Below are 144,179 nucleotides of genomic sequence, written 5' to 3'. Positions count from 1 at the left end.
ACAGTATATCCTAGATACAATACATGTGTGCAGAACCGAACAGTTCTCTTGTTGCACAGGGAGAACTGGATTCAGAAGGTAAAAATAACCCGGGAAGAAAAACAAAATGCAAACAGTTTACATTCATTTCCCAGTGTTCTTTCTTTGGGTGTAGCTGCTTCTGTCCATGATTGATCAATTGAAACTGAGTTAGATCTTCTCTTTGTCGAAGAAATCCACTTCCATCAGAATACATCCTCATACAGTATTGTTGTTGAGGTATATAATGATCTCCTGGTTCTGCTCATTTCTCTTAGCATCAGTTCATGTAAGTCTCTCCAAGCCTCTCTGTATTCATCCTGCTGGTCATTTCTTACAGAACAATAATATTCCTTAACATTCACATACCACAATTTACCCAACCATTCTCCAACTGATGGGCATCCATTCATTTTACCTGGAAACAATTTTAAGGACTGACTTGGGCACAATAATTTTTTTTTGGCAAGTACTCAAAGAGAAGTACAAACTATCAAATAGTTATCAGTGGATGTGACTTGAAAAGCAAGCTGATTAAAAGCTTGAACAAACAGGTATAATACAAATTACCACTGGGGTGATATCTGGAGTAACCTACTTTTACTTAATTAAATCTGTTGTCCTTGTGTACCACAATGACTCCTCCCCCTCTCCCAATGAACTAAAAAATTTCTGTTGATAGAAGTTCTGAGGAGTTTTATTTCCCAAGAGATCTGTTTAGTCTTGTATTGCCTTTTCTACTTTTTCATCACAAATTCATACACATTTAATAGTTGATTCAAAATAATGACACTAAAAAATACAATTACATGAGTTTCCAAATGATAGCCACTTAATTCAAAAGTTTAATCTCTCCACTTTGGGTAGGAAAGGCCTTAGTTCCTCAAATGGCAGTACTTCAGAATTTCAGTGAGGTTCATTCCAAGAAACCTCACAGATAAAAATCTCCTAAGAGGATTTAACCATATTTATATCCCAACAGTAAGCCAATTATTACTTTCTAGTTTTTTTTAAACACAAAATAGACTAATAATAATATAACAGACATGTTAACAGTATTCAGATTGAAAAGAGGAAGAAACATTCTTTAACAGTTTCTCTTAGTCGTTTCAAGTTCTGCTCCATAACATTCCTAGGTTTTAAAAAATATATTATTATAAGGATTATATTATTATATATAAGTATTGTAGGGAAATTGATTTCTACGACTTTGTGCAGATGCTTATATGTTAATAATTTACTTATCTTGGGAGGATGGGAAACCCCACATTTTCTACATCTACTCAACTTTTGGACTTCTTAGGACCTGCATTATGTGCCTGCCCTAGATTTTGTCTTTCCCCAATCCATCTGAAATCCCCCTACTTTTTCAACTTCCTTGATTTCTTTTGTGTGTGTTATTTCACATTAGATTGCAAGCTCCCTGAGGACAGAGATTCTATTTGTTTTATTTGAATATGTATACCCAATATTCAGAACATGCCTAGGACATTGTAGGTACTGACTAGTGAGAAGGTTCCAAAAATACTCTTAAGAATTGAGATCTGTCCTAGACCCAGTTCTTTTCACATTACTTTACTTGATAATTTCATTAGCCCTTGTGGCTTCAATTATCATCTCCATGCAGATGACTCTTAGATTTACTTATTTAACCCTACTTTCTCTCTGCTGACATCCAGTACAATATCTCCAACTGCTTATTAGGCATCTTGAACAGGATTTCCCCTTGACATCTTAAACTCAACATGTTCAAAATTGAACTCATTATCCTTACCCCTCAAATCTCCCTCTTCTGAATTTCCCTGTTATTGTGAGAAAAAAAAATCACTATTCTCCCAGACTTCCAGGCTCCCAGGCTCCCAATCTGGCCCAGGTTGGGCCATCCTTACTTTCTCCCCTCTCCCCCCACCATCCTTATGGAAGTGCCTCTGAAATTAATATGTCCATTTTATATGGTTACTTTACCAGAGTAAGAATGCTGAAGGAACCAATCAGGAGCTTGCAGTACTCTTGCTCACTCTCAGATGCTTTTGCTGGTGTTCACTAACTGACTTGCTAAGCTAATTCCTCTCCTTCCCTCCAAACTGGCACAAGTTGGTTTTTTAATAAACTATTCCTGTAAAACATCCTGCTTCTGTGTCCAACTGTTTCTGAAAATGATTGTCCATTCTTTTCTGCAACCCCTCCCAGAATATCCCCTTTGTGGTTTTCCAGACTCTTCTGGGCTATGAGCTCCTTTGTATCTTGTACAGGGTGGGAGTCATTGGCAGGAGGTGAGGAAGGAAAGGTTGACACCCTGTTAAATCCGGTTGTTTCTACCTTTAGAACATTTCTTATCTCACTTATGTCTCTTTTGACATAAATGGTTCAGCCTTTCATCACCTCATTTCTGAACTACTGTAATAGCCTGATGTTTGATCTCAAGTATCTCCCCACTCCAATCTATCCTTCACTTAGTGTCCAAACTTTCTAAAATATATCTCTGACCACATCACTCACCATTCAGTAAACTTTCATTCAGTAAACTCACATTCAGTAAACTTTGGTCATTCTCTTACCTTGATGGTCAATATAAAATCTTATTTGGCTTTCAAAGCCCTTTGTAACCTGTTCCCTGCCTACCTTCTTCCTTACCACATCTACTGTCTAGCTATTCCTCAAATGAGCATTTTAACTTCCCAGGGCCTAGAATGCCCTCCCTCCCCTTCATTATCTCCTGGCTTCTCTGGTGTCCTTCAAGTCTCAGCTAATTTCCCACCTTTTACAAGAAATCTTTCCCAATCCTTAATCTTGCTGCTGAGATTATCCCCAATTTCTCCTGTCTACATATTATATGTACATAATTGCTTGCAAGTTGTTTTTCCCATTTGGATTATGAGTTCCTTGAAGACAAGGACTGTTTTAAGCTTTTGTGTCCCTAATACTTAGCACATAGAACACACTTAACAAATGCCTCTCGACTAAGTGGTAGAAAGAAGGAAAGCTGTTAATAAGGGGAAATGGACATTTCTTGGATCTGGTAATTGATAAGTGAAAGGAAGAAGGAGAAAATGTAAATACCTAGAAGAGTTGGCATAGGTCCTGAGATCATTGCTAATGGTGCCAACTAAATTCTGAACATCTTGCTTTGCTATATTTGTTTACTTTATTCTTGTTTTCTATTTCAAATGTACCTGATCTTAGGAAGAATAAAAAAATTTCTCTGAGACAATGGTGTCTAGAATAATTAATGTGATTCAGTCTATCTGAGGGATTTTTCCTGTACTCAAGGAAAACTGAGTAGAAGTTGCTGGCAGCTTTTGGTATGGGATTATTTCTGAAGTTTGTGAATTCATATTCAATGAATTCAATACCAGGAAATTTGCATAAAAATCATGCTCAAAATATTAATGTGAGTGAGCCAATAAAGTGCTAATTATATTAACTATGTCAATCCAATCAGACTTATACAGTTTGTGTATGAACTAAGGAAGAAGTCTACACCACTTGGTTGATTAAGGTGGTTTCTTGAAAGGAATCCTCAAAAGGAACATGTGTATTTACTTTATCTGAAGTTGCTTCTGGCCTTTAGATTCTTAAACACAATGAGCACAGCATGCCATAAAAACTAGTGGCCTTCTTTAAAGTGTCTGAATTGTAGTTAGGTTACTGTTAGACAGGATATTCAGAGTTAGAATTCAGGCTGTAATCTTCTATCACAGGGGATTTTTCTCTGCTCTCTAAGGTGAGATGGTGCTGTGAACTAGGTAAATATGAATTTTTTAAAAATATAATTTCCAGTAGATTGACTCAATAAAAATTACAGTCCCAACCAGGTTTTGTAGTATACAATGAAGAAAATAATTTCTACAATTCTCTAATAGGGGCCTCAAATTATTCACTGGACTAGATTTTTTTTTACTTGGGAATTTTCATAATTTATTATTCTCCATTTCCTAGGGAGAATGATAGAATGAGCATTGGGAAGAGAAAATATTTTCTCTTCAGGATATTAACAGAGGTTCATTGGGAAAAGATGTATTGGACTAGAAATGCAAGATGAGTCATGCTTTTGAGGTTCTGATAAGATATTGATGACTATACTTGTTACAAGAGAAGGCTTCTGTTTGGGCATAAGAAAAAGGAAGATAGTATTCAGTAATAGAAATATTTAAAAAGAAGAGAGCATCAACACAACATTTTAATAATATATAAAATAAAGTATTCAAAAGAAATTTGTTTAAAATAACAGTTAAGGTATAAAGTTATGTTAAATATAGCCCTTCATACTTAAGACGGTGTCATATTAAGAATCATTGGTTCCCTCCATCCCAAGCAATCAATTGAGAATCTTGCCTCATATTATTAATTAAAAAAATTAAAGCCATTTTCTTATACTTTCCTCTTTTCTTCTCTTCCTTAACTTATATCTCACAGATGCTTTCTGCAGCTATCTCTGCTCTCATTCCTATAACATAATGAGGTGATCCTTCTCCTTGCCAAAACAAACCCATTGTCATGCACAAATGATCCTATTCCATCCCATCTTCATCAGATTGTGCCAATGCCCTTTTATCTCCACTCACTTTTTTTCAATCTCTCTTTGTATTTTCTATGGTTCTTTATTACCTATAAGCATGCCATTTTCCATTCTCAAAAAACGTCAGATAATCCATTCATCCTTACACCTATCACCCCATATTTCTCCCTTCTTTTGTGGCTAAATGTCTTTCCTTTTCTTTTACGTTATTCTTAATTCTCTATAGTCTGGATTCTGACTTCATTGTTCAATTGAAACTGCTCTCTCCAAATTTACCAGTGAACTCTTTATAGCCTAATCAATTGGCCTTTTATCATTCTAAAGATTGAGACTGAGGATTTTCTCAATCTAAGGATTGAGAGGATATGAGACTTATCCTAGGACAACTCTGTAGCCATTGACATTGACAATAACTTTCTACATTTCTATGACCCTATTCTCTTCTAGTTTTCCCCCTACCTGATTATTCCTTCTTGAAGTCCATTGCTGCATCTTTATCCAGGATATATGCCTGATAATCATGCCTTCTGTCCTATTCTCTTGATGACTTTGTTTGGTGATCTCATCAACAAATATGGGTTCTGTTATCATCTTTGCGCTGATAGTTCTCAGATCTACTTATCTAGCCCTAATTTTTCTACTGACTTCAGTCTCTCATCTCAGCTTGCTTTTGGATGTCTCAAACTAGGTGTCTCATAGATATCTTAAACTCAACATATTCATAACTAAAATCATTTTCCTTCTCCCTCAAACTCTTCCCTCTTCTGAATTTCCCTAATACTGTTAAGAAGAACACCATTCTCTCAGTTGCCCAGGTTCACAGCCAAGGTCTCATCATCCTTGACTCTTCACTCCTTCCTACCCTTCCTCCATATCAAATGCCATGACTTATAAATTTTACCTTTATAACTTGTCTAACAAACCCACCTTGCTTCTATCCTGTGGACACTTGCCACTACCCTGGCGCAGGATCTCATCATCTCATATTACTATAGCTTTTTGATTGTTCTCAAGTCTTTCCCTACTCTCTCTGGTCTATTTTCCAGTTAGCTGTCAAAGTTATCCTAACGTACAAGTCTGATCAGGTCACCCCCTATACAATTATCTTCATAGTGGATCCATATTACTCTGAGAATTAAATGTTTGGCTTTTATACTCAGGCCCCTTTCTACTTTTCCACTTTTCTTATACCTTAACTCCTGCCTGCCTAATACATTCCACGATCCAATGGCATTGCCATTTTTTTTTATCTTTGCTGCTCCTTTCTGTGAAAAAGATCCTCCATTTCCTGACTCTTGGCATTTTCACTGTTTATCTCTCACTGTCTGTAATGTTTCCTCTTCTCATTTCTGCTTGGGTAGACATTCCCCTTACTCACTGACTGGTTTGATCACTCTCAACCTGATTTAACCGGTTCATTTGAAAAACTAATGTAAGAAAATAAACAGAAAGGAGTGAAAGCAAGACATACCTGCTGCTCTAAGAACGGGAGAGACAGCAAGAACATGGCAGATACTTCTAATGGCTTCTAATGCTGACTGGTACATTATCATAAAGTGTTCTTTAATCTGTTCACTCCCTTAATAGTTCACTCCCTCATCTTGTAGCCCTAACAGGGAGTTCTAAAATCTCCATCTTTTTTATTACAGTCGTCGTTCTTTATATTCCTCTTTACTTAATAGAGACACAAAATAATAGATTGGAGGCGATATACCCATCCTTCTACCCTGTTTCTCTCCCTCTGCCTGAGATCCATTTCTCCAGTAAACATATACAACCTCTCAGAGATAAACTTTTTATTCAAGACAGATAATGAAGTATCCCTAGTTGCTATAGAGGAAATGGTCTCAGGAGAACACTGAGCAAGGTGAGAGTCCACTGAAGTAGCAGCTCCTTGTCCTAGAATACATTGCTGATAGTGGTGCCCATGGTGTCATTCCTTGCTGGGAAGGGGGGCAGAAGGGTCTTAGAGCAAGCAGCGTGGAGTCACTTAATCCAAGGGAAAGGTTCCAGAAGAAGAAATAAGTGAGGGGCATTGAGAACAGTATTGGGCTAGCAGTTCCACTGATCCAGGTCCTTACGGCAGAATGTTTTATGAGCCTTCCTAAGAAAGGAAAGAAAGAAGCCAACCTGATTAGCAGCCTTGGTCCAGGGCAAGAAGAGGAAGCTTGTGGATGTGGTTTTATCTTAACCGAACACTTGGGTAAAAGGTGGGAAAGAGAAAGTGGGATGAGGCTCGATGGAGGTCTTTCCAGACTGATTATAAAATGTAGCACCTAATTATGGTTATGTCACTGACATTGACACTGACTTTGAGCCACTGCCCAAGGATATTCTGGAATTATAGAGGACAGTTGGATGATGACTGATACTCAGTTTGGCGTTAGAATCAAATTCTGAGAGTAAGAAAGGAGAATAAGGGTGGGAATATAAATATAGAAATGGAAGAAACCATGTGGAGAGAAAACTGATTCTCAGCTTTGTATTGGGGAGTCTATGCCAGAAAATTTGATGGATGAAAGCTAGGATGACTAGATAAGAACTAGAGACATGGGAGTGTTATGTTTCTTTTGGACACCAAGGCTGGGAGATCTGGGGCTAGAGTGAGGGAAATATTTAAGGCAGGTAAGGGATAGATGTATGTTTTACCAGTAATCAAGTCTTTTAGGTAGCTGCAAGATCTTCTTGGCGCATGCAATGTCATCAGTAATGTCATCATCCAGGAGTTCTGGCATTAGGGAGGAAGATGGAAATTAAAGAATGTTGCTCAGAAAAATGAGATCTCCCCAAGTTCCCTCATTACTGTAAATGGAACTGGAATACTCCCAGCTGAAACCATCCCTAGCCAGTACTGGGGCTGCCTTGAGATTTTGTGTTTGATCTCTTGTTCTTACATAGGGAGTATAGTCTCTTTGGGAAAAGAAAATACTTGGGGACCTTTCCAGGGAGAGAGCTCAGCCTGAGGAGCCAATGTCACCCAGAAATGATATGTTAGCTACCAAGTTTCTGACAGTTTTGTTTTTTTTTTGCCTGCCCTGAATCTTGAGATCTTAGCTAGGAAAAATGTAGTTATATTTTTAATGTTACACATTACAATGCCAATGTAAAGATTGTCCATTCAAGGCCCACAACTAAAGCCCAAAGCCTTATAAGTAATGATGCAAAAGAGAATACCTCCAAAATAGCTCAAAGAAAAGATATTGGAGACCAGAAGTTAAAAGAACAGTAAAGTGTGAAATTACTCACTGGTGCAAAGAATGCCACAGACACTTTTTGTTATATCTTCTTCCTTTTCAGCACACCAGCCATTGTTGCTGATCTGAAATATTCCATATTCTTGGTGGCCCTTGTTATTGACTTTAGTTTCAGTTTCAAAGCCACTGATATGGAAGACAGTACAAATCACTAAAGGAAATAAAGGGAGAGTGGTTAAACAGCTCTCCAGGTTGGACAGAGATAGGACTCAAAGGCCCCCCAGACCAATTAGGATTACTGAGTAGGTTATTGAGGGGAAGGAAAGGGAGAGAACCAAAGGACCACAGAGATCAGGAGAAAAGTATACATAGAGATGAGAGAATGGACAGAGAAGAGGGAGGAAGAGAGTGAGAGAAGAAATAAGCAGAGGAAAGGGAATGATTAACAGGTGGATTGAAAAAAAATCTAGGTAGGATTTTGAATAGATAATCTTTAATATTTCTTCCAACTGCAAGTATATGATTTGAGAAGAGGAGAGAGGAAGAAAAAGAAGAAAATGAAGGAAAAGGAGAGGAAATTAGGAAACTGCTTGTAAGTTAAAATACTAGGGTATAAAAAGAAAGAAAGAAAAGAGGAAGGAAAAAAGAAGAAATGGAGAAGAAGAATGGGTAGAAGACAGGAGAAGATAAGGAAAAAAGGGAAGAGAAGGAAATTTAACTAATAGGGTCATCATTGACAATTTGCAAGGAAGCCATTTGTAGACAAGTCATGATTTAAACAATTAGATTATATGGCTTTTGATAGTCCATTTCAATTATAATTATATAGTTAGAATAACTACAGACCATAATGGAAATTATGATTCCATTAGGACTCAAAAAGAAAGTGACAGAGAAGCAAGGAGGAGAGGAGAGAGGAGAAATCTAATTAAATAATAGGCATATTTTTGATGATTTGTAAAAGATTCATGATTTGGGAGTTAGATTAGATGGCTCTACAACCGCACTTCTAGAGTTCAGAGAAAAAGAGGAGCAGAAAGAAAAGAGGGAAGAGGGGAGTAATTAATAGGAAGAGGAAAAAAGAAGGGGGAAAGAAAGGGGAAGAGGGGACAACACTAAAAAGATTTTTAAGTGAAAGTGTTAGAGACAGAGCCAGGGTAAAGAGAACTCACATTCAGGCAGAGGAAAATATTTCTCCATGCCTTCTTCCTTAAATATCTGGGACAATTCACATTTCTTGAATTGTATGGCCTGAGTTGCTGGAAACACAATGCCAAGCAGGAGCAGAGGGAGCAGAGACATCATTTTGGCTGCTTCAGGGGTCTGGAACAGGTTGCTACTCTGAGCCACCTGCTTTTATGTTGATCCTGTACCATGGAGGAAGTGAGGAAGAACTCAAGTACCCTTGTTAAAAAGGCACTGCCCACAGGAAGAGGATGATTGAGAGACTGATAGATCAGCTCTCTTTCCTAATACTTTCCTCATCCCAACCTTACCTATGTTGGCCCCATTCTTCACCTTTGAGGTGCTTTATTTCCTGTTGGTCTTATTCTCAGATCTTTCAGTAGAGCTTTAGTTCTAGGAATCAAGGCCTGCCTATCTTGTTACTGAAGGCAATAAAGCAGGTCTCTAGGTACACATGATTGATAGAAGAAGGGTAGCAGGAAATACTATAGCCTGGCCAAAAAAATTCTGCAGTGCTCTAACACTGATTCCTCCTCCTCACCAAAGCCTAATTTTGTATCTCTCATCCATAATTCAGGGCTTTCTCTGTTTCATGGGATGGAGCCTCTGCTGAGGACAGGTAAGGAGGCAGAAGAATAGTAGATATAACCAGACAAATATGCTGGGTGTGTGGTAGTTACTGGACAAGAGCAGGATCTAGAAAGCCTAGGGTCCATGGTCTAATTAATTCCCCCTCTGCTTTTCCTCATAATCCAAATCTCATCTATTCTACTTCCACAGCATTATTCATTCACATCAGCTCCTCAACTCACACAACTGTCACCCTAGTTCAGGACCTTGACATCTCTTACCTGAATAATTATATTCACTACCTAAATGTTCTCCATCTTTATAATTAAGCCTTATAATTAGACATTCACTTCAAGTGTTGGGATAAAGACACAAAGTACTATTAGAGAAGATAGTTTTCAAAATGTTTCCAGGCCCATCTAATTATCTCATGAGTAGGTCCATAAAAATACAGCTATGATTTTCCTCCATTTCACTCACCACTCATAACCTCCCCCACCCCTGCATCAATAATCATTGCCAAAGACAGAATCAGCTCAAAGCCACTCCTTGAAAACAATCTCAAAATGAAATTCTAATTTGTAGACCTCTAGGAAGGGAATTAGGGATTACTAACAGTCAACATAGCTTCAATAAGACTAGGTCATGTTAGACTAGCTTTATTTATTTTTTTAGTTATGGTTACTAAATTGGTAGATCAGAGAAATGTTCTGGCATAGTTTATTGAGATTATTATATAGAAGATATAGTCAACTGCTCTCCATCTATGTGTTTCTTCTGAGCTAATTCAATTCTGTTCAGTACTTTGATGAGAGCACACCATGCTGGGCCATCCTGTGCCAGTGTTTCCCATGTTGTACAATCAGTTCTAAAGTTCTTAAGAGAGACCTTGAGAGGATCTTTGTACCTCTTTTTCTGACTGCCTGATAACTTGCCCTTTGTAAATTCTCCATAAAATAGTATTTTTGGCAAGCATATATTTAGCCTTCAAACAATGCTTTCTGTAGTAGAGTTTGAGCGCTTAGAAGTTTAGTTTGTCTTAGTATGTAGTATCTTATCCTGCCAGATGATCTTGAGAATTTTCCTAAGACAACTCAAATGGAAGCAATTCTGTTTCCTGGCATGGCACTGGCACACTGTCCAGGTTTCAGAGGCATACAACAATGACATCAGTTTGGTAATCAGTATAATACCGCTCCTCTCCCATGCCTATGCATTCCCTCAGAGTTTCCCAAACACTGAGCTAACTCTGGCAATAAGTGTGTCAATTTCATTATCAATGTGTACATCCCTGGAAAAAATACTGCCAAGATAAGTGAATTTATCCATAGCATTCAAAACTTCGCCATTTGCAGTAACTGATGGTTCCACATATGGATAGTGTGGTGCTTGCTGGTGACGCACCTGTGTTTTCTTAGTGTCAATTGTTTTTTTCCAAGAATTAGGGTTATCTCAAAGTGAAATGGACTCTTTGTCATAGATTCATCTGGCCAGAAAGTCTTAAAAAACAAAGGCTAACTGATTATGTAGGTGAGTTGCATAAAAGATTCTAGTTCAAATACCAGTTTGACTTCTGAGGTATTTTTACATCTAAGATTCAATGTTAATGCAGCTACAGAGGATGGTTTTAGAGGAGAAACAAGACAGACTCAAAGGGGGAGGAGAAGAGAAACAAGTTCAGCCTGTATTGAGGATGAAGGTAGGAATGAGAGGATAGGCACCTACAAGAGGCAGATTTCAGACACAATTACTATAGGAGTTAAAGCTTTTTGATTCTTGCCAGTCTGGGAGAGGGAAATATGTAGGAGTTGTAAGAGAAGTCAACCTGACAAATATTGTGCCATGGTAAAAGAACCATGAGTGAACAATATAAGTCAGAGGATGGGAGGTGAGGCATCAGGACATTACCAACATGGCACTCCTTCAGAGGAAGCTATTTTCCTCGAATGTCATTGCCCTGGGGAAAAGCCCTGTTAGATGTATTAATGTAATATTATTCCACTGTAAGAAATGATGAAATATTTTTTCAGAGAATTCTAAGAAATATAAACTGACATAGAGTGAAGTAAGCAGAACCACAAAACAGTTTATACAAAGACAACAATGTAGTAGGGGAAAACAACTTTGAATGACTTAACTTTACTAAAACAATGGCAAATTATGTCTACAAAGGATCTGTGTTCCATCAATAGTGATGCCAAGAAAGGGGAACATTAAAACTTTTTTTAAATTCACAGATGATAACAAAAGGAAATTCAGAGGGAAGCACAGATAAACAGACTTTTTAAAAGTAATATTTATGATTTATAACACACAAAATACATTCACATACATATATTTATTAAAGGAAACCATATAATACGTAGGTTCAGAGTTTCCTATGAATTTTGCTTTTGTTCACTACTATGTGTATGAAAATGCTTTTTTGTTTTTGTTGAAGTTCAAAATTTTAAAAAGTTATAAAACTCCTGATATCCCCATACTAAACATTCATTCCAATTCTGAAATGCTGTGGTTCTGTAAAATGAATGATAGTTATGATATTTTATTTTTATATCATTGGTTTTTTTTTTGCTTTGTTGTTGTTGTGTTGTTTGTGTGTGTGTGTGTGTCTGTGTGGAGTGCCACAAATGGCAGCAAGTTGGCATAAAGAGTAGTGTTCTGAATTTGGAGTTGGGAAGACTTAGTTTGAATCTAGCTTTCTGATCTTGAGCAAGTCACTTAGCTTTTGCCTTAGTTTCTTCATCTGTTAAAAAAAAAAGGATAATAATAGTATCTACTTCCCACAGTTGTTGTGAGAATCAAATGAGATAATAATTGTAAAGCATTTTACACATTTCCTGGCACATAATAAGTGCTATATAAATATTATCATTATTATCATCATAATATATTTTAAATGCATTAATCTTGTTTGATTTATACAACGGCCTGATACTACTTTATCTGAGATCATGATTACTAACCATGTTTTTTGGAATTTACTTGAAACATAGCAGATTTTATTCTGGAGTCTTCATTCCATATGAATCCTTCTGTTTCTTATGTTTCTTATTTTTAAAAATACTTTTAATAGTTTATTTTTAACATTAATTTTTTAAAAATTTGAGTTTTGAATTCTCTCCCTCTTTCTCACCTCTTCTCTTCCTAACGAGAAGGCAACCAATATAATATCAATTATAAATGTGAAATCATGCAAAGCATTTCCAGATTATCCTTGTTGCAAAAAAGAAGTGAAAAAATTATGCCTCAATCTACACTCAGACTTCAGTTCTGTTTCTGGAGATGGATACCATTTTTTATTATGAGTTCTTTGCAATTGTCTTGGATTGTCATATTGATTAAAATGACTGAACTGGTACATTATGATCATCATCACAATGTTGCTGTTTACTGTAATTCTGCTCATTTCATATTATATCAATTTACATAAATCTTTCTACATTTCTTTATGAAAGCATTCCCTTGACCATTTTTTATTGCATAATAGTGTTCCATCACAATGATATTCCACAGTTTATTCATCCATTCCCGTTATGATCATCTCCCCAAGTTCCAATTCTTTGCCATCACAAAAAGGTCTGCTAAAAATGTTTTTATACATTTAAATATTTTGTATATGTCCTTTTCCTTTATCTTTGATTTCTTTGGGTTATAGATTTAGTAGTAGTGTTGCTGAGTCTGAGAGTATGCACAGTTTTATAACCCTTTGAGCATAGTTTCAAATTGTTCTCCAAAATGGTTAGACCAATTCACAACTGCACCAAGATGAATTAATGGCTGAATTTTTCCAGATCTCCTCCAACATTTGTTATTGTCATTTTCTGGTTGATAGGAATGAGATGTTTTAATTTTCATTTCTCCATTGTTATTTAGAATATTTTAAATATAATGATTGGTTTTATTCCTTTGAAAACTATTCATATCCTTTGACCATTTATCAATTGGAGAATGGCTCTTATTTTTTGAAAATTTGATTCAATTCCATATATATTTGAGAAATGAGGCTTTTATTAAAAGAACTTAGTTTATAAATTTTTCCTAGGTTCCTACTTTTCTTCTAATTTTGACTGCATTGGTTTTATTTGTGTAGAACTTTTTAAATTTAACAATTATTGATTTTATTTACTATGATTTCTTTATCTCTTGTTTGGTCATAATTTCTTCCCTTATCCATATATCTGACAGATAAAATTTTCCTTGCTCCCCTAATTTGTCTATGATTATACTTTATGTTAAATCATATACTCATTTTGATCTTATCCTGGTGTACAGTGTAAGATGTTGGCCTATGCCTAGTTTCTCCAAACTGCTTTCTAGTTTTCCCAACAATATCTGTCAGATTGTGAGTTCTTTTCCCTTACGTATTTCTTGTAAACAGTATATTGTTGGATTCTACTTCCTAATCCATACTCCTGCCTGTTTCAGTTTTATAAGGGATTTTATAACTTTCATTTCTCTCCCTCCTTTTCTTCTTTTACGTTTTTACCTCTTTGACCTTGATTCCTATTTTTACAAAAAAAAAGTTGTAAGAGGAAAGGTGTTTAATCAACATGTCATTTCAGTAGTGTCTGATTCTTTGTGACCCCATTTGGAGTTTCCCTGACAAAGATACTAGAGTGGCTTATTTCCTTCACCAGCTCATTTTACAAATGAGGAAACTGAGGCAAATGGAATTAAGTGACTTGCCCAGTGTCACGCAGCTAAGATGTGTCAGAGGCAAGATTTGAACTGAGGTGTTCCTGATTCTAGGACCAGTATTCTGTTCACTGTACCAACTAGCTGCTTAATAGTAGTGATCTATAATTGATGCAAATTGTTTCCTCTCCATTGCCTTTCTGCTATTTTTCTAAAGTCTTTAGTCATAGGTTCTTATAACCTTTATTCTTTTGTTCCTTTCTTTCTCATTTTCCTTACTTCTTTTGATTCCACTCTTCCTAATCTGCCTTCCAGAGTCGGGGTTTCTTTTGTTTATGATTAATTCCTCCCTGAATCTTTCTTCCTTTTTTAATCCTTTGTTCCTTTTCACTATTCCTGTGTGGTTTGCTAATTACATCAAATGTATTTTTACAGCAAATTTTGTGTATATTGTGTATTTAGCTCTCTTTTTTTCTCTGATTCTCTGATTTCTCTGATTTCTCTGAAATTGCATGGCAATTTCATATTTAGATGATCAGGAAGTAATGTCAACAGTCTAAGCCTTTTGTTTTCTAAGCTAATCAAGTCTCAAGGATGGTTTCAATAACTTTTAAGGAAAAACTAATCTAATTTGTATTGGGATAGGTTTATGGTGTTATTTCTAGTGCATTGCGAGTCTGGGTTTATTTCTTGGGCATCTCTGGCTATTATTTCTTTATCACTGGTGTTTTAATTAATTTATTTATTTTTTCCAGTTTTATCATGAGTTGGAACTTTATGTCAGGGATATATTCTCTGATTGCTTTTTGAGGTTTTGGTTTTGTTTTGTTTGTTTGATTTTATTTGATTCGGTTTGATTTTGTTTGATGCTAATGTTTTCTCAGGTCCTCCAACTACTTTCTCTAGATATAGAGCAACATATTATATGAAGGACCCCAGGAGTTACTCAGGCCAACAAGTTATGCTATTGTGATCTGATTCAGAGCACATTTAATTGTCTTCCAAGTTTTAGCCCCATAAGCACCCAACCTTTATTTATGGGTTCAGATCAACACAGTTTCAGGTTTTATGTATCCATGATCTCATTACCCTAACCTCTGGAATCCAGGTGCCATTTCTAGGTTTTCCTAGCTCTTCCTTGGTTCCCTAGCTCTGGAATCCTTCACTGACATGCTACTGGACTGGCCTTTCCTAATTAAACTCTTTTCCTAATGCCCATGGACTTCTGGCTATCAGTTTATGTAGACTTTGGCTACAAAACACACTTATTGTAGTTTCTGCTTGGCTTTCTTGATTATTAATAATCTTGTGATCTTTTTTTATAGTCGGTGGAGTAGTTCTATTAGAAAAATGGGTTCCTCTGCTATTGTATAATTCTGTTATTTTGAAGAAGTCTTTAAATGAGATTTTAATGGACTTTCTCATTAGATATTTCACAAACCTCTCAACAGAAATATTCAATGAGCTTGCATAGGCCCTTCATAGAAAGAAACCATCCAAGTTCAAAAATAGAGGCCCATTTTTTCATAACCTCATTAAGTTGATGAACTCTTATGATCAATGTCCCACTCCTAGATTTTAGCAAAACATTTTATGAAGTCTTATTTGCTCTTCTTATAGAAAAGATGAAGAGTTGTGAGTTAGATCCAGTATAATTAAGGTATTCCATGCCTACACAACAAATGTTTGAAATGTAGAAACTACATATAACTCTACCCTACCTCAGCAGTCCTCTTAGAGATAGGAGAGTGAGCATTCAGTCATAACACTTCTGTTTATAACAAAGGCAAAAATTGCAATCTTCCTTGGAAATTTGGTGGGTCAGATAGCAGATCAAATATTCAAATACTTGGCATTATACATTCTATGTTATTCAACCCATCCATCTATTTTATACATGTAGGTTTATTTTAGAGGTAGCATGAAGTTGTGAATTGAGAATTGAGCCTAAATTTAAAAAGACTTACATTTAAATCCTGATTCTGATACTTAATAGCTATGTGACTCCAGGCAAGTTACTTGACCTCTTTGAATCTCAGTTTCCTTATCTATAAAATCAAAAAAGTGATACCAAAGGGTTTTTGTGAGACTTAAATGAGATCATAAATGTAAAAAACTTTGAAAAGTTTGAAGTGTTTATAAATGACAACTATTATTATTGCGTTCAGTCATTTTCAGCTGTGTCCAACTCTTCATGACTCCATTTAGAATTTTCTGAGAAAAGATACCTAAGTGGTTTTCCATTTCCTTCTCCAGCTCATTTTACAGATGAGGAAATAAGAAGACAGGATTAAGTGACTTTCCTACGGTCAAAATGTTGAAGATGGATCAGAACTGAGGAAGAGGAGTCTTCCTTACTTCAGACTGAGTACTCTATCCTCTGTTACACCTAGATGCTCATACTATTATTATTAATTATCTCATAGTTTTTAAAAGTTTTTATTTTTTTATTTTTAAAGCTTTTTATTTTCAAAACATATGCACAAATAATTTTTCAACATTGACCCTTGCATAGCCTTGTATTTCAGATTTTCCCCTCCTTCCCCCCCACTTCCTCCCCTAGATGGCAAGCAGTCCAATATATGTTATAAATATGTTAAAATATATGTTGAATCCAATATGTATAAACATGTTTATACAATTCTCTTGTTTCACAAGAAAAATCAGATCAGAAAGGAAAGTAAATGAGTAAGAAAACAAAATGCAAGTGAACAACACAAAAAAGAGTGAGAATGTTATGTTGTGATCCATATTCAGTTCCCACAGTCCTCTCTCTGGGTATAGATGGCTCTCTTTGTCACAAGATCATTGGCACTGGCACCAGTCATCTCACTGTTGGAAAGTCACATTCATCAGAATTGATTGAATCTTCTAACTCTTAACTCCACATTTTTTCCAGTATACTTTCTCCTGGGTGAGAAAAGGTACAGAGAGAAAAGTATTAATTCTGGTATTAAGCAATTTTTAATAAAAGTTCTTTCAGAATTCCCATTGTATCTTAAAAGGTACCACCTAGCAGGACTTGCAGATTCACTTTAAAGAATAAATCATGTATTGGACAGACACTTCAGAACAGCAGGCGTTCTCGTCATCAGAACTTCTAAAACTGTGGTGTCATGTTACCGAATGTGGGAGTCGTGAAAAATTTGGCAACAGTAAAAGGCATCAAATATTCCTTCGGAATTTAATTCTTCATATGAAAATAAATAAGCACATTTATGTCATTAGTATGTAAACTTCTTTATAATTTATTGTTAGTAAATGTTTTATTTGTATACCTATTGTATATAACTATATACTTCACGGTAACATAAAAATTTCTCAGGCAAAAAAGGGTCATGAATGGGAAAAGTTTAATAAGCTCTGCTCTACATAATCAAAGAGATCAGGCCATTTTGCAACTACTGTGGTAACTCTGCTCATGAGTTAGAGTGGAGGTAGGCCAAAATTTCAGGAACTCCAGAAAAATAACTTGAGAATATAAGGGAACAGAACTCAGGATCCCTGGAAATACTTGTTAATTGCATCTGTGGAGAGGCATTTTGGGAAAGGGAAGGAAGTTCTATAACTGGAACAATAGATAACATTAAGAGGAGGATACAGAAACTTAGAAATGGCTCACAGAAGAATAAATAGAAGGCATAGGATTGGAAGAAGAAACCTTTTTGATTTTTTAGGCAAAATACTTTTGGCATTCAAACATCATGAACAGTCCATGAGAGTTGCACTGACAGAGCTACTGTAAATGAGGACTTCAAAATCTTACTCTCCAGGGAGCTTTAATAATATAATAGCTAAGGCAAGGTGATTAGCTAAATGACCTTCAAAACTCCTTCAGGCTGAAATGGTAATATACAATCTTTCCAGGACTACCATTGGAATAACTGTACTTTATACTAGTGTTCATTCTCTCAAGGTATCTCAAATATTCCAGGGAATAGTGGAGTTTTGGAACCTGCAACCTGGATGTCTGTGGTGATGGAGACTTTTTTTTTTTTTTTTGCTGAGACAATTGGGGTTAAGTGACTTGCCAGGGTCATACAGCTAGGAAGTGTTAAGTATCTGAGACCACATTTAAACTCAGGTCCTCCTGACTTCAGGATTGGTGCTCTATCCACTGCACCATCTAGCTGCCCTGGTGAAGGAGACTTTCAAGAGAGATACAGTAGTGAGTGAATGCCAAAGAACTCCAAAAAGTTATTTGTTGGTAGCTGTAGATAGTAAATTGTAGAGGAATAGATAGCTATGCTGAATGCTAAGGATACAGATAAAAGCAAGCACATCACAGCTGATGGCACAAAAAGGGGAACTGAAAGAGTGGTTCCAGACAATGAGGTATGATATGAAGATAACTAGGAAGTGATAGAGAGGCTTTTTTCTAGGCAAGATAAGATGAATTCTTTTATAAAAAGTCCAGCAACACAGTAGAGAGGCCAAGATGACGGAGGAAATAAGAATCATGGCTGGAAGATAGGAAATATGTGAGGAGATATTCAGAGAAATTTGGATGACAGTCCTCTTCTTCCTCTTGGTCATCTCTGTGCTCTGCCCAAATATTCCCTCTCCATCCTAAACCAAAAAAAAATCTGCCATAGGGATAACAAGGAATTTCAGAGTTGCTGTTTGGTCATGTAACTTCATTTTTGGTGGCCACTTTAAAAGATTTTGATGTGCAATTAATTTTCTATACGTTTCTTTCTAATTTTACAATACCCATGCTTTGTATTCTAAAGCAATTTGCTCATAAAATATCCTTTTGATTTTCATAAGAATATGCTTGCCATGTCAGTACTGTGAAGGTTCCTCAAGATGAATTCAATTTAACTCTTTCTCTTCACTAGCTATCAAGGTATCAAGAACTACCTCTGGATGTAGTGAGCACTAGAGGTCTTCAAATGATGGCCATTTTAGGGTGGGGAAAAGGGGAAGAAATGGGTTCACTTTTGGACATACTAAGTTTAAGATGTCTATGGGACATCTAGTTTGTGATGGCAGTTGGAGATGAGAGACTAGAGGTTGCCAAACATTCAACTACTGCAGAAAATGCAATTCTCATGGGCTATTCATGTTGTTTGAACATCAAAAGTATATTTGCCTAAAAGAATATTTTATGGAGAAATCACATAAGATAAGCACTCGCATGGAGGTCAGAAGAAGTGCTACAAGAACACTCCCAAGGTCTCTCTGAAGAACTATGGAATTGATTGCATGACATGGGAAACACTGGCAAAGGAATACTCAGCATAGCATGCTCACATCAAAAAAGGCACTGCGCTCATGAGTAAAATATAATTGCAGTAGGTCAAAAGAAACATGAGATGCACAAATTTAAAACCATCTCTACTCCAAAAGTTCCTGTAGACTATTTGTGCCTTACCTATGGTAAAGCTTTCTGAGCTTAATGAGTTAAGACAGAAGATCCTAGACAGAACACGTAACCACTGATTTTTTGGAATACAGGAGTGACATGGTCAAAACTATGCTTTAGAAAAATCACTTTGGCACTTGATTTAGAAGGGTGGATTTGAATAGAAAGAGATGAGAAATGATGATGACCTGAACTAAAGTGGTGACTGAATAATGGGGAAAAGCAGAAATATATATATATATATATATATATATATATATATATATAATATTATATATATAAAACAAATACACATATGTATGTATGTATGTATGTATGTATGTATATAATGCTATGAAAATAGAAATGATGAGATTTGACAATGAATTGGATATATGAGGTGAGAGTGAGGAGTCCAGGATGACAGTGGGTTGTAAGCAGAGGTGACTAGATGAATGATTGTCCCCTTTTATGGTAACGAAGAAGTTGGGAAGAGGAAAGGGTTTTGTTTTGGACAGATTGAATTTGAGATGTCTACATTTGAAATCCAGGTCAAGATTGACTGGTGATGTAGGACTAGAGAGCTCAGGGAAGAGCATAGAGCTGGATATAGAGATATGGAGTTACTTGCAAAAGCTAATTATTGAATATGAATTTATGGGTGACTAATAGTTTGTCTTTCCTAGGTTCCCAATGGTACATACCTACATCACCATCACTGACTTCATGGACAGTTCTTCCTTCAGGGTGCCAATTTCTCTGCTAGGATTCCATTCCTTTTGCTGAAATCTTCATCCTTTCCTTTCTCACCTTTATCTGCAAGTGTTTCCTCCATAGTGTGTTCTTCCCCTAAGCCTTAAGAGCATTGAGGACCATATCATTTCTCACAGTAGAAAGTTGGTAGTCTCAGCCTCAATCCCTTGGCTGACTCCTTATTATTCCTGAGTATTAGGAAGTATGATCCAGGGTTGGAATTGGGATATAGTGTGTAGAGATTATCCTTGCAAAGAGTAGATCATTCAAGCTAAACTTGCTGACAAAGAAGTTCAACATAAAAACTTTATTAGCAATATTATATAACATCTAAAAAGAGAAAATTATTTAATAAATTAGAAAAGACTTTTGCAAATGGAGATGGATGGGTTAGAAGGAAATTTCTTTAAGTGAATGGGAATTCTACAACCATTCACCTCTACAACTAGAGATATTACATTGAAGAGCTGGCATATCCCATGGTCAATGCTGACATTTTAAGTAGGAAGTAAAAGAGAGAAAGAATAATAGTGTTTAGAGCTGGAATGGACCTTAGGATACATCTAGTCCAAACTCCTCATTTTACAGATGAGGAAATTAAGGCCAAAAAAGGAAATTGACTTAAGTTCCCACAGGTAGTTAGTGGCAAAAACTAGTTCTTTGATTCCCGATCAGTGGCAGTGTGTTTTTACTACTATATCCTAAGTGGAAAAGAGAGGAAAAAAAGAAGGCTGACTAAAAAGAGCTAAAACAAGGAGAAGTTCAGAGGGAAGGAAAAATACTCAGTAATGTTGATCCTCCCTTGTTTATCAAAACTCCAGGACATTTCAGACCCCAGGGCAACACACATTTTAAATTTGGGGGTGATGAGCAGGAATTGAGAGTTTGGGGGGTATATGTAAAGGAGGAACATATAAGGCAGGGCCCAGTGCCATTTATTTTTATCATGATCACTTACCTGCCTACCACGAGGTCATCAAAAAGTCTGACACAAGGACATTGCCCTGGGAAAGAGGATATAAAAGCTGATGGAAGCCAAGGATACTTGCTAACTTCCTTCTCCAAACTGAAGCTCTTCCTCTCTCTAGTAATAATCTGTTCTCTACCCTCAGGGCATTCTATGTGAATCCTACTTCCCCTTGGACTATTCTAAACCTTGTGCTCATTGTATATCATGGATTAAGATTTCCATCAGGAACAAGATGCCCCCAGGGAAATGAAGATGAGAGGATAGCTGGAAAAGTCCAATTTTTATTATAAACCTATCTCTGAGCCAAGCTGACTCTTCAAGTCCTGTTCTCCCTGTTCTCCTCTGTTTAAGTCATTCTTTAACCAATTTCTCCATTACCTAGAATATTGCCAAAACAAAAACAGGAAAACTGGAGATGACAATTGGAATCCAAGAAGTTGTGATCTGGGGAGTCTACCAAATAGTCATAGTTACATTTCACTCCTCAGTCACATATACTTAGGTCACATGTACCCCCAAGATGTAGGTATTCATATTTGCTTCTGGAGAAAGACACATAAACTGAGGCAAACTTAATCAGAGTAGAAAGCAGAACCCAGACTAAGATTAGAGAAGGAACCCACCAGAAATCAGAAATCCTGAGACAATCAATATTGGCATTAAATAATCATTCTGGGAATAAAGAGGTACTTGTGATGGGATTTCCTTCAATTTTCATTCAGAAAAATCACAGAATTTAAATTTGAAGTGACCTCAGCAGTCTTTTGATTCAACTCATAGCTGAACATAGTTCTACTACACATACCCAACAAATCTCTGCTTAAAGAATTCTAAGGAGGGGAACCTATCATCAGTGAGACAATCCATTCCACTTCTGAATACCTCTGAATGTTAGATCTCTTTTCCTAACATTTTTCCTGAATTAGCTTTTTTTTTTTTTTTTTGCAGTTTTGTCCCATTGTTCTTCATTCTGACCTCTAAGCTTAAACAGAAGTCTAATGACTCCTTTCTACATAAGAGCCTTTTAAATATTTGTCTTCTCTTCTCCAAGCTAAACATGCCTTGATTCTTTAAATAATCTTCATATTGTTGCTTTCCCCCCTATACTCTTCATTTTATCAGTGTCCTTAAACTGTGATTCCCAGAACTGAACACAATGCTCCAAAAGGTCTCTGATCTTGGATCAGCAGCTGGTCTCTTTCTCCATGGTGCCTGTTTCCTTCAACAGTAGTTGCAGAACCTAGAATGGAAACAGAACTATTGGTTTTGCAGACATTGCAATGTTGAATGACAGAAATAGGGAGGTTCTTAGGTTTGGGGCCCTGATTTTTTTTCACTGACATTTGAAGCATGTGGTGATTGAGGTAACTTGATTTGTGGTAGTGACTCATCTGGCATATGCCAGGTAGCATATTCTGACTCTCCCTGAAGATGTTTTCCTGCTTCATCTAGGTCAACTTACATACTGTATGGGTGACAGTTAGTTGGAATTTCATGGGGATGGCTAGTCCCTTCTCCACAGGAATTAATTCCTCAAGTGATGGCTGTAGGAGCTGAGCTGGGAGCAGAGTTAGTGATTTGGGGAAGAGGGGAAGAGGGAAGTGGAATCCTGCCATTTCTGGAATTCTTAGATTTACCAAGTGCACATAAGAGAGACTTAGTTCATGTGAAAATGGAAGTTTTAGTTCACTGAAGCAATATGATCCACCAATATAATATGGCTGCCCTCAAAAGCCAGAGCAACTTATAATGTTGAGAACTGAGTCCAGTTCTTGTAATCACACGTAGAAAGAACATAGACCTATTTGAATGTACCCAGAAGAATATGTCTAGATTGAAAGTAATGCCATACATGAAATTCGGTTGAAAGAACTAGAAACATTTAGCTTAAAGAATTCTATGAGATACATGAGCATTGTCTCAAATTTTTTAGGGAAGTCATGTGAATGAAGACTTGTTCTAGGGTTGCATGCTGGGTTGAACAAAATATAGGGAGACAGATTTGGGGAGTATCAGGGTAAATTTCCTAACAATTAGACTGTCAAAAAAAAGGATGTCCTATGAGTGGGTTCCCCATTATTAGAAGCATTGAATCAAAGATTTCATGACCAGAGATTTTGTACAATAAATACATGTGTTTAGGTGAGGGTTGGACTGGATAAACTATAAAGGCTCTCTTCCAACTCTGAGCTTCAATGATTTCTCCATTCCCTTTCTTAAAATTCTTTGTTATCTTCACTCCATTCCACCCCCAATTCAAAACTTCCTGTAACACTAACCCCTCTTCTACCTGCAGGCTATATGTGTCCTTTCCTTCCATGAAGTTCACACTGGCTGAGCCAGCTTGAATAACAAGGACAGACTTTCTGGTTTTTCTTCCCCTTTCCTTCCTTTGTATCCCACTACTGAAGCTATTAACTCAAAAATCCTTTTTGAACCTAGAATATTTTAGGGGTAGAGTAGCAAATGTAATGACAATTTTTAGCTCTACCTACTGCAGAAATTAAGTCTATTTTAATTCCCTATTCTACAGTTTCCTTGTAGCACAGGAAATCAAATTCTATATTTCATGTCAGCTGGACAAAGTTCTTATGGCTATTTCATTGAAGCCCATCTCAGAAGGCTAGAAAGGAGGATTCTACTGAAGAAGATGGTGAATGGGAACCCTTCTGCTCCTTTTTCCTTTTTCTCAGACCAGGAGGTAGTAATCTACTCCATATCTAAATGCCTTCCTCATTTTTTCCTCCCTGTTCAGTTCATGGCTATTTTCCCTCTCCCTGGAAAACTCCTCCACCCCATATTTCCCTACTATTGATCTTCTTTTCCAATTCTCTTTCCCTTCAGAAACCTTTAATCAGTCCTTTCACTCCATTATCTTTCCTTATCCTGATATAACCTCTTATCTTTCTTAAGCTCTAGCTAAGATCAAATGAAACAGCATGTGAAGTGCTTGTTTGTTTTTTTTTTTAAACTTGAAGTACTTTATAAATGCTGGCTAGTATTATTACCTCTGTATTCTTAGGCTTCCACCTTCTTATTCTGCTCCCAGAGGTCTGTCTAGCTAAATAAGCAAATGATTACAAAAACTGACAGAGTAATCAGGAACCCAAGTGGAGGGTTCTTCCTGTATCAACCTATGGATTCTTCCCCTTTAACAGCAGGAGAACAGTAAAAATGGCTGCAGCATGTCCTGTTTCTAGAAAGACCCCAAGAATCTATGCCTTTGAAGAACTCTGGTGCCCCAGATCCTAGAGACTGAAACCCAATCCTTTGCAATCGAGGCCCTGCATCTATAGAATCCCCTGCAACTATAGAATCTTGTTTAGTTCTACATAGTTAGAATAGGAAAAAAATAGCTGCTCCTTTCTATGGGAATAATTTTCTTTATACAGACACACTTTAGAACCCCTAAAAGATCTTAGTCTGGTGATGCTATCACCAACAATGGTTCTCTTCTTTATCCCTTATATACATTATTCCCACAGAATGGTATTGAACATCAATAAAAATCCACTTTGGGGAGGATTCTGGGAAAATGGCAAAGTGGGTCAGTAAATTTCAATCTCTCCATATTTTCCCCACAAACAGAATAAATTTTCACCTCGGGGTGAACATAGACTGGTGAAAAATCAAGAAGACTTAGGGCAGAGCAGAAGTTCTACTGGTACAACAGGCTAGGATTAACCCATGTGAACTGCAAACACCTTCATCTAGGTGGAAACAAATAGCAAGTGGGAACCCCTGAAGCTAGCTGGTTTTGATTGGTGCTTCAGTAGGAACCACAGACACTTCATCTCCTGGACTGTGTGGGGACTTGGAGATCTGAGTCCTGAAGACTGAGGGAATTTCTGCTGATTAGAAACTCCATGCCTACCTGTACTGCAGACACATGGCCCTTGATGAGACAAGAACCAGCACATCTGTGAGTACAGAAGCAGTGGGGCAGGGACTCTGCTGGCTGCTGGCATTTGAAGGAAGTTAGAGCTTTTGTTTTGGGTTTCCAGGTCAAACAGGAGAGCTGAAGTGAAGCTAGAGGCACCCCCAACTCCACAATTAGAGGAAGTTACACTAATATTTCTCATTAAAAAAAAAAAAAAAAGAAGGGCCAGCTAGATAGTACAGTGGATAGAGTACCAGCCCTGAAGTCAGGAGAACCTGAATTCAAATCTGGTCTCAGACACTTAATGCTTCCTAGCTGTGTGACCCTGAGCAAGTCACTTACGCCAAATGCCTCAGGAAAAAAAAATCAGCAAAGAGAGAACCTAATCATAGAAGTTTACTATGAGAATAGGGAAGACCAGGCTTTATCTTCAGAAGAAGGTACTAAAGTTTAAAAAAAAAAAAAAGCTTCTTCTACTCCAAATTGAAATGTGAAATGAACTACCTGCCCAAAGAGAATTTATAGAAGTAAAAAAAGAATTTAAAAATTGAATGAGAGAGATGGAGGAAAAAGTAAAATAAATAAGTAAATAAATAAAAAACCCAAAAAGATTATGAAAAAAATTAACTAGAAAAAGAGATACAGAGTCTCAAAGATGAAAATAATTCTTCGAAAATTATGATTAGACAAGGAAGCCAGTGAAGCTATGAGAGACCAAGAAATAACAAATCAAATTCTAAAGAATGAAAAAATTGAAAAGAATGCAAAACATCTTATAAGAAATATGACATATCTGGAGAACAGATCAAGAAAAGAAAATATAAGAATAATTGGGCTGCTTGAACATTGTGACCAAAAAAAAAACCTTGACACAATAATGCAAGAAGTAATTCAAGAAAATTGTCCTGGAATGATAGAACATGAAGGGAAAGTAGAAATAGAAAAAAAAATCCACCAAACACTACCTCAATGAGAGCTTTTGTGAAAGACACATAGAAATATTATTGCCAAATTTCAAAGCCTCCAGATCAAAGAGAAAATTATTCAGGAAATAAGAAAAAAAAAACAATCCAAATATGTTGGGTCCTATACAATTCTAATTGTACAGGACCTATCAGCATCCACAATAAAAGACCATAGGTCCTGGAATCATATTTACTAACAATTAAATGAACTAGGCCTGTAGCCAAAAATATCATATTCAGAAAAATTATCTATAATATTGAATGAGAAAAAATGGACTTCAATGAACTTGCAGATTTTCAGGACTTTCTAACAACCAAACCCAAACTTAATAGATAATTTAACATATAAGAGCCAATATCAAAGAACAATTTCAAGGAACTCAACATGGGACAAAATTTTTTTTACATGAAAAATGTGTACCATTTGTTTAAGATTGACATCAACAACAGGGTAACTCAAAAGAAAGATTGGGGCAGAATTAAGGTAAAAATAGTAATTATATTATACAAATGAGGTGCAGAAAAAGAATAGACACAGAGGCATTAGATGGAGGAGGAGGGCTCATAGTTCTGAAAACCTATTCACATCGGAAATGGATTAAATAGGCAACACTATCATATATACCATATATACTATAGCACCATCCAAAATCTATAAGGAATAAGGGGAGAGGGATGGGTGAATAGGGAAGCAAAGGGTAAGAGAAGACAAAGGAGGGATCCTTGGGTGAGCAGAAGGTTAAGTAATAAGCAAGGCAAGTTAAGGAGCAGAATTAAGCAGAGTCAGAAGGCATAGGAAAAATATGTGTATTTGGGGATGGGGTGGGAGTGTGTGTGTGTGTGTATGTGTGTGTGTGTATAAATATATATATATGTGAGGGATGTAGAAGACCCTTACCCAAAATGACTACTCAGGGATCACTCAGTAGAAGGCAGAAAAGTTGTTTATTGAAAACCTCCGGAGGATGAGCTGGCCCATTGTGAGATAAGAAAGAGAAAGCTCAAGGTAGGAGGGCTAAAGATTTAGGGAAGATATACAGTTTTTATAGGTTTGGTTACAAAGGATTACATCATAGGTTGGGGATCATTGAGAAATAGGGGCCTTCTCCCCTAATTGAATGTTAAACATTGGTGCCAAAGGCAGATTAGAACGGAATGCTTTGTTTCCCTGATTCCGAGATGAATCATCAATCAGACCTTCAAACTTCAGATTACTGAGCTGAGATTTAATAATCTAAATATTGATAACATTGAACAAGGATAAATGTCATCATTTCTGGTTAAGTAAATATATCTAGTTTTAAGTAAATATTGGTTTGCACACACCGTACTTATGCACGTCATAGAGACATAGAAATAATAAAAATAAAATACAGAAAAAGAATTCATACATTCCTGTAAGTTCTTCACCTCATCTCTCTATTCCCCACATATACATATATATGTATTTATGTACAGAAATATATCCTTTCTTAACTATTGCCCGCTTGGAGGTGGGGGTAGTCCCACCCACCTGATGAAAGGGGGGAAAAGGTGCACAGTAGAGAAAAAAGGAACAATTTACAAGGAAGTCAAGAAAAGATGGACACATGAATATAATTTGTTCTAATATATATATATACACATATACCTCTCTCATCCACTAAGAAAATGTTACAGTCTCAAGCCTCTTTGAAGAAGGGACCCCAAAACTCTAAAACTCCTTGAAGGAGAAAATCTCCTTTAACTCTGCCTCAGTGAGGGACCCCACCTGAGGCAAACAAGATAAACAACTTCATTCTGTTACCAAGGTGGGATTGGTTCAGTCCTGAGCTAAAAGAATTCCAACCCTATTCAATTAAACTCCACTCACCAGCTTCATTGGGACAGGGAGCAGGCCTCACTTGCAGCCAAAGACCTCCTTATAAAAATGGCAATTAGAAACTCGGTTCTTTGAAGAGATAACAGCCATGCCAGCTATGCCTTGCCATGCTATGCCAAGGAGGTCTCTGCTCACTTTTCCAGTACTACCCTCTCTTTATCCTCACCTATTTCCCTAACGAGACTTTATACCTCTCTTGTTGGGATTTCTAACCTTACTTCCCAATCCTTATTAATAAATCTCTTTTATCAATCTAGGGTTTGGGGTTTGTAAATTCCTTTATAGAGAATCTCTGTGCTGCCAGAAGGGGGTTCCCCAAAACTCCCTACCCTGGCACTGAATCCCAAGGGGGTGTAGGGGAGTCAAACCTCTCCATTTGTTTCCCTGAACCCCAAACCTGCCACTAGGCCTCATCATTTAACTCCCTGACCACCAGAAACCCTAATCTCATTTTGGTTCCCTATGAAAGGAAACCCCAAATCCTAAACCTCATCACCCTCATTCATTAATAATGATTCCATAGAAAAATGTTCTGGTAGATTTAGGAGTCCCTGGCTTATACCAATTTGTGACATAAAGAAAGTTACCTATTTCTGGGAAGGGTAAGGACTGAGGATGAATGATGTCTTCTTGCTACACCAGAAATTATGAATTTCATTCTGAATGGAATTACTATTCCTTTCTTCTAGATAAACCACAATCTTCTATCCCTTAGCAAATGGCATTCATTAGTTGCTATAACTAAAAAATAATTGAAAATTGGTGATTATCAATTGGACCAGGCTGATTATTGCATGGTAGACACATAGTTTGTTATTGTTGAGCTTATATTCAAAACTTTTCTAGGTCACTGAAAGCTTCTAGAGTTTATGATTTATGGATAGAATCATGAAGAATCCAGGACCATTTCCCTGGTGAAACATTTATTTCCTAATGATTACAATCCAATTCTGTTCTGCACCTGAATCAACTTTAAGCACCTCATTATTATTGCTCATTAGTCTCAAAACCCTGTTATCATAGTCCAACAGCTGTTATCTGAAAGCCAGCAATATTTGTGGCCTTAGCATCCTGGTCAGATAGAAATGTATCATTTTTAACTAGATAGCACCCAAGATCAGGTGACCTTATTACCACATCAGTTACATTAATGATATTTCAAATCTTTTGAAATGTTAAAGCCATTCTATATTTTGACCTTGGTATTCTAGCTATAAAATAATGAGTCGAATTACAATCAAACTAACAATTAAGATTAGGGTAAGAATTAGGGATAAGGTAAATAAATTTGCAAGTCCAAATTTAATTCATGTTTATTAAGCATCTAATATCTTCCAGACACTGTGTTAAGTGCTAATGATAGACATTTAAAAAAAAAAAAGATAGTGTCTTCCCTCAAGGATATTACAATCTAATGGGGTAAGATAAAAAACAAAAGAACACTGAAAAGGGAGGGGAAGTGCACCAAGGAGCACCCAATGGTTTTTCAGAATTCAAAAATTCTGGTGCACTAGAAACTTCAGGTACCAGAACCATCTAAAAGGAAGAGAAGTGATAGGCTGATTATCAGGTGGGGCATCCTGGAGTTCAAACCCAGAAAACCTGAATGGGAGGTCTGAACAAGTAGGCAAACATAAGAGAAATTTAATCCCAAAGGGATTAAATCCTTGTGATTGCTCTTGATTTTTAGACAACCAAGATCATATGAACCTGCAATCTACTGGTCTCACATCACAATAAAGTAAACATTCCAGGTCTGCACAAAAATGAAAAGAGAACATGGACAAGTTCCTTCAGAGTGCTGTAGGCAAAATTCCACGCACCAACATCTATATAGTATTGCTTTCATCAGCTTCCATATTTGTAATAGGCAGAGTAATAAAATATATATTAATCCATAAGCCTTCAATTATACAAAAGTTATTTCAAAATAATAGATTTGACATGTAAAGAAAACACATAAAAGTTAAGTATCATCCAAAGTAAAAAAAGAAAACAATGCAAAAAAAAATTTTAGTAGATCCTTTTAAAACCAAAATACCTCAAAATGAGTCTTCAAGTGAAAATCTCTTTAGTGGGTCCCTGAAAATGTAAAGGAAGCCCAAATTTATCCTTGATAAATTCTCATAATGTAGAACTCCCTCTAAGTAACCTCTTCCAACTGGTACATGTACTCCCAGATTAGGTCCCCAGAAGATGGCTGCTGTCTTTGGTATCCCCAATACTACAGCTCATGAAGCCTATGCTTTCCCTTAATGGTCAACAAGTAAATATTATTAGCATGGTGCAAGGATATTTACTAGATGGCATAGGAAAAAATGGTTATTACATGTAGAGAGCCAGCATACTTCTGGAGAGTATACTTAAAACAAAGTATTAACTCAGAGGAATTGATGAGATAATGGTTATCTAGTTTACATATATACTTAGTCCTTAGCATGGAGATGTAAAGTTCTCTAAGTTCACACATAATCAGTATGCTGTAATGATGTAATTACAATAAGGTATATAAGGGCCAACAAGGACTGGAAGAGAGACATTCCATCTCTCACCATTTTGGTGGCTCTCCTGCCTTCTGCATTCCTCCATTAAGACCAAGGCCCATCTGAAGGTTCCCCAGAAAGCTATCCAGGTCCCAGGTGAAGGAAACAGACTGTGAAGGTGATAAGAAAGACTTTGGACTTTATCCTAACTATTCTCATGGTGATTATTCTGCTGAAACCAAGGCTGGTCCTAAGACCCTCCAGAAAGCCAGCTTGGACATTACAGTTACAGTACAGAACATTCCTTCAAAAAGTGTGATATACAAGATAAATAGGAACTTTGACAAAATTATATAGATTTCAAAAATAGGAATAAAAGTTATCAATAATCATATGAAAAAAACTTTAAATTTATCATGAGAAATTCAAATTTTAAAAACATTAAGGTATCACACTTCAGATTGGTAAAGATCATAAAAAATAAAAAAGTTAAGTGTTGAAGGGATTATAGAACTAGCACATAACTGTCCTGTAGGTGGAACTGTGAATCACCCCAACCATTCTATACAAATATAAATAATTCATAATCTTGACTGAATGAATTAATATAAAGTAATCAAGAAAAAAGCACAATTTCTGAAATAACTATAATAGTTTAATTAAAACAACTTTGAGAGACTTCAGAACTTTAATCAGTGAGGTGACTTATCATGACTACAGAGGAAAAATGATGAATAGGTGCTTTTTTTTTTTTTTTTTTTTTTTTTGGCAAAAAACGCGGTAGGCGACTGGAGAATATAGCATCCTGGGCTAGTAAGTTGGTTTGTATTCTGCTATATTTGTTATAAGAGAAAATACTTTTGAGGGTGCATGGGAAGTCATTGGAAATTACCAAAATTAGAAAATAATGAATCTATTAAGCACTTACATCATGCAAAATATTGTTTTAAGTGCTAGAAAAACAAGTAGAAAAATAAGATAGTCCTTAATTTCAAGGAACTCACAGTGGTAGCTCCCTTCAAAAATGGATGCAAGTTATTCCGGAGGTTCTTTGACTCAGAGTCCAGAGTTGTCTCCATCAGGGTCTGAGGGGAAGTGATTTCTCTCATCTGATACATACCATCTCTTGTTTATCTTTTTTTTTTCATCTCTTGTTTATCATGATGACTTGCTATCAGAGCTTATCATACATTCCTATAAAAATAAAATAGACAAAAATTTAAAACATGCCATAGATATAAAATAAGTCATATACAAAGAGAAATACCAGAAATATTAATTGTATATTTCATTAATATGCTGTCATATAAAAAGAATATTTAAGGTGGGCTAACATAGGGATAGAAGGATTTTCCTTGATACAATAAAAAGTAATTTGAATTCTAAATCTAATATAATAAGGAATGGAGAGATAGTAAGGTTGTTTTCCACAAAATACAAGGTATAAAGCAGCAGTTTCAACTCTTAGTATAACGTTCAACATATTTTTAGAAATATAATAATATCAGAAAAAATACATTAGGGAAACAAGCAAAAGTAAAGAAGAGAATGAAATGTTGCCATCTGCAGGTCATCATATAATTTACCTAAAATAAATAGCTAAGGCAATAAAAATACCTTTGGCAAAGTAGCCTGGTATAAATACAAACTCACAACATATCTATACATCACTAAGGAAAATGGAAAAAAAGAAAAAATGGATAGGGAAATAACATTTCTTATTATCACCAAAAGTATTACATACTTTAATTTTAATCTCAAGACATAATGAAGACATATAAAGGCAACAGTAAAACATTTTTTATAAAAATTTAAGAACCAAAAAACTGGAAAGACATTACAAATGGATAGTTTGAGTAAATATAATAAAAATATGTATATTAATCAAGTTATTCTATAGGTTTAATGCAAGACAAAAGAGATATCACAACAAACATGTGAAAGAATGAATAGTCACAAATAACAAAAAAATTTTTTAAGGAAGATGGCAGAAAAAAGCAGGAAGTTGTCTGAGCTTTCTCTAATTTGCCTCACAATAACTATAAATAAAACTTTGAAATAAATTCTGAAATTACAGAACCTATAAAAAGATGGGATAAAAAATTCTTACAGCACAAGATAACTTAGTACAGTTTGAAAGATCTATCTCGCTTGTTTGAAAGAGTAGTGCAGTACCATAAAGTACCCATAAGCCAGTGAGAGATCCTTCCTACTCTGTAAAAACCAATAGAAAAGGTCCATCGATCAGTAGCACAGTGGATCAGTTGTGAGGCTACCAGCACCCGCACAGCAGGCTAGTGGCCAGGGTGGCCAGGTCCAAAGCAGGCATGACTAGGAAGGGCTACCCCATTGCAGCAGACAAATAATGATCCTGGAATCCCTTGTGCAACAAGGTGACCAGGTCCCTTTCCACAGGCAAAAAGTTGAAATAGTGTCCTTTGTTCCCCCCCAGAGCGGAGTTCAACTTTAAAAGTCATGAAATAGACTGGAAAATGAGCAAAAAAAAAAAAAAAAACCCCAAAGTCCTGATCATAGGAAGCTACAAAATGGCAATAGGGAAGATTAAAGTACAAACTCACAAGAGAACAACAGCTTCAAAATACTTATTTGTAAAGCCTCATTGAGAAGTATAAATTGGTCTCAGGCCTCAAAATTCCTTCTGGAAAAACTCAAATAGAGAGTCAAGATGATGAAGTAAAGGCAGGTGAAACAATTTTTCCAGCCCAGTTCTACTTGTAAGTTTGGTAGGAAAGGTCTGTTGTACCAGGATGAGAGTGGAATGCAGTCCTGTTCAGGACATCCCAGAACAGCTCTGGTAGCCAGCAAACCAGGAACAAACTTCAGGGTGACTAAATCAGTGGCAACAATGGCAGTTTCCAGACATTTAAGTAATCTTTTTGCTAGCACTGAGTTCAAAACTTTGCTGTTAGACCATACTCAGATCCCAGTCATGATCCTGGTAGCAGTCCCAGAGTGAGGAGGAGCCCTAGCCCACCACAGTTTGCAGCCACAACCTTCTTCTCAGTTCTAGGGCATAAAAATTAGTGCTTGTTGAGTGGATGCCCATCAATTGGAGAATGGTTGGGTAAATTGTGGTATATGAATATTATGGAATATTATTGTTCTGTAAGAAATGACCAGCAGGATGATTTCAGAAAGGCCTGGAGAGACTTACACGAACTGATGCTGAGTGAAACGAGCAGGGCCAAGAGATCATTATATACTCAACAACAATACTATATGATGACCAATTCTGATGGACCTGGCCATCCTCAGCAATGAGATCAACCCAATCATTTCCAATGGAGCAGTAATGAACTGAACCAGATATGCCCAGTGAAAGAACTCTGGGAGATGACTAAAAACCATTACATTGAATTCCCAATCCCTATATTTTTGCCCACCTGCATTTTGGATTTACTTCACAGGCTAATTGTACAATATTTCAGAGTCTGATTCTTTTTGTACAGCAAAATAACGATTTGGTCATGTATACTTATTGTGTATCTAATTTATATTTTAATATATTTAACATCTACTGGTCATCCTGCCATCTGGGGGAGGGAGTGGGGGGAAAGAGGGAGAAAATGGGAACAAGAGGTTTGGCAATTGTCAATGCTGTAAAGTTACCCATACATATAACCTGTAAATAAAAGGCTATTAAATAAAAAAAAATTTAGTGCTTGTGATCATTCACAGACCAAAGTAAGTCCAGGAAAATAGTAAACACACTTTTCTTTACATCATACCCCCTAGGAGGAACTGAAAACTTATAAGTCCCTAGAAGTAAACAGCTTCACAAAACTTCTGAGGCATGGGACCGTACATCCTACACTCTGGAAATAGAACCCTACTTTAACAAAGAGTTAAAACTCAAGTAATAGGCTAGGCAAATGAACAGTGATGGAAAAAGATTCTGACTATAAAAAGTTACTATAGTGAAAGAGAAGATCAAAACACACATTCAGAAGATGATTTTTAAAAATTTCTATATTCAAAGCCTGAGAAAAATAAGAATTGGCGTCAGTTCACGGAAGAGTTCGAAAGGGATTTGGAAATCAAATTGAGAGATAAAAGAAAAATTTGGAAGAGAAGTGAGAGTGATGCAAGAAAATAATGAAAAACAAATCAACAGCTTGGTAAAGAAGACACAAAATATTGAAGAAAATAACACTTTAAAAAACAGAGTAGGGAGAAGAATGTTTTAAAAAGCAGATTTGGCCAATTGGAGGAAAAAATCCACTGAAGGAAACAATGTCCTTTAAAAGTACATAATGGCCAAATGAGAAAGAAAGTACAAAAGCTCACTGAAGAAAATAATTCCTTAAAAATTAAAATTGAGCAAATAGAAGTTAATGACTATGAAAAATCAAGAAACAATAAAACAAAATCAAAAGAAGGAAAAAAAAAAGAAGACAAGGTGAAAAGAAGACATTGGAAAAACAACTGACTTAAAAAATAGATCCAGGAAATAACATTTAAAAATTATTGGACTACCTGAAAGTCATGATAAAAAAAAGAGCTTGTATATCATCTTTTAAGAAACCCTTCTATTCTGGAACCAGAGGGCAAAATGGAAATTGAAAGAATCTACTCAGTATTTCCTGAAAGAGATCCCAAAATAACCCCCAAAATTATAATAGAAATATTATAATCAAATTCTAGAGCTCCCAGGTCAAGGAGAAAATACTGCAAGTAGGTGAACCCAAGATGATGAATGTAGTGACTTGCTCAAGTTCTTCCACAGATAACTCCAAATAATTTAAATTCCAACTTTAAATAATGGCTCCAAATGAATTTTAGAACATTCGAACCCACCCAAATGGAGTGGAACAATTTTTCAGCCAAAGATCAGCAGAAGGGATCTGATGCATGGGGGAGTGAGCAGGTCTGGAACACAGTTGTGTAAGCCATGGGATAGCATGGGCCCCAGAAAAGCAGGAACAGATTATGAGGCCTCTGAATCTATATCAGCGGCAGCAATCATCCAGACCTTTCAGCCCACTAATGACTTGATGAGAAATTAAGAAACAATAAAACAAAAAAAGAAGATTGTGAAATATCTCACTGGGAAAATAACTGATCTGAAAAATAAATCAGTGAGAAATAATTCATTTTAATTTTTGAATTCTTAACTTTTGGGGCAGCTAGGTAGTGCAATGAATAGAATACCAGCCCTAAAGTCAGGAGGACCTGAGTTCAGATCTGGTCTCAGGCACTTCACACTTCCTTGCTGTGTGATCCTGGACAAGTCACTTAACCCCAATTGCCTCAGCAAAAATTAAAAAAAAAAAAAGAATTTTTAACTTTCATTTATTTATTTATTTTTAATTTTAATACACATTGCTTTATGAATCATTTTGGGAGAGAAAAATCAGAACAAAAGGGAAAAATCATGGGAGAGAAAAAATAACAGAAAAGAGAAGTGAACATAGAAAGTGCTGATTTACTTTCGATCTCCATGTTCTTTTTCTGCAAGCAGATGACATTTAAAATCTATTGGGACAGCTTTGGATTATTGGATCACTGAAAAGGACCAAGTCTTTCCTAATTGATCATTGCACATTCTTGCTGTTATTGTGTACAATGTATTTATTCCTGACTGTGGTTTTTTCACTCGGCATAAATTCAGGTAAATCTTTCCAAGCCTTTCTAAAATCAGCTTGTTCATTTTTTTTTAATAGAACTATTGTTCTATATAATATTCTATTACCTTCATATATCACAGGTTATTTAGCCATTCCCCAATTGATAGGCATCCACTCATTTTCCAATTTCTTGTTACCATAAAAAGAGCTGCTACAAACATTTTTGCACATGTGGGCCCTTTTCCCTCCTTTATGATTTCTTTGGGATACAAACCAATATTGGCAGTACCAGATCAAAGGGTTTGCACAGCCCCTTGGGCTTAGTTCCAAATTGCTCTCCAGAATAGTTGGATCAGTTCACACTTCAACCAACAATTTATTAATGTCCCACTTTTCCCACATCCCCTCCAACATTTATCACTATTTTTTTCTGTCATCTTAGCCAATCTGAAAGATGTGAAGTGGCACCTCAGAGTTATCTTCGTTTGCATTTCTCTAATCAGTAGTGATTTCATATGACTAGAAATGGCTTTAATTTCTTTATCTAAAATTGTTCGGTTCATATCCTTTGATTACTTATTAATTGGAGAATGGCTTGTGTTCTTATAAATTTGAGTCAATTCTCTCTATATTTTAGAAATGAGGGCCACTATCAGAAATCTTGGACGTAAAATTCCACACCCTCACCCTCAGTTTTCTGCTTCCCTTCTAATCTTGGCCACATTGGTTTTATTTGAATAGAACTTTTAAAATTTAATATAATCAACATTATCCATTTTTCATTTCATAATATTCTCTAGTTCTTCTGCTGTTTTATTTATTGGGAATATAGCTGACAGCCATTTGCTTGCCTTGTGAAGCAAAATCAACTACTGGCTCTTCACATTTGGCAGAAGTCTGGTGAATCAAGTCTTTTCTATCTCAAACTGTTCTAACCTTGTTAAATTTGATTTTTTGTTGTTCTAGATTTTGATCAAATTACAGATTATTGAACCTCTTCTAAGACATGGATTGACCCATCTGAAGCTTAGATTGATGCCACACCCACACCCCGCATGGATTGAGAGCCTTTGCCTATTTCTCAGCCCGAAGAAGCTTAGATTGAGACCATCACCCCTGCTCCTGATATAATTTGGACTGATATGGGGGAAGTGGGAAAGTGGTTGATGAATTATTGTTAAAATTACAACCGTATTACTGTATGTTTAAGATTTGAGATGGAAATTGTTAAATTGTGTAACTGTTGCTGTTATGGATGAATAGGAACTTTTTATGTGAGATAGTTATTTGATGCTTTAGTTTTGAAATTATTGTGTTGGAATTGCTGTGGCAGACTATTCCTTGATAGCCTGTTATTACGAAATCTCTAAGATACAGATACTGTCTTGGGACTGGCAGTCTCCAGCCCTGTAACCCCAGTTTCTTAATTGGTATCTTAGCATTCTCAAAGGACATTGCAGTTTTGAGATCAAGCCTCTAAAGTTCCGGGTTTGCCTACCTTCATGGTCTAATTCTGTACATTCTGCTCAGAAATCTTTTCTGGATCTGAGTAGCAGCTCCTGTTCTATCAGAGGGGACAAGTGGAGCTACTCCAGGCCCCACTCTTTTCCTCCTTTGGAATCTCTGACAGACTTGGGGTGCCCTTCTTAGCATGGGACTGTCTTGAGCACTGCTACTTCCTATATGAGCAGAAGCTGAGTTAAGTTCACAAATGACTGAAGACCACCTAACATAGTGAACTGTGATTCTCTGGCTGAGATGAGGGTCTTTGTACTGCCGATAACTCTGGGGTTGTCAGGAAGAGACTTGTCCTTGCTATAAGTCCTTGCATTTTCTAGTGTCATTTTGATTTATTTGCCTCACATAGGGTTGGCTAAAATTATGGTGCTGAGACCTCCCAAGTATCTAGGGGAAGTAATTCAATAATTCAAATATTCAGAAGAAGAGTATGTAATGTTGTGCCTGTTTCCCTAGACTGTCATCTTTGTTAATTTATCTTTATATTTTTATGCCTGCCAAATGCCAATCTGTTCTATGATAACTGTTTCTAAGATAGTTGGTGGAAACAATTTTTATGGTATGAACTTATTGCAATCAGTGATATTATCCTGTTACCACTATGTCTACCCTGTATACCAGAATAGTTCAATGGTCCCTATCAAAATATTGCCTACAGAAGATGCTATTAAAATGATTCTTCAGAGAAAAGGCTGGAATGTATTAGAGAGGGATGATCTTGATGGTGAACTTGATAAACAATGTGTAGATATGTTAACTGATTTTGAACAGTGTGTAAGTTCTTCTTAGGAATATGATAAAAATCATTTACATGATTTGTAAAGGGGAAATTGTGTGGAACAGAGAAATAAGGTGAAGAACTTACAGGAATGTATGAATTATTTTTCTGTATTTTAATTTCATTATTTCTGAGTTTCCCCTATTACCTGTATAATATGTGCAGGCTCATATTTACTTGAGCTAATGACATTTATTAGTATTTGACATTTATCGATATTTAGCTTGACCACTATCTGTTTGATTATGCCTGAAGGCCTGATTTTGTTTCCTAGAAATCAGGTGATTTTGGGGAAACAGAAATCTTCCGTTTCAATCTTTCTGAATAGCAGCAACCAATTGGATGCCTCCCCCTCCCCTTCTCAATTCTCTCTTATGATGTAATCTCTTGTATAAAAACTGTGTATCTTTATTACTTATTTAGCCCTCCTACCACGAGCTATCTCATGATGGGATGGCCCACCCTCCAGAGATTTTAATAAACAACTTTTCTGTTTTTACTGAGTGATCTGAGTAGTCATTTTGGGTAAGGGTCTTCTACATCCCTCACATAGATACATATAGATGAAAACAGACAAAATGAAAATGGACAAATAATTCCTCTCAGTTATTATGATTCTAATAGTTTCTACATACCTTATCTTATGCCATATCTTATTCATACAGCATGTTGCATATTTTATCTGTTTTTACTACAAATTTATAATGAATAGGCACTTTAAGTACAGTTATCTTTCATGGTTAGGGACATAGCTGATAAATGAAAGGAGCTAAATGTGAACCTAGTTCTTTGGATGGCAAATTTACTAAAGTCATTATTTTGAAGTTTCTGTTTGGTTTTCCTTCTTGTAGGACACATGTATTATGTATCCTTTTCTCCAGCTGCTTTTGAGAATATATAGATTATGTCTATATCTGATTGAGTCTATTCCTTCCTATTGCTTCTCAAGCCAGAACTTAGTTTGGTTCTAATTAATGCAAATACTGAATCTTGTGAATTGGTCATATACATTATTTGAATTTGCACTACATGGTTTTATTGGGCTAGAACCAATGACCATATTTTACTAAGTATGATTTCAAATAGTTTGAATATGTGGGATAACTTCAGGGAAGTCATTATTTGTACTAATCAAGAGTTATCTGTATAGTCACAGTATTGGTTGAAGAACCAATGAGGAGGTTCAAATCCCTGCCTCTTTCCCCCTACCCCCACCAAATGTTCCTTTTCCTTTATGGCTTCCAATCATAAGGACTCTTCAAAAAGCTTCATGGGAGAGTAGAGTAAGGGAATGGTGGAAGCTTTATTTTTTCCAATGTCAATTCATGACTGAGTCAAAATCTCAAGATGGATAAGCCCATGTGACCTTATAAGTTTCAGAATGTCGTGAAGCCCTGGAAGGCCACTAAAGCTGGAGCTGTAGTATCTACTGAAGTGATCATTTGTGGTGGTAATAGCAGGCTGGAATAAAAGTAAGAGTTCTCATTTGAGAAAGAAGAGCCACTAGAAAAGATCTGCTTTGGACACACACACACACACACACACACACACACACACACTGTTTGATTGAACATTGTTCATGAAAAATGTGAAATCATTTATTAAAAGAATTGCCAAACTGAATTATATGCCAAGATTTGCTTTAAGCCTTCTAGAAGATAGCTATAAATTACAAGTTGGCTATATGTCAAATTTGCAAATCCTATTTAAGTTATTCTTTTAATGTGCACTCTAATTCCTTATGTTCATCATTGCTTTCTATATGGGAAAAATAATCTATACTATTATCTAATACATGGGATAGCATTTTTACTTTCTCTCCTTTGGGGAAACCCTAAATTCCTAAGAATGATACTACTGTAAATATACATTTTCACTTGTGAAGCAAGGTTGGAGGTTAAGGGGGGAAAGGAAGGGGAAGAGTCAATAGATGTTTTAATAGCTTCCAATTTCATAGCTTTCTTCTGCTATTTGAAGATAAGGCTTCTCTCAAAATTGAACTCTGGGGAAAGGGTGAAGGCAGGTAAAGAACAAAAATTGGAATGAAGTTGCCTTATGCCTTGGTATGTAGCTAGCTGTTGCATTTGATGTGGGGACGTGGGCATATTTTGGAACCCTTGACATTTGTAGGGTAACTAGAGGACTCAGTAGATTGAGTATTGAATAAGAAGTGAGAAAAACCTCATATTTTTTGGTTGTTGTCCTTTGTTGGTGAAGAGGACCAAAATGACATTACTATGTTAAGAGTCCAGTTACAGTGTATCTGATTTTGGCTGATCAGATCAATATAAGTTCTGAACGCTCTGCCACAGATTGGACACAAATAGTCCATATGAACATTTGGGGTTGCTTCTCTAACTGTGCATCTCTCATTTCTTTTGGGCTAATTCAATTCTGCTTTGCTCATAGAGGACAGGATCTTTTCTGATGAGGGCATGCCATGCTGGATGATGTTGTGCCAGTGTCTCCCATGTCATACAATCGATTATAAAGTGTCAGTCATTGTATCACTATTTTTTAACACTTTGTGAGCACTTTCCCTTGGAAGATCTCTATAATATATCCTAAGATACTTATTAGCTACATGACTCTGGAAAAGTCAGTTCCTTTATATTTGCCTCAGTTTCCTCATCAGTGAAATGGAAATAATAATGCACCCATCTCCCAGCATTGTTATGAAGATAAAGTGAGATTACATTAACAAAGTGCTTAGTGCAAGACCTGGCATATACTAAGCACAATATAAATGTTAGTTATGATTGCAATGATGATGATGATAATTATTGGAGGGATTCTCCACAGAGAGCTCTTATAAAGTTGATGGCAGCCATCCCATATGGAGAGTCTAGCATATTCTTAACTAGCTAGATTTTTGCTAGGGCCCCTAGATTTCCTTTGACTTTCTTGTGCATTTCTTTCCTTTAGCACTGGTATGCTTATGTATGAACTAATTGCAATCAGTGGTATTATCCTGTTGCCACAATGTCTATCCTGAATAATTACATTAGTAACCAGAATAATTCAATAGCCCCTATCAAAATATTGCCTAGATGCTAGAGATAATAGTTGTTGTCCTTACTTTTTGAAAAAAACCAAAATGTTATTTCTGTGTTGGTATCAAGTTAGTGTGTCCAACTGTGGTTGATCAGACCAATACAAGCTTGGAATGCTCTGCCACAGGTTGGACACAGATAATCCCTATGTTTGAACATTTCAAGTGCTATCTCTAACTTTTTACATCTCTCATTTCTTCTGAGCTAATTCAATTCTGATTTGCTCATAGAGCACAGCACTTTCTCCGATGAGTGCATGCCATACAGGGCAGTGCTATGTCCATGACTTGCAATCAATTTTAAACTTCTAGAAACTTTGAGAAAATTTTTATTGAGTTTTTTTTTCAGACTTTGTGAGCAACTTGTGCTGTGTGAGTTCTTCATAAAAGAAATCTTTTTTGGCAAGCATAAATTTGGCATTCCATACAATGTGCCCAGTCCAACAGAATTGCACTCTCTGCAGTAGTGTTTGAATGCTTGGCAGTTTAGTTTGAGAAAGGACCTTAGTGTCTGTTATCCTACCAGGTGAGATCTTTAGACTCCTCCTAAGACAATTCAAATGGAAGCAATTTGGTTTCCTGGCATGGTGCTGGCATACTATCCAAATTTCACAAACATATAACAATTAGATTACAACTCCTCTTTATTTTTTTTTATAATTATAGTTTTTTATTGATAAAACCCATGCCAGGGTAATTTTTTATAACATTATCCGTTGCATTCACTTCTGTTCCAATTTTTCCCCTCCCTCCTTCCACCCCCTATCCCAGTTGGCAAGCAGTCCTACACATGTTAAATATGTCACTGTATATTCTAGATACAATATATGTGTGCAGAACCAAACATTTCTCTTGTTGCACAGGAAGAATTGGATTCAGAAGGTAAAAATAACCTGGGAAGAAAAACAAAAATGCAAACAGTTTACACTCCTTTCCCAGTGTTCTTTCTCTGGGCTTCTGTCCATCATTGATCAATTGGAACTGAGTTAGATCTTCTCTTTGTCAAAGAAATCCACTTCCATCAGAATACATCCTCATACAGTATCGTTGTTGAAGAATATAACGATCTCCTGGTTCTGCTCATTTCACTCAGCATCAGTTCATGTAAGTCTCTCCAAGCCTCTCTGTATTCATCCTGCTGGTTATTTCTTACAGAACATTAATATTCCATAACATTCATGTACCACAATTTACCCAAGCATTCTCTAATTGACGGGCATCCATTCATTTTCCAGTTTCTAGCCACTACAAACAGGGCTGCGACAAACATTTTGGCACATACAGATCCCTTTCCCTTCTTTAGTATCTCTTTAGGGTATAAGCCCAGTAGTAGTAGCACTGCTGGATCAAAGCAACTCCTCTTTAAGCCTTCAGTTTGGTAGTCAGTTTAATAGACTGATTAATAGCTATGTTCTCCCATACTTTCCCTTAGAACCTCCCAAACACTTAGATAGCTCTGACAAAGTGTCAACCTCGCTGTCAATGTGTACATCCCTGGAAAGTATACTGCCAAAGTAAGTCAATTAATCTACAACATTCAAAACTTCTCTATTTTCCAGAATAGTGGTTCCACATCTGAGTGATGTGATGCTGGCTGGTGGAGCACCTGTGTTTTCTTGGTGTAAATTGTTTACACCAGTTAAATTAGCACAAACAGCAGAGAATCTCTCCACATTTTGTTGTAGTTCAGCTTCATAAATTGTGTTAAGTGCACAATCATCTGCAGAGAAAAAAGAGAAGCAAACACTTATGCCAGGGTGATTATAATTCCAGTAGATGTGAGCTGGTGCCAATGGAATAGTTTTTATGGAGAGGAGGAGACACAGAAAATGAGAAAAAAGAGAGAGAGAGAGAGAGAGAGAGAGAGAGAGAGAGAGAGAGATTGAAAATAAGAAAGATGCTTGCCATCTAGGGGAGGGGATGGGAGGAAGGAAGGGAAAATCTATGCAAGGGTCAATGTTGAAAAATTATCCATGCATATGTTTTGAAAAAAGCTTTAAAAATAAAAAAGAGGAAAAAAAAAGAAAATAGAAAAGCAAATTCTATTGAGTGTCTTGTGTCTGATGAAGATGAAATGTACTGGCCTTATTAGTAGAACTGCAAAAACTGATTATTACTTTATTTAAGTATTTAATAATGATAAATCACTGGATTCTGGTCTAATCATTCTATGATTCTTTATTACTTAATATTTTCTTTTTTGGTTGGGATATAGCTGAATTATTTTTTAAAGGCATTTCTCTTTCCTCCCTCCCAGGAAACCATAGACTACAGGCAAATATAGAATTGTCCCTGGAGTTGAGGAGAGGAAATATCATATTGGTTAGACTAGTTCCTTTATTGAGAAGTCAAGCTTCCAAGCCCAATGTGGAAACATGCACAAACCACAATGGCAAGTGAAAGCCTAAGAGACTGGCCCAGGATGTTGGCACTTGGGATCTCAGCTAAGCTATGTGTATCTAGCTGCTATGCTAGATATTATGATAGAGACTATCAGTGACTAATTGGGCTTCTGTGGAGCCAGGAGAAGTTAAGGAAGTTCATTTTCTCCTAGACCAATAGTACTAGGCTTGGGGAAACCAGTTCTATACTCAGCTCAGCACCACTCTCAAAGTTTTTCATGGACTTGAATGCTTGCTCCTGTACCCTTCTCTGTTAACAGGGTTTGTAGTTCTGGAAATGTTTAAAATAATAAGGCTCTTGCCTTGATTTTGTAGAGCTATTATCTTGTGCTTTATTTGTTAAGAGCAAGTGGTATAATGAATGAATGGACAAGTTGTATTAAAAGCAAAGTTATTGCTACAACATTTTGCATTAACTGAGCAAGATAAAATGTGAATGAGCCCGGCTATGTCAAAATATTAATAAACAGTTGTAATTTAGTTATATTAATTTTTGAAGCCTCAAAAAATTAAGTATAAGATGGTGATTTTTTTTTAGTAATAGCAACTCATGAAAAACCATCTTCTAAGCACAGAAGGTGACCTGCATTATTCCAGAAAATAGCTATATTAGTGAAATTATAGTTCTACACTACCTATTCCTTTTCTTGTAAATTATTTAATCTCAAGTAATAGAAAGGAACTGGTACCATGTTTATTTCTTCTTGTCTTATAATTCTTCAAATAATTAATGGTTATTTTATAAAGATTATTAACATTCAATAATTGAAAAAAGATTTAATTCATAAATATCTATCAGATATTTATTTAAATATCAATATGATCTTTTTTTCTGCCTCAGTCTTTTTTATTCTAGGTAGAATAATTTTAATTCCCACAATTATAAAACTATAAAGATCAATCAGAAATTAAATGAAGAGATATCAAAGGAAAAACACAACCCACTCATTCATGGAAGCAGAGCTACAGGCATTATGCATGATGCATGTTTTTAGATTCAAAAGAATCAATCAGTTTTTTATTTCCTCTTCAAAAATACTATTCTTTTTATGAGATAGAGAACTATCAATAAGATCTTGCTGAGAATACTTCTCTTATCAATTATTAGCATATATGTAGATCTTAAAGTACTTTGAATGTGTAAATCTTATCTAATTCTCACAGAAACCTGGTGGTGAGGGATGTGCTGTTATTATCCCAATTTTAGAGATCAACTAAATGATACTGAGTAAGGTCTGGTGATTTATCCAGGTTCACACATATATCTGAGGTTGGATTTAAACTCAGGTCTTCTTCCTTGTCCAACACTTATGTACTTGTGCCAGCTCTATAATTATCAGTAACAACACAGTTTTCCTGAAAATGTTGATTCATGCTTCTTAAATCATATTAGTTGAAGATCATGATAATGAAAGCACAAACCTTGTCCCAAAACTTGCTTGTATCTCTAGCATCTAGCATAGTTGCCTGAAAAGTAAATGCCTGAGAATTGTTTGTCAATTGATTGAATTCCTTGAATATTGTGATTTTCAAGCAATACCTTCTTTCTGTTTGAAATTAAGTGATAATGGGAACTCTAGAAGGGAACAAAAAGTCTGAAAATACTTAAATCAATTGATGCAAAGTAAAATGAACAGAACCAGGAGAACAAATTATACAATAGTAAAACATTTTTTTAATAAAAGTTCATTATATTTATTTTGTTGTTAATGAAAATTAATTATCTCTCCCTCCCAGCACTTCCTCCATTTGAAAGAAAAATAAAACCATTGTGTCAAATGTGCATAGCAAAAACAAACCAATTTTCATATTGTCTATGACCCAAAATGTATGCCTTTTTTGTTGGGATAAAAATTTTCAATTGAGAAAAATGAGGTCCACAATTCTGAGCTAATTATGCTCAGAAATGAACAAAACTAATACTTGCCAATAAAAGGAGGTCAATGGCTCTTCAAAAGCCAAAGATTCATCTTACATTCATAGCAGTTTTTTATGTAATTGATTACATAAGGTACAATGATGCAAACTAAACTAAAACTGATTGGTTTAAAGCAAAGTTGCATGATGGGCTTATATTTTATTAAATTATGCTGACTTGCAAGATCCCTAGGCCCCCAACATTTATAGCAAGGAGGTAAAATGAGTTGGAAAGTCCTGTGCCAGATACCACTTGACAACAGAGACATCTGGTGCTAGGCAAAATATCTCCTATCAGGTTGACTCATCTTCCACTTGTTTTCCTCAGATACTTCATATAGGAATAGATTGTAGCCCTTCAGATTAGGAAATCTGAATACATATGAACTCTACTATAGAACTAGGAGGTACTTTGTTTACTTTGTCATTTGCACTCTGGTTGTTCATTGCATTGGTCGTATTTCTTAGATGTATCAAGAGTATTTGTCCTTATAATACTGTTGTTATGTAAATTGTTTTCCTGGTCCTGCTTTCTTCACTCTACATAAGTAGCTATCACTCAAGTTTTTCTGAAATCATCTTTCATTACTTCTTAGGGCAGAGTAGTATTTTTCTTTAATTATATACCATTGTTTGTTCAACCATTATCTAATTGATGAATATATCAATTTCTGTGGCCCATTTACCCCCAAAAGTGTTTCTAAGTATTTTCATATTCATGGATCCTTTTCTTTTTGAAAATATTTTCCACATATAAGCTTAGAAGAGGTATCACTAGTTCAGATAATTTAAGATTTTTGGATTATATTTCTCAAATTGCTCTCTAGAATTAATAGACCAGTTCACAACTCAATGAACAGTCCATTAATATAACTGTTTCCCACATTTTCCCCTCCAACATTTTTTTCCTTTTTTATCTTTTCTCATATACTACTCATGCAATACAACTTGAAAGTTATTTTAGTTTGCATTTCTCTAATCACTAATGACTTGGAACATTTTTTCATATGACTATGACTTGGATTTTTTTTTCATGGAAATCTTTTTTATTTTTGTTTTTATTTCTTTTTTAAAAATATTGATATAACACTTTAATGTTTACAAATCACTTTTACAAATTTTTAGGTTATGCACATACTTTAATTTTTAAGAAATTTCTATGTGAATTATGTTGGAAGAGAAAAATCAGGACAAAAAGGAGAAAAACACTAGGAAAAAAAAAACAGAAGACAGAAAAAAGGTTAACATAGTATATGCACTGATCCACATTTAGTCTCCATAGTTCTCTCTCTGGATGCACATGGCATTTTCCATTCAAAGTTTATTGGGATTACCTTGGATCATTAAATTGCCAAGAAGAAACAAGTCTATCATAGTTGATCATTACATAATCTTGTTGCTTTATAAAATGATTTCATGATTCTCCTTGCTTCATTCAGTATCAGTTCATGTAAATCCTTCCAGGCTTTTCTAAAATCAGCTTGTCCACCATTTTTATAGAACATTCCATTCATTACTTTCATATGCTATAAATTATTCAGCCATTTCCTAATTGATGGGCATCCACTCCTTTTCCAATTTTATGCCACCACAAAAAGAACTACTACAAATATTTTTGTATATGTGAGTCTTTTTTCCTCTTTTATGCGGCAGTCACTACTACAGAATCAAAGGATAAACAAAGTTTGATAGCCCATTGGATATATTTTAAATTGCTCTCCAGAATGGTGGGATAAACTCACAATCCCACCAACAATACATGAGTGTAGAAGCTTTCCCACATTATCTCCAATATTTATCATTTTTTTTGTCATCTTAGACAATCAGATAGGAGTGAGATGGTACCTCAGGATTGCTTTAATTTGCATTTATCTAATCACTTAGAGTATTTTAAATAAACTTATATAGATGGTTTTAATTTCTTCATCTGAAAATTGTTCATATGCTTTGAACATTCATCAATTAAGGAATGGCTTGTATTTTTATAAATTTGAGTTAGTTCTCTACATATTTTAGAAATGAGGCCCTTATCAGAAACAGAGTGTAAAAATTGTTTTCCAGTTTTCTGTTTCTCTTCTAATTTTAGCTGCATTGGTTTTGTTTGTATAAAAGCCTTTTAATTTAATCAAAATTATTCATTTTGCACTTCATAATGTTCTCTAGATCTTGTTGATCATAAATTCCTCCCTTCCTCAAATATATGATTGGTAAACTTGCTCTCCTGATTTGCTTATATTACTACCATCACTTTTTATGCCTAATTCATGTACCTTATTTTATTATATGGTTTGAAATATAGACCTTTGCTGAGTTTTTTACATATGATTTTCCAGTGTTCCCAGCAATTTTTGATAATGAATAAATTCTTATTTCAGAAGTGAATGTTTGGGTTTATCAAAGAGTAGAAGACTATAGTCATTGTATAGTATTTGGGGATCTAACCTATTCTACTGATCCATCACTCTATTTCTTTTTTTTTTTTTTTTTTTTTTTTTTTTAATTTAGCCTTTAATTTACAGGATATATACATGGGTAACTTTACAGCATTAACAATTGCCAAACCTCTTGTTCAATTTTTCACCTCTTACCCCCCACCCCTCCCTAAATGGCAGGATGACCAGTAGATGTTAAATATATTAAAATATAACTTAGATACACAATAAGTATACATGACCAAAACATTATTTTGCTGTACAAAAAGAATCAGACTCTGAATTATTGTACAATTAGCTTGTGAAGGAAATCAAAGATGCAGGTGTGCATAAATATAGGGACTGGGAATTCAATGCAATGGTTTAGTCATCTCCCAGAGTTCTTTTCTCTGGGTATAGCTAGTTCAGTTCATTACTGCTCCATTAGAAATGATTTGGTTGATCTCGTTGCTGAGGATGGCCTGATCCATCAGGACTGGTCATCATCTAGTATTTTGTTGAAGTATATAATGATCTCCTGGTCCTGCTCATTTCACTTAGCATCAGTTCGTGTAAGTCTCTCCAGGCCTTTCTGAAATCATCCTGTTGGTCATTTCTTACAGAACAGTAATATTCCATAATTTTCATATACCACAATTTATTCAGCCATTCTCCAACTGATGGACATCCATTCAGTTTCCAGTTTCTAGCCACTACGAAAAGGGCTGCCACAAACATTCGTGCACATACAGGTCCCTTTCCCTTCTTTATAATCTCTTTGGGATATAATCCAGTAGTAACACTGCTGGATCAAAGGGTATACAGTTTGATAACTTTTTGAGCATAGTTCCAAACTACTCTCCAAAATGGTTGGATTCGTTCACAACTCCACCAACAATGAATCAATGTCCCAGTTTTCCCACATCCCCTCCAACAATCATCATTATTTTTTCCTGTCATCTTAGCCAATCTGACAGGTGTGTAGTGGTATCTTAGAGTTGTCTTAATTTGCATTTCTCTGATTAATAATGACTTGGAGCATCTTTTCATACATCACTCTATTTCTTAAGACAATACCAAATAGTTTTGATGACTGCTGCTAAAATAGAATTTTAGGTCTTGTACTGTTAGACCAGCATTGTTTGCATCATTTAGATTTCAACTCTGGGAAAGGTATACTTGAAGCAAGGATACTTACAGCAGGGTGTTTACTAGTGTGATTGATGAGATAATGGTTTTCTAGTTCAGATATACTTAGTGTGATATAATGATGTAATCAGACTTAGGTATTTAAGGGCTGAGAAGACTGGAGACTAGAGCTCAAGCTTTCCAGCTCCATCTCAGACTCAGACATGGACAGATGATGAACACAGAGACAGAGATCTTCCTGGTGGCTCTCCTGCCTTCATCACTCCTCCACCTAAGAGATCCTCCAGAGAGCTAGTCTGGACATTATATTTTGGCATTCAAATGTGGGATACTAAACATGGGGCCATGAGGCTCTGGATGTAAGGACCTACACTTAGCAGTTTGATACAATCGTAAGTTCAGTGGAGAAGTCCCTGTGACCTGGAAATAAGGTGAGTAAAAAAAAAAAAAAAATAGACAAGGTGGAAACTTTGGTAAGATCTAACCTAGGCACTTTGATTTTGAACTCAGAAACTCAGAAAAGAGCCTCCTCCACCCCAAGGGGAATGTGTAGCATGCATAGTTAGGTTAATAAAGAAGCAAGGTTTGTTTGTGACTTGGAAGCAGATCACTAGACTCTTAAATACATTAGAGTATACATCTCCTTGGCTCTCTAAGGAAGAAAAACTAGAGCCATATATGTGGAAAGTAGTGAGAGTGTAACTAATTGAATATTATGAAGCCATGGGTCCTCATTCAATTCCTAAGGAAACATTCCTTATGTAAAATATAATGCAATAGGCTTCAAAGAAGTCCTCAAATTCTTAAAAAAGGAACATTTTATGTGGACAGCCAGCCAAGGAAGTGTGAGGAGAAAGACCAGGAGGGGGGTGGTATTGACAAAACAGCTAAAAGGCATGGAGAGTTGGACAAGATAGGAGACAAGTACCTTAAGGACAGTGTTGATGAGCTTAAAGAGTATGGTGCCTCTCACTTCCACAGCTCAATTTCACTTCCGCCTACACCCAAGCAGGTGCCCTTAGGGCATTTCCCATCTCCTGACCCTCCTCCCTGTTTTTCCTTCCTGGCTGGAGGGAGAAGGAAGACACCATCAGCACCATTCATGCAGCAGTTTTGTCCACCCTCAATGACATAATTACAAGAGGCATTAGTTAAAGCCAAAGAGGAAGGACAGAATACATCTGATTTAAGAATAGAAGCATACCCTGTGATTGAAGAGTTTGACAGGAGAAGATACACTAATTTAAATTTGGAAATTATCAAAGATCAAATTATCAAAAAAGGCTTGCACTCTTTGTGGGTCTACATCGTCTTATGTTAAGATGGTATTAGAGAATTTGGCTTATGAAATCTTAACTCCTAGTGATTGGAAATATATAGCAAAGATATGTTTAGAATCTGGACAAAACTTGTTATGGCTTTCTGAATATGGTGAACTCTGTAGAATACAAGCCCAATGAAATAGGCAAGCTGGAGTTAATATATAATAGTCACCTTTGATCAACTGGCAGGTATAGGACCTTATACAGATACTTTAAAATAGATTAATTACCCTATAATAGCATGTGAACAAATTGCTTCTGTTGCTATTAAAGCATGGGGCACCATCCCAGGAAGACAAGATAGAGGGGAAGCCTTCACAAAACTAGCCCAAGATCCAAATGAACCATTTACTGATTTCATGGGACATCTGCAGATAGCTGTCATACAAACAACTGTTGAAAATGTAGCAACAGAAATTATGATAAGACAACTTAGAGAAAATGCTAGGACTACACAAGGATGCTCCTTTAGAGAAGATCATAAGACACTGTACCACAGTGGGCACAAATATCTTTTATAACCAGGCTATGATGCAGACTTTCTGTTAGATCTGAACATGGGAAGACGGGGTCCTTCCTGTCTTTTTAGATTTTTGGCAAGGGACTTCCAGAGAGACTAGTCAATGCTTTCAATGTGGTAAAGTAGGGTATTTGAAAACTCAATGTTGGCATAAAGATAAAGTGAAAAAACAGGGTAGGAGAAATGGAGGATGTTGACTGATTTGAGAAAAGTAAATGAACAGATGGAAACTGTTCATCCTGGGAACTCTTCAGCGTGAATTACATCTCCTACTCAAATGCTTAGAGAATGGCCTCTCTGGGTTATAGACATTGTTTGTTTCTATTCTATCCCACTGGATAAAGAGGATATGAAAAGATTTGCCTTTTTAGTACCCAGTGTTAATTTATCTGAGCCTTATAAAAGATATGAATGGACAGTTTTGCAACAGGGAATAAAAAATAGCCCTACTATGTGTCAAATGTATGTGGCTGCTGCTCTTAACTCCTGTAAGAAAAGCATTTCCAAAAGTTATGTTGTTACATTATGTGGATGGTATCTTGGGGTGTGCACCTGAGGAGCAATATCTACAAAAGACCATAATACAATATTGAATAATGATGGTGATGGTGGGCAACCTTGTTTTATTCCTGATCTTATTGGGAATAGTTCCAGTTTATCCCCATTGCATATGATGCTTAGTGATGGTTTTAAATACATGCTCCTGACTATTTTAAGGAAAAGTCCATTTATTCCTATCCTCTCAAGTGTTTTTATTAGAATGGATGTTGGATTTTATCAAATGCTTTTTCTGCATCTATTGAGATGATCATATGGTTTTTGACAATTTGGTTATTGATATATTCAATTATGCTAATAGGTTTTCTAATATTGAACCAGCCCTGCATTCCTGGTATAAATCCTACTTGGTCATAGTACATTGTCCTGGGGATGATTTTCTGTTATCTTTTGGCTAATACTTTATTTAAGATTTTAGCATCAATATTCATTAGGGAAATTGGTCTATAATTTTCTTTCTCTGTTTTCAACCTACCTGGGTTTAGGTATCAGTTCCACGTCTGTCTTAAAAGGAATTTGGTAGGACTCCTTCAATCCCTATTTTTTAAAATAGTTTATATAGCATTGGAGTTCATTGTTCTTTAAATGTTTGGTAGAATTCACATGTAAATCCATCTGGTCCTGGGGATTTTTTCTTAGGGAGTTGGCTAATAGCTTGTTCTATTTCTTTTTCTAAAATGGGACTGTTTAGACTACTTCTTCCTCTGTTAATCTGGGCAAGCTATATTTTTGAAGGTATTCTTCCATTTCATTTAAGTTGTCGAATTTATTGGCATAAAGTTGGGCAAAGTAACTCCTAATTATTGCTCTAATTTCCTCTTCATTAGTGGCGAGTTCTCCCTTTTCATTTTTAAGACTAACAATTTGATTTTCCTCTTTCCTTTTTTAATCAGATTTACTAAGGGTTTGTCTATTTTGTTGGTTTTTCATAAAACCAACTCTTAGTTTTATTAATTAATTCAATAGTTTTTTTACTTTCAATTTTATTGATCTCTCCTTTTATTTTTAGAATTTCAAGTTTAGTGTTTGACTGGGGGTTTTTAATTTGTTCCTTTTCTAGCACTTTTAGTTGCAAGCCCAATTCATTAACCTTCTCTTTCTTTATTTCATGCAAGTAGACCTCTAGAGATGTGAAATTTCCCCTTATTACTGCTTTGGCTGCATCCCACACATTTTGGTATGTCTCATTATTGTCATTTTCTTGGGTGAAGTTATTAATTATGTCTATGATTTGCTGTTTCACCCAATCATTCTTTAGTATTGGCAATGGATTTTTGAAGAAAAGGTTTCTAAGGTTCCTTTTAAAGGACCAACTATCTTTACAGATGCATCCAAACATAATATTTGTGCTGTATACTCTTGTGACTTAACTATAGAGAGAGTAGTCAGAACTCCTTTTCAGTCCACTCAGCAGAATGAATTGTATGCAATCATGCTAGCTCTTACATATTATCCAGAAGATGTAAATATAATATCTGATTCAGCTTATTCAGTAGGTATGATACAAAGAATTGCCACAGCCCAAATAAAATTTGTAGCTTCTAATATATATCAACTCTTTAAGGGATTTCAAGAGCAAGTAAGAAAGCATCCAGGCAAGTAAGATTTATGTCTTGTATGTCCACTCTCATAGTGGGCTTCCAGGTCCTATTTTTGATAGAAATTCAAAGGCACATAGCCATGTTAGGCAATACTCCTTTATTGCAGACAGCCCAAGAATTTCATTCTAAATTTAAAGTGTCAGAGGAGAAAGGTCTCATTCAGTGCACCAGAAAGAAAACAAAACTGTAAGGCTTGAGACTCCCTGAAGTGATCTGCTGTGAGCATACAGGGACGGCATCATGAGCAGGAATTCTGGCCATATTGAGATTGCTTCATAACAAGAGACATCTCCTTTTCTGATTGGCTGTGCATATGACCTCATAGACTCTATTTAAGTTGTGGAGAGGAGGAAGCTCACTCTCTTTTTACCTGGAGTTCTGCTGGAAGTAGGAACTAAGAGTGTGCAGGAGGTCAGGATGTAGACACATTAATAAAGATCCTGAGCTTGCATACAACTGCTCTTGAGTGCTCTATCAGGTTCCAACTCCTGTTCGTGTGAAATAGAAGCCAGAGACCTCTGAAGATTTCAGAAAGAGGTAATCTTAGTAAACACTGCAAAACACAGTGACCAGAGGTTTCTCTGAGGGCCTGGAATTAGGAGAGACTGGCAATAGTAAATGCAGAGTCAGCATTTTCACTATAATCAGGCTGCTTGAGCTTTACATTTGCAATTTGGAATAACAAAAGAGGAAGCTAGGAGCATAGTAAAAGCCTGTACAGCTTGCCTTCCTTTCCACGGTCCTATGCTCCCTCCAGGGAAGAACTCTTGTTTGAGAACCAATGAAATTTGGCAAATAGATGTGACCCATTATAAATCTTTTGGTCATCTGTCCTTTATCCATGTTGTAGTAGACACCTTTTCAGGATTTACTTTTGTAATACCAGAAGCAAAAGAAACTGCCTGAGTAGTCACTGAATTCCTTATACAAGCATTTGGAATTATGGGTGTGCCACAAGCAGTAAAAACAGGTAATGGACATGCATATACTTCTAAACATTTTGCATACTTTTGTGCCCAGTACCAGATTTTACAGAGCACCGGCATACCTTTTAATCCTCAAGGACAAGCAATAGTAGAGAGGAGAAACAGACATCAAGACACTCCCCAAAAAACAAAAAGGGGAGTCATAGGTAATCCTAGAGAACTTTTAAATTTAGCTCTTTACACTATTAATTTTTTTATTTTTGATAAAATGCACTGACTTCGGCAGAGAGGTTTTATAACCTGCCAGAAGGGAAGTGTCCAGTATGAGCAGTTCTACTGTCTTTAGATAATCACCAGGTGATGTGGAGAGATCCAGAAAGTGGTGAATGGAAGGGATCAGATAGGTTAACTACTTGGGGGAGAGGGTTTGCTTTTATCTCTACAGCTGGAGAAGGAATCAGATGGTTGCCAACGAGCCATATTTGCCTTGTCCATCAGAGAGATAAGAAGATCCTTGAAACAAAGGAAAAACCCCACAAAACATCAAATGGTTCCATCTCTGACTGAACATGCCATGAAAAAGCATGTCTGTTAACCCAATGTGTATGGCAATTGACTCATGAACATCAAAAATTTGTTAATGAGACTGCTGCAGCACTTCAAAATCTTGAGGCATCATTGAATTCCCTGACACAGGATGAGACTGTTGCAGGACTTCAAAACCTGCAGGAATCATTGATTCCCTGACACATGAAGTAATGGACAATAGATTGGTTTTGGACTATCTCTTGGCTGCTGAAAGTGGTGTATGTTTGTTATTTATATATCCTTCTAGGACTATTGACATGTATAATTCCTCATATTGATTCATATTGTTTATTACATCATTAGTAGCCTGTGTTATGTGCTCCCATCTTGATGGATTTATGTATTCCTGTTTCAACTAAGACCCTTCAGCCCAGAGGAAATCTGCTAACAATATCTGGTTTGGCTCCCCATTTCCCTTTGGTGTTCTCACCTCCCTTCCTGAAAAGGCAGGGAGGGCATGACTAGCTGTGTTTTAAAACAAAAGAAAGCAGGAGATGTAGAGGACCACAGATAGTGGGGGAACTCTGGGAAAGGTATACTTTAGGCAAGGATACTTATGGCAGGGTGTTTACTTAGTGTGATTGGTGAGATAATTCTCTAGTTCACATTTATTTAGTGTGATGTAATGATGTAATCAGAACTGAGGTATTTAAGGGCTGAGAGAACTGGAGACTAGAGTTCAAGCTCTAGAGCTCCATCCCAGATTCAGACTCAGACTATGTCTCCTCTGTGTCATAGAAGATGGAGACAGGGACAAAGATCTGCCTGATGGCTCTCCTGCCTTCATCATTCTTCACAAGCCTCATCCAGAGATACTCCAGAGAGCTAGTCCGGACATTACTGATTTCCTTGATATTCTTGACCTTTTCTTTTTCCAGATAAATTTTATTATTTTTTCTAGTCCTATAAAATAATTTTTGGCCGTTTGATTGGTATGTTATTGAATAAGTAGATTAATTTAGGTAAAATTGTCATTTTTATTATATTAGTTCAGCCCACCCATGAGCACTTGACATTCTTCCAATTGTTTAGCTCTAACTTTGGAAAGTATTTTATAATTGTTTTTATATAATTCCTGGCTTTTTCTTGGCAGGTACCTCCCAAATATTTCATATTATCCATAGTTATATTAAACAGGATTTCTCTATATCTTGCTGCTGGACTTTTTGGTAACATATGGAAATGATTTTTGTAAACTTTTTTTGGATCCTACAGCTTTGTTGTTAATAGTTTCTAGTCATTTTTTTTTTGATTATCTAAGATTCTCTAAATATACTATCATATTATCTGCAAAGAGTGATAATTTTGTTTTCTCATTACCTACTCTAATTCATTTAACTTCCTTTTCTCTTATTGCTAAAGCTAACATTTCTAATTCAGTAGGCAACCTTGTTTCACCCTTGATCTTATTGGGAACACTTCTATTCTTAATACATATAATGCTTGCTGGTTTTAGAAAGATGCTAGTGATCATTTTAATGAAAACTTCATTTATTCCTATTCTCTCATATGTGTGTGTGTGTGTGTGTGTGTGTGTATGTATGTATGTGTGTGTGTTTAATAGGAATGGGTATTGTATTTTGTCAAATGCTTTTTTCTGCATTTATTGATATGTGATTTCTGTTAATTAGGGTATTTGTATAGTCAATCATGCTAATATAAAAATGTAACAGTTTGTCTAATATTGAACCTGCCCTACATTCTTTGTATAAATCCTCTTTGGTCACAGTATATTATTCTGGTGATAAATTGCTATAAGCTCTTTCTAGATATTTTTAAAAGATTTTTTGAATCAATCTTATTTATTGGGGAAACTAGTCTATAATTTTCTTTCTCTGTTTTGATCCTATCTGGTTTAGGTATAAGCACCATATCTGTGTCATAGAAGGAATTTGGGTAGGACTCCTTTCCTTCTTTTCTGAAATAGTTTGCATGGCCTTGGAATTAATTCTTTAAATGTTTAGTAGAATTCACTTGTAAATTCATCTTGCTCTGGAGTTTTTTCTTAAGGAATTCATTAAGAGCTTGTTCAATTTCTTTTTCTAAAATAGGATTAGTGAAGTAATTTATTTGCTCCTCTGTTAGCCTGGGCAATCTATATTTTTGTAAATATTCATCCATTTCATTTAGATTACCAGATTTGTTGGCATATAGTTGGGCAAAATAATTCTTAATTATTGCTTTATTTTCCTTTGCATTGGTGGCAAGTTCACCCTTTACATTTTTGATTCTGACAATTTTTCTTCTTTCCTTTTTCTAATCAAATTAACTAAAGGTTTAACTATTTTGTTGGGTTTTTTAAATAAAACCAAATCTTAGTTTTGCTTATTAGTTAAATAGTTTTCTTACTATTTTAGTTAATCTCTCCTTTTATTTTCAGAATTTTAAATTTGTTATTTATTCCTCAACACCAAGAGTCAATCAAGCAAAACCAAAAAAAAAAAAAAAAGGAAAAAAATGTGAATACCTTCTTGGGAAAACAACAGACCTGGAAAATAGCTCTAGGAGAGATAATCTGAGAATTACTGGGCTTCCTGAAAAATATAATGAAAAAAGGAGGCTGGACATTGTTTTCCAGGAAATTATCAAAGAGAACTGCCCAGATGTTATAGAAACAGAGGGTAAAATAGACATTGAAAGAATTCATCAATCACCTACTGAAAGGGACCCTAAAATCAAAACTCCAAGAAATATAGTGGCTAAATTCCAGAACTATCAGACCAAGGAAAAAATATTACAAGCTGCTAGAAAAAATCAATTCAAATATAGAGGACCCACAATAATGATTACTCAGGATCTGGCAGCGTCCACATTAAAGGATCAAAGGGCCTGGAATCTGATATTCTGAAAGGCTAAGGAACTTGTTATACAGATTAACTTACCCAGCCAAAATGAGCATTTTTTCCAGGGAAGAAGATGGACATTCAACGAAATAAGTGAATTTCATCTATTTCTGATGAAAAAGCTGGAACTAAACAAAAAGTTTGATCTCCAAATACAGAACTCAAGAGAAACCTAAAAAGATAAAAAGAAATCTTGGGAACTATATTTCTGCTATAAAGATATATAAAGAACACATGTATAATTTGTTCTAGAAACTAGAGGTAGAAAGGAAATTGTACCAGAAAAAGGGTAAAGTGGGGATACTACATCTCATGAAGAGGCAAAGGAAACCTATTATATCTGAGAGAAAGAATGGAGGGGGAATGAACATAGTATGTATCTTGCTCTCATCAGAATTGGCTTAAAGAGAAAAATATTATTAAACATATTCAATTTATGGTGAAACCTCTTCCACCTCATTGAAAAGTGGGAGGGGAAAAGTGAAAAGGGAAGGAGTAAGTTAAGCAGAAGGGAATATAAAAATTGTGAGGAAAGATAGGGGGAGGAACTCTAAGGTGAGGGGGATAATAAAAAGGGAGGGCTGTGAGAAGCAAGTAGTGCTCACAAGTTTAATGCTGGGGAGGGGGGTAAAGGGGAAGGAAAGGAGAAAAGCATAAACAGGGATTAAAAAGGTGGCAAGTAATACAGACTGGGGTAAACTCCCCCATAAAGAGGAAGAGGTTATCATACTGGATTAAAAGCCAGAATCCTACAATATGTTGTTTATAGGAAACACACTTGAAGCAGAGTGATATATACAGAGTAAAGGTGAAAGGTTGGAGCAGAATCTACTATGCTTCAAGTGAAGTCAAAAAAAGCAGGGGTCACCATCCTGATCTCAGATCAAGCAAAAGCAAAAATTGATCTAATTAAAAGAGATCAGGAAGGGCATTATATCTTGCTAAAGTGTAGCATAGATAATGAAGCAATATATAGCATCTAAATTCTTAAAAGAGAAATTAAAAGAGCTGCAAGAAGAAATAGACAGCAAAACTATAATAGTGGAAAATCTCAACCTTCACTCTCAGAATTAGATAAATCAAATCACAAAATAAATAAGAAAGAAGTGAAAGAGGTAAATAGAATACTAGAAAAAAGTTAGATATGATAGATCTTTGGAGAAAACTAAATGGAGACAGAAAAGAGTACACTTTCTTCTCAACAGTTCATGGAATCTATAAAAAAAATTGACCATATATTAGGAATAAAAACCTCAAATTCAAATACAGTAAAGCAGAAATAGTAAATGCATCCCTTTCAGACCACAATGCAATGAAAATTACATTCAATAAAATGCCAGGGGAAAATAGACCAAAAAATAATTGGAAACTAAATAATCTCATACTAAAGAATGATTGGGTGAAACAGCAAATCATAGACATAATTAATAACTTCACCCAAGAAAATAATAATAATGAGACGTCATACCACAATGTGTGGGATGCAGCCAAAGCAGTAATAAGGGGAAATTTCACATCTCTAGAGGCCTACTAGCATGAAATAAAGAGGTTAATGAATTGGGCTTGCAACTAAAAATGCTAGAAAAGGAATAAATTAAAAATCCCCAGTCAAACACTAAATTTGAAATTCTAAAAATAAAAGGAGAGATTAATAAAATTGAAAGTAAAAAAACTATTGAATTAATTTATAAAACTAAGAGTTGATTCTATGAAAAAAAATCCAAAATAGATAAACCCTTAGTAAATCTGATTTAAAAAAGGAAAGAGGAAAATCAAATTGTTAGTCTTAAAAATGAAAAGGGAGAACTCGCCACTAATGAAGAGGAAATTACTTTGCCCAACTTTATGCCAATAAATTCAATAACTTAAATAAAATGGAAGAATGCCTTCAAAAATATAGCTTGCCTAGAGAATTGGACAGCTCTGTCAAAATAGCTAATAAACAGTTGTAATATAGTTAAATAAATTTTTGGAATCCCCTTAAAATTGAATATAAGTTGATGATAGATTTTTTTAAAGTAACAACTCATTAAAGACTATCTTCCAAGCGTAGAGAGAAACCTATATTATTCCAGGAAATAGCTATACTGGGAAATCCCATTTCAGTCATATGTTTCTTTTCTTGAAAATTATTTAATCTCATATAAAAGAAAGGAGATGGTACCATGTTTATTTCTTTTTGGCTTGTAATTCTTCAAATAATTGAATGGTTATTTTATAAGGATTACTAATATTCAGTAACTGGGAAAAGAAAAATATAGTTCGTAAATGCCAGTAATCCAAAAAGTAAGATCTTGCTGAGAATACTTCTATAACAATAATTAGCATTTATAAATAGATTAATGTACTTTGTATATGTAAATATGACTTAATCCTTACAACAATCTGATGTTGAGGAAGTTGCTGTTATCACCCCCATTTTAAAGATAAAGTAACTAATACTGAGAAAATTTTGATGACTCATCCAGGTTCACACCACTAGAGAATATATCCATATTCAAATATGGATTTGAACTCAGGTCCTTTTGATTGTCCAACAGTATGTATCTTGTACCACCTCAAACAATTATCAACTATTCCTAAAAATGTTGATTAGTGCTTCTTATATTATTACTTAACAATCATAATAATGAAAGCACAACAAACTTTTTGTTAACAAACTTAAATGCAGATACACAGGAAAGAGTATTATGAGTCACAATTGTACATAGTCTACTTTATATGATTAATGATGAATACTTAGGCAGCATTAAGAGGTACTTAAACTTAGAACCAGGTAATACATAATAAACATCCATTTAATTCACTACTTATGATTTTAGTTCTATTTATTTACTTCTAATTTCGTTCCTTATCTAATAGCACAATAGTAAAATCACAGCTTACTCAATAAATGCTGTTATATAAAGAAAGTTATGTGTAATTACAGGAAAAAAATAAAAACCAATTTACCCAACTGATACAAGTAAGATGGCCTGTTTTTCTTCCCTTTATCATTGGGAATGTGAGTATTAATAATATGTTAATTTATTTTTGCTAGAAAAAATACAAATTATTTCTCTGGCATTCTCATTCCATGAGGAATAAACTGTTCTTTTAAATGAAACACATGTAAATAATGAGTTGCCACAAATATATATAAATTTTCAATTATTTTTTTAAAAAAACTTTATTGATGCTTATTGATTTAAAGAATATTGTAGACTTCATAGTTCTCTACCTTTTTATTCTTTTTTTAAAAAGTAGTAATAATAACATTTCCCTTGCAAATATGTACAAAGATAGGTTTCAACATTCACCCCTGCAAAACCTTGCATTTTAATCTTTTCTTCCTCCCTTTCCCTTCCTGCCTCCCCTAGATAACAAGTAATCCAATATAGATTAAATGTGCATAAATGACGAATTATAAAAAAATAAAATAAGATGCATTTTACTCTAAAACTACATTTAATAAAATTATATAACATTATCATGGATATAAATTACTATGGTAATATGGATATATAGAAAATTAAGATTGGTACAAAGTATCCTTTTTGATGTTTACTATTATTTATAATAGATAAAATCAGTTTAACCAAATAAGTTAATAACTGTCACTTTGGCTAAGAACTTTGATGATAAATAACATTCCTTTGAATTGCCTTGAATAGCCAAAATTAATTTTACAGGTTTTTCATTTTCACTGAAAAACTGCATATGTGGTTCTCCACTTAATTTGGGCAGAAAAGAGAGATGTTAAAATTCCCATAATTCTTTTTAAAAATAATTCTGTTTTAAGTACACATACGTATTAAATTTTAAAAACATTAACTATTGCAAAATAAGCAATCACCGCCTATCAAATTAAAGAATAATTTCATAGAATCATATAATTTAAAGCTAGAAGACTTAGAAATCATCCAATTGAATTTCTTTATTATACAGAGTTCAGAGATTAAGTGATATTTCTAAGGAATTGCAGGACTTCTTAACTCTAAAGCTAGTATTTTCCCCACTGCAAAATGATGTCTCTTAAAACAACCAATCTAAACCAACCAAACAACCAATACATATGCTTTGCTAAGACTGACTTACTTCTCGAAATTTCCAATTCCTAGTTTTTAAGTCTTATTGTAGTCCTTTTTTCATGTAAGTCTGTATTCTAATCATTTTAAAAAGCCAATAAATTTTCTGGACATTTGCCCTAAAGGATAAATTTCAAAAGTTATAACCAAGGATAAAAGTAACATGAGGAAAACAATTGAAAATTTTAAAACACTCTTTGAATGTGAGTTACTATTATCAACCAGAGAAGATAAAATACAAAAGAATTAAAAATTAACTAAAACTGGATACATTTTGTTCATTTAAAATTTTTTAAACTATCTGAACCATGTGCTGAAACATGTCACTTTTCATGATGCTCTTTATTCCAACTCCATTATTTTAAAGAGAATATTGTAGCTGAGGAATGTCAAGTGATCCTGCCTGCCTTATTTATCTACACTACAGCATTATCTTAGTTGAAAAAGATATATTTTTTTTGCTTGTTGGCATTTGTCATTCAGTGGCTCATAAATATTATCATCAATTATGACTTGTTCAGCAAGAGAAAATTACACAATTAAAATTATGATTGTGCAAAAAAGTAAATAAAGCATTGATTTTCAGAAAGCAAAGAAAAAGGACTTTTGAAATCCAATTTTATGGATAAATCAAGGCTTTTTCACCATAACCCTGAATTAAAATATCAAAGTAACCATTAGAAATAACTACTCAACACCTCTCCCTCCATGTCATAATTTGTCAAAGTACCAGAAAACTCATAAAACTCAAATTTTGGGTTTATAACAAAATTGGGGTTATTCACAATTAAAGTCTACAAAAGAATGCAAAAATTAATGATAAAAAAGCAAAATGTTGATTCCAGGGATATAAAAAGGACTATCAGGCTCCAGGAGCAGGCCTCCAGCACACTCATTCTTCATTACAAGAGTCTGGTTCTCTTTGAAAATATAATTTATACAGAAACTTTTATGCAAAGAGTTCTATTAGTAAAACTCAAAGGGGAAAAAAGGTCCTCATCTTATTATTACTCCAAGCAATAATAATCAAACTGAAGATTTGAAGTTTATGGTGATAGATCAGTCACTGCTAATGTTCAAAAGAACTGAGTGTTTTGAGTGTAATGAAGGGTTAAGCAATGCCATTATCAATGGCTTACCAATCAAATAATTAATTTTATCAATTTTTTGATCAACAGGAAATATAGTGGAATAAAAGAATCATCAAAATATCTGCACTATATTTCTCACAAGGTAATGAATAAATTGATTTGAAAAAAATCTTATAAATGTGAGATGAACTTATTATTACAAGTCTATGTAATTAAGATTTCAAATGGCCCAGCTAGCAAGATAAAATGTTAGAAGCTAAATCAGAAATGTCTTATGGGAGAAGATGAATATTTTAGGGAAAACAAATATATTTTATAATAGCAAATCTTATTTTTATCTCTAGTTCTTTTAATCATTTAACTTTCTAACACTAATACTACATAAAGTAGGATTTTGCTTTGCAAATTCAAATAATCCTTGTCAATATTCTGTTATCTTCCTTGAACATATTTATGACCATTTCTATCACTAATGAGCCATATTCTTCAATTGTACTTATATTTAATTATTATAGAATACAACATTTTCTTCATTGATAAACTTCCCCAACATCCCATTGTTAATGAGAGTATTATAATATTTTTATTAAAATTGGATTAGGATTTTTAAAAAACTTATAATTTTTATATGTAGTTAACATGATAAAAATATAATACGACTTTATTGAATAGAACTTCAAAAAATTTTCCCCCTTAAATGCTTGTCAAAACAATTTTATGTATGTAGCTAGACATATTCTATTTTACAAATTAATAAAATAAGGAAAAGTGAGGATTAATTTTGACCTGACTGGCAATAGTAATTAAGAATATTTTATTGGAAAAGGACATTTTTCAGCAAAGGAAACATATTCTTAAAATTAAAGTAGCTTTTTCTGCCATTGTGATTTCTCAGTTCTTAATTAAGGAAATGTTCACAAGATTCATCTTTTTCTAATATATAGTATAATAGCCAGTAGTTAAAAGTGCATGATCATTCCTTTCTGTGCAAGTCATCTAAACTTTCTGCTTTCATCAGCATTAAGTAGGAATCATCAAAATACCTGCACTACATTTCTCACAAGGTAATGAATAAATTGCTTTTAAAAAATCTTATAAATGTGAGATGAATTTATGATTGCAAGTCTATGTCAATAAATTTGCAAATGGCCCAGCTAGCAGGATAAAATGTTAGAAGTTCAATTAGAAAATTCTCTCTTCTAAAATTTAACTGTGTAAGTCAGGAGGTTGCAAAGTCTTCTGAACGTCATGTTGGATGTGGGCACATATGAAAATATCTTACAAGAAAATGTAGGAACATAGGCATTATCTTTCAAATCTTCTCCTGTGGTTTGGTCTCCCTAATTGCCATGACTTTTTTATCCTCATTAGTTTGTGTTTAGGGAAAGCTTTATGAACATTGTAAATTTTTAAAAACATTTAAAATGCATTTCCAAAGGTTGCATAAATGTTCCAAAAAATTCCACAGAGTTCTGAAAATCGATGAATCTGTTCTTTTGCTGTTTGTTTTCTCTCTCTCTCCCTCTTTCTGTCTCTGTCTGTCTATCTGTCTGTCTCTCTATATATACATTCATACATAAACATACCTATTTGTATATATGTGCATATATATTTGGTCACAAATAATATGTATTATTTATTTTCCCCATATTAAAGAATAAGAAGCAAACAATATTAATAAATATGTTTTTAAAGTATTAAGAGTTTTCCTATGATTTGGTTAAACATATTTAGAATAATATAGAAATCAGAAAACTGATATTGCAGCCTACCTAAAAAATTTTTTTTGATAAAACAGATAACACAAAAGGTCTTGATAGTGTTTTTGCAGTTTTAAGGTAGAAGACCTAGGAGAGCAATTAAGTAATGTACCCAAAATTAACCAGTTCCTATCCCTTTGAAATATAAAATGGGAATAGAAGAAATAGAAAACATGAATTTTAAGACTGCTCTTCATTATTTTTAATTAACTGTTTATTTGGGTTTGTCAGTTCTACCTTCTTTGTCCAAGGCAGATCCACCCAAACCAAATCGAATACCAGAAGTCTTTTCTGAACAGCTAATTTGGGGTGAACAAGGCTGATAAAGTTCCTTCTGTAGTTTTTGTTCATCAATTAGAGAGTGATAAATATGTCTAAAATAAAATATAAAACATAATAAATCTACAACAATCAAAATAAAAATGATATGCAACAAGTCTTTGTATATCTCAAATCTTAATCAGATTATCACCGATTTTTTTTTGTTTTATAAAAATCTATAGATTTTTATAATCAATCTAGATGTAATACACTTGTCTTCAGAGTCACAGTATTATAGAACTGTAGGTTTAGAGCTAAAAAGGTGCATATAGGTCATTAATTATAATTTCTTTATTGATTAAGTAACTGAATCCCAGAAAAGTTACAGTTGGCCCAAATCACATGTACAATAAGAGGCATGACCTCTCCCTAGGTCTTTGAGCACCCTTCCCCTTGTACCAAATTGCCTCTCTGTGAATTCTAATCTAATTTATGATTCTTTTTAGTTATCACTCATGTGAAGCCATCCAAGACATAATGTGATTTCCCCTAAAATTAACTTTAGGTTTCATTATCATTAGCAAGAGGTTAAAATAATTAAAACAAACAAAAACTACTGCTTCTTTAAGTCTACATTATTATTATTATTATTATTAAATTATGTAACTTTTGTGAAGATTAAGTACTAAAATATATGTAAAATATTGAAAAATCTTACAAAATTACAAAAATGGCAGTTATTATCATTATTACATTTTGAAAATTCTTATCTCAGATTATGAGACTATCTTGTATACTCTTTGCCATTTGCCCAATTGCAAATACTTGCATACTTAAGGGTATTAAGAAGTATGAAACATGTCGAGGTCTGTCCTCTGCAGTGGTTCCCTGTTTGCATGAGACTATGCGGAAGCATGTGGCAATTCTCAGAGCTGAAGTATGCCAGGCAGTTATTATATTGTGCAACTATAAAAGCCATATTAACTCTCAATTTTATGGAGGAAAAATTATTTTAGATGCTACTGTATAGAGATAAGAATTATGTTAGCACTTACAGAGGATAACGAAAATGCTTAGCATACTTCTCAGCTGTCCATCCATCTTCATCTTCACACGTGGTATCAACATTATTTTGAAAAAGAAGATTGACTATGCCCATTGATTCCATACTGATAGCAATCATGAGGGATGTTCTAGAACAAGAAAGGAATAATTCATTTTGAAAAAATTTTTAAAGGCACATTTAATCAATTTTTTTTCTGGATATAATTCAATAAATGGAAATCTCATATTCTTTAGTTGAGCATGTTGAGCATGTATACAAAATGATGGACATGAGTAATTTTATTGTTCATACACAGCATTAGAAATGGCAATGAAGACCAGACAGAAAGACAGTTTTTTGGGCCCCTTTTCAATTTTAGCAGTGATTATCAAATTTAAGTCTATATAATAGACAAAAGGAGAGCTTGTAATGTCAATTGTGTCAAAAAAGGAAACCTGTCAGCTGATTTACTGATCTTCAAAGTAAAGTGTAAGCTCTTTGGAAATGATTAAAAATAATCTTGGTAATTCACTCTAAATTTCTACTCCAATGCCCCATTATAATGTAGTGGTGACCCTTGCTTGTCTAAAGCTAAACCAGAACAAACTATCTTATGTCTTAAAACACTGTCTTTCCTAGATCTATTTTCCAAGTTGGCTGCTTTCCAATGAAATATTTTACATTTTCTTCCATTTTTTTCATTCTTTTTCATTTATATATTATATGTTGCATAGAGTCATCACCTTCCATTTGCCCCATATTAGTTTTTAATGTGTAGTTTATCTTTTTCTATTTGATTAATTCTACTTTTTAAGGTGTTTTCTTTAGTCGATCTTTTTTTGCATTTGCCCTATTGTCTTTTCTAAAGATTTTCTTCAATTTTTTTTCTTTTTTTAGACTGTTGACTCTCTTACATACTTCCCATTTTGTTTTTCATTTTTACCTTACCTCTTTTATTTGCTTTTTAAAATATTTTATGAGAATTTCCAAGAAGCTTCTTTGGGCTTAAGACTGATTCACATCACTCTTTGAAATTTCCTCTGTGGACATTTTGCCCTCATTTGAGTTGGTGTTTTGGTATTCCTGTCAACATAGTAGTTTTCTATGCTTAAGATTCTTTTCTGTTTCTTGCTCATTTTCTTTCCTTCTATTTTCCCATCTTTTTGTGCCTTTTAAGGTTCTGCTCCTGTAATAAAGGGGGTGCTGAGCCAAGCTTTCTGTGCAACTAAGCTTTGGTTTTGAGACAGGTACTTTTTGTGTTTGGTCTATTTGAAGATGTCTGGACAGCCTTCTTCAAGAGATTAAGGAAAAGTGCCCTGAACTAGAGGGGAAAATAGTCCTTGAAAGGATCCATCAATCACCTCCAGAAAGAGATCCTATAAAGAAAAGCCCCAAGGAACTTTGTTGCAAATTCCAGAACTATAATCTTAAGGAAATAATGCTGCAAAAACTGCCAAAATAAAACCACCACCACCAACAAAGTGCCAGATGATTGAAGAACAATAGTCAGGATTATCCTGTATCTGGCAGCTTCTACAATAAAGAATGAGATGATCTGGAATATCATATTCCAGAAAGCAAAAGACCTGGGATTACAATCAAGAATTAACAATTCAGTGAGAATAAGCATCTGATGGATCTTTAATGAAGTAAGAGACTTTCAATCATTTCAATTGAAAAAAAATTGAATTAAACAAAAAATTTGATCTTCAAACACAGGACTAAAGAAAAGATATAGAAAGGTAAACAAGAAAAGATATACATATGTTATATATTTATCTATTATATACATAATATAAAGGTTAAACTGTTTACATCCCTAGATGGGAAAATGATATCTGTATCTCTTCAGAACTGTATCTGTCTTTGGGGTAGTCAGAGGGAGTATCACATGGACTGAGAGTGTGGATGTGAATGGAATTTGATATCATGATATCAAAAAAAACACATTAAGGGGTGTAAAAAGGATGGTACTGGGAGAAGAGGGAAAGGGAGGTAAAATGGGTAAAATTAGATCACATGAAGAGGCGCAAAAGACCTATTACAATAGAGTTGGAAAGAGGGAAAGGTGATGAGCATTGTATAACGTTTTGCTCTATCATCAGTTTTGTTCAAAGAGGGAATAATAAAATCAATCACTTGGATACCGAAATGTATCCTTTCCTTTAAGAAAGTAGGAAAAGAAAAGGGAAAGAAAAGGGAGGAGAGCTGGATACAAGGGAAGACAGAAACACTAGGAGAAAGGGGTAAGAAAAGGGAGGAAGACTGATAAAAGGGAGGGCAGGTAGAGAGAGGGCTTAAGAAACAAAACAATACTAAGGAGGGATAAGATGGAAAGAAAAAAAATACATAAGGGGAGAAATAAGATGTATTTCCATACATAAGATGGAAATACAGAGCTAATAATCACAACTGTGTATATGAATGGAATGAACTCTCCTATAAAATAGAATATATTGCAAAGTGGATTAAAAAACAGAATTCTACAATATGTTGTTTACAAGAAACACATTTGAAGCAGAGAAATACAGGCTGGAGCAGAATATATTATGCTTCAAATGAAGTAAAAAAAATAAAATAAAAACAGGGTAGCAATTCTGATCTCAAATAAATCAGAAGCAAAAATAGATCTAATTAAAAGTGATAAGGAAGGAAACTACATCTTGCTAAAGGTATCACAAATAATGAAGTAAAATCAATATTAACCATATAGGCAAAACCATCTTAACCTCATTCTATCAGATCTAGATAAATGTAATCAGAAAATAGATAAAAAACAAGGTAAGGAGGTGAATAGTATTTTGCAAAATTAGGTATGATAGACCTTTGGGGAAAACTTAATGGAGATAGAAAGGAATAGACCCTCTTCTTAGTGGTACACAGTGCCTCCATAAAAATGTATTATGGCATAAAAACATCACAATCAAATGCAGAAAAGCAGAACAAGTAAATGCATCTCTTTCAGATCATGATGCAATTAAAATTACATATAATAAAGGGCTATGGAAAAGTAGACCCAAAAATTTATTGAAAAATAATCTAATCCTAAAGAATGAGGTCAAACAACAAGTCATAGAAACAATCAAGAATTTCTTCCAAGAGAATGGCAATAATGAGACATCATGTGAGACATTATGGGATACAACCAAAGCAGTTCTTAGGGAAATTTTTATAATTTTAGGTGCTTACATGAGCAAAATAGAGAAAAGGAAGATCAATAAATTGGCCTTGCAATTAAAAAGCTAGAAAAAGAACAAATTTTTGTTCTCAATTAAATACCAAATTAAAATTTCTAAAAATCAAAAAAGAAATTAAGAAAAAAGATTGAAGTAATAAACACAATACCTGGTTTTATGAAAAAAAAAAATAGGTAAACTTTGACCAATTTGATCAGATAAAGGAAAGAAGAAAAGCAGACTACTAATATCAAAAAATGAAAAGTATGAACTGACTACCAATGAAGTGGTAATTAAAGCAATAATTAGGAGCCATTTTTTTCCAATTGTATCCCAATAAATCTGATAGTCTAAGTGAAATGTATGAATATGTACAAAAATATAGACTGCCCAGATAAACACAAGGGAAAATAAAATAAACAGTCTCACTTTAGGAAAAAAAGCATTTAAACAAGCTTCAATGAACTTTTTGGAAAACATCTCCAGGGCCAGATGGATTTCAAGTGAATTCTACCAAATATTCAAAGAATAAGTAATTCAAATGCTGTAGAAACTATTTGGAAAAAATAGAAAAAGGAATTATATCAAAATTAATTTATGACACAAATATGGTGCTGATACCTAAACCATGAATGGGCCAAAACATAGGGAAAAAAAAATTATAGATTGTAAAGGGCTGAAACTCTGAATAGATGCATGGAATCAGACAACCAAGCACTTAAGGCTAATTAACTATGGGCCAATACTCTATTAGCATATGCTTGGAAAATGGCCCTTCTCACTATTCTGTGCTGGCTCGATCTTTTGGTGTATATAGATAATTGTAGGAGGGATTAGGGGGTGGAATAAGACAAGCCAGGATCACTTTTGAGAATTAGGAGGAGAGAGGAGGTTGGTGGCAAGCCTCGTGTTGATTGGTGGCAAGCCTCGTGGAGGTTTGTCATCTCCTTTACTTCTCCCCCTAGAGACCAAGGACTTTTACTGATCCTGACTCTGGCTCATCCTGAAGTCAGCAGGGAGCTAACCCGGACTTCACATTTGGTGCCCAACGTGTGAACCAAGGACTCTAATTTCAATGAAGAAGTCCCCGGTGACCAGGAGGTAGGGTGAGTATTTTAATAGACAAACCTGGAACTTACTTTGTTAAGGGCTAAACTAGTAACCTTTTCTAGCTGAAATGGGACAGATATTAGGAAAAGATTCTCCCCCACACCCCAGGTTTAACCTCACCCCCACCCCAGGGGGTGCTATAGAAAGCATACTTAAGATGATCAAGGGACTTGGGAGCAGATTGATGGACTCTTGGGTGCATTAGAATGCACGTCCCCTTGGTTCTTAAAGGAAGAAGATATAGGGGCAGGTAACTGGAAACTAATACATCAACTATGTGAATATTATAATGATAAAGGTCCTGATTCAGTTTCCAAGTAAACATTCAATATATATACAACATAATACAATTGGCCTTAAAGAATCCTGCAAGTTATAAAAAAAAGGAAAGTTTTAAGAGAAAGTGTGAGCAAAAAAAGGAAGACAAAAGACAGATTAATGGCAATATCACCAGAGGGCATGAGGACTTAAGTGATGTTGAAGGGCATGGTGATTCTCTCTCTCACAAGGTAGCTTCAACTCCTTTTATGGAGCAGGTCCTTGACACGCCCCCATCAACTTCACTTTCCAGGATGGAGGGAAGAGGAGTAGTGGGAGAGGCAGTGATATCACCAGCACCTTCCCCCCAGCAATCACAATCTCCTATGACTAGATTACAAAAGGCATTACTTAAAGCCACAGAAGAAGGGCAGAATACAGCTGATTGGAGAATAGAAATGTATCCTGTGATTCAACAGTTTAACTCTTCAGGTCAAGAAAGTAAAAGATAACACTTCTTTTGATCTAGAAATCCTCAAAGACCTGAAAAAGGCTTGCACTGTTTATGGGGCTACATCATCTCATTGTTAAGATGTTATAAAATTTGGCTTATGGAAATCTATGGCAAGGACATGCTTAGAACATGGACAAAACTTGTTGTGGCTTTATAGTGAGCTCTGTAGGATATAAGCCCAAAGGAATAATCAAAGTGGAATTAATACTCCAATCACCTATGACCAACTAACAGGTGTAGGTCCTTATGCAGACATTTCAGTACAGATTAATTACCCCAGAGCAGCATATGAGCAAATTGCTTCTGCTGCTATCAAAGCATGGGGTTTTATCCCAGATAAACAGGACAAAGGAGAGGCCTTCCCAAAAATAGCACAAGGGTCAAATGAGCCCTTTGCTGATTTTGTGGTACATTTGCAGACAACTGTCATATGAATTACTGGTGAAAATGCAGCAACAAAAATTATGATAAGGCAACTTGCTAAAGAAAATGCTAATGAGGTTTGTAGAAAAATTATACTAGGACTATGCAAGGATGCTCCTTTAGAAGAGATCATAAAATGCTGTGCCACAGTGGGCACAAATACCTTTTATAGCCAGACTATGATGCAGACTTCCCAAGATCTGAACATGGGAAGACAGGGTCCCTTTTGGCAAGTGACATCCAGAGAGACTCATCAATGCTTTCAATGTGGTAAAGTAGGGCATCTGAAAACTCAATGTTGGCATAGAGACAGAGTGAGAAAACAGGGTGGGAGAACAAGACCCAAAACTCCATGTCCAAAATGCAACAGAGGCTTCCACTGGCCATTAGAATGTAGGCTGATTCAGGGAAATGGGATGAGGGGCCCAGCCCCAGGGCCCAAAACAAAAAATACTTGGGGCATGATGGCAGCCGATGCTACACCCATAGAGCCTTTAGAAGTTCAATACCCATTCATGACCAATCAGCCAGGAAGCAATGTAATGGGAGAAAGGGATTACACAATCAATCAGCCAGGAAGCAACCTGATGGGAGAAAGGGATTACTATAAAGGAGAATAGAGTTGTATGCAGCTGGGACAACTGAGATACCCCCTGGAGAGGTGAAATCTGTTCCTCTCCAGCCTATGGATCCCTTGCCTGCAGGCACAGTAAGGTTGATCATCTTACCACCTAAGAGTACTTACAAAACAGTGTTCATCTATATACTGATGTGGGAAACTGGGGAATATGTAGATAATATCCCAGTCAGTAATACAGGTAGACAATGTGTGACTTATCAACCAGGAGAAGTAGTAGCATCAGGTTTACTGATACAGACTCCAATAAGCAGTCTGGTGATAGTCACCCAGACTCTGACTCCAAGCAACAAAATCCAGGAATATTCTGGACAAAAGCTGTGACAGCTGACCGACCTATGCTCACTATCTATACAAACAGCATACCATTAGAAGGATTGGTAGACACAGGTGCAGATCGTACAGTCATTAGAGGTGCCAACTGGCCCAGTCACTGGCCAAAGATTAAGGCAGACACCTACATGTCTGGCGTAGGAGGATAAATAGCAGCTGAAGTTAGTGCTGCCCCTTTGAGATGGACTTTTGAAGGCAAAACAGGAGTTTTTACTCCTTTTTTAGTTGAAAAATCCCCATCAATCTGTGGGCAAGAGATATTTTACAACAATTAGGATTATAAATAAGTACTACAATTTTTTAGGCAGGGCTGCTGTTGAAGGCCTACCAACACTTTCATCCTTGTGTAGTCCTAATATAATTCATCTACAAATCTCATTAGCATTTTCCTTAGCAAATTGTCTTATCACAATTTCTGTTGCTGCATTTTCACCAATAGTTCATATGACAGCTGTCGGCAGACATCCCATGAAATCAGCAAAGGGTTCATTTGGACCTTGTGCTATTTTCATGAAGATTTCCTCTCTATCTTGTCTTACTGGGATGGTGCCCCATGCTTTGATAGCACCAGAAGCAAATTGCTCATATGCTGTAAAATGGTAATCTGTGCTAATGTGTTTGCATAAGGACCTACACCTGTTAGTTGGTCAAAGATGACTGGTATATTAACTCCAGTTTGCCTATTTCATTATGCTTATATTTTACAGAGTTCATTATACTCAGAAAGCCACAAGTTTTGTCCACCTTCTAAACATGTACTTGCTATAGATTTCCAGTCATTAGGGCTTAAAATTTCAAAACATCTTAACATAAGACAATGTAGACCTATAAAGAGTGTAAGCCTTTTTCAGATCTTTGATAATTTCCAGATTTAAAGGAGTATATCTTCTTGACCTGAAGAGTCAAACTGTTCAATTACAGGATATGCTTCTATTCTCAAGTCAGATGTATCTTGTCCTTCCTCTTTAGCTTTAACTAATGCCTTTTGTAATTGTGTCAGAGAGGGTGGACAAAGTTACTGCATGAGTGGTGCTGATGGTGTCTTCCTCCTCCCTCCAGCCAGGAAGGCAAAATTGAAGGAGGAGATTCAGGAGATGGGGAATGCCCTAAGGGTGCCTGCTTGGATGTAGTCAGAAGTGAAACTGAGCTGTGAAAGTGAGAAGCACTACACTCTTTAAGCTCATCAGCACTGTCCTTAAGGTATTTATCTCCTTTCTTGTCCAACTCTCCATGCCTTTCATCTGCTTTGTCAATACCATTCTCCTCCTGCTCTTTCTCCTCACACTTTCTTGTCTGACTGTCCACATTAAAATTTTTCCTTTTTTAGAACTTGTGAGCTCCTTTAAAGCCAATTGTATTGTATTATACATAAGGAATGTTTCCTCAGGAATTGAATCAGGACCCATAGCTTCATAATATTTAATTAGTTGCTCTCCCACTATTTTCCACATATCTGGCTCTAATTTTTCTTCCTTAGAGAGCCAAGGAGATGTGTACTCTCATATATTTAAGAGTTCAGTGATCTGCTTCCAAGTTACCAACAAACCTTGCTTCTTTATTAACCTAACTATGCATGCTACTTACTCCCCTCAGGGTGGAGGAGGCTCTTTTCTTGATTTTGTCCCATTTCAGTGGAAAAACAAAAGTGACTAGTTTAGCCCCTACCAAAGTTTTCCATTTGTCTATTTTTGTACTCACTTTATTTCTGGGTAACAGGGACTTCTCCACTGAGCTTATGATTTCATCAGTCAAACTGGTGAATGTAGGTCTTTATGTCCAGAGCCTCATGTCTAGGACCTCACGTTTATTGCCCTATGTTTGGATGCCAAAATGTAATGTCCAGACTAGCTTTCTGGAGAATCTTTGGGCAAGCCTTGGTCTAAGATGGAGAAGTGATGAAGGCAGAAGAGCCACAATCAGGATGGTCATGGATGGAGTCTGGAGTCTGGAGTCTGAATTCCAGCTCGAGCTTGAGCTCTCTAATCCTCTCAGCCTTTAAATACTTTAGTACAATCACATCACTTCAGCACACTAAGCATGCGCCAACTATAGAACCATTACATCGCCATACTAAGTACTAAGTATAGGTGAACTAGAGAACCATCATTTCATCTATCACACTGAATTAACAGTGTGCTGTAAGTATCTTTGCTTCAAGTATATTTTTCTCAGAGTTACCCAATATCTATGTCTTCTACAGAGATGGGGTGGACTGGGGCCAGAGTTGTGCTTCATGCTGGACTCCCAGTCACAGAACTTTCTCCTGACCTTCTGAGTTATGTTTGGCTACTACTTCTTTTGGGGTGTTTTAATGTTCCAAATTTGGTTTAGAGATTCATTATTTAAAGGAATTTGGAGTAGTTTGGGAGAAAGGATGGGTGAATTCCTGCTTTTATCCCACCATCTTGGCTCCATCTCAGTTCCTGTAGTCGCTTTGCTAATACTTTTAAAGATTTTTGTATCAACAACCATTAGGGAAATTTGTCTATTGTGAAGTCTTAGTTTCCTATTGACCTCAGGATCAGCCAGAGTCTATCACCAAAAGTCCTTGGTCTCTAGGGGGAGAAGTAAAGGAGCCAGACAAACCTCCACAAGGCTTGCCACCAATCTCCTCTCCTCCTCCTCATCCTCCTCAAAAGTGACCCTGGCTTGTCTTACTCCACCCCCTAATCCCTCCGACAATTATCTGTATACACCAAAAGATCCAGCCATCACAGAATAGTGAGTAGGGTCATTTTCCAAGCATATGCTAATAGAATATTGTCCAATAGTTAATTAGCCTTAAGTGCTTGATTGTCTGATTCCAGTGCATATATTCAGAGTTTCAGCCCTTTATATCTCCTGCTTTCCTTTGTTTTAGAACACAAGTGGTCATACCATCCCTGACTTCTCAGGGAGGTGAGAACCCGAAAAAGGAGGTGATCTCCCCCTCCCTGACTTCTCAGGAAAAGAGTTGAAAACCCTGAAAAGGAGATGATCACACCACCCCTGACTTCTCAGGAAGAGAGATGAAAAACACCAAAGGGAAGTGGGGAGTCAAGCCAAATATTGCTAGCAGGTTTCTGGGCTGAAGTGCCTTACTAGAAACAGGTATGCACAAACCCATCAGCATGGGAGGTATTACACAAGCACACAGTGATAAAGCACAGGCTATTAGTGATGACTCTCCTCACAGCCAATGCAGGCTCAATGTGGTGTAATAAACATGAATTGTACATGCAAGTAGTGATATAACAAACAATATCAATCAACATGGTATTTGTAAGAGGCTTCCAGAAGTCCAGTGATCCCTGCAAGTTTTTGAAGTCCTGCAACAGTCTTTTTATGTGTTAGGGAATCCAATGATTTTTGAAGTCCTGCAATAGTCTTATTTCTCAGAAAATCCAATGATTCCTGAGGGTTTTCAAGTCCAACAATTTTTGATGTCCTTGAGTCAAATGCCGTAACTGCCAAGCTCTTTCAGTGGTGGGCACAGTCAGAGATGAAACCACCTGATGTTTCTTGGGTCTTCTCCTTCGTTTCAAGGGTCTGCTCCATCTCTCTCCAATGGACGGCTCGTTGGCATCCATCTGATTCCTTCTCCATCTGTAGAGATACAAGCAAACCTTCTCCCCCAAGCAGTTAACTTATCTGGTCCCTTCCATTCACGATTTTCTGGATCTCTCCACATCACCTGACGATTATCTAAAGATAGTAGAGCTGATCACACTGGACACTGCCCTTCTGGTGGGTTATAAAACCTGTCTGCCAGAGCCAGTGCATCTTTGTCAAAAATCAAGATGTTAATAGCATAAAGAGCTAGATTTAGACGTTCTCTAGAGTAACCTGCTGCTCCCCCTTTTCTTTTGTTTTTGGAGGAGCATCTTGATGTCTCTGTTTCTCCTCTCTACTATTGGCTGTCCTTGAGGATTAAAGGGTATGCCAGTAGTATGTAAAATCTTATACTGAGCACAAAAGTGTGCAAAATGTTTAGAAGTATATCCTCCTTTGGAGGAGATCATAAGACGCTCTGCCACAGTGGGAACAAATAACTTTTATACCCAGGCTATGATACCTACATTTTAAGATCTGAACATGGGAAGACTAAAGGTCCCTTTTGGCAAGGGACTTCCAGAGAGACTCATCAATGCTTTCAGTGTGGTAAAAGTAGGGCATTTGAAAGCTCAATGTTGGCATAAAGATACACATAAGACAACTGTTGCAAGACTTTAAAACCTGCAAGAGTCATTGGATTCCCTGACACTTGAAGTAATGGACAATTGGTTTTGGAGTATCTCTTGGCTGCTAAAGGAGGTGTGTGTATGTGTGATTGTTATTTATATACCCTCCTTCTAGGACTTACGGACATGTATAATTCCTCATGTTGATTCATCTTGTTTGTTACATCACTACAAGCCTGTGTTATATTACTATGTGCTTGTGTAATATCTCCCATGCTGATGGATTTGTGTATACCTGTTTCAAATAAGACCTTTCAGCCCAAAGGAAACCTGCTAACAAATATCTGGTTTGACTCCCCATTTCCCTTTGGTACCCACCTCCCTTCCTGAGAAGTCAGGGAGAGTGTGATCACCTCTTTTTGATATTTTCACTTTCCTTCCTGAGAAGTCAAGATGGGTGTGACCACCTGGGTTCTAAAATAAAAGTGGGAGATGTAGAAGACCGCAGATATTGGGGAACTCTCAGAAAAAATATACTTGAAGGAAAGATATTTATAGCAGGGTATTAACTCAGTGTGATTGATGAGATGATGGTTCTCTAGTTCACCTATATTTAGTACTTAGTATGGTGATATGATTCTACAATTGGCACATACTCAGTGTGCTATCGTGATGTGATTGTACTAAGATATTTAATGGCTGAGAGGATGGAAAGTTCAAGCTTGAACTTGGACTCAGACTCCAGACTCCATCCTTGACTATCTTGGTTGTGGCTCTCCTGCCTTCATCACACTTCTCCATCTAAGACCCAGGCTTGTCCAGAGATCCTCCAGAAAGCTAGTCTGGACACTACACATCTCCAAGCCAGTGAAGCAGGAACACCAGGTCTGGGCATCTCTTACTCAGCAACAGTACTTGCAGTTTCTAGAACTCTCTGCCCAGAATCACCAAAAGTGATTTTGAAGGTCCACAGAAAAGGTCTGTGGAGCCAGTATTGGGAGCCCAATGTGCAATCCAAGCAGAGGCCATTCTAGCGCAGCCCCAGCCACAGTGCCAGATTTAATCTTACAGCTAACATGGGGTGCGGATACTGCTAACAGTTCTAGGGCAGTAAAGAGTGCTTGTGGTAAGGTCTCTGTGGTAAGCAGGACTCTGAAAATAGTTGTACAAAATCCCTAAAGCTCAGGACAATGCACCCTCCACCCTAGAAACAGAGCTCTATTTTCACAAAGAGTTAAAACCTAACCTAAAACATAGGCTTAAAAAATGAGCAGACAACAACAACAAAAAAGCTTTTGATCAAAGAAAGTTGTTATGGTAACAAGGAAGACCAAAACACACACTCAGCAGAAGATAACAAAGTCAAATCTTCTGCATCCAATGTCTTCAAAACGAGTTTAAGCATTGAGCACAGGCCCTGGAAGAGCTCTAAAGAAATTTTGAAAATCAAGTGAGAAGCAATAGGAGAAAAAGTAGGAAAAGAATTTGAGAGTTGTGCAAAAGGAAATACAAAAAAAAAAACTAATGGGGCTGAGTTACTTCAAAAGCAAAGTTAGCCAGTTGGCAAAGGAGGTACAAAAGCTCACTGAGGAAAATAACTCCTTCAAAATCAGAATTGCTCAAATGGAAGCTAATGACTGTGAGAAATCAAGATATGATAAAGCAAAACAAAAAACACATAATAAGGAAATGTTATGTATCTCATTGCAAAAACAACTGAACTGAAAAAACAGATTCAGGAGAGGCAATTTAGGAATTATTGATTTATTACTTTCAGTAGAAAGTAATAAAAAAGTATGAACTTTTTCTTTCAAGAAATTATCAAGGAAAATAGTCTTGATATTCCAGAACTAGAGGGCAAAATAAAAATTGAAAGAATCCACCTATCACCTCCTGAAAGAGATCCTAAAATGAAAACTCTCAGAAATATTATTGCAAATCCTAGAACTCCCAGGTCAAAAAAAACTTTGCAAGCATCCAGAAAGAAATGATTCAAGTATAGAGGGGCCACGGTCAGCATAAGACAAAATTTAGTTGCTTCTTTATTAAAGGACTCAAGGGCTTGAAATGTAATATTCTTGAGAGCAATGAAGCTAGAATTACAACCAAGAATCACTTATCCAGCAAAACTGAATATAATTCTTGAGGGGAAAATGTATGCTTTCAATGAAATACATTTTCAAGCATTTGTGATGAAAAAATGAAAGCAGAATGGAAAATCTGACTTTCAAATCTAGGACTCTGGAGAAGCATATGAAACTAATCAGGAAAAGTGATATCATAAGGAACTTAAGGTTTATCTGTTTAATTTCCTCCATGAGAGGACTATACTTGTAACTCATTAGAATTAGTAATTATTATGTCAGTTAGAAGGAATATATATAGACAGAAAGTATGGGTGTGAGTTGAATATGAAGGGATAATATCTTTCAAAAATTATGAAATTAAAAGTGAGAGAGGATTATCCTGGGAAAAAGAGAAAGGGAGAAGTGGAATTTTGTTTAAATTATCTGCCAAAAATAAAGGCATGAAAAAGCTTTTAAAGTGGAGGGGGGAAGAGGAGGAGAGGGAGAGTGAATGAATCTTACTCTCATCAGAATTGGCTTGAAAAGGAAATAACATATTCTCAATATGGGTATAGAAATCTATCTTACTCTGTAGGAAAATAGGAAAGTCATGGGACTTGGTGAGAGGAGAAGGTGATGAAGGTGATTAAAGAAAGGGAGTAGTCAGCAGCAAAGGAAGGAGAGCCAGGGTGAAGAAATTAAGAGAATAGAATAAATGTAATTTTGAAGCAAGTTTCACTGATAAGACCTTATTTCTCCAACATAGAGGGAACTGAGTCAGATTTATAAAAAAATAAGAGCCATGCCCCAACTGATAAATGATCAAAATATATGATCTAGGGGTATAGATAAGAAATTTATGCATATCCTTTGACCCAACAATGCCACTGATAGGCAAGAAAAGGACGTATATGTACCAAAAATATTCATGGCAGCTCTCTTCTCAGGACAGAAAATTAAAAATTGAGGGAACACTCATAAATTAGTGAATAGCTGAATAAATTGTGATATGATTGTCATGGAATTTTATTATTCTATGGGAAATGAGAAGCAGGACACTCTCAGAAAAAAACTTGGAAAGTCCTCCATGAACTTAAGCAAAGTGAACTATACTGTATCCAAAGTAATAGTAATGTTCTGGGATGACCAACTGTAATTGACTGCTATTCTCAGAAGTACAATGATCCATATCTATGCTAAAAGAATTAATGATGAAAAATCCTATTCCCAGAGAAGAAACCAATTGTGTCTAAACAGATTGAAGCATTCTTTCTGTCTCTGTCTCTCTGTCTCTCTCTTTATCTGACTCTCACTTTCTCATCTCTTGAATTTTTAATTAGGGTAGAAGATCTAGGTTTTTTTTTTTTTTTTTTACAACATTACTTTCATGGAAATGTTTTGCATAACTTCACATATGATTTCTTAATGGGACTTATGGATAGGGATAAGGGAGAAAATCTGGAACACCAAACTATTAAAAACAAATGTAAAACATGTAACTGGGAAATAATATTAAGTAAATAAAATTTTTAAAAGAGAGATTACAGGGACTTGTCACCAGCATAATACACCTTGGTCAAGTGATATTTATACTAGAAATGAAAGGCTAGTTTAATATCAGAAAATCTATTATCAATAACCAAACTAACAGAAATCATATGATTAACTCAACATGCACAGGAAAAAACAAAATGCCAATACCCATTCCTATTAAAAAATAAAACAAAGCACGGGAGCATAGGAATAAATGGAGTTTTCTTTAAAATGAAAAATACTATCTATCTAAAAGCAATTAAGATCAGGGGTAAAACAAGGTTGCCCCTGATTACCACTATTTAATATAAGAAATTCCATTCAAAATAAGGGAGTCTATTGCTAAAACAAACCCAGGAATTATCTGAATACAGTTACAAAATACTTTTGACACAAATAAAATCAGATCTAAACAATAATATCAATTGCTCATGGGTAGATCTGCCAATATAAGAAAAAATATAATTTTACTTACATTGATTTACTTATTCAGTACCATGAAAACAAACTATCAAAAATCATATGATAGAACTAGAAAAAAAAATCATCTGCTAGAACAAAAAGTTATAAATATCAAAGGAATTAATGAAAAGAAAATATTAAGGAAAGTAGCCTAGATACCAAATTTTCAACTACATTCTCAAGCAATAATAATAAAAATATTCTGGTACTGCTCAAGAAAGATGGTTGTGGATACATCGAATAGATTAAGCATGTAAGATATATTAGTCAATGTCCATAGTAGCTTAATGGTTGATAAAACTAGAGACCTTACCCTTTCCAAAGGCCTTATCCTTTGGGATAAGAACTACTAACTATTTGACAAAAACGCCTGGGAAAACAGAAATGCAATTTAAAACTCTGAAGTATTAATTAGCTAATATTATAAAAAAAAGAAAAATGACAAAAGTTGGAGAATATATAGGAAAATTGGGACACTAATGTAATATTGTGGAACTATGAACTAATCCAACCATTCTGGAGAGCATTTTGAAATTGTGTCCAAAGGTTAAGAAAACTTTGAATACCCTTTGATCTAGCAATGCTAGGTCTGTATCCCAAGATCATCATTAAAAAAAGGAAAGGATACTTTTTAATGTACAAAATACATATACAAAAATATTTAGAGCAGTCCTTTTTATGGTCACAAAATATTGAAAATTGAGGGAATGCCCAGAGACTGAAGAATAACTGAACAAACTAATGTATGAATGGAATAGAATATTACTGTGTGCTAAGAAATTGTGAATAGACAGATTTCAGACAAAGTTGGAAAGATTTGTATGAACATATGCAAAGCTGAGATGAGTAGAAGCAGGAAAACATTGTACACATTAACAAAACCACTGTGTGATGATCAAGTATAAATAACTCAGCTCTTTTCAGCAATACAATGATGCAAGATAAGTATAAAGAACTCAGGAAGAAAAATTCTATTCACATCCATATAAGGAACTTACAGACTCCACAGATTGCAACATATTTTTCCACTTTATTCTTTTTTGTGTTTTTTTGTTTTGTTTTGTTTGTTTTTTTGTCTTTTGATCTGTTTCTTCTTTGAAAACTAATGTGTCTACTGTGGAAATAAGTTTTACATGATAATAGCACATGCATAACCTATATCAACTTACCATTTTCAGAGGATGGGAGGGGAGGCAAAGAATGAGAAAAATTTGTAATTCAAAATCTTGTAAAATTGAATGCTAAAATTTTCTTGACATGTAAGTAGTAAAGTTAATATATTCAAAAAGGAAAGGCTCAAAAAGATACCATAACCATAAACATCTTTTGAAATCTCAGCTCGTCTATTTTTTAATTCTTCAATATTTATGTTTTATTTTACTAGGAAGTGATCTTTCCCATTTTTCAAGGAATCTTTCCATTTTTCAAATACCTTTAAAAATTATTCTGAAGTACCTTTATAACTGTGCTTCCTCTGCCACAGTTTTTTTTTTTTTCATTAGGTTTAGTCACTTTTCCCGAATCAGACTTTTGAAGTGCCACGTCCCTTTCCTCGCAGAGAACATCAGGCAGTGAGTTCAATGGATCAAAATGATCAACTATTGGTCATAATGAAAATACAAATATTAGTTCTGTTCAATTTCATATTTATTCATTGTCACTCAATTTCATAGACAAATGTTCTCATGTTAAACAGCCTACAGGATAATTCTCTTCTTAACAGAATTTCATTTCTTTGTGAAGCAATACTAATCTTCATCTTTTATCTTCTTCCTGAAATTTTTGCAAATTGTGTTGTATTCTAAACTTGAGTTAATCTTAAAGATTGGCAAAGATACTGTTTCACAGGCAATTTGTGGCCTATTTTGGCCTCTTCTTTGGGACAGTGGTTTAGTATTTGATTAATATATCCATTTTCCATTTTGGAAAATTGATAAGCTTGTTTAATTACAACAGGTAATAGTTATTATATCACTATCTCTGTTTCATCTTTATGCTTTCTTATTTGTATTAATTTTGACATTATCTCTGGCAGATATGATCTGAATGACCATAGACAACTAATTCCGAAATTATTCCAATAATGTAACCATAAATTCTTGTTTATTTCTGACAAAAATGTCAGTTTTGTGTTTGGAGTTGAGTTGTTATTATTGCTGTGTTTTGTTTTGTTTTGTTTTGTTTTTGGAGTTAACCCATTTCCTCCCATTCCAATAGTAAAATAATGCAAGATTTAATGACACATTCCACCAAAATTTTTAATTTTGTTCAATAAGTAATTATTGGCATTAAACTAGATGTAAATAATGAGACATATAATCACCTAAGTGTTTGTTGTCCTCCACAGAGTCCAAATAGAATAGATTGTATGTGATGGCAAAGATTTCCAAGTACTCCTATTTGGGGATGACATTGTGCTAACTGAATCAAGGCTTGGAATATAACTGATGAAAATAAATTTAGTAAAAAGACACAGGCTAAAGTTTCCACATTGAAAAAGTAAATGGAAAGTACTTTCTAGATTCTGTGTAATTTAATGGGAAGCCCCATTTAAGTTGATTTACCTATATCTTTGTAGATGTATTTATACATATAGACATACACACACACACACACACACACACACACACACACTCTTGCTTGCATGGGCATTGAAGAACAACTTACTGATCTCAAAATTGTTGGGAAAATAAAATCCAATTGGATCTTATTTGAGAAGCCACAGAGCACTCCTAATGATCACACTGCCACAAAAGCTCATTTTATAAATACCAATATTCTTTCAAGAATGCTATTTGTTCATACTAATTTTTTAAAAATCCAAAATCCAAACACATGATTTCAGAAGAATCAAAATTGTATATAATTCCAAAGATTTATGGACATATTCATGGGGAGTATAAGTAGGTGCAGGCAATAATGATTTTGATGTAATAAATGGTGTCAAAGACATTCATGAACAGAAAGAACAGGTGGGCTAATATTGTATTGAAAATAAAAGCTAGACAGCATGAGTACTGCATTGGACCTCAAATATTAAAAGAACCAGGGGAATGATTCAGTGTGTTTTCTGCATCCTTTATGAAGAATTTATGGAATGACAAAAGTCATGTAGGATGAGAAGGTATGGAAGGATTAAAATCTGAATCAGATTTTATCAGATGAATATCCACAATCATTTTTTTATTTATTTGCATTTATCAATGTGCATATTCTTAAGGGAAACAGAAACAAGGGGAAAATACATGCTACAATCCTCATAAGTGGCATTAAGATTATTTTGTAAAAGTAAATCAATTGAATCATAAGACCACAAAACTTCTATGGAATAATCTTTAAATAATTTAAAATCAATAAAGAAAGCTGCATATATAAATCACCAATAAACCAACAAATCATGTATGCCCACATACACAGTTTTCTCTCTTGCAAACTCATAGTTTTTCTTAATGGACATTTTTCGCCCTTTTGTAATGATAATCAATTTCATTTTCTTTATTAAGTTTCAATTATTTAAGTTTTTCTTATTGCTTTTTAAATTTTATTTTATATTTTCGCTGAGGCATTTGGGGTTAAGTGACTTGCCCAGGGTCACACAGCTAGGATGTGTAAAGTGTCTGAGATTAGATTTGAACTCAGATCCTCCTGACTTCAGGACTGGTGTTCTATCCACTGCGCCACCTAGCTGCTCCTGCTTTTAAAAAAAAAATTTAAGCTTTAATTACTGTACCTTTTAGTGTTATCCGTGGCATTCACATTTGCTCCCATCTTTAAGAGAAGTTCTACTAGTTCATAGCTCCTTTTCATAACTGCAAACATAAATGGTGTAAAGCCTTCCTGCAAAATCATAATAAAGACACTGTTGCAGAAAGCAAGAATTCCATATTTACTTCAATTCAGCTTATAACATTTTCTGAATATCTTGTGAATTTGCTAATGACATATTAAGTATAGTACAATTGAACCTTGGGCATAAATCCTGCTTCTGTTAAGTTAGTTCTATGTGATCATAAAGCAAATTATTTCATTTCTCTGCACCCCAAATTTCTTTTTATGTTAAATGATAGAATAAAACTAGATATCTTTGGGATTCCTCTAGCTATTTATCTATAATCAGAAGGTAGAAATCCAGGATTTCTAAGAGACCATTTAATATTTCATTTTTATATATTTCATGAGTATTTTCCTTTCTTGTCATCTTCATTTTACAAATGCAGCCAATGTTATTTCCTAAGAACTCTGTGCTAAAGTAAAGCTATACCCTGGCTGAATTTAAAAGTTGACTAGTTATCTTTACCATTCCCCTCAAGTATATACAACTAAACTCAAAATGAAACAAATTTTTAAAAATTCTTTCCTTGAGAGGGTTAAACAGGAAGAAAGTCATTCACCAGCCATTTCCCCTCTTACCAACTCTCCTAATAAGTTTTGTTTTTTTTTTTTTTTCCTCTCAAGTGGCAGTAATTAAGAATTAATCCTTTTCTTAAAAATCAGGAGTTATTCAGTAGTTCTAGAAATAAAATGGTATAGTCATTAGAAAAAAGAAAACACATACCTAAAATTTTGTTCCTGTGAAAAGTCTGTGTCTGTGTAATTATATCTAGTAGGAACAAATTTCAAAAAAAATTTTCCTAAAAATTTATGGCATTTTTTCGTGAGAAATTCATGTTGTAAAGATCTACATATAGAAAAACATTGTAGGCAATATTTTGTAGACAACTATTGCATTCTGGGGAGCAGACCTAATTTATCATGCCAAAAACATTCTGGAAAGACAGATGTGATAGAACAGCTAGCTAGCTTCAAAATCAGTAAGACCTAGATTCAAAGGCTGCTGCTGACACACCAATACTGAGTGACTCTGCGATACTCTAAGACACTTCCTAACACAGGGTTTCTTAACTTTTTTCAGAATAATGTTTTTAAATGCCTAAAATATGTAGAAAACAAAAGAAAACAAAAATATTCTTGTCTTTTTTAAAGTTAATGAAACCCAGCTGAAGAATCCCTACTCTAAGATTAAATCATAGAGCAGACTCTGGTCTAAACCAGTAGATGCAATTTCCTCATTAGGAGTTTCAGTGTGAATGAAATCTCCTCCAGTATCATGTCCACTCTTCTCCTTCCTCACCCCTCGACCCTGTATTAGAAAATTCTAGGTTAGAAAAGGCTAATGATATTTTGACTACAAAATAATTTTAATTTATTTTCATTAAAGAAAAGCTTCCATGAACAAATGAATTTTAAAATATGTGAATTAGACACTATTTGATTATGCATTTTAGCTGATAATTTATTTTATTATACAAGGGGTTGGGCTTCTACCTTGTTTTTTGCTTCAATATCAGCTTTATAGGTAAGTAGTTTTTCTGCCATGGCTACGTTCTGATCAAAGGCAGCATAGTGAAGTGCAGTATTGTTGTTGTGGTCCCCAAGATTAGGGTCTGCACCATGTTTGAGCAAGATTGTTGCACATTCCTCTTGATGACACAGTACTGCCTGTCAGTATAATACAAAGAGATAAAAAAATATTGTAATACAAAGTTTTGTATATTCAAACATCATTAGTGATATTTAAATAAATCAGGAAAGCATATTTTAATCAAATAAAAAAATCAAAATGCATTTCATTGAACTGTATGGTTAGCTAAAACAGACCTTGATTAAAGGTGTTAGACTGTCTTTGTCCTGCAGGTCTACTTTGCATTTTCTCTCTACTAAAAGAGATACAATATCTGGATATCCTTTAGCACAGGCCAGGTGAAGAGGTGTTCTACAGAAATGAGAGAACAATGTGATTGTTTGATAATATACTATAATAATGTAAATTGCTCTATTGTTAGTATAATTTTTAATATAACATGCACGAGTATTCTTATGCCTAAAGTGTAAATCATTACCAAAATAAGTATAAGTGGCTACTTTTCTCATCTAAAGAAAAATGAAATATGAATATGATGGACAAAATTGCCACAGAGGGAAGAATATCCAGGTAGATTTTGATTTCACTACAGATTTAGCACAAGAACTTTGTTCAGTTTCTGACCTTGGCTGGTTTACCTCTCCTGAAGCAAGTTGCTGATACCTAGTACTCTGGGGAATTCACCACACGGATACAACACTTAGTGCAGACATCCTACTGGCATAGTACACTGTAACTCAGAATTCAAGAGGTCAAGAAACCTGCCAGCCTCAAGCCTTTCTGACACTTGAGATTACAAGTGGGTTTAACTCTACTTGGCTGTTAAGCATAAAAACAACTTCTTTCCACTAAGAAATATCCTTCCACAATTACAAAATATTTAGCAAAGCAGCTACCTCAGAAAATCCTCTACATATTTGCACAAGTACATGTACACATATGTGTTAATTCTTTACTAAGGCTTACTGAAATGCAGCATTGTAACAGTTGAAGCGGCTTTGTATTGCTACAGTTCTACCTAGCTGGAAAGGTTTGCAGTGAGAGCCTGGTATGTCTGCTCTTCACAGACTACCTAATAAGGTCATAAAGATAATACCAGGTTGGTCAAAAGACTATGTATTTTCTCCTCCTTGTTTCTATTTCCCTTAAAAATATGCACATTGACAAATATAAATGGATATTCATACCATTGATTCAGATTTTAATGCTTCCATGCTTTCTCGGCCTACATGACTTTTGTCATTCCATAAATTATTCATAAAGAATGCAGGAAACACATCAAATCATTCTCCTGGTTCTTTTAATACTTGAGGACCAGTGCAGTACTCATGCTCTCTAGCTTTTATTTTCAATACAAGATTAGCCCACCTGCTTTTCTGTTCACAAAAAATTATTGAAAGCTAATCTCAAAGTCCATCTTTCAACTCTGTTTTCAACTCTGTTCAACTCTGTTATCTATGTCAGGTTTTCTTGGTAAAAATATTGGAGTAGTTTGTCACTTTTTTTCTCCAGCTCATTTTACAGATGAAGAAACTGAGACAAGCAGAATTGAATGACTTGCCCAGAGCCACATGGCTAGTATCTGAGGCCAAATAAACTTACAAAGACAAGTTTTCCCGATGCCAAGCCCAGCACTGTATCCACTGAAAACCTCGATGACTCTAGATGGACCATCTACCAAAGATGTTATGTATTGGAGAAATAAATATCCATCACAAGTAATGAAGTAATAAATGTGTACATAAATATTCATACATTTTAAAATTTTTTCTTGTTTTTCAAGACTCCCCTTTTGCCTTTTCCCTCATGCCTTCTTCCAGAGTGTCTAAGGTAGGTAGAGTGGCAGATTTCTTCTTCCCCCATCCTCCCAGTTGCAATAGTGATATGCTTAGATGTAGCCTGAGAAAGAAGAAAACCAGCATCTGCTATGTGTCTACTATGTCCCAGACACTGTGTTTAGCAGTTTGCAAATATTATCTGATATGATCCATGTAATAGCCCTGGGAAGTAGATAGTATTATACTCATTTCATACTTGAGGAAACTGAGAAATAAATTTGCCAAGAGGCACACAACTAGAAAGTGAATAAGGTTGAATATGAATTCAAATCTTTCTGAGTAATTACTACTTAGTAATTAAACAAATTAGTATTTGGACAAAACAAAAAGACTTTTGCATCTACTAAAATAATAAAATGCTAATTTTTAGAAAAGTTTAATTAGAAAAGGGGGAGATGAAATGAAGTTATTTTTAAAATTAAGATTATGAAGGGAAATTTAAAAAGATCTATGCTTATCAGATATGATAAAAATAGGGTTGTTTTTTTTTTTTTTTTTACTCAGAAAAGGTAATAAGCAAAACAAAAGGAAGACAGGGTAAAAGAAATTACATTCCTCTATGCCCAAAGTGCTATCAAATTGTGCATACTCTTTGATCCAGCAGTTTATATCCCAAAGAGATCATAAAAAAGGGAAAAGGATCCACATGTATAAAAATATCTGTAGCAGCTCTTTTTTTTGTAATGGAAAAGTACTGGGAACTGAGTGGATGCTCCTCTATTGGGAAATGGCTGAAATGGTATAAATGTTATGGAATAGTATTGTTCTATATAGCAGGATGATTTCAGAAAGGCCTGGAAAGACTTACATGAACTGATGCTAAGTGACCCAAGAGAACAGTGGCATGGCAACAATAAAATTATGTGATGATCAACTCTGATTGACATGATTCTTTTCAACAATGAGGTTGATTCAGACCAATTCCAAAAGACTTGTGATGTAGAGAACCATCTGTATTCAGAAAGAAGGCTGTGGAGACTTATTGTAGATCACAACAAAGTATTTTTTACCTTTGTTGCTTTTGTGTCCTTGTTTCTTTCTCATTTTTCCTTTTTGATCTGATTTTTCTTGTGCAGCATATTTGTGGAAATATGTATAGAAGAATTACATATATTTAATATATATCGGATTACTTCTTGTCTAGAGGAGGAATTTGAGGGGAAGGGAGAGAGAAAAATTTGGAGCACAAGGTTTTGCAAAGCTTGATTATTGCAAAATACCTTTGCATATATTTTGAAAATATTAAGTTATTAAAAAAGAATGATATTTCTGGGAAGGAGTTGGCAGAAAGGGAAAAAAGATTTTTAAAAGGTGTTTATTTATAGTTGCAAAATTGCTTAAGCAGGTAACTCAGTTTGTAACTCAAATAGAGAAAGAAAGGGAACAAAGCAGCATAAAATGCTCACATTAGAGTAAAAGAGAGTGAAAAAGAAAGATACTTGGTTAGTTACCCATCATGCTGGTTGATTGGCACCATGGTGAGAGGTCAATTAGGGGAGAATATAACCATAAAAGTAGAGGGGAAAGGAGGAGAGTCTAACCAGTTCTCAATGAGTTCACAAGTACCTGATGCTTGCAGAATCAATGTATATTAAGTATACATTATTTCAACATAAAACTGATGGTTAATAGTGTGAAGGGTTCTCTGATCACTATTAAACACATTTAAAAGGGAACTTGAAAAGGAACTAACCTTTTTTTTTTTAATTGTCATCCTGAATGGCTAGAGGATTTTCATTTTTCTTTAATTTTACAAAACATCTATATTTTAAGCCAGTGTTATTTTCATTATCATAAATGTTCAAATAATTTTAGTAATCATATCTATATCTATATATACATAAATACTTTGAACCTAATTAACCTGCAAATCAGCATATCTATCTGAAGAAGATCAATAATAGTCAATTCAGCCAACTATGAAGACCTTTGGCTTCAGTCATTTCAATGATCCAATATTTTATCTATTTTAACATATGGGACAGTTATCACTTATACACACCTACTATGGCTTTGTAAATGTTAAGTAAGACAAACTGATGTATGGCTCTATGTGTACAAGTTTGTGCACAAGCATGTTTTTCATTCTTGGTTTTTAGGATTAAAAAAACATTAAAAACTCAAAATATAGCTTTTCATTTTTAATTTCAAAAGCTAATGAATGACTGATGCTGGAAATGATGTGAAAATCAGTTTATATCAAGACAGAATTTTATTGTTTCCAAGAACACATTAAATTACTTGTATATTTTCACAAATTAAGAAATAATAGAAAATTCAATTTGTACAAGTGAATAATGTACTTTGAACCATCAAATTTCCAGCCAGGACTCCAGCTAGAATTTTCAATGTTTCAACAAAATAAAACATATATGTACATATAAAACATACAAAGTACACATTGAATTTAACTTCCCTATGTATAATTTCTATGACTCATGTTTAAAAGATTCTCTTGTATATATTCTTTAATAAACACAGGAAAGGCAGCACAATATGGTGGATAGAAAGCTGTTCTGGAACTTGGGAAGACCTACTAGGATCAAGTCTTTCCTCTAACACCCACTGGCTGTGTGTGACTCTAGGCAAATCAATTCAGCTCTCACTGACTGATGCAATTTTCTAAGATTCTAAGTGGTAGAGAAGGCACTATAAAGGAAGTTCCCTCATAAATAAAACCACACATCCAATCTGTATCCCATGAGACACTGGACAGCTGTATGAATTGTGCAAAGAAAGTAAAGAAGCTGACTCTATAAATTACACATGACAAACCAGTCTTCTGACATTATGGTCATAAATTTATACCTGTTTTATTAACCTGTCTTTATATGTGGAAATCATATTCTAAATCTTTATTTTAACTTGAAAATGTGGATAAAAATTCTGGTTTCAAGAATTTTGGATTTTTGTAGGTTAAAGATGTTCTTATTAGAAATATTAAAAGAAAACTTGAAATGATAATCCTTTGAATATATGTCATAGATATGAAAGACTTTGAGCAAATTATAGGTTGTATTGCATTTTTCTATGATTACTAGAGTCTCCTACTCTATTCTGTGTACAACAGATTGGCCTGTTGTCTCCAATAATATGGTTGAAAGAATAAACATGGAATAGATACTGTTTGTTCTTTCTAGCACAAGATATTCCTTCCTCCTGATTCCAGGAATTTTCACTAGATGTCCCCCCCTCATGGAATTCTTTCCTCTCTTCTTTCCATCTCTTGCCTCATTTGGCATGCTCAAGTCCCAGCTAAAATCCTACCTTCTACAAGAAGCTTTTTCCAATCTTCCTTAGTACTGATGTCTTTATCTGTTGATTATTCCTGTTTTATCCTATATGGAATACCATGTTTGTACTTAGGTGTTTTCATGTTGTCTCCTCCAATTGAAACATAATAAGTGCCCTGACAGCGAGGACTGTCTTTTACAATTTTTTGTATTCCCAGATCTTAGCAGAATGTCAGTTATATAGTATATATTTAATAAATATTTATTGACTGACTGTTCCTCACACATAGTGCTCCTGACACAAATTGTCTTCACGGGCTGTCTCCATACCTGGAATGCTTCTCACTTTCACTCCCTGGCTTTCTTGAAGTCTCAGCAAAAGTCTTGCCTTCTACAAAAAGCCTGTATCTATTTTCCTTCTAGTGTTATCTCTCTGAGCCTCCTCCCACTTCAGCTTATATATATATATCTTGTTTATAAGTAAATGTTTTCACCCATGTTATCTTACAATGTCTCTCTCCTTTTCAATGAACTATACTTACTTTAACCATACATTCTAACACAACCTCACCTTCACTTCACAGTTGAACTTCCTCATTTCATATGATTTATATCTTATCTCACTCAGCCAGATACAAACACAATTAAACTTTTGATCACCCACAAATTACCATACTTAAGAAATTCTCAGTTTCTCTTATCTGATCACAATCTATTATCATTCCACCTCTTCCTTTGACTTGAAAGCTTAAATTCTGTTTTTCATATAGACTATGAAGTTTAATCTAAGGCTATTATTCTTGCATTAGCTACACTCTTCTCCATTTCCTATCTTGACTCCTTGGTGAGCCATTTAATGTTTGGTTCACCTCTACATTGCCTTCCCTTGAGTCTACTGCCCAAATTATCATATCGCCAACTGTGTCCTCACTGTTTGTGAAGCCTCAGCTTCCAGTGCTTCTATATATATGCTGTTATATAAGGCTGAAGAAAATCATGCAACTGTATTTACCAGAGCCACTACAAATTTCTATTACATGATCTCAATTGGGCTCTCACAAATCCAAGGCAATTCCTTTATATTATACCTCCCTGATTCACTATGCCACTTATGATACCAGCTCTTTCAAACCTTTGCATCCCTCCTCAAACCATTTTGCACCTTCTCTGCTAAAACTCTTGCTTCATATTTTACTGGAAAAAGTAGGCTATTTTCTGAGATCTCATTCTTTTGCCTTCCTCATCAAATATCATTCAAATGACTACTGCCACTATCTTCTTCACCTGTCTCACATGAGATAGTCCTTTTCCTTGCCAAGGAAAATGCTTCTACATATACAAGTAATGTCATTTTATCTTATCAATCATTCCTCTAACATTTCTCATTTATCTTCAATCTTTCCCTCATTCTGGCTACTTCACTGCTTGCCTACAAATATGCCTATGTCTTTCCCTAAAGAATCCACTCCCCACTATCATCCCACATCTTTCCTGTCTTTTGTAGCTAAATGTCATGCTAAATGCCTGTTGACAGCAGGTGTCTCCATTTCTTTTCCTGTCATTTTCTTTTAACACTCCATGTTCTGTCTTCTAAATTCTTCAAAAATACTAATGACCTCTTAATCACCAAATCTAATGATCTTTTCTCAATTCTCATCCTTTTTATAGCCTGACTCCTTTGAAACTGTAAACTTTTTCTGCTTGATATTCCATTCTCTCTAGATTTTGTAACATTACTTTCTCCTGGTTCTTTTCCCAAGTATCAAATCCTCTACTTCTTGGGCTCCCTTGCTGATTAAGTTTCTTACTAGACTGATCTCCTAGAACGCAGGCACAATTCTTGCTCTCCCATTTCTTTTTATCTGTTGCTGTTAGCCCTGTACTTGACACATATAATAGATGCTTAATAAAAAGTAGTAATTAATTTTCTACCTTGACACTTTTACTCTTCATTTGTTGTGTCCATTTTTCACCAATTAGGATAGTTAAGTGGCACGATGAATAAAAGTTCTGGACCTGGAGGTAGAAAGACTCATTTTCCTGAGTTCAAATCTGATATCAGGTTCAGTTTTGTGGTCCTGGGAAAGTCACTTAACCCTGTTTGCCTCAATTTCCTCATCTATCAAAATGAGCTGAAGAAGGAAACAGCAAACCAATCCAGTAACTTTGCCATGAAAATCCCCCAAATAATTTTCACGGATAGTCTCATACAGTTGTTTTTAGACGGATCAACATTCAAAAGAAAATAGTATTTGCTCCTACGTCACACTGATTTAAGTTAGTTGAACACTGGCTAAAAGTCAAATGAATAAGTTTCCCATTCATTAAAAATAGATAGGCAGAAAAGAGAGGTGATTTCAGCTTTCGGAATTTGCGATATAATCTCCAGGAGGCAAAGCCTGATCCTGATCCTGTCCCAGGTGCTGAGGGGGGATTGATTTTTCTGAGGGAAAGCGCAGGTTTGGGGGACACAGATTTCATGGGGAGGGATGGAGGAGAAGCTGCTTAGGTTCCTCTGGTGGAGGCTTTCCCTTCCCCAATCCCTGTTCTTACCGCTTCACTTTATCCAGATCATTCACATTGTTCTTTCCGAGCAGCAGCAACTGCTGCATTTTCGCCACATCTCCGATCGAGGCAGCTTTGTGGAGCTTCCCGAGATCCTTGTCCTGGATCAGGTATCCTGGGGTGAGGTCTGGTGTTCCGACAGCGAAGTAACTCGGCAGCTTGATGGAGGGGCTAGATGGAGATTGGTCCTTCTTGCAGAAGTTGAAAATCTTCTTCATCTTGGAGGTAAGCTTCAAGGCCAGGCGGGAGAAGTCGAGGGAGAGTCCTCTCTTGGGCCCCTCAGCCTGCTTGGAGGGGGAATTAAAGGGAGAATTAAAGGGGGAGTTACAGGCGGAATTAAATGTCAATAATCGGAGGCCGGAGATTGAGAGACCTGGGAGCCCGCAGCAGCAGTTATAACCGATTCAGTCCTCGAGCCAACTGCAACCCTGGCAACGGCAGGAGGGGGGAACTGAATTGCGCGTGCGATTTCCCAGGTTCTGGGCTCACCCGGATTCGATAAAAAGTCCAGTCATGCGCTGGTGAGTGCACAGATGCCGGGTCCGTTAGCTCTCAGCGCGAGGAGTCCAAAGTCATCCACGAGGGTGGATGAGCTCCAGGATTCGGATTCGATTGTCGGAATCCGAACTCTTGCTTACTTTTGTGACTATGGGCAAAGCACTTCCCCTCTAAGCCGCTATTTCTTCTTCTCTAAAATGAAGACATTCTACTAGATAATATCCCAAGTCTCTGGCAGTCCTCAACAATTCTGTGAAGCCGAAGTCTCCCAGACTGAAAACGAAGATCCCAGGAATCCTGACGAACCTCCTGGAAAGAATACAGTCTCGGTTCTTGTTTAGATTCTTCCTTCCCTTTACCGCGTTTAGGAGAGGCAAGGAAGGATTTGTATGGGATACCATCATAGCACCGGGAGGGGGAGAGCTGATCTCAATATAGAATTTAAATTGCCTTTTATTGACAATGTTATTAATGGAGGGGGCGGAGCGGAGGAGGGGATCCCAGCAGTTCAGTGGGAAAAGACTTTTAGTTGAAAGATTTAAACATTCTCTACGGCTATAGAGAATAATAGTCTCATTCAACTCTGGGATGAGGAAATCCTGTTTATTTAAGGGACATTGATGAATTCAGAGGGAAGAGATACGGATGAGATAGAGATACAGATGAGATAGAAGATAGAGAAGATAGGGAAGATATGATGACTATTTTCAAATATCTGACACGGATACTTTGATTCTCTATATTGGTTTATATCATATTCTTGCAGGTTTCCATTAGGAGAGAGCATTAAAGTCCGCTTTGTTTTGTAAGTCACATATAGTATAGAGTAGAAACTAGAGGTATTTTGTTTTACTGACTTTGGTTCAACGCCCAAACCGTAAAGAAAATGCTGCAAAGAAAAACATCTTTTTTTTTTTTAATCTCCCACTGAATCTAGTAAAGTAACTTATAAATAAAATTATCAGTTGATAAATGTTTTTTTCTTAGTGGATTTGTTGGATTAGTAATTAGCTATAAATAATTAATAAATATATTTAATATTGTATTAGAAGTATCAGTTTTAGCAATAAAAGAAGAAAAAGATATTAAAGGAATTAAAGTAGGTAATGAGAAAACCAAATTATCACTCTGTGCAGATGATATGATGGTATTCTTAAAGAATTCTAGAGAATCAACTAAAAACTACTAGAAAAAATTCATAACTTTAGCAAAGTTTCAAGATACAAAATAAATCCACATAAATCATTAGCATTTTTATATATTATTAACAAAATCCAGTAGCAAGAGATACAAATAGAAATTCCATTTAAAATAACTGTAGATAATTTAAAATATTTGGGAGTCTACCTGCTAGGGCAAAGTCAGGAACTATGTGAATGTAATTAAAGAACACTATCCACAAAAGTCAGACCTAATCAATTAAAAATACCAAATGCTCATGGGTAGATTAAGCACATATAATAAAAATAACAATACTACCTACATTAATCTGCTTACTCAGTGCCATACCAATTAAACAATCACAAATTATTTTACAAATTTAGAAAAATTAATAACAAAGTTCATCTGACCTCATCAAAGGTCAAAAATTTCAAGAGAATTAAGGAAAAAATGAAAATGAAGGTGGCCTAGCTGTGCTAGACCTAAAATTATGTTATAAAACAATGATCATCAAAATCATTTAGCACTAAATGGTCAATCAGTGGAATAGGTTAGGTTCATAGGACAAAATAGTCAATGACTATTATAATCTAGTTTTTGACAAACCCAAGGGCCCAGCTTTTGGGATAAGAACTCACTATTTGACAAAAACTGCTAGGAAAATTGGAAATTTGTATGCAGAAACTAGGGATTGACCCATACCTAACACTGTATACCAAGATAAAGTCGAAATGAGTTCATGATCTAGATATAAAGAGTGATATTATAAGCAAATTAGAGGAACAAAGGATAGTTTACCTCTCAGATCTGTGGAGAAAGAAAGGATTTGTGGCCAAAAAAGAACTGGGGTACATTATTGAACACAAAATTGATAATTTTGATTATATTAAGCTAAAAAGTTTTTGTACAAGCAAAACCCATGCAGACAAGATTAGAAGAAAAGCAATAAACTGAGGGAAAACATTTATATACAAAGGTTCTGATAAAGGCCTCATTTCTAAAATATATGGAGAATTGACTCAAATTTATAAGAATTCAAGTCCTTTTTTCAATTGATAAATAGTGAAAAGATATGAACAGACAATTTTCAGATGAAGAAATTGAAACCATTTCTAGACATATGTAAAAGTCCACCATTGATCAGAGAAATGCAAATTAAGACAACTCTGAGGTACCACTACACACCTCTTAGATTGGCTAAGAATGTTGGAGGGGATGTGGGAAAACTGGAACACTAATACATTGTTGGTGGAACTGTGAACTGATTCATCCATTCTGGAGAGCAATTGAGAACCATTCCCAAAAGGCTATCAAACTGTGAATCTTTGATCCTGCAGTGTTTCTACAGGGCTCATGTCTCAAAGAGATCATAAAGGAGGGAAAGAGACCTACATGTGCTAAAATGTTTATGTTAGCCCTTTTTGTACTGTCAAGAAACTGGAAACTGAGTGGATGCCCATCAGTTGGAGAATGGCTGAATAATTTGTGAATATGAATATTATGGGATATTATTGTTCTAAAAGAAATGCTCAAATTTAATTGGTATGAGAGAAGGGGCAACTCTCTTGGAAGAGATGACATGGCACAGGATCATCTGAACAAGTAGAAAGCTCAATCTTGCTAAGGAATAAATAAACCCACTTCATCATACAAGATAGGCATGAAGCAAATATTGCAGAAGGCATCTGAGTGATAGGAGAGGAGAGATGCGGGAGCTCATGCTAAATGGCCTCAATTCTTTTTAGCAAAATATGAAGCAAGTTTCTCAGTTGAAAATATGGAAAAGAAGGAAACCATGAAATGTTTGAGAGAGGATGAAAAAGTATGGAAGAGCTGCTGTGGAGAGTGAGATAGTCAAATGATAAAGGAGGCATGGTAGCATTGCCTAGAAGCAGTGAGGGTTCTATTGAGATTATATATCATAAATTTGTGGTGGTTCCATTTGGAATGGGTGAATGATTTTCTTTTTTTAATCCATTTCCTATTTAAACTTACATTTTTTTTTTATTTTATACACTTAAAATATTTCTTTGAATAGTGTTCCATAAATTTTACAAAACTGCCAAAGAAACTTACAACACACACATGTACACATACAAAGTAAAAGACTTCTGTTTTAAACGCATTTTTTTTCATCAAGTATAAATTAGATACACCATTAAGTATACGTGACCAAGCCATTATTTTGCTGTACAAGAAGAATCGATCTCTGAAATATTGTACAATTAGCTTGTGAAGGAAATCCAAAATGCAGGCAGGCAAAAATATAGGGATTGGGAATTCAATGTAATGGTTCTTAGTCATCTCCCTGAGTTCTTTCGCTGGGCGTAGCTGGTTCAGTTCATTACTGCTCTATTGGAACTGATTTGGTTCATCCCATTGCTGAAGAATCATCTCATTATTTCAAGAGGTACAGAAAAATCTTTTGATATCCATTCCTGCTTTTTAAAAAACTCTAGAAAACAGGAATAAATGGAGACTTCTTAAAATAATTATTATCTAGTTAAAATTAAAAATAAACATTACTTGTAAACTACAAGCTTTGCTAATAAAATCAAGGATTAAGTCAATTACTATTCAATAAGAAATTGAAGGAACAAGCATACATAAAAAGGATAGAAAACTGTCATTTATTGCAGATGAGATAAGGGTCTAAAGAATCTTAAAGACTCAACTAAAGGTGTTTGAAACAATTAGCAACTTCAGCAAAGTTGCAAGATATTAAATAAACCCACACAAAATATATCTTTTCTACAGGTTACAAAAGAGAGAAAGAGAAATTCCACTGAAAATAATCACAAAGAATATAAATTACTTGGGAATCTACCTCCCAAGACACAAACAAGAACTATATTAATATAACAACAACAATTTAAAAAAAACCACACACAGATAAAGAGAGATCTAAACAAATGCTGAAATATTCATTTCTTGTGGATAAGCTGAGCCTTCAGAGACCTAGAAAGGTAAACTGGAACCAAATTAAAAAGCATTTCAAAAGTGAAGCTAATGCACTCTTTCTGTTGTTGTTTGCTTGCATTTTTGTTTTCTTCTCAGGTTATTTTTTACCTTCTTTCTAAATTCGATTTTTCTTGTGCAACAAGATAGCTATATAAATATGTATACATATATTGTATTTAATATGTACTTTAACATGTTTAACATGTATGGGTCTGTCTGCCATCTAGGGGAAGGGGTGGAGGGAAGGAGGGGAAAAGTTGGAACAGAAGTTTTTGCAAGGATCAATGTTGAAAAAAATACTCATGCATATGTTTTGTCGATAAAAAGCTATCATAAAAAAGTGAAGCTAAGGAGTGTTATTTTTGTGCTACAGGCTACTGAAAACAACAAAAACAATAGCAACGACCAAAAACATGAAAAAGATTTTTAGAGATTACAAAGATTTGGCCAGGAAACTCAAGTCCTTGGGAATATTTTCAACAATACTTCAGAAGGAAATCAAAAACTATAGAAAGGAATGAATGATATGGAAAGAGGTCAAAAGTTAGTAGAAATTGGTTTTCTAGGACATGAATTGGGATATGAGAATAATGGACTCTTGATTAGAGACAGAGAGTATTTGGTGATAAGGAATTAATAATCACAATTAGGAAGAATATGTTTTGCAATGACATAACAAATGTGGAAATGTCTAAAATGATTGAACAGATTTAACCTGTATCAGATTGCTTGTTGTCTTGGGGATGGAAGAAAATATTGAAACACAAAATCTTACAAAAATGAATGTTGAAAACCATCTTTACATGCATTTGGAAAAATAAAATGCTATTGAAAGGAGGAAAAATGAAGTGTTTTATAAGAGACTTGTTGATATAACTAGAAGCCCTTTAAATTCCAAGCGAATAAAAAGGGACAATAAAATACTACTTTCATGATTAACAGATGGAATAAAATAGCACTAAAAATGCCTAGTATATGATGTGGCTAAAAGGGCAAAAATAGTATTTGTGACCCCAAATTTTGCGTATTAATATTACTTGGTACTTGAGATCTTAGAATAAAAGAGATTCTTAGCAGAAGTGAACTTGAGCTCTTAGGGTACTATGTCTTCAAAAGTATTACTGACGTGGTAGAACCATACGTGTGTGTGTGTGTGTGTGTGTGTGTGTGTATAAAAACTTTAATTAGCCATTTTGGATTTACAGTAAATAGCACAAAATTCCGGGAGGTATGAAGCAGGCCATATATCCCCAAACATCAACATAATATTATTGGGAAACATAGGTGGTAGAAAGTGGTATGGGCCAGAGAGTAGCTCATCTGAAATGTAATCATTTGAAGTGCTTAGAATTTCTACTTGACACTCATTATTCTTGCTAACCAAGTACTAAGTGCAATTGTTACTAAATTTTTTGTCAATATCCCCTAAATTTAAGTGCCCTAAGTTAAATTTCAGGCTCCCCAAACTAGTTATATACTGGTAGAAATGAATATGTGACAAACAAAGGAAGATTATGTTTTATTAACAGAAATAGATATGTTAGATGAGGTTAGAGGCAGGATTCATCTGGGACATTTATGCCTGATAAGAAAACATGAACTTGAGAAGGGAAAATGTAATGGAAAGAACAAGATCAAAAAAGAGAGTAACAAGTTTATGGGAGTCTATAATATTCTCATATTGAAAGCATTTGTGTGAGTAGTTAATCAACAAAGCTTAAAAGTCCCCAATGACCTCAGATGAAATAAAGTCCATGGTACCTCAAAGAAAAGTTAAATAAGATGACCCCTTCTCCAGAGAACTATTGCTTGCCATAAAACTGAAATAATATTTACCATAAAAGAAGTTTTAGCTTGTTAAGCAAAAGAATCTACAGGGACAAGATCCCCAAAGTCAAAGCACAGAATAAAAAATATTCTGGGATTTAATCCAATCCCATATGTTAAATTATTCTCTAGAATGATAATGATGAAACCTCCTCCCAGGGACAGATGGTCAGTCAAGGAGTCTAACATTCAGACCAGCAAACAGCTTATCAACTTAAAGAAGCCTGTAACTATTTAAGGGACATAGATATAGAGAAGTAGGTTTTGATTGCTTCAAGTGCTTGGGTACTAATCCCTATGATGAATGAGCAGATTACTCTGAAGGAGGAGGAAGAAAAAAAGAGAACTGAAGCTGACTGACCAATGCCTACCCTACAGTACATCCTCAATCAATGATTTTAGTAGTAATGATGCTAGCCAATGCTTATCTTACAAGCCAGAGTCAAGGTAAGTTATTGTTTCCATCAATTAAATCTATCTAGCTTCTCTGAAAAAAAACAACCTGAGAAAAAGTTGGGAAAGGTGGTCCATGTAAATCAGGAAAAATCTGAGGGTAGGGAGGAAGCTCAGCCTCTCACAGTAAAGTCACAGTAAAGGTGAAAGGGACTTTCAAAATGATTTACTCCAACTCCTTCATTTCATGGATGGGTAATCTGAGACCCACTAAAGGACATTTTAAAAACACTTGCCCCCGGTCATAAGGCTAGATTCTAGCAGAACAGGACCTGTAGATCCTTTAACACATTTGTCTAGAAAGATTTTTTAAAAAAAAGGAAAAATAAAATTATTAAGCTTGGCTACTAAGTGATCCTCTGAGATAGAAGTTTTAGTAGAGGAAGGAAACCAGCTATCAGGTTTCAAGGGATTGAGTAGGTAAAAAGAAAATGCACAAAATCATGCTGACCCCAAGCAGCCATGCTTACCCCAGGTTGCTCTGGATCTTCTTGCCTGACCATAGATGCTCTACAAGCCTGAAGTTTTGATCCAGATTTCTGCTGGAGCCAGTCTAACACCTTGTGAGAGAATTATAAAATTTTCACAGTGAACATTTATACTTCTCAAATTGTGGCTACAAATAAAGGCTTGGTTTGTTTGGTGATTGTCTAGACTTGAAAAAGTGTTAGAAATGCTAATTAAAAGTATATGTCCACACTTTTTTTTGCTCCCAGAGGGCCTGATTGTTAAATATTTACCTGAGTTCAGCACAAGTAGTCATTGGTTCAGAAAATAAGTCATCGCTATCACCTGCTACCATAAACTAATAATAATAATAATAATAACTGGCACATATGTAACACTTAAAATTTTGAAAATCGTTTTTCATCCATTATTTCATTTGAGCTCCATAACACTTCTGCTTTGGTCCAAATGAAAGCTTCTCCCTTTTCCCAGAAACAGGCACCTTGTCTCTTATAATTCTAGTTGCTCCGCAATTGCCCAAGAAGAATACAGTCCCTGCTTGCAGCAAAGACTTAAATTTACATTGAACTCATTTTCTGTTAGGAACACTTTTTGATTACCTTTAGCCTGGATATTATTTCAGAAATGGTCTCTTCTATTCCTTTGAAAATTAACATCCTTATGTAGACTCAAAAGGACAAACCTTGTTGGCTAAAGTGAAAACCTGCCCTTGGAGGCAGAGCCATTCTTGCTGTTTTGGAATTGTATGTGGTGATTTGCTTTGCATCTAGTCATTTGCATTTATATCTTTCTACACATTTTCCTGGACTCTGGATCACTTGCTATATTTTTTGGTATTTGTAACCTCCTGGGGCTTGTCTGTTTCTTTCCATTCTCATCAGTTACAAATTTTGTTCTCTGCCCACTGCCACTCTAATTCCTGATCATTGCAAGATACTTCAGAGTTTTTCTTCTTTTAATTTGCAACTTTTGGCCTCTTCTTTCTGTTTCTATGACCTCCTATTGTTCTAAGGTTGGTATAGAATGTGGTCTAGGAAAAAGAAGAAGAAATCAGGGAATAGCAAAAAGGGTGAATTTGTTAGAGAGAAGCAGATTTACCCAGTGATGCTAGTTATGTCCTCTGAAGTTATTAAGTTTAATCCCTATTGCCCATCATAGTTCTTCATATAAAGACAACTGTCACATCATCCCAAATCTTCCCTCCCTCACTGAGGTTAAATGTCTTCAGTTCCTTCAAACGGTTCTTCCTTTCCCTCATATCCTTTCCCTACCCAACACTCTCCTGGGGACATATTGCAGCCTATCATTGTTTTTCTTAAAATGAAGTACACAGACCTAAACACAGTATTCTGTAATACTCTAGTATAAAGGCTATCACTTCCCTTGCGCTGAACACTAGGTTTCCATTAATGAAGCCTAAAAGTAGATGTTTTTGCCATCCATGTTATAATATGGCATCATCTTGGATTTGCAATCCCCTTAAACTCTCTCATCTTTTTTCAAAGGAGCTAGTGTCTAATCATACTTTACTTTTCTCATAAAGTTTAGGATTTATCACTATTAAATTTCATCATAATAGATTTTCTTCAACTTTCTAGCCTGGCAAGAGCTTTTTGGACCCAATGCTTTCATTCAAATTACTAAGGGTTACTACCAGCTTTGGTCATCAGTAAAAATCTTGATTGTAACAAAGATTTTATATACATCATAAGAGTCTTCCTTTCAGGTTGACATCAACCTTATTCATCATTCTTCTTTGAAGCCAGACAGTCAGTGAAACTCTGAATGTCCGTAATCATAGTCATTCAATTCAGTATGTATTTCTCATCTTATCTACAAGGATATTGTGAGGCTTTGTTGAGTGCCTTGGTAAAATTCATGTGTACAATGTCTATGGTTTTCTTCCCAATTTTATATTCTAGGAGCCCTGACAAAAAAAGAAAACATGGTGTGTAAACCATAATCTGATAATTTTTATGAACCCATTCTGATTCTTATTAATGGTCCATAAATATTCAAGGGCTCACAAACCATACTATTTTATTTTTTCAAGATCTTTAACCTACAATTTGAATCTCTACTTTCTCCTTTTTGAAAACTAGATCAGCATTTATCTTACAATTTTCATTTATTTATCTTTTTTTTATTTTTTGTTACATGTTATACATATACATATGCTTGTATTCCTATAAAACTTCTTTAATTTTCTATAATTTGCCAAAGATCATTAATTAACATTCATCAATTACATCCAAAAGTTTTTTTTAGTTCCTTAATATTAAGGGAGCCAAGACAGGTAAGTGTGGGAATACAAAGGCAGCAGCTGATTTTTTTTTAAGCCCTTATGAGAATATTAGCCCCTCCTTGACTGTCAGGTCAGAGAATTAGGGATAAAATGGAGATCTAGCACTTCAATTCTAGAGTTCCCAAATTGACCTTCGAGTCTGCAAAAATGTTTGCCTCCATGGAGGTAAATCAGGAAAGCCAATTAAGACAGCCTTAATGTAGAGAAGTAGGACTCCAGGGGATTAATGTTACCTGGGTGATCTTGTGTTTAAGTTCCCATATACTGTGATGCTACCTAATGAATTTTGTGCTCACAAGCCTTTTGAACTTTTTCTTATTTTAAGAGTATTTTATTTTCAAAATTACATGCAAAGATAGTTTTCAACATTCACTTCTGCAAAACCCGGTGTTCCAGATTTTTCTGCCTGTCCTCTCACCATCTTCTTTCCAAGACAACAAGCAATTTGATATAGGTCGAACGTGTGCAATTCTTCTTCTTTTATTATTCTTAAAGCTTTTGATTTACAAAGCATAAGCGTGGGTAATTTTTCCAACATTGACCCTTGCATAACCTTTTGTTCCAAATTTTCCCCTCCTTCTCCGCACACTCTCCTCTAGCTGGCATGTTAAATATGTTGAAATATATATTAGATCCAATATATGTATACATATTTATAGAGTTATCTTGTTGCACAAGAAAAATCAGATCAAGAAGGAAGAAAAAGAAAAACTGAGAAAGAAAAAGAACTCAAGCAAATAATAAAGAGAGTGAGAATGCTATGTTGTATTCCACACTCTGTTCCATGGTTCTCTCTCTGGGAGTAGATAGCTCTCTTCATCACTGAACAAGTGGAACTGATTTGAATTATCTCACTGTTGAAGAGAGCCATATCCATCAGAATTGATTGTTGTATAGTCTTGTTGTTGCCATGTACAATGATCTGGTTCTGCTCATTTCACTTAGTATCAATTCATTGTAGGTCTCTCCAAAGCTCTCTAAAAACTATTCTGAACTATTGAAATCTGAAATCTATTTAAGAACTATTGTTCTTACATAACAATAGTATTCCATAGCATTCATATACCATAATTTATTCAGCCATTCTCCAACTGATGGGCATCCATTCAGTTTCCAATTTCTTGCCACTACAAAAAGGGCTGCCACAAGCATTTTCCGCACACGTGGATCCCTTTCCCTCCTTTAAGATCTCTTTGGGATATAATCCCAGGAGAAACGTTCTTGGATCAAAAAGTATGCACAGTTTGATAACTTTTTGAGCAAAGTTCCAAACTGCTTTCCAAAATGGTTGGATCTGTTCACAGTTCCACCAACAATGGATCAGTGTCCCAGTTTTCCCACATCCCCTCCAACATTCATCATCAACTTTTCCTATCATCTTAGCCAATCTGACAGGTGTGAAGTGGTATCTCAAAGTTGTCTTAATTTGCATTTCTCTGATCAATAGTGATTTGGAGCACCTTTTCAAGTGGCTACAAATAGTTTCAATTTCTTCAACTGAAAATTGTCTGTTTATATCCTTTGACCATTTATCAATTGGAGAATGGCTTGAACTAGTATAAAATTGAGTCAATTCTCTATATATTTTAGAAATGAGGCCTTTTTCAGATCCTTTGTATGGAAAAAATATTTTCCCAATTTGTTGCTTCCTTTCTAATCTTGTCTGCATTAGTTGTGTTTGTACAAAACCTTTTTAACTTAATATAATCAAAATTATCTATTTCTGATCAATAATGATCTCTAGTTCTTTGGTCACAAATTCCTTCCTCCTCCAATCTTAGAGGTAAACTTTCCTATGTTCTTCTAATTTGTTTATAATTTTTTTCTTTATGTCTAGATCATGAACCCATTTCGACCTTATCTTGGTATACAGTGTTAGGTGTAGGTCTATGCTTACTTTCTGCCATACTAGTTTCTAATTTTCCCAGCAGTTTTTGTAAAATAGTGAATTATCCCAAAAACTGTGGCCTTTGGATTTCTCAAATAGAAAATTGTTATAGTCATTGGTTACTTTGTTCTGTGACACCTAATCTATTCCACTGATCAACTTCTTTATATCTTAGCCAACCAAATGTTTTTGATGACCACTGCTTTATAATATAGTTTTAGATCTGGTACAACTAAGCCACCTTCAATTTGATTTTCTCTTCATTAATTCCTTTGAAATTCTTCACAATTTATTCTTCCAGATGAATTTTGTGTTCTTTTTTCTAGTTCAGTAAAATAGTTTTTTTGGAGTTTGATTGATATAGCACTAAGTAAATTGATTAGGTTAGGGAATATTGTCATCTTTATTACATTCTCTTGACTGATACAAAAGCACTTGATATTTTTTTCCAATTGCTTAGATCTGACTTTGTGAGAAAGTATTTTATAGTTTTCCTTATATAATTCCTGACTTCCCTTGACAGATAAATTGCTAAATATTTTATATTATCAACAGATATTTTAAATGGAATTTCTCTTTGTATCTCTTGCTGTTGGATTTTGTTAGTAATATATAAAAAATGCTGATGATTTATGTGGATTTATTTTGTATCCTGCAACATTGCTAAAGTTGTGGATTATTTCTAATAGCTTTTTCGTTGATTCTCTGGGGTTCTCTAAGTATATCATCATATCATCTGCAAAGAATGATAACTGGGTTTCCTCATTACCTAATCTAATTCCTTTAATCTCTTTTTCTTCTCTTATTGCCAAGGTTAGCATTTCTCATACAATAATGAATTATAATGGTGATAGTGGGGAACCTTGTTTTATCTCTGATCTTATTGGGAATAGTTCTAGTTTATCCCCTTCACATATGATGCTTGCTGGTGGTTTTAAATAGATGCTACTGACTTTTAAAAGAACAGTCCATTTATTCTTATATTCTCTAGTGCTTTTAATAGGAATGGATGCTGGATTTTATCAAATGCTTTTTCTGCATTTATTGAGATAATCATATGGTTTTGTTAACATGGTTATTGATATAAACAATTATGCTAATAGTTTTCCTAATATTGAACCAGCCCTGCATACCTGGTATAAATCCTATTTGATCATGGTGTATTATCCTGGGGATGATGTTGTGTAATCTTTTTGCTAATATTTTATTTAAGATTTTTGCATCAATGTTCATATAGATTGGTCTATAATTTTCTTTCTCTATTTTTGTATTACCTGGTTTAGGTATCAGTACCATGTCTGTGTGATAAAAAGAATTTGTAGGAGTCCTTCATTCACTATTTTTTCAAATAATTTATATAATGTTGGAGTTAATTGTTCTTTAAATGTTTGGTAGAATTCACATGTAAATCCATCTGGTCCTGGGGATTTTTTCTTAGGGAGTTGATTAATAGCTTGTTCTATTTCTTTATCTAAAATGGGACTATTTAGATAATTTATTTCCTCTTCTGTTAATCTGATCAATCTACATATTTTTTAGGTATTCCTCCACTTCGCTTAGGTTGTCAAATCTATTGGCATAAAATTGGGTAAAATAACACCTGATAATTGCCCTAGTTTCCTATTCATTGGTGGATAGTTCTCCCTTTCATTTTTGAGACTAACAATTTGATTTTCCTCTTTCCTTTTTCTAATCAAATTCACTAAAGGTTTATCTATTTGTGGTTTTTTTCATAAAACCAACTCTTCATTTTATTTATTAATTCAATAGTTTTTTTTTTACTTTCAATTATGATTTCCAAATATTTTATACTATCGGCAATTATTTTAAATAGAATTTCTCTTTGTATCTCTAGCTGTTGGATTTTGTTAGTGATACATAAGAATGTTGATGATTTATGTGGATTTATTTTATATCCTGCAACTTTACTAAAGTTGTAGATTATCTTAAATAGCTTTTTAGTAGAATCTCTGGAGTTCTCTAAGTATACCTCATATCATCTGCAAAGAGTGTTAATTTGATTTCCTCATTATTTACTCTAATTCCTTTAATCTCTTTCTCAACTCATTGCCAAAGCTAGCATTTCTAATACAATATTAAATAGTAATGGTGATAGTGGACAACCTTTTTCACTCCTGATCTTATTGGGAATAGTTCCAGTTTATCCCCATTACATATGATGCTTACTGATGGTTTTAAATAGATGCTACTGGCTATTTTAAAGAAAAGCCCATTTATTCCTATACTCTCAAGTGTTTTTTAATAGGAATGGGTGTTGGAATTTATCAAATGCTTTTTCTGCATCTACTGAGATGATCATATGGTCTTTGTTAATTTGGTTACCGATATAATCAATTATGCTAATAGTTTTCCTAATATTGAACCAGCCCTGCATTTCTGGTATACATCCTACTTGGTCATGGTATATTATCCTGGGGATAATTTTTTTGGAATCTTTTTGTTATTTTATTTAAGATTTTTGCATCAATGTTCATTAGGGAGGTTGGTCTATAATTTTCTTTCTCTGGTTTCATGTTACCTGGTTTAGGTATCAGTACCATGTCTGTATCATAAAAGGAATTTGGTAGAAATCCTTCTTTCCCTGTTTTTTCAAATAGTTTATATAACATTGGAGTTAATTGTTCTTTAAACATTTGGTAGAATTCACATGTAAATCCATCTGGTCCTGGGGATTTTTTTCTTAGGGAGTTGATTAATAGCTTGTTCTATTTCTTTTTCTAAAATGGAACTGTTTAAACAATTTACTTTCTCCTCTGTCAATCTGGACAGCTTGTATTTTTGAAGCTAATCATCCATTTCACTTAGGGTATCAAATGTATTGGCATAAATTTGGACAAAGTAACTCCTAATTATTGTTCTAATTTCCTTGTCATCAGTGGAGAGTTTTCCCTTTTCATTTTCAAGGCTAACAATTTGATTTTCCTCTTTCCTTTTTTCTAATCAAATCTGCCAAAAGTTTATCTGTTTTATTGGGTTTTTTTTTCATAAAACCAACTCTTAGTTTTATTTATTAATTCAATAGTTTTTTTTTAATTTCAATTTTATCAATTTCTCCTTTTAATTTTAGAATTTCAAGGTTAGTGTTGATTGGGGGTTTTGATTTGCTCTTTTCTAGCTTTTTAAGTTGCAAGCACAATTCATTGATTTTCTCTTTATTTTATTCAAGTAAGCCTCTAGAGATATAAAATTTCCCCTTATTACCGCTTTGGCTGCCTCCCACAAATTTTGGTATGTTGTCTCTTGGGTGTGTCATTCTTGGTATGGTGTCTCTTGGTATGTCATTCTCTTGGGTGGAAATTATTAATTGTGTCTATGATTTGCTGTTTCATCCTTTCATTCTTTAGGATGAGATCATTTCGTTTGCAATAACTTTTTGGTCTATTTAACCCTAGCTTTTTGTTGAATGTAGCTTTTATTGCATCATGATCTAAAAAGAATGCATTTACTACTTCTGCCTTTCTGCATTTAAGTTTGAGGTCTTTATGTCCTAATATATGGTCAATTTTTGCATAGGTTCCCTGAACTGCTGAGAAGAAAATGTACTCCTTTCTGTTTCCATTCAGTTTTCTCCAAAGATCTATCATACCTAACTTTTCTAATATTCTATTTACCTCTTTAACTTCTTTCTTATTTGTTTGTGGTTTGATTTATCTAATTCTGAGAGTGCAAGATTGAGATCTCCCACCATTTTAGTTTTGCTGTCTCTTTCTTCTTACAGTTTTCTTAACTTCTTCTTTCTGAAATTAGGTACTATACTACTTGGTGCATATATGTTTAATATTGACATTGTTTCATTTTCTATGCTACTCTTTAGCAAGATATAGTTTTCTTCCTTATCTCTTTTAATCAGATCAATTTTGGCTTTTGCTTGATCTGAGGTAAGGATGGCTATCACTGTTTTTTTTTTTTACTTCGCTCTCCCTCTGTAGAATTCCTCCCATTCCCTTTGATTTCCTCCCTCTTTCTTTTATACCTTTCCCTTATTATTTCTGTATTCCCATCTATTTAGCCTACTTTATTCCTTTTCCCTTTTCCTCTCCCACTTTTTAATGAGGTGAGAGAAGTTTCTCTGTAAACCAAATATGTCTAATATTTTCTCTTTGAACCAAATCTGCTGAGTATAAGATTCACATACTGTTCCCTCCCCCCTTAATTCCCTCAGATATGATAAGTTTCCTTTGCCTCTTCATGAGATGTAATGTCCCTCTTTTTACCTTTACTTTTCCCTTTTTCTGATACAATCCCCTCTCCACTTCTAATTCCCTTTTTTATATTATAACAGTAAAATCAAATTATACATTCATTCTTTATGAATGCCCATAACAGAAATACAGTTTTCAAGTTCTCTTTACCTTTTGTGCTTTTCTTGAGTCCTTGGAGGTCAAACTTTTTGTTTTTCATTAGGAATAAATGGAATTCACCTATTTCATTGAATGCCCATCTTCTTTACTGGAAGAAAATGCTCTGCCTAGTCAATTAGTTTATTCTTGACTGCATTCCAAGTTCTTTTGCCTTTCGGAATATCATTCCTATTCCAGGCCCTTCAATCCTTTAATGTGGAAGCTGCTAGATCCTGAGTGATCCTTATTGTGGCTCCTAGGTATTTGAAGTATTTTTTTCTGGCTACTTGTAATATTTTTTCCTTAGTCTGATAGTTCTGAAATTTAGCCACAACATTGCTTGAAGTTTTTATTTTGGGGTCTCTTTCAGAAGAGGTAAATTCTTTCAATGCCTATTATACCTTCTGATTCTATTACATCTGGGCAATTTTCTTTGATAATTTCCTGAAAAATAGTGTATAGGCTCTTTTTTTCATCATATATTTCAGGGAGCCCAATAATCCTTAGATTATCAGATTTTTAATAAGTTATTTTCATCTTCTTTTTGCATATGTCCAAATGAATTTTTAAATGAGTTGTTTTGCTCTATGGAATTTTTTCCATTTCACAAATTGTTTAATGAGTTATTTTCTTTTACCAATTCATAAATGCTATTTTCCTGGCAGTTCTTTATCTTTTCCAATTCACAAATTCTGTTTCCCTGGGAGTTCTTTACCTTTTCCATTTTACATTTCAGGGAGTTGTTTTCTTTTTCAAATCTTTCTTTTAATGAGTTATATGCCTTTTCCATACTCCATTGCAGAGCTTCTCTTTCCTTTCCCCATTTTTCTTATAGCTCTCTTTTTTAAGATTTTTAAAAAATTTCTTATAGGAGAGCCTTGTGTGGTAGGGACCAGGTTATATCCCCCTTTGGGCTTTTGTCTGGAGACATTCTGCTATTAGTCTTCTCAGAATTGGAAATCTGTTCTCTTTCAGTATAAAAGCTATCTATAGTTAGAGCTCACTTTGCTTTTTTACTCATTTAAAAAAAAACCCTTGGGGTCTGCCTTCAGGGCAAGGAAGTTCCCAGCTTCCTCTACAGAATAGGGACAGATGGACAGTGGCTGTCCTGTGAACAGGCTGCAAAAGTGTGACTGCCCTGGGAAGAGTGCCGTGTTGCAGAGTACAGCTGTGCTGTGATCATGCAACTACACTGCTGAGTCATTCCTGGTGCTGTGTGGGTGTGTCCAGGTCCTGGTTTAGGTCTGGTATTTTAGGGTACACTCTACCTCTTGTGTTTGTGTAACTTCTCTGCTGATCTGCTTTGCAACCAAAGCAGAGCATCTAACCTGTGGTAGAGTCCTCCCTGCAAATTCTTCACCTAAAGAGACTGCACCCCACCACCAGACCACTCAGCATGCATTAGCCCCCGTGTTCTGCCTCCCTGCCTGCACTGGCTTCCTCTCACCTGATCAAGACACACCTTTTCTGGTGATCTTCCAGATTAACTTCTGCTGGTAATTTGTTGTACTACCAATATTCGTGAATTCTGCCAGTCAAGCACTATTTCAGAGGCTGAATTTTGTAATCAGTAGGGAGGGTAAAAGTGGAGCTCAGAATGAAGCATGTGTCCTCTCCACCATCTTGACTCTGCCCCATACCCGTTAATTCTTTAGGATAAGATTATTTAGTTTCCAATTTCTTTTTTGGTCTATTTTTCCCTATTTCTATTTTTTTTTTGTTTAATATAATTTTTATTGCATCGTGATTTGAAAAAATGCATTAATTATTTCTGCCTTCCTGCATTTAATTTTGAGGTCTTTATGTCCTAATATGGTCAATTTTTGTGCAAGTTTCGTGAACTCTCGAGAAGAAAGTATTCTCCTTTCTGTTTCCATTCAATTTTCTCCAAAGATCTATCATATCTAGTTTTTGTAATATTCAATTTACCTCTTTAACTTATTCTTATTTTGTGGTTTGATTTATCTAGTTCTGAGAGAGCAAGGTTGAGATCTCCCACTATTATAGTTTTTCTGTCTATTTCTTCTTGCAACTCTCTTCTCCTTTAGGAATTTAGATGCTACACCACTTAGTGAATATATCTTTAATATTGATATTGCTTCATTACCTATAGTGCCTTTTAGCAAAAGAGAGTTTCTTTCCTTATCTTTTAATGAGATCAGTTTTTGCTTTTGCTTGATCTGAGACCAGGATGGCTACCCCTACTTTTTTTTTTTTTTAACTTTACCTGAAGCATAATAGTTTCTGCTCCAGCCTTTTACCTTTACTTTAAAACAACATATTGTAGAATTCTGGCTTTTATTCCAGTCTGCTATCCACCTACATTTTATGGGAGAGTTCACCCCATTCACATTTACAGTTAAAACTACTAATTCTGTATTTGCTGTCATCTTATTAATCCTAAATTATACTTTTCTCTTTCCTTTTCCCCTTTTTCTCCTCCTCAGTATTTTACTTATGAGCACTATTTGCCTCAAGCAGTCCTTCCCCTTTAGAGACCCTCCTCCTTTCTTATATCTTTCTCCTACTATTTCTCTTTTCCCTTCTATTTAGCCCATCCTTGCCTTTTTACCCTTTCCCCTCCCACTTTTCTATAAGATGAGAGATATTTCTCGGTAAAATCAACTATATCTAATATTCTTTCTTTGGGTCAAATTTGATGATAGTTAAGAGTCATACAAATATTCATCACCCTCCCTTATTACTCTCAATTATAATATAATTTTCTTTGCCTCTTCCTGCAATGTAATTTTCCTCATTTTCCTCCATTTTCCCCTTTTTTTCTGTGACAATCCCCTTTCCACTTCTAGTTTCTTTTTTATATTATAATAATAAAATCAGATTATACATGTACTCTCAATGTATACCCATAATAGAAATACCATTCTCAAGAGTTTTTTCTTTCTTTTTACCTTTTTATGCTTTTCTTGAATTCTGTATTTGGAGGTCATATATTGTTTGTTTAGCTCTGGTCTTTTCATCAAAAATAAATGGAATTCACCAATTTCATTGAATTTCCATCTTCTTCTCTGAAAGAAAATGTTCAGTTTAGCAGGGTAATTTATTTTTGGCTGCATTCCAAGTTCCTTCACCTTTTGGAATATCAGATTCCAGGCCCTACAATCCTTTAAAATGGAAGCTGCTAGTTCCTGAGTAATCCTTATTATGATTACTTGGTATTTGAATTGTTTCTTTCTGGCAGCTTGTTATATTTTTTCCTTGGTTCAATAGTTCTCAAATTGAGACACGATATATCTTGGGGTTTTAATTTTGGAGTCTTTAAGGAGGTGTTTAGTGAATTCTTTCAATGGCCATTTTACTTTCTGATTATCCAGGCAGTTCTCTTTGATAATTTCCTCAAAGATAGTGTAATTATGTATTTCAGGGAGTCGAATACTCCTTAGAATGTCTCTCCTAGATCTATTTTCCAGATTGGTTGTTTTCCAAATTAGGTATTTTACTTTTTTCCTATTTTTTCATTTTTTTGGCTTTGCTTGATTGATTCTTGCTGTCTCATTTCCATTTGTTCAGTTCTGAGTTTTAGTGAATTATTTTCTTTACTTTTTTAACCTCTTTTTGTATTGTCCAATTGAATTTTTAAATCTATGGAATTTTGGAATTTTTTTCCATTTCACAAATTCTTTTTTTTCTGAGAATTGCTTTCTTTTTCCATTTTATCAAATCTATTGTTCATTGAGTTATATGCCTTTTCCAAATCCTCTTGTAAATTGTTTATTTCCTTTCTCCATTTTTCTTCTAGCTCTCTTTTAAGATCCTTTTAAATTTCTTTTAGGAGAGCCTTGTGTGATGGGGACCAGATTATATCGCCTTTTGGGGCTTCATCTGGACACAATCTGCTTTTAGTCTCCTCATGGTCTGAAATCTATTCTTCTCTTTCACCATAAAAGTTGTCTATCATCAGAGTCCTCTTTACTTCTTTACTTATTTTTTTTTAAATAAGTTAAGGCCTGCCTTTAAGGAAGGGGAGGTTTTCCAAGTGGCCATGGCTGCGCAACGTCAGTGCTGATTCACTCCCGGTGCTGGTTGGGCATGGCCAGGTCCCATGAGATTCTGGCATTTCAGGGTTCACTATTGATCTTTTGTGTTTGTGTTGGATATTTTATAACTTCTCTGCTGATCTACTGGCTTGCAACCAGGGTAGAGTGGCCAACACTGCTGTAGATTCCTGTAGATTCTTCCCCATAGATTCTCTGCTACATGGAGTCTGCACTGCTCCACAAAGTCTGCACTGCCTGTGGAGTCTACACCATTCCATTGACTCTGCACTGTCCTAGGACTCTACACTATCTGTGCTGTCATTTGTATTCAGCTACTTGTGCTTTGCTGCCTCCTTCCCATTTTTATTGAAACAGACCTGTTTCCTTCCTGTAGATTTTCTGCCACACGGAGTCTGAACTGCTAGGCAGAGATTGTACCACCCCAGGACTCTGCACTGTCTGTGCTGGTGTTTGTACTCAGCTGCTTGTGCATGGCTGCTTCTTCCCATTTCCAACTGAATTCCCTATTTCCAATTGAAACAGACCTTTTCTGGCAATCTTCGAAATTATCTTCTGCTAATAATTTGTTGCACTCCCAATATTTGTGGATTATGCCAGAGATAATTCAAGGCTGGATTTTGTAATTAATGTGAGGGTTGGAGAGAAGGTCAGAAAGAAATGCATTATCATCCCCACCATTTTGGCTTTCCCATGTGCAATTCTTCTAAACATATTTCCCATATTCATCATGCTATACACAAAAAAGGAAAATCAAATCAAAGGGGAAAAAAGTATTAGAAGGCATTTTAAAAAAACAAGAAAATAAGCAACAACAAAAAGGTGAAAATACAATTAAAAATAAAAAATACTATGCCTTGATCAGCATTCAGTCTTCAGAATTTTGTATCTGGATGCATTTGGCTTTTTCCATCACAAGTCTATTGGAATTTCATTGAAACTGTTAACAAGAGCCAGTCATCACACAATCTTATTGTTACTGTGTATAAAGTTCCCTTGCTTCTGCTCACTCATTTATCATCACTTCATGTAAGTCTTCTCAGGCTTTTCTGAAGTGAGTCTGCTCATCATTTTTTATAGAACCATAATACCAAATTACATTCATCTATCATAACTTATTTAGCCATTCCCCAACTGAGAGGTATCCACTCAATTTCTAGTTTCCCTAAAAAAAATATTTTTGAACTTGTGTGTTCTTTTCCCTCTTTTATGTCTTTGAGACATATGCCCAGTAAAGACACTGCACTGTTTTATAGTTTTTTTATAGCCTTTTATAGCCTTTATAGGATCTATAGCATAGGTCCAAATTATTCTCCAGAATAGCTGAATAGTTGAATAAAGTTGAATAGTTGAAATAGTTGAAGATTAGTTGAAATAGAATAGTTGAAATAGTTGAAGTTCACAACTCCACCAAGGAGACATTTGTGTCCCAATTTTCCTACATCCTCTCCAACATTCATCATTATCTTTTCCTGTCATCTTACAATCAGAGAAGCATGAAGTGATACCTCAGAGTTGTCTTAATTTGCATTTCTCTAATTAATAGTGATGTAAAGCATTGTTTCATATGACTAGAAATGGCTTTAATTTCTTTGTCTGAAAGTTGTCCATTCATATGCTTTGACCATTTTTCAATTATGCAATGGCTTGTTTTTATAAATCTGAGTTAATTCCCTATATATTTTAGAAATGAAAACCTTTTGAACTCCTAAGCACTGAGAACATTCAGGAGCTGAAAAATGAGGACTTTGCATCATAAGGTCAGCTTCTATTTTATGTAAGCTAGTATGCTTGTTCCCTTCTTCCCCACGCCAATAGTTCTTTCCTTTTTTATCTTACTGTTGGCTCCTTAGTAAGACAATTTATCTCTCCATTACCTTTATCTTTGAATCCCTTTCTACTTTGTCCTTTCCCCCCTCACATCTTGCGACAACAAAACCTCAGATTACTTTCCACCCCACTATATGCCCTTATCTGTTCTTACTAAGGGGTTGCTAGACAGAGATGGAAGAAGTCACATGACCATGCCAATGGATCTATAAATATACATTATCTAACATTGGTTGGTTCTTTCCTTTAGCAAGACAGTCCTTTATCTTCCTTAACTTATTCTCTTTTGTTTAAATTAATTTCATTTACTTTTGCTGCATTTTAAGTTCCAAACACTCTCCTTCCTTCATTCCTCATCCTGCACTAGAAAAATCATAATTTGACACAGATTTATATTTGTAAAATATAGGTAAAACTATGCCATGTTTGCTTCTATTTATAAGTTTTTTCTCTAAAGATAGACAGCATTTTCTTTCATAAGTCCTTTGTAGTTGATTTGGATATTTATAATATTCAGAATAACTTGGTTGTTGACAATTATTCTTTGAACAATATTGCTTACTGTTTATACTTCTTGGGGTTCTGCTTGTTTCATTTTTCATTATTTCATGCAACTCTTTCCACATTTTTCTAAAATCAACCTGTTCATCATTTCTCATAGTATTTCACCACAATCAGCCATTTATCAGCTGATGATTATATACAGTTTTATAACTTTTTAAGCATAGTTCCAAATTGCTCTCTAAAATGTTAGAAAAGTTCACAATTTTTCCACATTCCCTTCAACTTTTGTCATATTCTTCTTCTGTCATTTTAGTCAGTCTGATAGGTGTGATATGATATCTGAAATCTGTTTTGATTTACATTTCTCTAATCAAAAATGATTTAGAGAAAATTTTCATGTATCATATATAATTTTGATGTATTCATCCAAAAACTTCCTGTTCATATCATTTGATCATTTGTCAATTGGGGAGTGACACATTTTGATAAAGTTGGAAAAATTTTCTCTATATTTGATATGAGACTTTTACTGAGAAACTACCAAAAAATTTCCCTAATTTTCTGCTTTCCTTCTAATCTAATAAAATTTAGGTTTTATTCATACAAAGCTTTTTTAATTTAATGTATTCATAATTATCAATTTTTCATCTCACAGTGCTTTTCATCGCTTGCTTATTCATAAATTCTTCTCCTATCTATAAGTCTGATAAGAAATATGTTTCGTGGTCTTCTAATTTTCTTATGATTTCTCCCTATACATCTAGGATAAAAAATGTATCCATTTTGAACTCATTTTTGCAACTGTATAAAATATTGGTGTATACCGAAATTCTGCCATACTACTTTCTAAGTTTATTTCTAAATATATATATATATTTCTAAATATATATATTTCTAAATATATATATATATTTCTAAATATATATATATATATTTCTAAATATATATATATATTTCTAAATATATATATTTCTAAATATATATATATATTTCTAAATATATATATATATATTTCTAAATATATATATATATTTCTAAATATATATATTTCTAAATATATATATATATTTCTAAATATATATATATATATTTCTAAGACTGGAGCTGACTATGATCATTCACTACTGTGTCTACTCTGTTCCACTTATCTGCCTTTTTATTTCTTAGCCAGTATGAGATAGTTTAGATAATTAATGCCTTATCATATATTAAGAACTGGTACTACTAAACCTCTCTTATTTATATTTTTATTAAGTCCCTTGTTCTTGACAATTTACTTTTTCAAATGAATTTTTGTGTCATTTTTTTCCTAGTTCACTAATTTTTTTATTAATTGGGATGGCAATGAAAAAAGTAGATTAGTTTAGATGGAATTATCATTTTTATTATATTGGTTTTGCTCACACATGAACAATTACTATTGTTCAAATTATTTAAATCAGACTGTTTATTATTATCATGATTACAGCTTTTGATTGACAAAACAAATGCAAGGGTAATTTTTCAACATTGACACTTGCAAAAACTTCTGTTCCAACTTTTCTCCTCCTTCCCTCCACCCCCTTTCCTAGATGACAGGTAGTCTCATATGTGTTAAACATGTTAAAGTATATGGTAAATATAATATATGTATACATATTTATACAGTTATCTTGTTGCACAAGAAAAATCAGATTTAGAAAGAAAGTAAAAATAACTTGGGAAGAAAAACAAAAATGTAAGCAAACAATAACAGAAAGCGTGCAAATGTTATGTTGTGGTCCACACTCATTTCCCTGTGTTCCTTTGCTGGGTGTAGCTGTTTCTGTTCATCACTGATCAATTGGAACTGATTTGGATCCTCTCATTATCAAAAGTAGCCACTTCCATCAGAATTGATCCTCATATAGTATTGCTGTTGAAGTGTATAATGATCTCCTGGTTCTGCTCATTTCACTTAGCATCAGTTCATGTAAGTCTCTATAAGTCTCTCTGTATTCATCCTGCTGGTCATTTCTTACAGAACAATATTATTCCATAACATTCATTATTGATGGGCATCCATTCAATTTCCAGTTTCTAGCCACTATGAAAAGGCCTGCCACAAACATTTTTGCACATAGAGGTCCCTTTCCCTTCTTTAATATCTCTTTGGTATATAAGCCCAGTAGTAACACTTCTGGATCAAAGGGTATGTGCACAGTTTCATATCTTTTTGAGTATAGTTCCAAATTGTTCTCCAGAAAGGTTGGATGCATTCACAACTCCACCAACAATGCATCAGTGTTCCAGTTTTCCCACATCCCCTCCAACATTCATTATTATCTATTCTTGTCATCTTAGCCAATCTGAGAGGTGTGTAGTAGTATCTCAGAATTGTCTTAATTTGCATTTCTCTGGTCAGTAATGATTTGGAACACCTTTTCATATGAATAGAAATAGTTTCAATTTCATCATCTGAAAATTGTTCATATCCTTTGACCATTTATCAATTGGAGAATGGCTTGATTTCTAAAAAGTCAATTCTCTATATATTTTGAAAATGAAGCCTTTATCAGAACCCTTAACTGTAAAAAATGTTTTCCCAGTTTATTGCTTCCCTTCTAATCTTGTCTGCACTAGTTTTATTTGTACAAAAGCTTTTTAACTTTATGTAATCAAAATTTTTTATTTTGTGATCAATAATGATCTCTAGTTTTACTTTGGTCACAAATTCCTTCTTCCACCACAGGTCTGAAAGGTAAACTACCCTATGTTCTTCTAATTTATTTATAATCTCATTCTTTTTCCCTAAATCAGGAACCCATTTTGATCTTATCTTAGTGTATGGTGTTAAGTGTGGGTCAATGCCTAGTTTCTGCCATACTAATTTTCAATTTTCCCAGCAGTTTTTGTCAAACAGTGAATTCTTATCCCAAAACTTGGAGTCTTTGGGCTTCTCAACTACTAGATTGCTATAGTTGATGATTATTTTGTCGTGTTAACTTAACCTATTTCACTGATAAACTAGTCTTTTTCTTAGTCAATACCAAATGATTTGGTGACCTCTGCTTTATAATATAGTTTTAGATCAGGTATAGCTAGGTCACCTTGATTTGATTTTTTTTTTCATTAGTTCCCTTGAAATTCTTGACTTTCTGTTCTTCAATATGAATTTTGTTATTTTTTCTAGGTCATTAAAATAGTTTCTTGTTAGTCTGGTATAGCACTAAATAAATAGATTAGTTTAGGTAGTATTGCCATCTTTATTATATTCACTCTACCTATCCAAGAGCACTTAACATTTTTCCAATTGTTTAGATCTGACTATATTTGTGTGGAAAGTGTTTTGTAGTTTTGCTCATATAGTTCCTGACTTTCCCTTGACAGATAAATTGCCAAATATTTTATACTACCAACAGTTATTTTAAATGGAATTTTTCTTTGTATCTCTTGCTATTGGATTTTGTTAGTGATGTATAAAAATGCTGAGGATTTATGTGAATTCATTTTGTTTCCTGCAACTTTGCTAAGGTTGTAGATTATTTCTAATAGCTTTTTAGTAGAATATCTGGGGTTCTCTAAGTATACCATCATATCATCTGTAAAGAATGGTTATTTGGTTTCCTCATTACCTACCCTAATTCCTTTAATCTCTTTTTTGTCTCTTATTGCCAAACCTAGCATTTCTAATACAATATTGAATAGTAATGGCGATAGTGGGCAACCTTGTTTCATTCCTGATCTTATTGGGAATGGTTCCAGTTTATCACCATTACATATGATGCTTACTGATGGTTTTAAATAGATGCTACTGACTGTTTTAAGGAAAAGTACATTTATTCCTATACTCTCTAGTGTTTTTAATAGGAATGGGTGTTGGATTTTTTCAAATTCTTTTTCTGCATCTATTGAGATTATCATATGGTTTTTGTTAATTTGGTTATTGATATAGTTAATTATGTTAATAGTTTTCCTAATATTGAACCAATCCTGCATTCCTGGTATAAATCCTACTTGGTCATGGTATATTATCCTGGGGATGATTTTCTGTAATGTTCTTGCTAATATTTTATATAAGATTTTTGCATCAACGTCACTAGGGAGATTGAAATCAGACTATTTCTATAAAGTGTTCATGTTCCTGGATTTGTCTTGGCAAGTATACTCCCAGATATTTTATTCTACTTGCCATTATTTTATTTTTTAAATTAATTTATTTAAATATACATTGATTTATTAATCATTCTGTGATACTGCAAAAATGTGATTCTTTGAGAGGTCAGGACATAGTCCAAGGATCACGAGTTGTCTGTATAATGTTCCATCTCCCACCATTGAGATGAAGTAAATGGATATTTTCTCCTTGCTATAAATGAATCATTTCATCTCCTATCCTTAAAGAGTAGAATTGTACAATGAATAGAGTGTTGGGTCTGGAGTTAGGAAAATTTGAGTTCAGACTGGCTTCAGACACTTACTAATGGTGTGATCCTGGCAAGTCATTTAACCTCATCTATAAAATGTGGATAATAATAACTCCTGCCTCTCAGGGTTGTTGTGAGATCAAATGAGATAATAATAAAACCACTTAGAATAGTGTATGGCATAAAATAAGCAGTCTTTAAATATTAGATTTTGTTATCACTATTATTTGGTCCAAATTAAAATTTTATTTAATTGATATTTTTACTTGACTCATAGAGAATACCCTTCATAAAGGCTCAAGTCATTCATAATAATCTATTTTCTCCAAATACCCACTGTTCTGGAAAAGTCTGGGGAGATCTTTATCTTTCCTGGGTAAATTACATCTGATTACCTTCAAAAAGATAAAAGTATGTTGTTCTTTTTGCAGTCTTACATATTGCCTATAATGACACCCTGAAGCTTGATTCCTTAAAATAAACCTGTGAGTTCTTTTCAATTTGTATTTTGAGTTTTAACTTCTAATTCTTGGAAGTTTTCTTTGATGATTTTCAAAAACATAATTTCAAGAGGGATAGAATCTAGTGTCTGCCTACCCAAGTTGATTCTAACATAGAAAACCAAAAAAATAGATAACAAAAGTAACGAAGTGTTAATATGTTTTAAAAGGTGATTGTCCTGATGAAAAACTATCCCAGTAAAAGGCACTACATCAAATAAGGAGCAGAGATACAAACTCCAAGCACAGATTCCGAGAGTTACTTGAGGAAATAGCTTCTAAGAAGGAACTTTGTCAGTAAAGAAGGGAGTTAGTTGAAGGCTCAAAGGAGAACTAGCTGTATATTGTTTTGAACATGGAAAGCATATGTTCATACTTTTGATGATGATTGTTGTTGTTCTTTGTTCTCAAAAAAAACCATGTCATTATGAAGTTGATGCCATGAAATACAAGTGAATTGGATTTGAGGGATATAGGATTATTCAAGGCCTCAGAAGTTCCTTCAGAGTTGACTGAGTTCAATGGAAAGTTAGAGAATGAGACAACTATAAATGGCTTGGATAACAGTGGGAGATCTTGGCCTTTTCAAACTAATGTATTTCGGAGGTCTCAGTTCATCTGAGACAACACCCATTCAGAGATTAAATCTAAGAAATGATACAAAAATTATCTCTTATACATATTCAAAAAATTCATTTTGGAGGAGGAAGACCTTCAGGGTTTTGGGTCAAAGCAGAAACAATTGTTATTTAAACTGATGATGATAGCCAAGGCATGAATAATATGACTTATAATTCACCTACTGACCATTAGTTGGCTCAACATTCACAACAAACCTTCGCTGTGTAAGAAAATATGCAGGTACTAGAATGATACAAAAAATGAAAAATATGAAGACATGTTTCTTGTCCTGAAGTAGTAGCATATATAAATGATATGTGCACATTATAATATATAAACCAATTACAATGATATAAGGTAGAAATTCTAAGTATTGTAGCAAATCATAAAACACTATAGAAGAAGAGGATAAGAGATGTCATTTCCACCTCAAGGAATTCCTCATGGGGAAGGTGACATGGAGCACCTAAATGAGTATGATTTGAACAGGGAAAGATGAGCAAAGGAGGGGCATCAATTTTAGTAGAATAAAATAATAGGAGCAAAAGAACCAAGATAGAAAAGAAATGTCAGAATAAGAAGGCTTTAAGGGGAATTAAAAAATAATTTCATTTTTATTAGTTGTTTTATTTTATTTTGTTTTTTAACCAAGTACACCAGTACAGAGTTCCCTTTGAGGAACTTTCTCTGTCAGTGGAGATTGGTACCTTCTTTGCAATCTGTACTTAATAGAAAAATGATAGAACTGAGAACTCTAGGGGCAGCTAGGTGGTGCAGTGGATAGAGTACCAGCCCTGAAGTCAGGAGGACCTGAGTTCAAATTTGGTCTCAGACACGTAACACTTCCTAGCTGTGTGACCCTGGACAAGTCACTTAACTCCAATTGCCTCAGCAAAAAGAGAGAGAGAGAGAGAGAGAGAGAGAGAGAGAGAGAGAGAGAGAAATGGAAAGAACTGAGAGCTCTATATTCATAGCTAAGAGGGAGAACTGTAATACTACCACCATGCCCTACACATTGAATTCAAATCATTACACTTCCTCCACAATCCAATAGTTGCTGACCATTCTGTTAGCCTTTTCTTTACTTCTATTTCAGTACAGTCTTGACTATACAACTTAATGCTTACTTTCTAGTTTGCATTTTTTTTGTTCCTATCTTTTGTCTCTATCTTGTCCCCCAATAAAGATTATGCCCATAAGGCAACTGGGAATATTTCTTCAAGGTCCTATAATGTGTATATATATATATATATATATATATATATATATATATATATTATAATGTTAGATATAGTACTAGTTGATCAGTTAGTTGATCAGTAAAGATTTATTGGTTGATTGATTTGTTTTTCTGTTTCTAGGGAGTGATTTTTCTGAACAAATGATACCAGATAATCAGACCACAGACACAGAATTCATTCTTCTGCCATTTTCCAGCAGCATGCACGTCCAGTATGCCTTAGGCTTCCTTTTCCTATTGATTTACTTCCTCACCTTAGCTGGGAACCTTTTGATAATGGCAGTCATCAAGATGGATTCCCAACTGCACACACCCATGTACTTCTTCCTGGTGAACTTATCCTTTTTTGATATGTTTTATTCCTCAGTCATGGCACCAAAGTTGGTTTATACACTACTGACCAAGAACAAAACTGTCTCCCTCAGTGGGTGTGTAGTACAGATTGGACTGATGTTTTTCATTGCTTCATCCGAAGCCTTTATTCTCTCAGCCATGGCCTATGACCATTACTCAGCCATCTGCAATCCTCTGATTTATGTGATTGTTATGAGCAAACGATTCTGTACCTTTCTGGCTCGTGGGTCTTGTCTACTTGAGGTAACCAATTCTCTGATGAATACTCTGCCTTTGTTGAGGCTGCACTTCTGTGGCCCCCACCTCATCCACCACTACAGCTGTGAGATGCCTGAGCTCTTACCTCTCTCCTGCTCTGATCTCTTCCCTAACAAGATGATTTTATTCACCACCTTGGTTGTCTTTGGCTTTGGTTGCTTCTTCCCTATCCTGTTTTCATATACCCGAATTATCTCTGCCATCCTGAAGATCAGCTCAGCCTCAGGCAGGAGCAAAGCCTTTTCTACCTGCTCCTCTCATGTCATTGTAGTGACCTTATTCTTCCTAACAGGTTTGGGCAGACATCTAAGTCCTGCTACAGGATCCATCCTGGAACAAGTCATCTCCCTACAGTATAGCATTGTGACACCCCTACTGAACCCCATCATCTACTCTCTGAAGAATGTGGAAGTCAAAATAGCCATAAAGAAAATGTGGAGGGAAAAAAGGTATCCTCTCTGGAACTTATTAAGCACTACAAAAACATTGGTGAGTATAAACAAAATTGGAGAAGTTATGATTTTCAGTACAGAATCTAAAAAGATTTTCAGCTTTACAAAAGCCTCAGAAATGGGATAGACCAAATGATAATATAAAGTGCATATCCTTATGTCTTGATTTATTCTTTCCAAAGCAATTTAACTTTCCATTAACTCATTTGAATGTAACAATTCTTGTGAGGTAAGGCCAGTATTAGGATTTTTATCTTATTGTCATCATCCTGTTTTCTGTTTTTTGTTTTTTGTGTTTTTTACCATTTAGAAGCTATGTAAGTCTGCCTCTGTTTCTTCACCTCAAAGACTCTAAGATGATATGCCAAAAGTCAAGAGGTCAAGGACTTCACTCCAAATCAGCTCACCTAGCAAGAATTCTTAAGAAATTGTGTAAATTTGAAGCAATTGTGATGTCTCTAGATAACTTGAAAGCAGTTTATAAATGCAAAACTAATAAAAACTGAATCTCTGGATTAAGCTGCATCATTTCTAAATGAATAAAAAAATCATTCAATTCCTTATATCTTGTGATTAATCCATATCTCAATGTAATTAACATGGAGGGTAAAACTACTGGAGTGTTGGTTTAATGACGCAAAGTAACCAGGCAAAGAAGGAGCATAAGAGGAGCTTGAGATTCATTGATTAGCAATAAAAGAGAAAAAAAATAGGAAAAATAGGATAGAGCAGGGATTAGAGGAAATCCCAGAGTAATACTCCTATATCAAAGGTATAGAAATTCAGGGAAATAAAATTTTTGCAAAATTTTTGTGAATAGTACAAAACATAGGAATTATATTTAGTATTAGTGATATGTGTGTGTGTGTGTGTGTGTGTGTGTGTGTGTGTATAAAAGAGAGAGAGAGGGAGAAAGAGACAGACAGACAGACAGAAGGGGGTGGAAGAGAGAATTAAGATGTGAGGAATAATACTAGTGAAAGAAAAAAATATATATTCCCTTCAGAAAAATGAATAATTTAACACTGCATAGTTGATATAATAAAAAGGTTAAAAACAGAACAAATCACTATATTACCCACACAAATTATTTCCAGCTCAAAAAATTATGAAGACCTGATACAAATGTATAAGAATAAAAACCATTCCCCAATATCAAAATGGCCAAAAGATTTCAATGGGGGACAACTAGGTGGTATGGTATATAGAGCACTGGCCTTGAATTTGGGAGTATCTGAATTCAAATCTTAACTCAATTACTTAATACTAACTATGTGACCCTGGGCATATCACTTAACTCCAAGTGCTACACACACACATACACATACATGAAGAAAAAATTTCAATTGGTATTTATTTTTAATACTAACAATAGCATTTACATATTGCTTTAATTTTTGCAAAGTATTTTACATATGTCATATAATTTGATTCTCTCAACATAACTAAGAAATATGTACTATTATGCCACCTATATTGCAAATGAGTAATGTGAGACTAAAAGAAAGTTGGTGTCATGGCCAGGGATTCACATCAAGTAAGTGTCTAAATAGAGGTTTTCTTATCTCTAATTTATTAATAACAACTTGAGAAATTACTCACACTCAATGATAATTTGATCTACTATTCAATAAGCAAAAGGAATATGGAAAACTGATCACTTTACTTTCCTCTCTAGAGCTATCTAGATTCAGTGGTCAGATACCACACTTAATGATGTTTGGGCAAGAGCCAAACCTACCTGCCTACTTGGACTTTGAAGTCTCAAGCAATGAAAAGGAAGCAGGCACTGACAACTACTACAATTATCCGTTGAATGAGAAGTTGAAGAAATCTTAACAACTAGCTGTGACTTCCGGCCAGAAGAGTTATTATAGAAAAATTTTAAAACAATTATAACCCAACTATATTAGCAAGAATTAGAGCAGTGTCAGAATTTTATTGAGAAATCTTGGAATTCAAAGATTTATATTAATGAAAATCTTCTCTATATCAAATTGTTAAGAGGAAACACTGCTTACCAGTTTTTGGAATAACTCATTTTTTAGGAGGCTCCAAAATAAAGTGTAGGAGAGAAAAGGTATTAGGCTGCATACTAAACTGAAGATCTACAGAGCCATTGTGCTAACTTCATAATTCTATGCTTTAAAACTTAATCTGAAAATGCTAAAAAATTGAACTGCTTCCATTTGAATTGCCTTAGGAATATTTTGAAGATTACAAAGCAAGATAAAGTACTGGATAATAAAGTCCTCTCTTGAACTGAACTGGCAAATATTTTTTTTTAATAATTATAACTTTTTATTGACAGAACCCTTGCCTGGGTAATTTTTTACATTATCCCTTGCACTCACTTCTGTTCTGATTTTTCCCCTTCCTCCCTCCACCCCCTCCCCCAGATGGCAAGCAGTCCTATACATGTTAAATAGGTCACAATAGATACAATATGTGTATGCAGAACCGAACAGTTCTCTTGTTGCGCAGGAAGAATTGGATTCAGAAGGTAAAAATAACCTGGGAAGAAAAACCAAAATGCAAGCAGTTTACATTCATTTCCTAGTGTTCTTTCTTTGGGTGTAGCTGTTTCTGTCCATCATTGATCAATTGAAACTGAGTTAGAACTCTTTGTCAAAGAAATCCACTTCCATCAGCATATATCCTCATACAGTATTGTTGTTGAAGTATATAATGATCTCTTGGTTCTGCTCATTTCATTTAGCATCAATTCATGTAAATCTCTCCAAGCTTCTCTGTATTCATCCTGCTGGTCATTTCTTACCAAACAATAATATTCCATAACATTCACATACCACAGTTTACCCAACCATCCTCCAATTGATGGGCATCCATTCATTTTCCAGTTTCTAGCCACTACAAACAGGGCTACTACAAACATTTTGGCACATACAGGTCCCTTTCCCTTCCTTAGTATCTCTTTGGGGTATAAGCACTGGCAAATATTTAAGTAAGTATGTACTTGCCCAACTCTGCTGGGCTGGCCTTGTTGCCCAAATGCCAAATATATTTGCATGAAAGATTATTGTATGAAAAATTCACTAAAGCAAGTGCATATGAAGGTCAGAAAAAAAGTTACAAGACCATTCTCACTATTTGTAATAACATGGGAGATGTTAGCATACATCAGCATCAAAGAAAGTGGTGAGCTCCATGAGGAACATGAAATGTGCAAATCTAATAGCATCACCATCCCAAATGTTCAAAAGGACTATTTGTGCCTGACCTGTGGTAAAGCCTTCTGAGCTTATATTGGACTGATATTGGACTAATCAGCCATAGTTAAATACACTGTTTCTTGATCCCAACATCATGATGTCATTCTCTTTGAGTATGAAAGATGAACAAAAACAACCAAAACCTCAAATGTTTTAATGCTTCATCTCCATCATTTAGTTTCCCTGCATTTTTTCAAGGGTCAGTTCAAATCTCAGATTTTTCAGGAGCCCTTTCCTAGTCTTAACCCCACCTCAGCCCCAACTGCTAGTGTCTTGCCATCTAACTACCATTTTGTCTACTCTGTGTGTATTTTGAATAGATCCAGTTATACTCATGCCTGCTTCCACTTTTAGAATCTGAACACCTTCAGACCAATGATTACTTTTAGCTGTCTTTGCATCCCCAGCACTTAGTAGAAGAAGAAGCTCTTAGTAAATGCTTGTTAAGTGACAATTTCTGAAAATATTCCAGTGCATTTTCACCAGACCCCTTTACTATCATAGGAGAAAATTTGTAATGGGACAAATCATTTGGTTATGTTTATCCCTGAGTACGCATACCTTCATCCCATAGAAACTCACTTTTTTTTTCTTTTTTTTTTTTTTGCAAGGCAATTAAGTGACTTGCCCAGAGTCACACACGTAGTCAATGTTAAGTGTTGTGCCCAGGTTTGAACTCAGGTACCCCTGACTCTAAGGCCAGTACTCTATCCACTGTGCCATCTAACTACCCCTCATAAAGCTTTTTCAAAGTATTTTCACAGGCACAGTAAAATCCCAGTTTATCTTGTAGGATATCATATGTTTTTCCTCAATATTATTTTATTTTTCCAAACACATGTAAAGATAGTTTTCAACAGTCCTTTTTTAAGACGTTATGTTCCAAACTTTTCTCTGTTCTTACCTCCCTCCTGCCCAAGACAACAAGCAGTCTGATATAACTTAAATGTGTGCAATCATATTTCCATATTTGTCATGTTGTATGAGAAAATTCAGATCAAAAGGGAAAAAAACCACAAAAAGGGAAAAAAAACGTGAAAATACCATGTTTTGATGTACATTCAGTCTCCATAATTCTTGATATCCACATTTGTATGTAGATGGCATTTTCCATCACAAGTCTATTGGCATTGCCTTGAATCACCACATTGCTGGGACGAGCTAAGTCCATCACAATTGATCATCAAATAATCTTGATGTTAGTATATATACTATTCCCCTGGTTCCACTCACTTTACTTAGCATCAATTCATCTAAGCCTTTCCTGACTTTTCTGAAATCAGCCTACTCATCATTTCATATAGAACAATAATATTTCATTACATTCATATACTATAACTTACTTAGTTCATGTTTTTCCTTTAAAGGAAAATGAGAAATTTTGGAGTAACTGAAAAAAAAAAAAAAAAGCAAACTACATTGATTCACTGTTGGTGGAGCTGTGAATTTATCTGGCCATTTTGAAAAGCAATTTGGAATCATGCCCCCTAAATTGTCAACTCTCAGTACCTTTTGAGTAAGCAATATAGCTACTAGACCTATACCTCCCAAAAAAAGATTTTAAAGAGGAATAAAAGATCCTATAGGGACAAAAATATTTATGACAAATTTTTAGTGTGGTAGCAAAGAACTGAAAAGTAAGGAGGCAACCAACAATTGAAGAATGGGTGAACAAAGTATAATATGTGAATGTAAAGGAATATTATTATAGTTTGAGAAACAATGGAAGAGATGATTTCAAAGAAATGGGATGATTTGTATGATGTCTTTAATGCAGAGAAGTAGGTAGCAATAGAACAATTTTATCCTTTGGCAATAGCCCTGTAAAAATAAATGATTTAAAAATACTTAGGACTTCACCTAAAAGTTATATGTACCCCTTTCTGGGCCAGGTTCTTTGTTTTTTATCTTTTTTGCACTGTTCTCATCCTTAAGATGCCAAAAAGAAGTATATGGTCGAATTGCCTCAGAGAATTGCTTTTTAATTTTCTATAAAGCAGTTCTCTGTTCTCTTCTCTAAAATATAATGTTCTCTGGGAGCAGGTTTCTTGGGAAGCTTCTGGAGGCAGCCTTAGTTTCAGTTCTGAGCAATAATCACCTCAAATACAGCCAGCTGTTAAAATCCAAATGCTTTATTGTCTCTTCCAAAATAGCCCAGTTTGTTTTCTTAGAGGCCTATCTTTCTCCTTGGTTCCAAGAGCTCCTGTTGCTTGTCCTTTTGCCTCTGCCAGCTTCAGCCTCCAGCTCTCTCTGAATCCTTCATTCTACCCAACTAAATCCTGGATTCTCAACCTCCCAAAAGTCTCTAGTTGGCTTGTGGGCGCTCGTTATATATAATCTCTTAAAGGTATGAACTCAAAGGTTAATTCCTCCTCCGAGAGTGGGATTGTGGGAGCTGTGACTTGTGAATATCCTCCACTGAACTTGTGAATCTCCTCCACTGAACCTGTGAATCTCCTGGACTTGTGTGAATCTCCCAGAGTGCCTATCAATTCCAGTGATTTAGTACCTTGTAAGAATCCTAACAGAAAATGTGCCATAGAAAAACACAATCTGGAAAATAAACTTGCACAAGGTGAATGATTAGAAAAATTAAGGAGAGTCCCATGGATCTATGGGCAACACAAAGTAATACCTCCTTTAATCATCTAAAACATTGGACATATGATGAGCCTCATATCAGTCAAAAACCAAATGAAAATGAGATGTTTGTTTTTATAATTTTGCAGTGAAATGAATTTTGTTTTTATCCTAGAAATCTTGAAAACAGCATAGAATGTTTCCTGACAAAAAGCATTTGATCTCACTTGATTAACAGAACCAAAGTGTGGCTAGGAGAATTGGGATTTCAAATCTCACTAGTCACAGTAAGTAGTAACAAAATTAGAAGATTTTGCTTCTGTTTTAGTCGATATAATTTATTTAATCATTCACATGTGTACAAGCAATCCTTATATGAAACCCTTGAAATAAATAGTAGTTCAACCCAAATAAATTTAATATATTATGAGTTTTTATATGGCTCATGTTATGGAGCATTACATATGTCATACCCTCGAGAAGATGGGTTCAAACTTGAATAAGGCACAATTTTTTTTTTTAAAGAATGAAATCCAGGATACTCAACCATTGACATGCTGCCAATACCTACATTAAAACACCATCTTGTGGCATGAACATAGATTGCATCCTAAGTAGCTATTACTATCACATCACTAGGTAGCTATTACTATCATATCACTAGACCTTTCAATTGATACTAGAGAAGGTACAGGTGTCTGATCTATCTTTGCTCATTTATCTCTAGTGTGACTGCAACAGCATTGCTCCAATAGAGAGGAACACTTCTGTTTTTTGCATACTTTTAGAGCCTGAGGAACTGAGCATTTGAGTAACAACTATCATTGCATATATCATATTTGGGACTTGAAACCAAGACTTTCCTATTCCAAGGGCAGTCATCTATCCAATGTGCCCCAGATCATACATAATAATAAATAATTGTTGTTCAAGTCCACCCTTGCCCCCTTATAATAGAATTCTGATTTCAGCCCTGATGATAACTTCAGAACTGACTTCATTCACTTCCCTATGTTCTCAAAATGAGGAGTCATTTCCTTACAGGTAAGAGATCATTTTGGCAAATGTATTTTTTAAGGAGTTGCTTTCTTCAATTAATTCCTGTGTTTCCCTATTTTTCTTCTTTTAAGATTCTTTAAAAATTCTCTGAAATAGTCTCTTCCATTGTTTCTTATAGTACAAACATATTAGACTGTTTCTTCTAGGTCTGTTTTCCAAATCTATTGTTTTTCTAATGAGGTATTTTACACTTTCTTATATTTTTTCCATTTTTTTTTTGTTTTGCTTGACTGTTCTTGATCTTTGTGGAGGGAGAGGGTTAGAGTCACTCTGCCACAGTATGATCAGGGGGGAGACTTCAGGCTCCTGACTCCTTAGCTAACCCTGACATATATATATTGGCACCAATGTGGACTAAGGACCTGCATGCAACTTGATCATAATTTCAGTGAAGAAGTCCCTGTGACTTAGGAAATAGGGTGAGTATTAAAATAGACAAGCAGGAAACTTTATTAAGGGCTAAACTAGTAACTTTGTTTCCTAGCTGAAATGGGACAGATACTAGGAAAAGAATCTCCCCCACTCCCATCCCAAGGGAGGTCTATAGAAAGCATTAGGTTAATAAAAGAGGCAAGGTTTGCTTGTAACTTGGGAGCAGATTGGTGGAGTCTTAGAAACATTAGAATACATGTCCCCTTGATTCTCTAAGGAAGAAGAAATAGAGGCAGATAAATGGAAACTAGTAGGAGAGCAACTAATTGAATAACCTTGATTCAATTTCTAAGAAAACATACTATATATACAATATAATACAATTGGCCTTAAATAATCCCATAAGTTCTAAAAAAAAAAAGTTTTAAGGAGAATAACCAGACAAGGAAGTGTGAAGAGAAAGAGGAAGAGAAGGGGGGTGGTACTGACAAAACAGACAAAAGACATGGAGAGTTGAGTGAATTTAAAGGGTATGGTGATTCTCATTCTCACAGCTCAGCTTCACCTCCACCTACACCCCAGCAGGATCTTGGCCCTCCCCATTAGTTTCACCTTCATGGGTGCAGGGAGGAAGAAGAGTGGGAAGGGCAGTGATACCATCAGCACCTCCTCCCCAGCAACCACCCCCTATGACTCCATTGCAAAAGGCACTACTTAAAGCCCAAGAAGAACAGAATATATCTGATTTAAAAATAGAAGTAAACCTTGTGATTGAAGAGCTTAACACTTCAGGTCAAGAAAAAAGAAGATACACTCCTTTTAATTTAAAAATTATCAAAGACTGGAAAAAGGAATTTGGCATTTGAAGTTTTAACCCCTAATGATTGGAAGTCTATAGCAAGGACATGTTTTGAACCTGGATAACCTTGTTGTGGCTTTCTGAGTATAGTGAACTCTGCAGGATCAAATTATCCAAACAAATAGGCAATTTAGAGTTAATATACCAATCACCTGTGACCAACAAACAGGTGTAGGTCCTTATGCAGACACTTTAGCACAGATTAATTACCTTATAGCAGCATATGAGCAAATTGTTCCCCAGGAAGGCAAGATAGAGGGGAAGCCTTCACAAAAATAGCACAAGATCCAAATGAACTCTTTGTTGATTTTGTGGACATCTGTAGACAGCTGTTACACGAACTATTGGTGAAAATGCAGCAACAGAAATTATGATAAGGCAACTTGCTAAAGAAGATGCTAATGAAGTTTGTAGAAGAATTATACTAGCACTACACAAGAATGCTCCTTTGGATGAGATCATAAGACTCCGTGCCACAGTGGACACAAATACCTTTTATATCTAGGTTATGATGAAGACTTCCCAAGATCCGAACATGGGAAGACAGGGTCCCTTTTGGCAAGGGATTTCCAGAGAGACTCCTTGTCCCAAGGAAAATCTCCTTCAACTCTGCCTCAGTGAGACACTCTGCCCCAAGGGATAATAGTTTCACCCTTGTTATCTGGGTGAGGTCTGCTCAGTCCTGAAACTCATTGAATTCAAATCAAATTCTAGCTTAAGCTAGAAACCCATAAAGGAGCCAACTTGGGACTTCTCCCACAGGCCCCCTTCAGCTAAATCTCTCATTATAAAAAGAGCCAAACTAAAATCCTCTCTTTGCAGAGGTTCCAAACATGCTAGCTCCATGCTTGGCATGTCAAGGATCTCTGTCCACTGGAATATTCTTTTCAGTGCTATCCTCTCTTTAACTTCACCTGTTTCCCTAACCTGCCTCTCTGTCAGGATTTCTAACCTTACTTCCAATCCCCATAATAAACCCTTTTATCAATCTAGGTTTTCAGGTCTGTAAATTCTCTTACAGACCTTTTACAGAGAACCTTTGCGCTGCCAGAAGGGAGTCTCTAAAACTCCCTACCCTTTTAGACCTCTTTGATTATGAGGCTTTTGATTAAAAACAGCCACTGATCTTTTTGTGAGGCAGGGTTTAGAGATGGGCGTGTCCTCACTTGTCAAGGCTGCAGATCAAGATAAGAATGCAGTTTAAGCTTTTAGAAATCTCTTTTAACTGTGCTGCTTTTTTAAAATAGAGAGTTGGTTCCTCAATCTCACCAGAAAAATCATCAAAATGGTTAAGCAAAGATCCCCAAGGCATTGCAGGGGAGCCAAATCTCACCATTTGGTTCCCTGAACCCCAAACCTGCCACTAGACTTTATCATTTAACTCCCTGACCACCAGAAACCCTAATTTCATTTTGGTTCCCTAAATCTAAACCTCATTACCCTCAGACTACTTTTTTCGTGATACAGCCTCGGAATTAGTGATTGAATGAAAAAAACCCACGAATATTGGGAATACAATACATTACCAACAGAAAATATCCTCAAAATTCACAAGAAAGGGTTTGCTTTTGCTCTGCAGGAGCAAAATTGAGGACAATTAGACCAGGCACACACCTCAGGCAGGCAACGAGAGCACGGAAGGCAGCTAACACTGAAGGGACCAGAGTGGGAAGGGGTGTGGTTTCAGCCAGCAGAAAATTTGCAGGGGGAACTTTACCACAGTGTTAGCTACTTTGACCTCGCTACAAGCCAGTAGATCAGTAGAGAAGCTATAATAAACACATGGGGTAAAGAATATAACCGCAAAATGATAGTTTCTCAGGACCTGGCCATACCCACCCAGCACACAAAGTGACTCAGCATGCTCTCAGAGTCTCAGAGAACAACCGCTATGCAAATGCAGCGCAGCCATTGCTGTTCCGCTGCTGCTTCACTGCTACTTCCTGTTGACTGTAGAGGAAGCTTGTTAATACCATATTGCCCAAAAAGCAGACCGCACTTGCTTTTTTGGTGTGTTTGTTTTCTTTGTTTCTTTTTTGCCAAAATGAGTAAAAAGTTAAAACAAGCTCTAACTATAAATAGCTTCTATATGGATAGAGAGCAAACTTTAAACCCTGAGGAGACTAAAAACAGATTGTTGCTAGATGAAACCCCAAAGGGGGATATGATAAAGTCCCCACCACACAAGACTCTTATAGAAGAAATAAAAAAAAGGCTCTTACAAGAGAGCTAGAAGATAAATAGGGAAAGGAAAGGGAAGCTTGGAAGAAGGTCTGGATAAGTCATCCCACTCATTAAAAGATAGAGTGGGTACAGAAATCAAATCCCTGAAAAACAGAATTAGTGAATTGGAAAAAGTAAGCAATTTCAAGGAAAATAGAATTATTGAATTGGAAAAAGAAAATAGCTCTCTAAAAAATAAAATCACCAAAATAGAAAAAAAAAATCCATGGGGGGGGAAAAACTCATTTAAAACTCAGACAATTACAAAAAGAAATAAAAAAGCAAATGAAGAAAATAATTCATTAAAAATCAGAAATGAACAAATGGAAATAAATGACTCAAGGAGACACCAAGAATCAGTCAAGCAAAACCAAAAAAGTGAAAAATTTGAAAAAAATCTTAAATACCTACTTGGGAAAATAACAGACCTGGAAAATAGATCTAGGAGAGATAATCTTTTTTTTTTAAATAATTATAACTTTTTATTGACAGAGCCCATGCCTGAGTAATTTTTTACAACATTATCCCTTGCACTCACTTCTGTTCTGACTTTCCCCTCCCTCTCTTCACCCCCTCCCCCAGATGGCAAGCAGTCCTATACATGTTAAATATGTCACAGAATATAGGAGAGATAATATGAGAATTATTGGACTTCCTGAAAATTATGATAAAAAAAGAGCCTAGACATTATTTTTCAGGAAATCATCAAAGAGAACTGACCAGATGTTATAGAAACAGAGGGTTAAATAGACATTGAAAGAATTCATCGATCACCTACTGAAAGAAATCCAAAATCAAAACTCCAAGAAATATTGTGGCTAAATTCCAGAACTATCAGACCAAAGAAAAAATATTACAAATAGAAAAAAATAATAATTCAAATACAGAGGAGCCACAACAAGGATTACTCAGGATCTAGCAGCATCAACATTAGAGGATCGAAGAGCCTGGAATCTGATATTCCAAAAGGCTAAGGAACTTGGCATGCAGCCAAGAATAACTTACCCAACCAAAATGAGTATTTTTCCCAGGGAAGAAGATGGAAATTCAATGAAATAGGTGAATTCCATCTATTTCTGATGAAAAAAAGGGAACTAAACAAAAAGTTTGATCTTCAAATATAGGACTCAAGAGAAACATAAAAAGGTAAAAAGAAATTTTGGGAACTATATTTCTGTTATGAATATACATAAAGAATACATAAATAATTTAATTTTACTGTTATAATATAAAAAAGAAACTAGAGGTGGAAAGGAAATTGTACCAGGAAAAGGGGAAAGTGAAGGTACTACATCTCATGAGAAGGCAAAGGAAACCTATTATATCTGAGGGAAAGAAGGGAGGGGGATGAACATAATGTGTATCTTACTCTCATCAGAATTAACTTAAAGAGAAAAATATTAGACATATTCGATTTACAGAGAAACTTCTCCCACCTCATTGAAAAGTGGGAAGGGAAAAGTGAAAAGGGAAGGGATAAGCTAAATGGAAGGAAATACAGAAATTCGGAGGAAAAGGGGTAAGAAAAGGGGAGGAACTTTAAGGTGGGGGGAGGGATCCTAAAAAGGTAGAGCTGTGTGAGGCAAGTGATGCTCACAAGTTTAATACTGGAAAAGGGGGTAAGGGGAAAAGGAAAGAGAAAAGCCTAAACTGGGGTTAACAAGATGGCAGGAAATACAGAATTAGTAATTTTGTGAATGGGGTAAACTCCCCCATAAAGTGGAGGCAGATAGCAGACTGGATTAAAAGTCAGAATCCTACAAAATGTTGTTTACAGGAAACACACTTGAAACAGGACGATACATACAGAGTAAAAGTAAAAGGCTGGAGCAAAATCTACTATGCTTCAGGTAAAGTCAAAAAAGCAGGGGTAGCCATCCTGATCTTAGATCAAGCAAAAGCTAAAACTGATCTAATTAAAAGAGATAAGGAAGGGCACTATATCTTGCTAAAGGGTAGCATAGATAATGAAGCAATATCAATATTAAACATATATGCACAAAGTGGTGTAGCATCTAAATTCTTAAAGGAGAAATTAAGAGAGCTGTAAGAAGAAATAGATAGCAAAACTTTAATAGTGGGAGATCTCAACCTTGCACTTTCAGAATTAGATAAATCAAACACAAAATAAAAAAGAAATCAAAGAGGTAAGTAGAATACTAGAAAAGTTAGATATGATAGATCTTTGGAGAAAACTAAATGAAGACAGAAAGAAGTACACTTTCTTCTCAGCAGTTCATGGAACTTATACAAAAATTGACCATATATTAGAACATAAAAACCTCAAATTCAAATGCAGAAAGGCAAAAATAGTAAATGCATCCTTTTCAGATCACAATGAAATGAAAATTACATTCAATAAAAAGCCAGGGGAAAATAGACCAAAAAATAATTGGAAACTAAATAATCTCATCCTAAAGAATGATTGGATGAAACAGCAAATCATAGACACAATAATTTCACCCAAGAAAATGACAATAATGAGACATCATACCAAAATGTGTGGCATGCAGCCAAAGTGGTAATAAAGGGCAATTTTATATCTCTAGACACCTACTTGCATAAAATAGAGAAAGAGAAGGTCATTGAATTGGGCTTGCAACTAAAAAAGCTAGAAAAGGAGCAAATTAAAAACTCTCAGTCAAACACTAAACTTGAACTTCTACAAATAAAAGGAGAGATTAATGAAATTGAAAGTAAAAAAAAAAATTGAAAGTAAATTGAATTAATAAGTAAAACTGAGAGTTAGTTCTATGAAAAAAACCACAAAATAGGTAAACCATTAGTAAATTTGATTAGAAAAAGCAAAGAAGAAAATCAAATTGTTAAAGTTAAAAATGAAAAGGGAGAACTTGACACTAATGAAGAGGAAACAAGCAATAATTAGGAGTTACTTTGTCCAAATTTAGGCCAATAAATTTGATAATGTAAATGAAATGGAAGAATACTTTCAAAAATATAGCTTACCCAGATTGACAGAGGAAGAAGTAAATTGGTTAAACAGTCTCATTTTAGAAAAAGAAGTAGAACAAGCTATTAAATCAACTCCATAAGAAAAAATCCCCAGGACCAGATGGATTTACATGTGAATTCTACCAAAATTAAATTCTAATTTAAGGAACAATTAACTCCAATGCTATCTAAACTATTTGAAAAAATAGGGATTGAAGGAGTTTTACCAAATTCCTTTTATGACACAGACATGGTACTGATACCTAAACCAGATAGGTTGAAAGAAAATTATAGATCAATCTCCCTACTGAATATTGATGTAAAAATCTTAAATAAAATATTAGCAAAAAGATTACAGAAAATCATCCCCAGGATAATACACCATGACCAAGTAGGATTTATACCAGGAGTGCAGGGCTGATTTATTAGGAAAACTATTAACATAATTGACTATATCAATAACTAAATTAACAAAAACCATATGATCATTTTAATAGATGCAGAAAAAGCATTTGATAAAATCCAATATCCATTCCTATTAAAAAACACTTGAGAGGATAGGAATCAATGGACATTACCTTAAAATAGTCAGGAGCATCTATTTAAAACCATCAGTAAGCATCATATGTAATGGTGATAAACTGGAACCATTCCCAGTAAGATCAGGAGTGAAACAAGATTGCCCACTATCAATATTACTATTCAATATTGTAGTAGAAGCACGAGCTTTGGCAATATGAGTTGAGAAAGAGATTAAAGGAATTAGAGTAGGTAATGAGGAAACCAAATTATTGCTCTTTGCATATGATATGATGGTATATTTAGAAAATCCCAGAGATTCTACTACAAAGATATTAGAAATAATCCACAACTTTAGAAAAGTTGCTGGATACAAAATAAATCCACATAAATCATCAGCACTTTTATACATCACCAACAAAATCCAACAGCAAGAGATACAAAGAGAAATTCCATTTAAAATAACTGTCGATACCATGAAATATTTTGGAATCTATCTACAAAGGAAAGTCAGGAACTATATGAGGAAAACTACAAAACACTTTGCACATAAATAAAATCAGATTTAAACAACTGTAAAAATATTAAGTACTCTTGGACAGGCTGAGCAAATATAATAAAGATTACAATACTACCTAAACTAATCTATTTATTTAGTGCTATACCAGACAGAAAAATTGTTGAAAAATTACCCATGTTCTGTCAATAAAATGCTATAATAAAAAATAACATAATTATGGAAATGGTGTAAAATATATGACCAAAAACATTTCTCAATAAAAATGTTTTCATGTCACACACACACACACACACACACACACACACATACACCCCACAAACACACAACTTTCCATTTAGCCAATTTATTTCTAAGGAGTTCTTTTCTTCAGTCAATTTCTGCATTTCCTTTTCCAAGTTGTTTGCTTTTCCCAAAAAACTTTCATAATCCTGCACAACTCTCATTTTTTTTTTGCTCATTTTTCTTCTTTCTTTTAAGATCTTTTTTTAATTCTTCCAAGAGAGATTTTTGATTTTGAACAAATACACATCTCAATTTAAGACTTTATTTGAAAGTATTTTGCCATTGCTGTCCTCTTCTGGATCTGTTCTGATCTTCTCTATCTCCACAGTAACTTTTTTGCTCAAAACTATTTTTGCTTTTTAGCTCATTTTAAAAGTTGAGCTCTTGAATCAAGTCATTCTCCAATTGATAAGTAGTCAAATGATATGAACAATTTTCAGATGAAGAAATTGAAACTATTTCTAGCCATATGAAAAGATGCTCCAAGTCATTATTAATCAGAGAAATGCAAATTAAGACAACTCAGAGATACCACTACACACCTCTCAGATTGACTAGGATGACAGGAAAAGATAATGCTGAATGTTGGAGGGGAAGTGGGAAAACTGGGCCACTGATACATTGTTGGTGGAATTGTGAATACTTATCCAGTCATTCGTAAGAGCGATTTGGAACTATGCTCAAAAAGTTATCAAACTCTGTATACCCTTTGATCCAGCAGTGTTACTACTGGACTTATATCCCAAAGAGATTTTAAAGAAGGGAAAAGGACCTGTATGTGCAAAAATGTTTGTGGCAGCCCTCTTTGTAGTGGCCAGAAACTGGAAACTGAGTGGATGCCCATCAACTGGAGAATGGCTGAAAAACTGTGGTATATGAATATTATGGAATATTATTATTCTGTAAGAAATGACCAGCAGGATGATTTCAGAAAGGCCTGGAGAGACTTACATGAACCAATGCTCAGTGAAATGAGCAGGACCAGAAGATCATTATATACTTCAAGAACAATACTATATAATGAATCAATTGTGATGGACGTGGCCCTCTTCAACAATGAGATGAATCAAATCAGTTCCATTTGTTCAATAATGAATAGAATCAGCTACATCCAACGAAAGAACTTTGGGAAATGAATGTGAACCACTACATAGCATTTCCAGTCCCTCTGTTTTTGTCCGCCTGCAGTTTTGATTTCCTTCACAGACTAATTGTACAATATTTCAAAGTCCAATTCTTCTTGTGCAGCAAAATAACTGTATGGATAGGTATACATATATTGTATTTAACATACACTTTAACATATTTAACATGTGTTGGTCTACCTGCCATCTGGGGGAGGGGGAAGAGGCAAGGATGGGAAAAATTGGAACAAAAAGTTTTGCAGTTGTCAATGCTGAAAAAGTGCACATGCATATATCTTGTAAATAAAAAGCTATAATATTTTTTTAAAAAGTTGAACTCTTGGTCTGAGGACATAGGAAAGATTATGCAAGGTTCTTTTGCAGGGATGGGGGGGGGGCTGAAGGGGGGTGGGGGGAGGACTTTCATTGACAATGAATCTGCATGTTTTCCCTTTTTTTAGGGATTGGGTGGGGGATGGCTGAAAATGCTGAAGGCCTTAGAGATCCTGCAGCTTACTTAGTCAATGTTCTAGGGTTTTTGTCTGCCTTGTGCTGAGGCTGTTGGAGTGTTTCTGCATTTTTCCAAAGATACAACTAAGTGTATATTACTCTGACCATTGGTGGCTGCCTGTTTGCTTAAGTACCTGTAGATTTGCATCTATCTGTTTTTCCAGAGCTACAAAGAAACACATAAAGGTATGTATGGTAGAGGTTCCTGTGACTATGCTTATGAAGCAGTTTTCAGAGTTGGAGTTTGCCTGTTCCTTTGGCTTTGCTGAGATACATGGGGGATCCTGGTATTGTTTTTTTGCCTGCTGCACTGAGCTGGCGCTCAGGATCTACTGCTGATTTGCTCAGGTAGGACTTGCTGCTGGTTTGCTGGGATGCTTCCTACTCTGGATTGCAGTCCTCTTTTTATTCAAATCCTGCCAATCTTCCAAAACAATTGGACTAACAGGTTGTTTCATTCCATCTTTTTTATGTTTTTGAACTCAGGTCCTCCTGACTTCAGGGTTAATGCTCTATCCCCTGCGCCACCTAGCTGCCCACTTTTTTATATTTTTGATGGTTCTGCTGTTGCAGATTTTGTTTTGGAGAGCTATTTAATGTTGTTTGGAAATGAATGTGGGAGGGATTTATTGTTTATACCACCATTTTGGCTTCTTTAAACTTCATATTAACTTGAAAAAAACTAACATTTTTAAGATAGAATAATATTAACTACTGTTACTAGAGTTTATGATCGCATCAGTTTCAATAGCTCTCATAATTCTCTAATTCCTATCCAAACATACTTCATGGTTCTTTTGGCACTTTCTTATGTTTGATATTAGAGAGTTAGAATCAGAGAAACAAAAGGTTTAAAGAGAGTTAATATTTCTATCTGCTAGAAAGAGTTTATTAATACTTCAAAATACCTTAGAAAATCTATGATTTTACTAAGGATTCTCTTTACACGAATGCAGCTTTTAACAGAATCAAACTGTTTATTGCTCATCACTAAGTAATCATGACTCAGCAAGCCTTCCCATGACATTACTGATATTGCTTCAATACTATATTAGGTAAAAAAAAAAAAAAAAAAAAAAAACTCAGGAATCACTCAGCATTCAACAAGCTAAATACTTTGAACAAAACTTCAAAAGATTTGTGTTTTCATCAATATGAATATTCCCTCTACTTGTGCAGCTCATAACCAATCTGTATCTTAATAAAGTATCTTTGTGAGTTAATTGTGCTTCCCCAAATCAACTGGTACTAGTGTTCTAGTGATGAATATTTCTTACCTTACATACATTTGTCCTTAAACAAGAAAGTTAATTGTTATATGCATGTTCAAAGACTTTCAGTAAGTTTGTTAAGACATAAAATAGTTTATTCTGATTTAGCTTTAGACAATCAAGCTCCACATTATGACGGAGCATCAGAGTAGGAATTTAGGCAAATGAGTTTCTGAGATTATTTCTAATCATTTTCAGAGAGCTTCCACTTTACTTTGAAAACCAGTAAACAAGTGAAAACTCTATAGGGTCCCTAGCTTTAAGTCCTTAACTCTTTTATACAAATGACACTAACATATTCTCTTTTTGTGTATGATATAATCTTTAATTTGACAATCACTGTTAAATTGAGAGAGTACAAAAGAAACCTCTCTTTTATATCTTTCTGGTCTTCACATTACAAACAATGTAATGTTGCCCGTGAGTAATCATAGTACTCCTATCCATTACAGTATATTCCTATTTCACATGCATATTAATGCGTACTTTGCAACCACTAAAAAGCATTCTTATTGATAATTGTCTTCTGGAAATAAAAATACTAATTTTTTGTTTCTTTTTAAAAACTCTCTGACAAACCAGGGCCTGATGATCCCTGGCCAACCACAGTTCATGAATTTGATTTGATATATGAAGGTAAAGTTTCTTTATTGATTTTTTTCTATTCTTAAATTTCAGTTTGACGGATGCTTTGCTTTGTGTATATATATATATATATATATATATATATATATATATATATATATTGTAAATCCTTGCAAAACCAAAACCTTGTATTCCAATTTTTTCCCTCCCTTTCCCCCAACCTCTCCCCTAAAGGGCAAGTAATCCAATATATGTAAAACTTGTGCAATTCTTCTGTACAAAACAAAGAAAACTACAAACCAATCTCCCTAATGAAGTGATGCAAAAAATTTAAATAAACTAATAGCAGAGAGATTACAACTTATCAGCAGGATAATACAAAATGGCCAAGTGGGATTTATTCCAGGAATACAGGGCTGGTTCAATATCAGGAAAACTAATACCATAATTTGACCATATTAATAACAAAACCAATAGAAATCATGAGCTAATCTTAATAAAGAAAAAAAACTTTTGACAAAATACAGCATTCATTACTATTTTTTAAAAAATAGAGAGCATAGGGATAAAGGGAATTTTCCTTCAAATAATCAGCAGTATCTAATCTAAAACCAACTGGACACATTCCCAATAAGATCGGGGTGAAACAAAGATACCCATTATCACCATTCTTATTCAACATTGTACTAAAAACGTTGGCTTTACCAAGAAGAAAAGAAAAAGAAATTAAAGGAATTAAAATAAGCAATGAAGGAATAAAACTATAACTCTTTGCAGATGATATGATGATATAATTAGAGTATCCTAGACAATCATCCAAAAACTATTAAAAACAATTCACAACTTTAGCAAAGTTGCAAGATATAAAATAAACCCACACAAATCATTAGCATTTCTAAGTACATCAGCAAAAGATAGAAAGAGAAATCCCATGTAAAATAACTATAGACAAAATAAAACATCTGGGTGTCTAACTGTCAAGACAAATCCAGGGACCATATGAACACAATTACAAAACATTTCTCATACAAATAAAATCAGATCTAAATAATTGGGAAAATATCAATTTTCATGAGTAAGCCGAGCTAGTGTAATAAAAATAACAATTCCATCTAAATTAATCTATATATTCAGTGCCATATCAATTATTTTGTGCCAAAAAATTATTTTATAGAACTAAAAAAAATAACAAAATTCATTTGGAAAAACAAAAGGTTAAGAATATCAAGGAATTAATGAAAAAAAATTCAAAGGATAGTGACTTAGAACTACCAAACCTAAAACTATATTATAAAGCAGCAGTCATCAAAACTATCTGGTATTGGCTAAGAAATAAAGAGGTGGACTAGTAGAATAGGTTAGATAAACACAACACAATCATCAAGGCCTTGCGTTCAATCATTCTGTTAGACAGTTTCTGCAGGAAGAAATCAAAGGTGACTGCTAGCAAGAGGCTACTACATAGAAAATACAAATCATAAAAACTTCAATTCACACAAGATCCTGAATGCCCTTCATTTTATTACTGAGAATAAGTTGAGATCTTAAGTTCAGGTCTCATGTCTGAACATCAACTGCATTGTTGTATTGTTTGTATTGTTTGAACATTTTTTTGTGTTATATATCCACTTGGAACGAATGGGTTTTAACTTTTAAAAATTCCTGGGTCTATGAAAAATAGTGAAGGTGCAGTGTAATGATAGATATTTTATTATATATTGTTATTATATATTGCATAACAATATATTATATATTATTTATAATGTTGTTTTATTATAATAACAATATTATATATTGTTATATATATTGCTTTTAAGTTAATGCCAAAAATTATAGACACCTTATGAAAAAATCCTCTTCTGAAACTGAAACCTTTTATTTTGTATGTGTTGTTGTTGTTGTGACTTTAATTGGTATAAATTGGTATAAATAAATATTTATGTATATAGAGCATAGATTTATAGTCCCCTATCATGTAATAATATACATATTAAGTAAACATTATTAATACATTAATATAAACATTACTAATAATCATTAAACACATGTATAGCTTTACCTAATGTATTTCATATAGTACATAATACATAACATGCATATATTACATAAGACATAAAATGTTGGTGTACATAGACATAACATCCATGAAGGACAACCAATAAAGCTGTTTCCTCTAGCAGATCATCACCCTTAGGAATACCTTTATCATCCACTCATGAGAAATCAGCAACCCACCATCTGAAGATACTCATCTTTGGTATTTTTGTTAAATCTATGGAGTGTTATTCAAAGAAACATTTTAAGTGCATGAAATAAAATGCATAAGTTTAAATAGGAAATCTATTATCATTCAACCATTCTGACTGGGACCACCATAAATTTATGATATATAATAACCTCAACTGGACCCTCACTGCTTCTAAACAATCCTACTATACATCCCTTATCAACTCAATATCCTACTCTTCATACCATTTCATCTCCTGTCAAACCTTCCA

General features: G+C 34.8%; 3 protein-coding genes and 1 long non-coding RNA gene across 4 annotated transcripts; 1 reads left to right on the top strand and 3 right to left on the bottom strand.

Annotated features, from left to right (window-relative positions):
- Positions 1-6,544: 6,544 nt before the first annotated feature.
- Positions 6,545-9,114, bottom strand: LALBA (lactalbumin alpha). The gene is made up of 4 exons (XM_003772707.4): positions 8,904-9,114; positions 7,784-7,942; positions 7,187-7,265; positions 6,545-6,641 (listed from the first exon to the last, which is right to left on the bottom strand). The coding sequence occupies exons 1-4, from the start codon at positions 9,034-9,036 to the stop codon at positions 6,590-6,592; spliced, it is 423 nt and encodes a 140-aa protein (XP_003772755.1). The 5' UTR covers positions 9,037-9,114; the 3' UTR covers positions 6,545-6,589.
- A 7,800-nt stretch (positions 9,115-16,914) lies between these two features.
- On the bottom strand, positions 16,915-31,605 carry LOC105750806. The gene is made up of 4 exons (XR_004229475.1): positions 31,388-31,605; positions 21,183-22,434; positions 20,176-20,504; positions 16,915-17,034 (listed from the first exon to the last, which is right to left on the bottom strand). It is a non-coding gene; the product is annotated as an uncharacterized LOC105750806 (long non-coding RNA).
- Positions 31,606-64,649: 33,044 nt separating this feature from the next.
- LOC100928659 (ankyrin repeat domain-containing protein 7) lies at positions 64,650-94,017 on the bottom strand. Its single transcript, XM_031938025.1, has 7 exons — positions 93,884-94,017; positions 93,499-93,797; positions 86,111-86,225; positions 85,778-85,951; positions 84,183-84,289; positions 65,791-65,928; positions 64,650-64,848 (listed from the first exon to the last, which is right to left on the bottom strand). The coding sequence occupies exons 2-7, from the start codon at positions 93,726-93,728 to the stop codon at positions 64,689-64,691; spliced, it is 924 nt and encodes a 307-aa protein (XP_031793885.1). The 5' UTR covers positions 93,729-93,797; positions 93,884-94,017; the 3' UTR covers positions 64,650-64,688.
- Positions 94,018-94,043: 26 nt separating this feature from the next.
- Positions 94,044-131,554, top strand: LOC116419520 (olfactory receptor 8S1). Its single transcript, XM_031940190.1, has 3 exons — positions 94,044-94,182; positions 122,650-123,589; positions 131,422-131,554. The coding sequence occupies exons 1-3, from the start codon at positions 94,044-94,046 to the stop codon at positions 131,552-131,554; spliced, it is 1,212 nt and encodes a 403-aa protein (XP_031796050.1).
- Positions 131,555-144,179: the final 12,625 nt, after the last annotated feature.

The sequence above is a fragment of the Sarcophilus harrisii genome, chromosome 5 (assembly GCF_902635505.1).
Source record: "Sarcophilus harrisii chromosome 5, mSarHar1.11, whole genome shotgun sequence".
Lineage (NCBI taxonomy): Eukaryota > Metazoa > Chordata > Mammalia > Dasyuromorphia > Dasyuridae > Sarcophilus > Sarcophilus harrisii.
The sequence above is the reverse complement of the archived record's forward strand: the minus strand, read 5'-3'. Positions and strand labels throughout refer to the sequence as shown.

Coding starts and splice junctions, on each gene's coding strand:
- LALBA (XM_003772707.4), bottom strand. CDS start 9,036: ATGATGTCTCTGCTCCCTCTGCTCCTGCTTGGCATTGTGTTTCCAGCA. Junction 7,266..7,783: donor CTGTGGCATTCTTTGCACCA/GTGAGTAATTTC, acceptor CCCTAATGCCAG/AACTCCTGGATGATGACATT. Junction 6,642..7,186: donor CCTAAAAGACTTGATTACTG/GTAAAACATACA, acceptor TTCCTTTCTTAG/GAAGGCTCATAAAACATTCT.
- LOC100928659 (XM_031938025.1), bottom strand. CDS start 93,728: ATGAAGAAGATTTTCAACTTCTGCAAGAAGGACCAATCTCCATCTAGC. Junction 84,290..85,777: donor ATATTGAAGCAAAAAACAAG/GTAGAAGCCCAA, acceptor ATGATTTTGCAG/GAAGGCTTTACACCATTTAT. Junction 65,929..84,182: donor GCCACGGATAACACTAAAAG/GTACAGTAATTA, acceptor TTCTTGTTCTAG/AACATCCCTCATGATTGCTA.
- LOC116419520 (XM_031940190.1), top strand. CDS start 94,044: ATGCCGGGTCCGTTAGCTCTCAGCGCGAGGAGTCCAAAGTCATCCACG. Junction 94,183..122,649: donor GCAAAGCACTTCCCCTCTAA/GCCGCTATTTCT, acceptor TTCTGTTTCTAG/GGAGTGATTTTTCTGAACAA. Junction 123,590..131,421: donor AAAATGTGGAGGGAAAAAAG/GTATCCTCTCTG, acceptor ACACCCCAGCAG/GATCTTGGCCCTCCCCATTA.